Raw genomic sequence first — 144179 nt, forward strand, 5'->3', positions numbered from 1 at the left:
TGACATGAATGTGTTGGAGAGGGTCCAGAGAAGGGGCATGAAGATGATCAGAGGGCTGGAACACCTTTCCTATTAAGATAGGCTGAAAGATCTGTGGTTTTTCAGTTTGGAGAAGAGAAAGATCCAGAGAGACATTACAGCAACCCTCTAATACCTAAAGGGGACGTACAAGGAAGATGGAGAGGGACTTTTTACAAGGGTTTATAGTGATAGAACAACGGGTAATGGCTTTAAACTGAAAGAAGGTAGATTTAAGTTAGATACAAAGAAGAAATTCTTCAACATGAGGGTGGTGAGTCTCTGGAACAGGCTGCCCAGAGAAGTTGTAGGTGCCCCATCCCCGGAAGTGTTCAAGGCCAGGTTGGATGGGGCTTTGAGCAACCTGGTGTAGTGGAAGTTGTCCCTGCCCATGGCAGGGGATTTGGAACTGCATGAACTTTAAGGTCCTTTTCAACTCAAATCATTCTATGATTCTATGAAACGTTTGTATTAATATTGCATTATGTTATTCATGCTCTTAATTTGATAATATTATTTTGTCCTCTTGCTAATGCACGGTGTCTCACAGGGGAGAGTTATTCTGGGCTGTCTATTAAATATGCCATGCAACTAACCCAGATCTGAGGAGCTAATTATGTTATCTGTGATGTTATTAAATAATTATAGTCCTTGAAATGGGGTCAGAAGTAACAGGACATCCCTGTAGAGCAGCATTTGTAGCTCATATAGAAAGCTAGCTTGAAAAAAAAAAAGAAAGAAAAAGAAAGAAATCAATCAAATGCTTGTATGCTTTAACCCATTTACGGCTGTTGTCAATGGCTACACTCATAGTTAGCTTGTCCTTGCATTTTCTAGGTTGTTGCTGCATACTGAGTCTGCAGCTGTTGGTCTCAATGAGGTCTGGAAAACTGGTAACCACTTGTCTGTTTTTAACAGTTCAAAACCTTTTCCTGGCTTTTTGGTTCTCAGATTTTTCTGTGGGTTTTGTTGTTGTTGTTGTTGTTCGTTTGTTTGTTTTTCCTTTCGGTGTGGAACGTAGGACATGATATCCAGGAGGACTTAACTGTCAACCTTGAATACAGTTGATCAGTGAGCTGCTGGACAGGTAGTAATTCTTGCTTTGCTAATTTTTGTAGCTGTTTAAAGGTTTCCAGCTACAATTTCTGTCATGATTGTCATTAAAATACGTCTTCATGAGAATTACACAAACAAACAGAATAAACTGTAGCATATAAAGAGGTTATTTTGAAAATACTGACATTTTGATAGTATTAGCTCTACACAGTGTCTTTTAATAGCGTGTATTTTATTGAAATCTATTGGAAAGCTCCTTTCTGATGGAATTATATAGGCATAACATTTTTAGTTTGATTATATAATACCAACATGGTAATATGTCTAATGTAATATGTAGATCACATGTATAGTACATAGTACAAGAAATAAATTCCCATTTTGTATCAAATACTTTGAATAACATAAAAATAATTTCATGCAGAGGTATTATTAGGATGGTATACCAAACAACAGGTTTGTCATACCACAGAGATACACAAGTATAAGACAGAAGAGCACTTATATGTGTTCCTACTGCACAGTCCCAAATAGAGAGTTGCATGAGTTGTGGTCTAAACTTCATAATGTTTTGTGCTGAATCCTGGAGTTCACATCCTCTTGTCACCAGCAAACTATGGGAACTCTTGCACTGAGAATTTAATATACGAAGATTACTAAACCTCTGCTTGAAAGCTGTGTTTGCCCTGGGTTTTTTTGTTTATCTATGTTTTTTTTTCTTTGTTCTTTTTTCTTTTTTTTTAATATTAGCAAAATTATTTACTACACTGGGTTTGGTTGGGATGAAATTAACTTTCTTCATGGCAGCCCCTATAGTGTTGTTTTAGATTTGTAATCAAAACACTGTTGATAACACCATCACTACTTTTAGTTGCTGAGCAATTCTTGCACAGACTCAAGGCCTTCTCTGTCTCTGTGGGGGTGGGTGAAGAGGTGAGAGGTGACATAGCTGGGACAGCTGACCCCAGCTGACCAAGGAGACATTACACGCTGTGTAATTCCATGCTCAGCAAGAAAACAGAGAGGGTGTGCATTTAGGTGGCTTTGCCATCTTTTGCTTGGGAATTAGCCGAACATCAGTCTGCCTGTGGGAGGTGTTGAGTGACAGCCTTTGTATCACTTCTTTGGTTGTCTTTCTTTCTTCTTCCATCTTTCTTTTTTTATTAAACTAATTTTATCTCGACCCATCCATTTTAGTGGTTTTACTCTTCCTTTCCTCTTCCCCTGTCCCACTAGGGGTGGTGGTGGGGAAGTGAGCAAGCAGCTGTGTTGGCTTAGCTGCCTACTGGAGTTAACCCACAGTATTTCCTGAAAACTAAAAGCTGGAACAGAGCTGGGCAGACTTTACAGTCAGTGAACTGTACCAAAACCAAATTGTGATTAAAAAAAAAAAAATCAGAAAGAACTTCCAAAATAATCCACTTTTCTATAAGAAATTTTGATATTTGTCAAAGATACATTTAATGAATCTACCTCACTTTTCACCAGCTGTACTGCCCATAAGATACAGTAATATCTTTTTGCAAGGCTCCTGTTTTCCTGAGGATTCTATTTATACATATGTGAAAACACAGTGGTGTTTCATTTAAGTTAAATTGCATAACAAATTGAATGCTTGTCATCAAACTGTGGAATACTAGTTATTATACAGTCTGAATTAAACAATCAGTGTTTTCAGGGAGTTATACATAAATCCACATATCCAGGTTAAGAACCGAGGGATCCATTCACAGGCAAATAGATTACACAGGCTTGAATCCCCAAAATACACATTTCATTTTGCACACAAGACAGCAAGGTGTTATGCCCTCATAGAAAAATTTCAGCCAGTATAATACTTCTCATAGTCACCATGTAATGTCTAAGCCAGCTCAAAGATGAATTCCAAAAATGGTGTGGATTCTCCTGTGAAGAGAAGTCTAGCCTCTGAACAACTTTTTTTGTCTCATAAACAATATTGTTTTGTTTTGAAAACACAAAACCCTGTACTACCAAATTATCTGCAGAAAGGGAATAATAAATTTGACTAAATGTGATACTAGGATCTTTGGCAGCTAGTTACCAGATAGATCCTCTTGAAGGAAAAGTCACTGTTAGAGTGCGTAGATGCTCAGCAATGCATAAGATGGCTTCAAATTCTGGTCCTGCATTCTTCTGGCACTGTATAATGTCATTTTCATGTGAGGAAGCAGGCAGTGGTTCATATACAGGTGTCTGAATGCTTTTGAGATGTTTACGGTGAGTAAATGCCTGACCTAATAAATGATGTGAAATTGAAAATACAGTCTGTCTAGTTGAGTTATGCTTAATCATATGGAAGAAAACATATGTTTTTCACTCTTATTCATATTCAAATATTCTGATTCTTTTACATTTCACAGCTTGCAGCTTGTGCATGATTAAACTGTTACAGTAGTTCATATGATAAACTGTTCTAAAATATGCTTAAAAAGCAGTATTCTAGGATGTTTCAACCTGTATGTTCTTTTATATTAAAAAGACGTTGCTTTGAGTTAGAACGGAAAAATAACAGGGGCTTATAATTTTCCCGATTTTGCACAGAGTAATAATTTAGTTAAACTAAAAGTAATGAACCAAAAGGACTAAATCCATGAGATATTTCAGCAAAATATCTTTATTGTTAATTGTAGATCTCCCAGGTGTCAAATTAAAAGCCTGTATATTTCCTGGGAAGTGTGGAGTTACAGGCAATATACAGCTTCATCTTCCTTGAGGAGGATATATAAAGAACAATTTATTCTGAGAAGAATAAATCATTCTATTGAAGATGTGGATCACAAAGTATTTGCTCTCCTCACACTACCCCTCTTCATACCTGATCCTGAACAAAAGCACAACATGTTGGTGATGTTTTCCCACCCAGCTGTCATGAAGATTATGTCACTACAAAAGTTAAATCAGTTAGATTTATGTGTGTAATTGACCCCTTAGTTTTCTATGTTTTAAATTTAAGCTCTTGTAGCTTCCTGAAGACTTCCTGCTCAGTTCTCCTCTGTTTCTTTGAGTAAGATTTATCTACACCTTACAGTGGAGTGGGAGGAATAGTGATGATCAAGCTACCAGTCACCCACATTAATAGATTTACATGAGGTGTGACTGAAAAAATCATGAAATAATGGAAAATAGCTTGTTTCTGAAAATGGCTCAAGCATCCCAGTCAAGTAGTATATCATCATAGTTACTGTACTTTGCATTATAGCTAGCATTTTCTCAGAGCATCTTTCAATGTCATTGCACCTATGGTGAAGAGGTGTCTCTGTTGGGAAAGAAGCAGCAGCTCATCCTAACCCATGGTATTCTTGGGATGTTTAGAAATAGGTCTGGAACTATACATCCTGCTACATCTTCATTTAGCAAGGTCCAGTCTGATTATTGCACGGGGGATTTTCTACAAGCCAATCATTGTAGGTATATTGGTGTTCTCTCTCACCTGGATATGAAATTATTAGGCCATGAAGTATGCCCCTCTAAGATTCTCCTCCTGATGCTCTTACTTTTTGGAAAAAAAATTAAATTATTATTTGAACACAAGCATAGCAAGGGAGGGGCAGAGAGAGAGAATAGTCTGCACATTTACTCTGTGAGTTGAGAGGTTAGTGTTAGCTACCCATACTCAATCAACTGAAACTTAATTAATCATCTAAATAAAACAGCACCAACAGACTAAGAGTGTTTCTCCTCTGGGATTCCAAGGTCTACATGCTGCTTCTGCTGTTTATGGAACTTCAAGTTCTGTTCCTGCTCAAAGTCAGCATGGTGATCCAAAAATTGATCTCCTCGATTTCTCATTAAGGTCCTACCTATTGGATCTTCATTCTATATTGCTTTCGATATCTTTTACAGGAAATATCTATTTTACATGCCTAATTCTGGGATGAAATTCATGTTAAGTGGCTTGAATGAACTGAAACTTCCCGCTAAGCCAACATTAAGCATTTCAGTACATTTGGGGCTGTGACTAGAGTCCTAGAGAAGTCTCTATTGGCTGTTTAAGTAGATCTCTAGCCCCTAGCAACATAGAAACCCCATTTTTGCATCTGGTGCCTTGCTGTCTTGCATGGTCTACTGCCTCTGAGGGGCCTGTGAGCCTCTTTTGGGTTTGGAATGGAAGTGCATCAGGGCTAGCTCCCAGAAAACTTTTTGTTGTCTGGGAGTTACATGTTGCAGCATTTCATTTCAGGCATTCAGCCACCAAAGCTGAGATTCAAGATTTGGATTAGAGATTTAGGTTGTAAATGTGTAGCACAAAGAGACTTGCCCTCTTCTAAGATGCAGTTTTGTTTCCTGCAGGAGTTACTGTCTCAGCCTGTCTCTAGTTGTTTGTCACTACAGGAGAAGTGGAGAAACACAACTCAGACTTAATAAATGTACCCTGCTTTTCCAATTTTTGGACAATCAGTCTAGACATGTGACCCTGTGTGGAAATTTGGCACTGTTTTACGGCTGTGCCTTGTACCTGTGTACGTGTTAGGCATTCTCTCTGCTCTGGCCAAGCAAGTGGGTGCTCCTGGTACTTCCAGTCCAGATCAACATGGCTATGCAAAAAGTACCCCTGGCTCACATTAAGACTCATCTTGATATGTGAAGAAATAAGACTTCAGTTACCACAAAGAGTTTCATGTCAAGCAGAGAAACAAGTCCAGATAAACACAGTGTTATTTAGTGTTTGTAAGAATGTGGCGTGGCAGCTTACAAAACTATGTGTCTCAGTTCAGCCAGAATTATCTTTCAAGTACTCAAGCTCTTGCTTCACGTGATGGTCTCTATTTCTTTGCAGATTTTATCCAAAATGATCATCATTATTTACTACCATATTTATTTATAAAAATTCCATTAATTAAAAAGGCTATAATAAGTTTGTCAGTAGGCTAGCAAAATGATCAAAAATCTTGTTTCAAATTATTTAATTTTTCAAAAATTATGTACACAACATTTTCACAGTAGAAAGTGGGGTTTTTTGCTAGTGCAATCTACTCTTTTTTGTTTTTTTTTTTTTAATTTCTATATCAGGCTTGAGATTCACTTGTTAGTTCTAGTTCGTACATGAGAAAACAAAATCTTCAACTGGAAATATCTACTCACATACTTAGATACTGAACTTTAAATGTAGTAGCAGTCTCAAACACATTAATCACGTGTTTCCAAGTCAAATAAATGTGTACATTACTTCACAATTTAAGTCAAAGTCTTGAAAGCTCTTCCAGTTTGTTGGCAATTATTTCAAATAAACTTATTGGAATATTATAGCACTATAAAATTATTATAAGGCTGCAACATTGTTATTATATTATATCTTGTTCTGCAATATCATCCATATGCAGACATATCTTTCCAAGAAACAGAAGGACGACATTTTTAAAGCCAAAGAAATGATCCTTTCTTTGCCTTGTGAAAAAAACCCCTATGGCAATGACACTTCCTAATGATGCTTTTGATAATAGTTAGCTAAATGATTTCTGTGTTATATTTCCCTTTGGTAGGAAAAAGTTCTTAAAGACAGGAAAAAATATTCAGCAGATAAAGAAGTATCTGTAAGCATAGCAAACACTGATGGGAAATCAGAATCTACACAGTGACAGACCTCTCAGTGAGCCTTTGTAGTTTAAACATTAATCAGGTCAGATGTGACCATCAGTATCTTTAGCTGTTTTGATACTCTTGGTTCTACAGCTACTGAAATCAAGTCTTAAACTTTAAAGCCGATGATTTCATTGTTCAGCATAAACAATCAACCCTGGAGACCATGTGGTGCTAAATTTTAAGCCAGCTATGGATCAGTTGTGGTTGCAACTAAGTGGTAACAATAGAGTGGGAAAGAAAGTTTGCTAAATGCCTTATTCTTACACATATATCATAATACTTCAAAATATATTTTTATTAGTATTTTCCTCTGGAAAACATAGGTTTACTTATTCCTTCCTTTCTCCCTCCCTCCCTTCCTCCCTCCTTCCCTTCCTTCCTCCCTTCCTCCCTCCCTTCCTCCCTCCTTTCCTTCCTTCCTTCCTTCCTTCCTTCCTTCCTTCCTTCCTTCCTTCCTTCCTTCCTTCCTTCCTTCCTTCCTTCCTTCCTTCCTTTCTTCCTTCCTTCCTTCCTTCCTACCTTCCTTCCTGCCTTCCTTTCTGCCTGCCTTCCTGCCTTCCTTTCTCTCTTTCTCTCTCTCTTTCTCTCTTTATCTCTTTCTTTCTCTCTTTCTCTCTTTCTTTCTCTCTCTTTCTCTCTTTCTCCCTTTCTCTCTTTCTTTCCCTCTTTCTTTCTCTCTTTCCTTCTTTCCTTCTATCCTTCTTTCTTTCCTTCTTTCCTTCTTTCCTTCTTTCCTTCTGTCTTCCTGTCTTCCTGTCTTCCTGTCTTTCTTCCTGTTTTTCTTCCTGTCTTTTCTGTCTTTCTTGTCTTTCTTGTCTTTCTTGTCTTTAGGTCAGAATAGGAGCTTAGAATCGTATTGCCAGAGCTATTAATTCTGTTGGCTGATCTTATACCTAGTTACGTGTATTGAGTGTTCAGCCATTCTTCTTCTTCTTCTTCGCTAGAAGAAGACAAATAGAACACCAATCTATTTCAGAAAATTGAAAAGGTCACAGCAGTATATTACACTATTACTTTATAAAATACACATCATACTGTAATTTTTAAAATCTTTTAATAACCAGCACAACATTAATCTGATTTCATTGGTTAATCACTTAAATAAAATGAAAAATAAAAAAGTTGAAGCACTCGTAACAGTTTTTAAATGACAGCTTTATTACATTCACGTTCAATTAACACCCCTTGAAAAACTAAAATTTAGAATAACTGGAAATTCAGTGGAAAATCCAGTTTGCCAGTTCTACAGATAAGTTTCACATCTGAGGTTCACAAATGCTTCTTAAGGTTGCAATATATCTAAATAGTTAAGAATAAAGGAAACCTTATGGCAAACCTGAAACTGAGTTGCAGTAAAGTTGCAGAAGGAAATTCTGGAATAATCGTCTCCATGGATGATTCCTCCTACTTAATTGCAACTGTCTTTTTAAAAAATAGGCTTTTGCTCTTTCAATTTTCAGAATTGCATCCCATCTTTCCACTATAAACTATAAATTGTGTTGATGTTTATGTCTCTTTTGATCTTGAAAATTCATGTTCAAAAAGGTCAGAGTCCTTTTTAATATTTTATGTTCCTTATTTTTTTTCCCCCTAGGTAGTCCGAAGTAGTTGCTATATCTCATCTCGTTCTGTTGAAACTCAGCCAAAGGTCAGTCTGTGAGGAAGTGATACAGGATTAATGTGTCAGTAATTGTTCATCACCAGCTGACATGAGAAATATCTGGACTGACAGAGAGCTGGCAGATGAGCTTCCAGCTAAAGGAGCTTCCGGCTAAAAGGGATTAACTCTCAAGTTAAGCCTCTGACTGCCAGCCTGAGAATAAACTAAGAAAACATACTCTTTTTTTTTTTTTTTTTGGTATGAATTTACATACTATTTTCTCCCTAGTCCAATTTTAGTTTGGTGAGTTCAATTCTTCAATGATACTTTCAGTGAAAAAAGTTCGACCAGTAGAATTTTCCTATGGTAGAATATCTGAAGACAAGAGTCTATTACTTGCCACAATAAAAGAGAATCATTGATCTTCCTCAGCTTGCACAGTCAATTAGCCTGTCACCACTGCTATGTCTGTATCCTGGGAGCAAAGTTGCAGATGAAACAGGTAAAAACCCTTTTTATCCTGTCGTGAAAATAATTTGCTTTATTGTACAAGCATGAGCTTTCGCCACTGTGGCTTCAGTACATAACTTCTATTATGGCAAAAGAGCTGTTTAGCTTCTTGCTTTTTGTTTGCTGCCAAACATACAATAATGTGACTGAGATAGCTCCAGTTACTCAATGGATTTAAGAGCTAACTGCAACTTACTCCAATCATGCTCTTCTGTGAGCATTACTGTAAGTGAAACATAAAACTATCAGGCAATAAGAAGCCATCACAGTAAAAGACAACAGAAACCCATACATGAAAATATTGTTAAAAGTAAAAAAGTCATAAAAGTGGGACATGCATTTCTTATCCCCACTATATTTGAAGAGCTACAGTATGATAGTAGGGATCCTTCATGTTCAGGACCATTTACAGAAATTAACTAATTAATCCTTGCAACACTAGTGCTTTAGGATGGGTTATTTCGAGCTGATTGTGAAAGGCGAGTGAAGAAATGTGAAAAGAATCTCATTTACCAAAAAGGTGAACTGTGGGTCCAATGCCTTGTGTTAACGGTGTAGAAGTTAGTAAAAGAGACCTGCAAACCTGCTCTGAATCAAAGAGTTCCTCATCTTTAACCTAAATTGCATCTACCAGTCTACTGAGCTGTGGTATAGGTTTAGAAGATGGACTGATTTCTATTATATATAAATTCCTAAAGATTCTAAAATTGCAAAGAATAATTCACTTTATCTGTTTTCAGAAAGCAAGAATAACCTGTAGTTGGGGGGTATGGGAGCAAGAAACCATCTGATGGAGATTAAATATACCGTATCTGTGACCCTGTGTAATAGTTCTTCTAACAACTGTGTGTAATCATATTATTTGAGATTAAAAACTTAATATATTCAATAAAGATTACTTGCAAAGATATAAAGTTATTTGAAATGATGGAAAGCAGCACCATGCAAAATCACTTGATTTTTATTGTATATGCATGTGACTGAACAAAGAAACTGTGCAAGTGAGCCAAGGGTATAGATTAACATGGAGAAAATATAACTTTGATTATAGGACATATAAAGCTTAAAAAAAAGAAAAGAAAAAAAAGGAAAAAAGAATCACCCTTTTAGGCTCAAAGCAACTTCATATGTGAATGGAGTAATTCTGCTCACAACATGGGCCCTATATTATTCATTACCTTGGAACTGACCTATTTTTAAAAGTAATTTTTGCCAGTCTGCATACATGGTAGGTAGTTGTGAAGCAGAAAACAGAGTTGGTCTTCCATAAAATTATTGAAAATGTATGGTCCTAAAGAAAGAGGATATTGAGTCTCATGTAAAAAAAGATATATAAATATAAAATCAGTATCCAATATTACCATTATAGTTTACTACTTACGTATTTTACACTAGATATCTTGCATGTACAGAAAAGAGAATTAGTACATCTGATTACTGTTGATAAAAAGATAAACTTAAAACTTTTAAAATGCTATGAAAAAGGTGAGAATGGGAGGCCGCATCAATAAAAGTTAAGGGTAGCTTGGAAGAAGAAGAGGCAGAAACTATTTCAAGGAGCAAAGAAAGTGAGTGGGACTTTCAATAGTGAGAATGGAGTTTTGAACTTGACATTGGATGTGAGAAGAAATGAATGGAGGGATTCAGAGACACATGAATAATTCTCAGAAACCCAAGGAGAAGAAACAGCTTGAGAATAAAATTTTCTCTACATTGAGGACATAAAAGATGAAAAAGGCAGGACAAATTTGAATTCATTGTAAGTTGACTGTCTAATTTAATATCCAGTTATTGACCTTGTATGCAGAATCAGAACACACGGTGTGGCCAGGGTTTCCAGAAGTACTATTAGAGTACAAATATGCAGCAGGACAGTATAACTATACAACCAAGCATATGGCAAGTTTGTGGTACAGCATTCAAAAATATAAAAAACAATGGCTAAAAGACATGTGCATCAAGCTAGACATTTATTCCTACCCCCTTCTACACCAGGCACAGAGTGACCTCAGATTGGTCAAGCTTCTATGGGAGACTTTCAAACTTCTATGTTGAATTTAAAGTAAATAATTTCTGGGCAAAATTTGAAAGATGTATTTAAGAAGAGACAGGAAGTGGAAAAGTTAAACAAAGCAAAACAACATTAACAGATCTTGAGAACATAAGTAGATACTTCTGAAGCAAACCGTGAAAGTACACTGGCTAATTTGTTTAATTTAAGAACTTTTGTCATGCCAGTGAGACCAAATATTTCATAATCACAAAGAATACATCATTGTTCAAGAGACAGCAGCCACCTTAATTCCAGGATGCAATTTCCAAGAGAAAAAAAAAATGCAAACACAAACCAAGATGTATTAGTATGTGTGAGATGATATGGTAAGGTATGCCCAGCTCTCAAGAAGTTAGCTAAGAATCCTGGGAGACATGTAAAATGTCAGTAACTGGTTGAGTTTTTCTCTGACAGCGTATTATCTGATGAATGTAACATTTCTCTTTTCAGTTTTGTTAATTTTTCTTGGGTCATGTTTTTAATGAATGCATTTATTATTTGTATTTTTTGAGCAGTTTATTCAAAAATGTTTCAGCTAGTGGATGAAGTATGAACCCTGAACCCTCTCCTATGATATTTTTGCTTTTCATTAGTCATTGTGTATAAATGGCCATATAAGTCACATTTGGTTTTTTTCTGTCTCCATCAGGGTGGAAAAAATATTTTAAACAAGAGAATATATTGAAGAAGAAGACGGTGTCATAACAGGAGAAAGGTTGAAGGAACAGAGTTTTCTCCGTGGAAGAAATGAGGGTAGAAGGAAGTATAGTGTACAAGACAAATGAGAAAATACAAGACAAATGAGAAAATACGTAAGGCACTTAGAGAGACAATGGAGAGAGCTGTAATAATAAGCCTGAAGGATCAATAGCCCAGAATCCACTGTGGCAAACTAAAGGAAACTTGAAGAATCTGAAAGTGAAAGAGCAAAAATATGGCAGGTAAGTGGGAAGATGAAGGGAGAAGGCCACAGACTCAGACAGATAACTGCTAATCGATAGCAGGAATAAGAAAGCAACAAATAAATCTGTACAAAGACAGCGGTAAGCAATATTTCAGATAAACTATGACAAGTAATAAGGCAGCCATCATTGTGGGACTTTAAAGACAAATTTGCAGACAGCCCAAAATGCAGCAGTCAATATAGGGAAAACAAGAAATTAATAAAACAGATAATAAGACAGAAATCAATATGACAAAAAAAGGCATGTAATCCAAAAAGTGGTAAGGCACTAAACAATATGGCAAACGAAAGCCACTGAGAGTTGTTCTTTTTGAGCTTAATGGGATTTAGTCACTTGCCACACTTGCACTTGGCAAAACCTAATCCTGAAAACAGCTCTCTGCCTTCATGGTAACTAGTTATTAATAAAAGAAGAACACACAGAGCTGTTCTGTGAATTGATAAGGTAAGAGTTATAAGAGAGGAACCGCAGAAAAAATAGGTATCTTCAAAGGATGTTGTCCAACTTGAAACAGCATCTTTACTAAGACCTGATTAACTACAGGTCCATTAATGTCCAGGTCCATAGGAAGCTGTTGATACCTAGCAGTAAATTAGTTTCCTTAGTCAGAAAAATTAGTCCAATTCTTATCTAGAGAAAAACCAAACCAAACCAAACCAGAAAAGGTATATCCTCTCTGTGTGTATGCATTCCTTGGAAGATAGTTCTCACTGAAAGTGTCTGTCAAGATACTTATAAGTCCTGTCTCCCAAGGCAGGATTTGCTGTCATAGTCACAAATATGGGGACAAGTGGATGGCAGCACATTGTATCCACTTCATCATGCTCCACTTTCTATCACTCAATTTCAAAATAATGTGTTGAGTTCCCTATAGACATGGCTTTAATGCCTTCTTGCATGTTTGAGAAGAGCTCAGTAACAAATGTTCCATGTCTGTAGAAACTACTGCTGCAGACCTGATTAACTTTAATGACTATACTATATTCCTTGCCAAAAAAACCCAAAACAAACCAAAATAAAACAAAACAAAAGAATGAAAAAGAAAACCCAGGCCCTTGTTTTTCTGCCTGAATGATGTTTGTTTTGTGTAACATACGACAGAAACCACTGGGACATGGATAGGAGGGGTAGTCAAAAGCAAAGAGTTTGAAGAATAGAAAAGATTTTTTGAGAAATATCTTATTAAACCAATTTTTTGGTCTCGTTTATGCTTACAGTTGTATAGGGTTTCTGTGGCAAGGGTTTGATAACAGGAGGGCTACAGGGGTAGCTTCTGTGAGAAAGTGCTAGAAGCTTTCCCAGCATCTTACAGAGCTGATGCCAGCCACCTCCGAGACGGACCCTCTGCAGTCCAAGGCTGAGCCCATCAGCAATGGTGGTAACACCTCTGGGATAACATATTGAAGAAAGGGAAAAAAAATCTGCACAATGGCAACTTCGGCCAGAGAGAAGAGTGAGATTATGTGAGAGAAGCAGCCCTGCAGACACAAGCTCAGTGAAGAAAGAAGGGCAGGAGGTGCTCCAGGCGCTGGAGCAGAGATTCCCCTGCAGCCCATGGTGCACACCATGGTGAGGCTGGCTGTCCTCTTGCAGCCCACTGAAGTCCACGGTGGAGCAGAGATCCATCTGCAGCCTGTGGGCAACCCCACAGGCAGAGCAAGTGAATGTGCCTGTGACCCCATAAGAAGCCCTGACTAGAGCAGGCTCCTGGCAGGACCTGTGGAGAGAAGAGCCCATGCTGGCAGGACTTGTGACCCAGTGGGTGACCCACGCTGGAGGTCTGTTCCTGAAGGACTGCATCCTGTGGTAGGGAGATGCACACTGCAGCAGCTCATGAAGAACTGCAGGCCATAGGCTGGATTCATGTTGGAGAAGTTCATGGAGGACTGTTCCTGTGGGAGGGACTCCACAGTGGAGGAGGGAAAGAGTGTGAGGGGAAGGAGTACCAGAGACAATGTGTGATGAACTGACTGCAACTCCCATTCCTCATCCCCCTGTGCCACTTGGGGGAAGGAGGCAGAGAAAATAGGGAGTCAATAGGGAGCCTCAGAAGAAGGGAGTGGTATGGGAAGGTATTTTTAAGATTTGGGTCTATTTCTTTTTTTTTTTTTTTTCCTGATTATTCTACTCTAATTTGACTGGTAATAAATTAATTTCCCCAACTTGAATCTGTTTTGCCCATGCCAGTAATTGGTGAGTGATTCCTCCTTGTCTTTATCTCAACCCACAAGCCCTTCATCATATTTTTCTGTCTCCTGTCCAGCTGAGGAAGGGAATAATAGAACAGCTTTAGTCGGTACTGGTGTCCAGCCAGGATCCACCCACCACGACTTTTACAGAAGTTTCTCCATTCTTTTGAGCAAGTGTTGTTATTTTTGTTTGTATTTGCAGTTACAGATCTCATAATAAAGTGAAAATTCTGGGTTCATGTCAAAAACACTAGCTCCATCTATGCTTATGTTGGACATCCAGGTACTTGTCAGGAAAATATAAGAAAAAACCAGAATACAAAATATGCTGTCAATAAATATGCCATACACTCTGTCATAGAAGTGACCCTGTTATTGTCACGTTTGAAACCTGCACAGACACGAAAATACAATGGACTTTCTTACAAAAGGGACAAGAAAAATGGATTAGATCTCCTCACAAGTCTCTGATCTCTTTAATTCTCACGTCCAGTGGCTTGAAGGGCTCCTGAGCTGCTTCTTGCAAATTCTATTTCCTTCACATATTTCACAGGTGAAAAGCCCAGGAGTACTAAGGGTCCTTATTCCATACTCCTTTTATCTAAATCTTTTCTATCCAACTTCATCTGTCGTAACTGTGTTAGTGATGAATTTTGCTCAAGTGAAAACCTACCCTGGAGTTGCTGAAGAAACACTTTAGACAGACTGTTTTGGGGCATTCTTAAACAGTGTCTGAGATGTCATCTCTTCCCCACAGTTAAGACTGCTTAAGCATAACCTTTATTCTGTTATTTACTTTACTTTGACTCTATTACACGAAACCTTCAGTGAAACTGTCAAGGTTTAATTACAAGGCGACAATAAACCATGGCAGATGCTCTCTGTTAATCCCCCCTCCACCCTCTCCTTAGATAGGAAAAAGTGATAAGAAGGATAAGAAAGAGAGGCTTAGTCTTGCATTGGAAAAAAAGTTTTAAAGGCTTTACTAATGCTACTAATAAATAGAGAAAATAATACAAAATATACAAACCCAATCTTGAATATCCTGGGTAGCAGCGTTTTGCTCCTCCTGTGCAGAGTTGGCGTGTCTCCATCGGCCAGGGAGCTGGGAGCTGGCGTGGCTCCAGCATCTGCAGGGCAGGCACCCCGAAGTCCTGGGTGGGACTTCACAGCAAACTGGAACTGGATTCAGGGATGCAGGGTCTCAGGCCTCAAATTTGCAGAGATGACAGGCAGGGTCCTCTTCAGATGCCGGCCATGGTTGAAGAGAGTGAGACACTCGTGATCTCCCTCTTTTATAGGGTGTATGATGTGTATGGGACGGAATACTCGGTCAGTTTTAGTCACCTGTTCTCTTTGCCCCTCCTTGCAAACACACCCCTCTTGTGAGGGAATGTGCAAAATTTTATCAGAATTCTTGGCTGTCATAGCAATAAATCTAAACATGAGCTTCTTCAGCATTCCATTGGTCACTCTTATCAGTCTGGAGAGCAGTATCTGAAAAACCGTGCAGTTACTCAGAAGAACTTAGCTGAAAGGAAAATTCACTGAAAGAGAACTGGTCTTGTTTTTAACAAAACCAGGACAGAAACTTGAGCAGCTGAATATTTGAACTTACTCTTGTCCCAGGTCTCAGAGCTATATTATGAAGAAGCCTGAGGTGCTGTTCCTGAGGATAGTTTTTGTTGTTGCTAATCTCATTGAACTGTCAGAATGATATAAATTATATGAATATAACATTTCTGTTAACTCTTCTATTCATTACATGCTTTAGGATGAATTGAACTATATGGATAAGCCGAGTTAATTAATTATTTTCAAAGCGCCATTGTTCAAGTAAATTGTGTTGACATCTGTAATGGTATTTTCATAGCTTCTCTTTGATTTATTAATAATAAGAACTACTTGCTGGAAAGAATTAATATAACCATCTGGTTTTCATCTGATTTATTTATGTAGGAACTGTCGTTTGCAAAACCCATATTTCCTTCAAGTATAACACCTTTGATAACATCTACAAGAACACCTCCTGCATACTAAGTGCATCTAGTTAGCTATATAGACAGTGTTTTGTTCCGTTTGCTGATTTATTTCTCTTAGAAAGAATAACCGATAGTGGACAGGTATTGGTTTGATGCTCTCCTGTTTATTACAAAGACTGTACACAAAATTCTGTTTCCCTACATTCTGGAGAAACGATTTATAAAAGACAGCTTCCTATTCAGAAATCTAAATCTCTTTCTCCAGTGAGAACTCTGTTGAAAGGTAGCTTTGCTTCTTGACTTCACCCCAGGACTACTGTTTACTTGGTTTTCTCCGGTGGCTCTTACTTACAGGCATACATAGCTGCAACATAACCATTCTGCAACCCCCCCATATTATTAATGATCGGTTACCAGGGAAACTCTTTTCTTCATAGGGCTTAGGTACTCATTAGCTGTACCAGGTAGTCTACCCCTATGGCAATAGCTTGTACTTTTCAGCTATCACTGTACTAAGGTAGATTTAAATATTCCTTCTACTTAACCTGAAAGAATGATGTTTACTGCAGTTGTTCACTTTAATGACGTCTATGACTGGTAGCCTTCTAACAGCAGAACAATAATACCAGGGAGTTTTTGGTGTGAAGATTACTAGAAAAACATTCTGATCCAAACAAGTTTGTAAATAGCATATGAAGGTAAGATAATCATGACAGTGATCATGTGGTTTGTCCATTTATATGTATTTGTCTAAACTGCAAACAGAATCAGAATGATAGTCCAGTAAGAACTTTGAGTCAAAGACTTTCAAAAGTTAAGGTTAGTTTCAGCATGTTCTGCTTCTGTATTTGTAGGATAATTGCCTAGTCAATAGCTAATTCACAAATACATATAAAAGAGGTAGGGAGCTTATATTTTATCTGCAAGATATTTTTTATTGCATTGAGAATTACTTGCAGGTTTACCATTTTTTCCTAAGTATCAATCTATTCAGACTACTAGAATAATTCAGGTTTAAGAAATGTTTCACAAAAGTTTCTTCTTAGAGCTTTGAGTTAAAGCAACCAGACTACGTCAGGAAACTTCATGGATTGCTCTTGTATTGAAAACTTTCTTCAGATTTAGTCAACATGATATGTAAAGGAAAACTTTATGGTGGCTTTTTAACATAGATTTGAAATTTTAGACAAATTATTTAACATTTTGAGGTATTAAATACTTAAGTTTAACTTTGTAAGTACTTTCTTTAATTGTCCGTTAATGGATTAAGTTCCTGAAATAGAAACGGATGATCAAGGAATTAGGCAGATACAGTGTAGTTTTAAAGTTCACATATAAATCTGGCTTGGCTTTCAGAGAAAACAAATGAGTTTTAATCACTCATTTGTCCTTGTTGTTCAGCTCCATAGCTGAAAATTTTGCTCTAGAAACAACTTTATTAAACTTCACCTTGTGATGTATGTCTGGGCATCTTTTAACTAGGCGTATACATTCTAAACTTTTGTTGATTATCTGAAGAGAGACTGATGTTTGAAGACTTGTTAGTGCTAATTAATTTATAGGAGAAGGAAGTTATGATGTAGTTGGTCTAATGTGAAGGCAACAAAATAATTATACAAAACTCCTTCACTTTTCATCCCTGTGTGGTACTTCTTTTTGTCAAGCCTGAAGCTGTGATTTTCAATGGTAGTTTACAGTAATACCTCACGTCTATAGCATACATTAGTACCTTGTTACACTTCTGGTGTTATTTTTCTTTCAAAATCAATTGTTCGAAGGTGTTTTCTGACTTCTACCTCCTCCTGCAACAGGAAATGCTTAATACAACAGTGCAAAAGCTATTGTGTATTTGCTGGTAAATACAAAATACTGTGAGTGTTTTCAGATATGTTTTACAGCTAGCTGCAAGGACATCCAGAATAGAATAGAGTAGATATAGAATAGAAAATTTCAGCTAGAATGGACTTATAATGTGCTTCTTCATGTATCATTTGAATAAATAAAAAATGGGTTTGTTACTGTGGTGAATATTTTTTTCTAAATGCTTAATATAGCAGTATGTCAAGAAGGTGTAGTAACTGAGTAGGTTTCTATTTTTATATTTAATTTTTTTAATTAGGGGAGGATTTGTGTGTTTATTTGTGTGCTTTCCAACCTTAAGGACTCTCAATTCCCAGACCTCTAGAATTTTAAGACCAATAAAGAAAAAATATCATCTGAAATAAGAACACAGATAATTTTGGAGAAGCCATCTGGAAATTACAAATGTTTCTAGGAGCCTGGTGAAAACGATTTACTTACTATCATTGACTAAATTGGGTGTGTATATTTGCACGCTTTGATATTGTCAAAATGCAATTGGATTTTAAAATTTACAGAATTTCAGTCTTCAACTGTACTGTTTTTCTATGCCAGGAAACTCATCTGGCATGGAAAAACAGACTATCATCTCCAGTGTTTTCTGGCAAAGTAGAAGCACTGATAATCAAATAGCACTTCTCAAAGAACTGGAAAAACTATAAATATGTTTGGAAAAAGGGCTGTGGTCATTTTGCCTGTCAGACTACAAAATGCTCCTTTCTTTTACTTTCTCTAGCCATAACTAAGCAAGATCTATTGAGAGAGAGGAACAACCACATTGGAATAAAAGAATTGCCTGCCAAAGTGATGTGAATGGAGGGTTGTGAGGATTGTTTCAAAAGACAAGTATGCACATCCCAAATTAAGAATTGATACTCCTCCCTTCTTAAGTGATCAACGGAACGAAAAAAAGATTACACGATAATTGTAAGTGACCTCTCTCTGTGATTGTGCGGTGTATTCTGGGTCCAGTAACTCAATTTCTCCATGCACTTTACCTTAATCTGGCTTGCATTGCATGATTTTCAAAGCAATTAAAACAAGAACAAGAGACAACTGATCTGCAAATTGAGTCTTTTGGAGATTCTAAAAAACGTCCTAACATCGTTCATCACATTCAAAGGGTAACAGAACTAATCCTGATTTTAGTTGAAAGGTATGAGACTTTGTAGCACCAGTAGAAATCATTATCAGGCCAGGAAGGATTTCTGCTGTGCTATAAGTTTTGGGGAACATATAGAATTTGTCATTCCAATATATGGTCACACCAGTATAGAGGTGCTCACAGATCTTGGAGAACAGGCATAGTGCTGCACTACTTCCTTTTTTTTTTTCTTTATTTCACACAGCAATGAGAAGACCAAAATAGTTTTATAGTATGAAAAAGTGTTCTCTGTCAGTAGGCTTGATGAGACTTCAGCTGAGTAAGTGAAAAAACCTGTATGCTAAGTGCATGAGAGATGTGTGGAAAGTGTGGCAGGTCCTTAAAGAACACATCCTGTATTTGAATACTTTCTTGCTAAATGGCAACGACACAGCGTAACTGATTTAGAAAGGATTACACTGAAGCTGGAGTTCCTTTTTGGTTGTTTGAAATAGGTTTATTATTTGGTTTTGGTGATGAAAGACTTGAAATAGCATTTTCCACGGAATTTAGTATTATGAAGACACTTTATTTAAAGTTTTTATTAGAAACAAACAAACTGGCAAAGAATTTGACATTTGCAAATCGAGAGGTTTCAGTGAAGTTTGCTGGACAAACATGGAGTATTTATGCCTATCTTTTGGATATCAACTTGCATTTCCCTGAGTTTCTGCAATGCCTCATAGGATTTGTAGTCTACATTAGGAGGCTGGCTCCTAAAAGAGAATGATGACATAGACATATATGTTAAATCTATCATAACACTGCAGGAGTATTCAGAAGTATTGGTGTTCAATTGTCTTGCCTTGAAATGAATTAACGATTCTAATAATTATTCACCTGAGTATCCTGCAGAGGGGAATGTACAGCCTGTGCACATCATAGCTCCAAGTAAGACACTGAACAGAAAAAATACCTTGTTCTGGGTCATCTCACTGTTCCATAATGTTAAAAGGATTTCAGCACTAGAGTTATAGTGGAAGTAATAAAAATAAAACTGCAAATCAGAATGTAGCTTGTCTTAGAAATTATAGAAAGCAATTTCTGTCTTCTGTTTATTTATACGTCACAAAAAATACTAGAAATATCTTATATACACATTTCTTTCAGGTAGTAACCAAGTTTGATCAGTGTCGAAACACAAACTACCAGTATTTTTGCCCTGCTTTATCTCAGTACAGATTTAAACATGAAGAGGAGAGATATGCCTATGAAACTTCTTAATGAAACCACATAGCTGTCTTTTTGACAGTACTGACTTCCTGTAGTGTACTGCTTTTTCCAATAAGCTCAGAAGACAACATCCATACAGTATGTGAAATCTGTTGGGGGTCAGTGATGAAGAAGGGAAAAAGGCCAGGGAATTAGGTATACCTGCATCCAGAATTAGCAGCAAAATTAATGTTAGCAAATAATGGGCCTGGTGGTGGAGGTCGGGAGGCTTTCATCATTTCTCTTCATGATATCGCTTCTCTGGGTAGTTAGATTTCAATTTGAAATAGCAGCATTTTACTCCTGATTGTTTTAAATTGGAAAGTGATTGTCTAGTTATGTAAAATTGCTTTCAGAGTTACTCTTGGACTTCAGAAACAGTAGATCACTTTAAAGAGAAAAACGTATAAGCAATGCCTTTAGAAGTACATCTGAAGCCTACTCATAGAGTGGGCTCAGGATCACAAAGAAAGGATTTTAAAATTGTCTTAATGTGGTGTTAAATCTTTGAAAGGCAAATCTGGCACCGGACTTTTATATAGTATGAAAGTGGATGCCAGCTGAAAATTTTTCAAAAGTTTATCTGTAAATAAGGTTCAGACATCAGATGTTGCTGAAAAGCCAGTTAAGTAACAGTACAAATATTCAAGCATTCAAATTACTTTAAAAATCTGGCTTCATGTGCATATCCTTCTAAAATTACTAAAACTGAAGCATGTAACCCTGGACTTCTCCCTGAACAAAGAGTTCAATTATATTATTTCCACTCTTGAAGCTCCGTTCTTCTTCTCTTGATGAAAACATTCTCTTGTCAGCTACCTTGTACCTTTAGGACTTATTTTGGCACATGTTGAGAGTGTAGGGCAGTGGCTTAAAGACACTTAATAGGTACTCAGAATCAAAAGGGATTTTTGCATAGAAGCCAGTCAGCTGCTTTCAATTTTACATTTTAGTTGGTGCCAAAAGAGTGATGTTTACCTTTTCAAAAGGCACTTCTTATTTGGGGAATTTTAGAGAGATCTTTTAGTACCCTGTGACTTAGTGTACCTAGGCAGTCCCACAGCATGAGCACTAAGACATTTGAAGCTTGTATATTAATAACTCGATGTCACAGCCTTTACTTGTGTGAGTGTGTTCCCCAAGTGCAGTAGGACAGTGTTTTGTACACAGCAAGGGGAATGTGGCAGAGGTAATGACCAAAGTTTGGTTGGAACAGAAAAGTGGCCGGGTCCCCACAGTGTCTGGCTGTATTGTACAAGAATACCATATTTTTACAGGGCTCACAGAGTGGAAAGGGAAAAAGTGACATCAGAGAATTTCTGTCATCCCAGAGCCAACTTTATTGCTACACAGATAGGTCTCCACAGTGCTTCATTAGTTAGTGCAAATGGAATAACATGATGAAGCTGCTGTTGCTCTATTACTGTTAGCACAGCTCAGAAAAGGTTAAATGGGCAACTGCCATGCTATATGTCTCTGTCTCCCAAGAGAAAACTTAGGACACAGAAGCATGGAAAGTACTTAATCTCCTTTTTGCTTTCTCTTCATACACAGAATTCACATCTGTTCCAAAACATGCATGACAGCTGTATAGATATAGTGTTCCCTAGCAATAATCTTCCACTTTTTCCGGACAAGCTCCAATATTTCATGTCACTCTGTAAACAGTGTTAAAAAAATGTGAAAGCAACTTTTGTTCCATTAGCCTTTTCATCTGCTTACATCCATCTTCTTTTTTCTGCCCCTGAATTCCAACCTAAATCATGTTTTACACAGCAAAGTTCAAGTTTTGTACATAAAGGAATTAGAGAAAATCTGAACTTTGTTGTTGTTGTTGTTGTTTGGTTGGGGTTTTTGTATGTATTTGGAAGAAAATGTGGGTGGCCTAAGATATTGTCTCTCATTTTCTATAGAAAATGAAAACAAAATTGGAAACTACAGAAGCAGTGAAAGACACCTCTAAGAGGTAACATTAAGCATACGTTAATTATGGTTATTCAAAGCTTGGTTAATATCTCTTGTAGAATAATACAAAAAGTACATAACAGTGGTACTCCTATACTCTTTTACAGTAGTAGAAGTAAATAATATTAATATTTACAAGGATTATTGCTTCTTGCACTAAAGGTCAATTGAGGATCTCCCATGTGCCAGATGCTATACAAAGGGGACACCAATGATCTCCGTTTCCTAAGTAAACAAACCTGATTCAAACCTCTTTCTTGTTTATCCTCCAAAAACTTTTAATCTCATAGGCCAGTTTAAACCAAGCTGAGAAAGTTAAAATAGCAAGTTCTTGCAAATTTCATGAAGTGGTGAAGAAAAGACAAGAAGGAACTGGAGTGTTGCTTTTGAACCGTAAGTGCCTATGTACATGTTTTGTGTTCAGAGAAAGCACAGTGGGCATACCAGCCCAGTCAGGTAATTGTGTGTGTACATATGTAGAGATGTGTATATGCAAAGCATACAGTTGTAAAACCAAGGTAGTATTCTCTGACTCACCAAACACAAAGAGCTGTGGAATGTAAAGAACATGCCAATACCTGCATTAATCCACTATATTAAAAGCTGAAATACCATTACTTGTGGCATATGGTGCCTCTCTGCATCACCTCCACTGCAGAAGTTTTTTCTAGAAAAAAACATCCTAGGAATAAATAATAAGTAGAAATTGTGGCACAAGAATGTAACAATTGCATCTTCAAGATACACTTGAGTGCTAGATGCCAGCTCTAAGTGCACCTTACATGATTGTAGGTCGTCAACAGTGCTTTAAAGACTTCCTAAAAGACATATATTTTTCCATATTGCTACAAATACAACCTGGTAAATGCTTCAGCAGGAAATCTGCAGTCCTTCATTCTTTGTGGGGATGAAGGTTATAGGCTTTGGCAGCAGCAGAGATAACATCACCCATTATGGCAATATCTTTATTTCATCCTATTTTTAAAATTAAGCCTTTAATAAGTTACAAGATCTACCTTGAGGGTATAGTCTGAGTAACTCTTTTTCTAATAAAGTAAAAATATAAATGAAATGTTGCATCATCATTAATTGTTGATGGGTGTTTAAATCTCTGTCAGATATGAAAAGATCTTTAACCTTTTCAGTATATCTCTATCAGTAAATTCTGAGACGTGAACTGAAGCAGCCATGACATTTTGAGTTTCTGAATGCTAGTTGAAGGCTAATGGGGGCTGAAAGGGTTACCATAAAAATAAAAATAGAAGGTTTCCACATTCTCTCACTTTGACAGAATGTGCTATGACAGGTAGGAGCAGCCCACGTGAAAGTGATCTGTGCTTGAGAAACTGAGAACCAAATGGTAAAGCAACTCTCCCGCAGTATGTAGAGCGGTATTAATAAGCTGTGTATTCTTTCTTTTAATTTCTTTCACCTTTCTCATTTTCCTTTGCTAATCTTTCTCTCTCCCTCCATTCTGCCTTTTCTGTTTATTTTTTTCGTAGTACTTATTAATGCAGTGCCATTTCAGAAATGTCAGTTTTAGACCTTGCTACAAGTGACCTTAACTCTGATTCTGTTACTGAGGAGGACAGTGAAGCTGCAGTTACAGTATTAGAGTATTGCTTATATGTTGCGACTTTTTGTTGAAGTGCAAAATTGGTAAAGGTAGGTGCTTGTCTGCATCAAGAAGCCTGCTTAAAGTGAAAGTGCAACAAACACACAAGTGGAGATGTGTGTGTGGATTGTTTTGCATAAACAATTACCTACTTCTATGATTATCAGATGATGTAGCTATTAGTTGAGGTTGAGTGAGATACAATAGGTCATCCTCCAGAAACAAAGATCGAATAGAAATGGAGACAGGAAAGGCCAAATGGTCTTCTACTTTGTTGTGGGGACGGACAGACTGCATTAACCACTGAGGGACAATGCTGAAAGTCACTCGATCGACAGGCTTTCAGTGCAGAGAGATGATATCACATGCAAAGAAAGAGAAATTTTTCCCTCTGTCATTGGAAAAGGTAGTTACCAGCTCAAAACCAACAGACTAGATGTGGTGTAAACCTGTGGAAAAACTCCTTACCATGGAGGAGAAATGGAAAACCAGAAATGGTATTTGATCTGCTCAAGAAAGGAGACAAAAGGGAAGCTTCAAATACATAGAGAACAGAGTGGAGGAAGCAGAACAACCAGGCTGAAACAAACCCTTTGGTAACTGGAATAAATCTTTTTATCCTGAATTGGGACTCACAACATTTCGTTAAGGCTTCAGAGCAGCAGGAGACACTGGACTGGGATACGATTCTGTGCTACTGGAACATGGCATCGGATCAGAAATGCTTAATGAAAACAGACTGGTGTAGCCTACTGGTGACAGATATATATCTGTGGATTTTGAGGTTTTTTCCTGGGGATCCAGGACCCAGACATACAAGCATTGCTCTTTTAGTAAATATGGTATCTTAACTTAGGTTTTAAGTTTCTTAGATGGGGAACTGATGCAGCATACAGTATAATTCTTAGATTTGCATAACTGCAAAAACCAATATATAGTAATGCAAAAAAGTAAGGCCAACAAATGAAAAAAAACATGCTAAGAGAGATACACATTTCTTTGTACAGCTTGTACCCTTAGTGTTGAAACCCTTTTCTGTTTGAACATTATTTTCCTGTTTCACTGTTCTGGTATGTTAGTATAACAGTTTCATTGCCAAACATGCTGAATTGCACAGTACCTTTGTAGGTAAAACTGTAATTTCCTCATTAAAGTGAACACAAAATTTTCTCATTAGAGGACAACCATAAAGCAACTATTTAACAAGACAGATGAACTTTAATTTTAGGGAACTCTTGCACTTGTTTTCAGTGTATTGTGATAAACAAGTTCTCTTCATCTGTTTTATGACATCATGATGTAACAAAATATTTCAATTTTTTTTCAGTTTTATTATTTTTTCAATCAATATATCAAATGCCTTAAAAAAATCCGAAACAGTTATTTAAACTACTTTAAAAAACCTGATTGTAAAGCTCATTTTTCTTTCTTTCATCATATCCTTTCCCCACACTAGAAAAAATGGTGGAAATAAAGGAAAAATATAATAAAAGTAGAACAAAAATGCTTTCTTATGATTTTGATGTTTTCCTAACAGAAAAGTGAAAAAGTATCGAAGTAAGCAAAAAATCTAGTCTCAAATTACAGATTTATTTATTAATTTTTTTTTTTGGTGATAAAAAATTAACCTTCCCTAGAAATTTTTGTTACCTAACTGCAGGAAGAAGGGAAATAAAACCAGAAAGAGGCAAATATACTTTCTAAACCAAAATAACAGAACCAAACATACCATCAGCATTGAAATGAGAGTTGTTTTCTTTTTCTTCAAAAGAAGCTGTAGAAAAGTGAAAGCTATTGCAGGCAGGGACCTGAAATGAGACCCAGCCACACTTTTTTTTTTTTCCATGAGGAATAAACAACTCGTACACTACTGAGTGTCCTTTCTTTTGATTTTTTTTTTTCTTTTTTAAAGTTTCAGTCCAGACTTCTCAATGGATTTTTGCACCAATCATATTTTGGAACTCAGTTTTCTCTGTTGTAAACTGAGGTTTCCTCTTTCAAGCTAAAAGCAATTTCCTGGGTTAGGCCAGCTACAGTTTTGGACCAAATTTGATGTAATATACACATTTACATCCAACGGCCTTTCTGAGAGGAAAGGATTACAAATGGCTCGTAGGCAAAGGTTGCTTCAGTTTTGATCATTACGTTCAAGCACATGTCAATTCAGAACTGATCCCTTCTAGTGTTGTTAATTAACTATGAAATATAATACTTCGCTTGTTCTTAGAATATCAAGCGTAAAACACAATTTTAAAAGATAACATTAACAGAGCCATTACTGTTTACTGTGAAAAGTAATCTAGTGAAGAGACATTTTTCTTCATAGCTCATGTTTATTTAAGTTAGTAAGTGGATTCATATGCCTGTATATGCTCTACTGAGATTCCTTTCCCATGTGAAACAGAAAAGACCAGGTCACAACATTGCTACTGTTTGCCTACACCTACACTGAAATTCCTTTGCTTTTGTTTGACTTAAAATATTACATTACAGTCCACAGCTGAAAACTCCATGCTGATTTTAGAAATTTCTTTTTCCTACTGATGTTTTTCTCTTGCTTTCTGCTTTTCCTTTCACAATGTCAAAAAAGCTATCTTAACTTAGGGAAGAATGTATTAAAAATGTTCACTTTATTTATCAAAATAACCTGGAGTTTTTTTCAGATAAACAATGTAACAAACTTCATAGAGACTGGCAAGACCAGTTGGTATGATTCCAGCATAACTTCTAGAGAGCTATAGCATTCTATAGATGCTTCCAGAACTTAAAATACACAAGAAATGAAAGTGTTTACTTTCATCTGGGTCTCTACAAGCAAATAGTGAGGGTCAGATGACTATCTAGTCAACTGAATGCTGTTTTATTCATATAAAGTCCAAAATGAACTGCAAAGTACAATGAGAGAGAAAAGAGATGCCTGTTGATCATATTGAAGTAGATCAAAATGAATGTTTGGATCCATAAATTCAGATTGTATGCTCACCCTAAAATGAAAACTATCTCAGTTGTATTACTTGAAATGAGAAAATAATTTTGTTTTAAAAGCTAAGGGTTCAATTTGGATCTCAATGGAGACAAAGGATACTCCTGTTTCTATGCAACTTTTTTAAACACACGTAAATGTAAAAGGACAGGCACATCTTGCAAGCACCATGCAACCTACAGAGGCAGAAATATAGTTAAAAAAAGACATCTTCATCTATTAGAAAAATAGGAGTAATTAAGTCTCTTTAATTTGCATTATATACATATGACAAAATTGCCAGGCTGTTGTAGTTCGTTAAAAATGCTATGGTCTGCAGAGTTTAGTGGATGTCCTGAAAGATGTGACTGTTGAAGACAGACTTAATAAGAAAATGATGTTGTGCTAGGAGAATGGAAATGCTGTTCCTGGTAGGGGAATAGTGTGGGAGAAAGTCAGGAAATATGTTTGTGGGAGGACAACACAAAGGAAGCAGGAGGGCAAGCAGAGGTGACTTTTTATTTTTTTCCCAATTGTTTCCCTGGGAGAAGCATCTGGACAGAGCCCCCCCACGTAACTCTGGTTTTGTGTGGGTGATGGTGGGTTTGTGTGCTTCCTGCAGCCACAGTCCAAGCAGGGCGTGCAGCATCCTGCTGCTCCAGGGCAGCGGCTGGGAAGCAGGAGGGACTGCAGTATGCAGCATAGCACACAGCTGGCCAGGAAATTTGATTATGAAAGTGCGTCCACTTTCTAAGAAGAAACTTTCCTGTTTTGTTGGGTCAATCCCCAGAGCCTCTGTTGCTGCTTAGGGTGCAAAGGCACCCTCCTTCCACAGTCCTGCCAGTCAACCTGTCTCAGTTTTCTTATGGAAAAGCAGCTTGTATGTTAATCACACTCTCATATCTGTCTTATCTTCATTAGGTGCTCGAGCTTACTAACAGTGTAGAATAAACATTAGTATGATTTATACTACAGCATTTATGAAAGCATATGACAATGCTTATGTGCAGTAGTACATAAATCTGAATAAACAGAAGTATACTCTATATTGATGATTGAGGTAGGTTAGTAGAAATGGATAAATTCTGCTTTCTTTACTGTCAACCATCTCACCACAGTTCCCAGGCTGCTAAAATAGGTGATTTGGTGTTTGCTTTAGAAATGTTCCTATAAATTTATATTCTTATTAATTTCAGAGTTGAAGAAAGTCTTAGTCTATTTTTCTCACATTGCAAAGCTATTCGTCATTGCAAACACTTTTGAATTATATTCACAGGTAGCCCACACTTCTAAAGGCATTTTGTTGTAAAAATAATTACATCTACAGGTTTCAAAATTTCAGATTTTGTTGAGTCAATAACCCCGATATATATCACCAGCAGCCTGACAGCACAGTGCCACCAGTACTTGTGAATGTGCTTGCCCCAGTGCTGATCAGGGTTATTACGGGTTGTGGGATTTCCTGACATTTCTAGGAAGCACAGAGGAATACCATTTCCTCAGTTCATGGGGTAAAATCTGGGAGATGACATTAACATATAACACAAAGCATAAGCTTCAAAGCGAAGGCAGACAGGAGGCTGGAGAAATAGGTGCAAAAATAAGGGTTGGATTACAATACGGAAGGATTCGTGTTGAGAAAAGCAGTACAAGAGAAGAAAAGAGACACAATGATTTATGATACCAATTACGCATAGTGAGGGTGCTTGTGAGGAAAGCAGAAATCTGTTGCTAGCCCTTGGATCCCAGTACTTTTTTGCTGAACTGTAATTCAGATTAACTCCTGTCTAAGGTGTAGGTGTTTGTGGATGCAGGGACTGGAAAGGTGTGGAACCTCATAAAGTCACTTTTTTCACTGTGCCAGCTGAGATGCTCCTATATAGTAAGTCTTTATATACTCCCACAGTAACTCAAAGACAATACGTCAGTGCTCTTCATATTATAATTAATGGGTAAATAATTCAGTTCTCAACATGGACACCTGTGCACAGCCAGACCACCTTAGAAGGAAAATAATCACTGCAGGGATAGATTTCAATTTCTCTTTCTCTTTCTATTTCCTGTCTTTTTTTTTTTTTACCCAATTATTAAATAAATAAAGATATATAAGAAGAGAAATAATGTATAAAACCATGAAAAATACTTTCATGAAAACATTTTAACGATAGTGGTGTAATGAGATAACTTTCAGAGAGGGGCTTTAAAAGACAACCAGCGATGTGAGGAAGAGTTTGTACAAATATGGGAATGACCAAATTATGTGGGATACAGAGTCTATTTGGCTTCCTGAGAATTAACTTGTCATGTTCATTTGACATTGTTCTACATCACCTATTGACAAATCTTCTTCATGACTCTTGGTAGTGTCTGATCTTCTGTCTATCATGCATGGAAAACAATTGTTTCAATTAACCTATGTGTTGATAATTCAAGAGAAAATTATATGGATTTTTTCTGTCCTGCAATCCTGCTTTGGCTCACTATTCTCAAATACAGTTTTAAAGCAATTTTTTAATTTGCATTTTTGACAAGCCTTTTACTGTTAATTAAAAGCTGATTCTTCAAATATGCAAGTACAAAACTGTTAACTGTGTTGGCATGAGTATTTCTGATTGCAGCAGTGAGATGAGAGACTAAGTGAAAATGAAGAAAAAAAGAAAAAAAAAAAGAAAAAAAGAAAATCCAGAGTGAGTTCCATGGGAAATTAAAAGGTTTCTGGGCTACTTATGTGCAAATGAAGGCATTTAATCGTAAGGTGTACTCAGTGATAAATGGTAACAAAAATATGCTTGAATAAATTTCCCATTACAAAATGAGAAATTGTGTCATGACTTTGCCCTTTTCATTGCTCCTTGAGAAAGGTGAACCTCTCTAAAAAATTTATACCACCAGAGCTTCAGGAGTTTTGCACTGCTAATGAACTGAGTAACTGAGAAAACAGCACCTCTACGATTAATATAAATGCAAAAGCTTGGCAGAAAGAGAGAACAGTGAAGGAAACGTTCTAAATTATTAATGTAACATCTAAATAGACTACCTAAACCATCTATTTTCTAAGTAATTGAGCCCTGCTAAGAAGCAATCATCACTGCTAAAAACTATACAAAAAAGAATGTAACATTTTTCTCAGTGGACAGACCATATGAAACACACACTTAAAGTAGATCTTACCATACATCTGTGAGTACATTCAGTGGATGCCTTTCTTTAGTCCAGAAAAAAACAACAGATATACCCATTCCCAGCTCAAAAATACAACCTGTGGCAAACTTAAGATCTTTAGGTCAGAATACCAAAAGGTACCACAAGCTTTGACGTGCTGCTGAGAAGGGGCAAGGCAGTGTGTTTTCAGTGTCTTATCTCCATACAACAGCAGAAACTTTGCCATTCTTCTGCTAAGAGTATGCTTGCAACTGTGATGGTCTCTGAGTACAAGAACAGTTAGATTTGTGAGGCAAAGTACTATGTTTTATTAGGCCAGACAACACGGTTGAAGATGTTCTAGGTACACAGTGCTTTTCACACATTTGTAAAGGTGATAATTCTAGAAACAGAACCATACCCTGAACAGGAGGAAATAAAAGAGTAAAGAAGCACAGCAGTCTCTCATGGTCTGTCCAAGGGCAAATCCTTGCTGTTCTAATGCAAAGCAAACCACCTGAGAAGGTAGGCTGTATCTCTGTGGCCAAGAGGCCGTTCTTGACATTTCAGTTTCTAGCACCAGAAGGCAATGTGTTAGAAAACAGTTAACACTATAGGGAGCAAGCCCTTTGTATCATTGTCCAACTCCTTTCAACTTTTGTGCCTTTTCAATCAATGGTGCAACTTGCCCCTGTGGCAAATAGCAGTCATCCCAGATCAAAGGATGTTTATCTGGAAATGTCATTTCAATGACTGCTTGAATGGAAGGGTAAAATAAACTCCAATATTCCATTGTTCAGAAAAGTTGTCATCACTATTCATCTATTTATTGTAGTACTGGGAAATGGGAAACTGTACTGTGAATACTGTTTGTTTATCCTCAGTCACACATGTTATATTTTGCATTAATGTACATAGAAAAAAAGGTCACTGAAAAGATCATTTCTTATGATAAAGACTGGGTCCCAATGAAGATGTTTCCAGAAAAAATAAAGTTCATTTGATTCAATACAATTTCCTTAAATGCTGTATGTAGAGTAGACTCTCAAACCTCAAAGTAATGTTTATCAGTGATTTGCCAATCATAAATTTTTTGCCTCCCTCAGCATATAAAATGCTGTGATGGTCTCTTTAATCTGAGGATATTAAACTGTAAGATGCATTTACAGGAGTAGTTTACAGAACTCCTTGTATGACTACAGCAAGTTTATTCCAAGAATACATATTGCAGATAATGTTTAAATTTGCTGAAAGTGCTTGACTATGGAATATAATAAAAATCAATTGTAGGAAAGGAAATCAACTGCAGCATTGCATAAAAAGACTCTTGCTTTGGAAAGCCAAGATATTATTGTCTTGCTGTAGGCAAGGGATAATGTTGGCAATGGTAAATTTTGTGTTGCAGTAAGTTGTACTGTTCTGAGTAAATAGATCCAAATAGTGATGTCTTTGACTAGATGATATTATTTTACGTAAATCACAAAACTCTTATAAAAAAAAAAGGTTTGAATAGGCCATGCCAAATTAATATTAAATTTCCTGTCATCTACCTCATTACCTTGTTAGATGACTTGTATTAAAAGCAGTGAAGCAAAGAATGGGCCTTTGCTATTTCTGCAGTGCTGCAGATACACATCTCACACAATTTATACAGAAATTATGTATGTTGAGTATTCTTGCCTGGAATACAAGTGCATCAGACTAGAAATGATGACTTTATAAGGATACTTCAAGGTTCTGCTTTTTGAAATTAGCCCTAAAACCCATTGTTATTAAGATGCAGGACTGCTGGGTACCACAAGAAGTATTCTTGTTTGTACATTATGATTAGATAAGGCTATATGTCTATATTTATGCTGTATATTCACATAAACCTGTGAATACATAAAATGCTATTCACTATTTGGGAATACATGGAAACTGTGTATGACTATATCTGAATAAATAGAAATACTTACTGCTTTCCAAAAGGAAAAAAAAAGAGTATTTTGACTGCTGGTCTTGATAAAAATGATACCAATGGAATATATAGCCTTTCATTGAGAGCATAATTCAAACCCAGCTTTGGCAACCCACAGCTTTGCTGAGCAACCTCATTAGAATTTGTGGGGTAACTGGGAAAAAAGAGCTTGTAGGTCAGAGGAGGAAAATGCACCATGAGACACTGGTTTAAGTGGTGAAGCTGCTTTAATAGTCCTTACCTGTGTCATCAACCTCATATGTCTGCCAACCCAACTATTTGTGAGGCTATGTCATAAAAGAGGTAGGAAAAAATTCTCCAAGAATGTGTTTGGCTTTTTGGCTTGTTTTAGTTGAGATGTTTCCTTTGTAATTTCAGTCCGTCTGAGAATTATACTGCAATAGCAAAGAAAGGTGTAAGGCAGAATCGTGGAGGACTAGAAACATCTGATTCTACCTTTACCAAGAACTCCAGACTCTTACAAATCATACCTTGAGAACAGAACCTAGCCCCTAATAAATTTTAGTTTGAAGCCAGTATTATCTTGTTATTCATATTCCCTTATTTTCCAGAAGAGGAGAGAATTTATTTGGTTAGTGACTTAAAAACTTGAAACTTAATTTTAATGATATTACATTTTAGAGGATGTAAAAAAGTAAAAGAAAACCACCAAAATACCTACACTTTTTTCATTTTAGAAGAAAACAGATATAATCTGAGCTGCAAGAGCATCAATTATGACTACAAATCCCTCTTACTGTGGCGGAAATCCCCCTAAGTAGCCAAAAAAGTTTAATGTTAGTTGAAAGAAAGATATTTCACTCTTTTCTTATTGCTGCAGATAATAAAGAGACACACGGAGAGGTTTCTTATTTTAGCTGGGTAATTATATTCACAAGGTATTTTCTTACTACAGTTACAAATACATTATGAAAACCATGTGCACATTCACTTAATTGACAGGATCTTCTGAGCTTTTCTGTTCTATTGATATACACATAATGGAGTACCACTTTTTACAGAACTTCATAAATGCATTAGCTGATGGAGTGAAATTACTCGGATGTGCGTGCCACTATTGGCTATCACTTAGTAGTTCCTGTTATATTCTTTCCTGTTTCACACCAGAAATTACATCCCCCCTGCTAAAAAAAAAAAATCACATGAAATCTTCAAGGGAAGGTACAAATCCGCTGAAATATTACATTGTATATGATTTGCCATTCACATGAAAATATACCTATTCATAAATATGGTCTTATCGTAGTCTTCATCTTTGTAATACACGAGCATATGCAAAAGTAAAAACTGGTTTCAGCGTACGCTGAAAGACTTATTGTACTTTAAATCCCTCAGCAATTCAGATGTGATTTTTTGATGAATTTTATTCCTTTCCATCTCCCTGTTTTCACTTCCTCTTTCCTTTCCTCACCCTATTCTCTCTTTTTTTAATTTTTTTTTTTAGTTTTTTGGTAGATTGGGTTTATTCTGTGAAAATAGGAAGTACATTTTCTCCTTTACATTTTGAAAGCCATGATGTTTGCGTTTAATCTCTTCTTTTCTTACACTAGGCTCTCATTTTGCAAAAATCTGTAAATTGAACAGACATAGATTAATTGATAAAGAACAGGAGTATTATCTGACTCACCCTGAAGATGTACCACCAATATGCCCTTGCAGCAACGAAGAGCTAACAGCCTCCTAGTCTGCATTAGGAAAGCATCACCAGCAGATCAAAAGATATGATCATTCCCCTCTACTCAGAGATGCCTGTCAACCTATCTGTTTCTGCCATTTCAATATGAAAGAGTTTAAAGTCATATGCCAGTTTACTACTGACATTGAAAGCCAAGCACAACTCCTTAGAAGTGATGTATGTGTACCAAAATTAAGATTTTTTTTATTGGAATGTCTTTTTAAAAAAATAATTATTGCTAAAGGAAACTTCCCTTTTTTCAAAAAAGCTATGATGATTGTTGTTTTAGACTTACTGTTTTTTCCTCCATGGGCTTTGAAAACAGAATTTCAGACTGTTGTCTGCAAGCTTCTGGGTGTGCAGGTAGTATTTCTAATGTGTTTCCAAAAGGCTATAGTAAAAACAAGGTAACAGAAAAAGTTTTGTTTCATCTAAGTATACAACATTTGTAAAAGTTTGTCCACTTCTTAGGTGGCACGAAAACTGGAAATGGTGTTAAACCACTCCTAACATTGGAAGCACCCCATGTGATGAAACACATCTGTCTGTGCTATGAAAGGCAGGGAAATTCTAGAGAAGGTTGTGGAGGGAAGTTTACTCCAGAGATCAGCTGCTGTCACCTGGAGGCTTATCTCAGAGTGTATCTTACCCCCTGCCAGCTGCTGTAGGTTATTTGCTACTTAAGGGATTAAATGTTTGGGAAGAAAGGCAAATAGTGGTTGTTTTTCTGAGAAAGATGTACTGAGATGTTCTTAATCATTATTATCTACATGATATAAGCGTAGTATCTACTGTATTAGAAAACTAAATAAACCCAAAGAAACAGAAATGTTGAAATCAACAATAACAAAATTGGCAACTGAAAGGAAGTCACCATGGTATTATTTTTCTAACCAGTAGACACTAAGTTCATCATAAAACATTTTTTTGGAGTTTTTGTAAGTGTAATAAACTTTAAATGAAAACTCTCAGCAGAAACAAGGAAGACAAATATCTAGCACTGATTAGGGGACTGAAAAAAGACCCATGATGTCCAATTCAGTCTCACACAAGCGAAGAAAAGGTAGCTGTTTATTCAATAGTTGCTCAATATTTATTCAACTTTGATACCCAGGGTGGTGGAAGTGATTAAGAGAGGCAGGCTTTCCAATTTGACAGATATAGTATAACTTGAAAGCTGCAATGAGAAATTCATTTTACTCTTACAGTATATTTCCAGTTGCCATGTACAGTAAAATTAGAAGTGTTACTTATTTATACTGACATGTTAAAGACAAAAAGCTTACATAAATTCTGTTCATTTAGTTTGTAGATTTCTTACTTTTTTCTATAAGAAAAAAACCCATATATATATTACTGAAAATAGAAACAATATATTTAGCTATCTATTCCTATATTATCACAAAGTTACAGAGCACCTTGGATCTGTTGAGGCATTCACAAGACACTTTCAGATTTGTTATTGTGCTTCATTTCTATCATTATACTGTTATGTAGGTGGAGAAACCACCTTTCCCCCTTCCCCCAAATGATTCTATCTTTCCTCTTTCCCAATCTACCCTTGCTTTTCTCATACATTCTTGCTTTTGTGTTGGGTTTGTGTTTCCAGAAACAGATGCAAAGAAGATTAAATTATTGATTTAGTGTTCTAATTTAGTGGGAAACAGTATAGACACTATTTTTTAGAGAACTAGAAATCATAAATTAAATTTATAAAATAATGGCTAAATATGGCCTTTCTCTTTTGACTTTATTTCGGATGCCATTGTTCCATCACTAAATCCAAATACATGGAAAAGAACCAGGCCTGGACACACTTCAGACTGAACCTGTTATGAATACCCAGGGAAAATGATATCACATTGTATTTCCTGCTTAGTATCATGAGAAAATATTACAAAATTATTTTTGTTTCTTACTTTGATGTGGACTGTAAAGTGGGTTTCTCTACTTTTATACTGCATCTCAACATCACAATGGTTACTCTGCTTTGAACAAAACAAATAAAACTATCTGAACAATATTTTGCTGAATTATATTGGACTTTACATATCTTTTATATATGTATATATTTTTAGATTTTTAGTTCAAAAATGACAAAGACTGTCCCTATAGAGCCAAATTTTCATTTTAGGAAAAAGAAAGGCTATAAAACATTTTAAATATAACCCTACTTATATTACAACATAACAATTTGCTGTTGGCAAATATAATCTAAGTGATTTGAAATACTTTCTACATACGTTTTTCCATGCTCGAAGAGTCACCATTATTATAAAGATAGATCTTTCATACTTGTCATGAGGAAATAAAAAGGTACCTCTACTTTAGAGATTATTTGAAAATAGATGGTAAATATTTGTATGGTTTGATTTTTTTAGTCTCAAATATTAGTTACTGTTAATATATTTTCCTGTGATTTGGCAGCGTGATTATGTTTTCTATAAAGAAACTGTATGTTTCTAATGGAACTTGAATAAAATCTGCCTATTAACTTGATAGTGTTCTGAGTACTGCTGAACAAAGCTGTGAATGAAGCCATTTTTCCTTTGGCGTACTAAAATTATGCCAACAGAACAGATAAGTATTAACTTTGAATATTCTCATGAGGGAATCTGTTATTGTTGAACACCTGCTTTAGGTTTTCAGCAGTTTTGCTCAAAGGCCAGCTTTGATAAAGGCACAACTTTAATTCCTCTTTTCAATGAAGAGGAAAGTTACGGTTAATAAAATAAGTAAATATCAGTCTCAGTTCTAGCAAAATCTCTGTGCTTTCAGAAAGAAATCGTCAGTAGGACTACTGAATGTAGTTTTTAATGTTTCCTATTTAGTTGTCAGTGATAAATTATCAAGAATGCAATATGTTGAAAGATGGAGATTACGTTGTTTTTGAGAAGACTGATATCCAGTATTGTAACCTTTATAAATTGTATTATTGTAAGATAGAAGATTGAGGTGGAAAAATCCTACTAGATAATAGACTATCAAACTGCAGGATATAGTCTTGACAGAAATGCATGAATCTGGTCTATGGAGGCAGGGAGTACTTCAAACGGGACTTGTTAACAAAGGAGAAAATTGTTGCACATAAAATATGTGCAATGAAGATTTCACCTCTCTTTGAGCCAGCAGCTAAAATTTAAGAATTTGTTCAATGACATGATGGATTTGGTTCTGCATCAGTTTTGTTCTGTCATGTACTGTACTTGAGCTATTACTTCAGATATGCTTTTCAGGTAGACATTTTGTTTGATGCATTGACGACTGCTTGGCACCTTGACCAGAGAAATAATGTAAATGAAATGAAAATATCTATATGAAATGAAAATATTTCAGTCATTTATCTGAGAAGACTTACTTTACAGGTTTTTAGGCAATAAGTAAAAATTACTTGTAATAGTAGTAAAAAGATGTGTTAATTCCATCATTTAAAGAATGTCCAAATATAAAGCAAATAATATAAAATGGCAATAATTCTGAGTCTGAAAAATTATCAAGTTGCAAGATTATTACATATTCAATATTTAGGTCATATTTTTATTATCAATTTTGGTTATTTGTGTAGTGGAGAGACAATCAGACTAATTTCTAAGTGGTACCTTTGCTGATGTTTTTATTTTAAATTTCTGCTCCAAAGTTTTCAGAAAGGAGTTCAGAAGATGATTGGTTCCACAACTGTCATTGAACCTCTTGTATTTCTGCAATAACTTGTAAGAAAAAATATGAAGTGCTGCTGTAGGCTCATCACCACAAGGAGAGTAAAAAAATAGCATAAGAGAAGAATTAGGACTAGCTTGTCCAGATATAAATTTTTTCCTTCATTAAGTCTTGCATTTAAATTTTTAATGTGACTTGTAATGCCAAAGGGAATAAAAATATATTTGGGAACTATAAAAGAAAGGCATAAACAAATGGATTAAATGGATTGCAGACAGAATGGTTGTGTCAAATCCCTGAGTATGTGTTGGCCTTCTGTTAATTGGAATGAGCGGATCAGGTTTAGGTTGGATAAACCTAATCCTCTGTTTGATGTGGTTGTGCTTCAGTGTTTAGAGGTATTAGCTAAGCTAATAGACAAAACGAGTATATGGGTCAATGTTGTACTTAAATATCTTTAAAGAAAAAAATATTTTGAAGAAATGACCTTTTTGCTTAGAAGAAAACATTTCATAATGTCAGTAGTAACTAATAAATGTTGCAAACAAAGAGTGAGAGTGATTTCAACTTGACTGCAAAAGCTATGAACATGTTAACACAGTTCCCTTGTACAGGCTTTGCTGTCAACATTTTCATTCTCCTTCATTATTGCAGAATGACTGTGGAACAAAGACGTATCTATTACCTATAGGAGAAAAGACAAGTTAAAATCACAAAAATAGTCATTTGTAGAACATAATTCTCGTGTGTGTATGTAATAAAGTACTATATGCAGTTTGTAGACAGAATGAAGTTGTTTGGCATGTGTCTAATGACAAGGTATGGTTGTTTATGGCTAAAGAAGGAAAAGCATCACCTATATTCTGTTTTGGAGCAGAGCTGTTTCCTCCAACTTGTTGAATTTCCTGCAGATTATGGGAGTTTGTGGGAGATTTTGTATTGTTCGTGGTTACTTGTATATGGGGAAGCTGGTTTCATCCAGATTAAAATATTTGTCATTTAGCCTTACTCTTCATTGTTCCCAAGGTGCTGACATAATTTTCTTAATGACTTGTACATGAAGTGACTAGGCAAGCTTCTGCTAAGATGTTTGTTGTATTCATTTCCTCAGGAGAGGTTTACAGGACTGACTTCAAGTTAGAAAGTGCTAAATTCTAGTTCTAATCTTAATTTAACCTTTCCTAAATTCTAAACCCAGTATTCTATCTTGAACATATGAATATAGTGCTATTGCTGCACTGTGTATTTCAGAGGCTGCTGTTCACCCACTTTGGTGACATTACATTGGTATCATAAATTGTAATCTAGTAGTTTATTGGTTTCACATTTTTCTTTAGGCACATTCAATCTATCACTGAATATGTGAAATTTAATCCCTTTGGATGTTCAATAACAAACACTGCCACAGATAATTTCATTTGTGTGACTTCATATAAAAGCTAATGTTAATCAAGGGAAGTAGGAAAAAAGAACATTAGGAGACTTCCCTCTGCCTCTGGCAATTGAAAAGTTCAGGGCTCATATCTGAATATGGCACAAAATGTCATTTTGGCAGTCTGTCATAACTGTATTGTGTGTTCTTCATAACAGTTTGTTAAAAGTGATATTTCTAGAAGGTTTAAATTTTGTATTTCACACAATAGTTACAACTTTCTGTAAAATTATTAGATTAGAAAAAAAATATGATTAGATACTTCATCAGTATTATGCTTTAGGAGATGAGTTACTAACTAAACTGTTCTGATGTATTTAATTCCTAATGTTATTTTTTTGTAGACACCTTGATTTTAGAAGAAGGATGAATTTTGCCAGGTAGTATTTTTGGGACTGACGCAAACAGATTTAAATAAGAATTTTCCATTCTGGAAATTTTGTACTTGGAAATCTGTCATAAAAGCATACATATACCTATGTGTACATGTGAGTATATATATAAATATATACATAAATATGTATGTATATAGATATAAAAATAAATATATGTTAATTTAAGAAAAGTAGGAATGTATGTGTTTGGAAGAGCATTGCCATAAATCTTCCAACACTTGCGTATTCAGTAGTTTCGTCTTTTTCATATCATGGTGACGTCTAGTTTTTTAAAAAATATGAGATATCATGAGATAGTTGTATGAGATTTTTCTTTCTAGATACATGTTGTTTCATTCTTTATTCCTGTATTCTTTCTTTATGCTAATTTTCCTATTACTTTAGCCTAGATTTTCTTTTGGATGACTGCAGTATAATTTCTTCTGTTTGTTGCATGAATTCAATACAGGCTGGATAGTTCCTGTTCCTTAAACTAAGGTATGACTGACAAAATCAGAAGCTGGAGGAAAGAAATGATCTCTGAGTCATATAAGGCAGAAGAGCAGTTCCTTATGGGGCCTGTGGGGTTTGACCTGTCCGTGTGTAGCTGACCAGGTCCCATGATGCCAGACTTCCAACTCGGCTCTGCAGGGTCACCCTCTAAAGTGCACCAGATTTTTTTAGACTCGTTTCCCCAAGGGACTATCTAGGAAAATTTACTGTTGATTCTCGGGAGTTTTCGTAGTTTAAACTGCTTCCATGAGAACGTGATCACCTGGGAAATTTCAGAGGGCTAGAAGGCTGTCCTGAACATCCTTATGGCACACAGCAGACAGTTGTGAAGATGAGACTTTAGAGACATTGATGGAAAGAGATTTTTCTGTGTTGTTGTAGGTTCCCACATGGAGTCATGAAAACAGATTCTCTCACTGATCACTCCTCTGGGCACATTTTGAGCAGACAGGAGGCATTAACTAGATCTCCGTCTTGTATTCCAAGACACTTAACTGGGACCACAGAAAACCACAGGTTTTTTAAGAAGATGTATAATATGTATTTATAGAAATAAAAAAAAAAATCCTATATAAAATGGACAAAGACTTCTGGGGCAGTTTTGAGCTTGGTTGGAGTGGGTGGAAAATACAGGAGAAATATTTGAAGTCTGTAAGAAGTAGCAGTGAGTGAAGTTGTCACAAAATCTGGCAAAGTCAGGAGGGATGACAATAACTGAAAAATCATAAGAAGTATCTTTGATTGGCTGTTTGTTACTGCTTATTACACATTCACTGTTACTCTTGATACACACTATGTTGGTTTATGATCAGATGCAGGAGAACATGTTTGTTATTGGCATCTTGACACTGAAATACTCCACACTTGAAAATATGTCCAAAATAAAAAGGACATTTTCCAAGGAAAACACCAATTGTGGAGATTTTTCTAAGGCTGTGTTACAGCTAGGTTGAACAGGAATTTACCTTATTTATCATATGGGAGATTTAACCAGAGCAATAATAATACTTTTGCTAAGTCATTTCATCCTATTGTTTTGCACAGCTTCCCTAACATTGTCTTTAAATTACATCTACCTTCTGATTTTTTTAAAGAATAGGGAACAAATTGTTAAAAACATTTCAAACTGCTATCTCTTTAAAATATTGCAAAAGTTATGGAAACATCAGCAATCTGACACCAGAAACATTTGACCATATTCTCAGTGTTTATAGTGACTTCAAGGAAAATTATTTGATTTATGCTCCTTTTTTTTTTAACAGAATGGCTTTTAAACTAAATTGCTTTTCATCAATTTAAACAAAAAAATTACAAATATGCTGAAGACAAACAAAAATAATTTTCATTTTGTCAACATCTTGGATATTTACACTGGATGAAGATGATTCTCTAAATATCAACCAGAGCTATTGCACTGGAGGGTTATTGCTTCTCTTGATTTTCGGCTAAGGGAAAACCAATGAACCTGTCCTGAAATCACCCTAAAATACAGCATTTGTATGAACACTACAAGAAAGCCAAATCAAACACACAATAGTAATAAAAGAGAAATCACAGAGGCCACTAAGGGAACTACCGAGAAAAGTTTCTGTTCTCCCTCTGCTCTTCCATGTCTCCTAAATTCCTTTCTGGATTCCACTAGACACATTTCCTTTAGTGGCTACAGCCAGACAAGGCCATCACCTCCAATCAGCTCTGCCCACAGAAGCCAAATCACGGATTTTGTCCCGATGTGAAGTGAATAGGAACAGAAACAAACTAGCAAACAAAAAAGCCAAGCATATTAAAAAACAAACAAACAAACATCCCCTCCTCTCAATATAAAAAATAAAAAAAAAGAAAAAGGGAAAAATCTGGGAGGAGAGAAAGGGCAGAAAGGGTAAAAAGAAGAAAGAAAATTTACGTGTGGTAACCTTAGTAAAGGTTTGTTGGTGCAGATCTGAATAATGGTAGTAAACCAGTTCAGTCTGTGTTGATGCAAAGCAAATTTGTTCCAGAAGACCATATAAAAAAAACTAGTGATAATGCTAATATGTAACAAATTTGGAAGAATCCTTCTGTCAGGGTATGAAAAATTACCTAAAATGCTTATATTAAGGCTTTGATGGTCTCCCTTTCTTGTCCATGTCTATTGTCTGTTAAGGTCACATACACTTATGTATTGCTCTGTTTTCCTCTGTTCTAGAGGATGCTGTATCTTAAGAGTAAGAAGGAACTCACTCCTCTCTCATAATGACCCATGCCTATGTTTTTGCCTTAAACAAGTTTCTTGCTCAGCAACCCTCAACAGGAAAGGGGGGGGAAATAAATCCCTTTTTCTCTTTAATGTCCTTTTTTTCAGCAGCTCAGCTACTGAGTCATTTCCATTTACTGTTTCAGTTAATGACTTCCTGTGTTCAAGTCCATTTCCACCAGGATTGGTGTAGGCTTTCTCCCTCCAGCCATGCTATCATCTCTTAGTCTAGGAAAGGCAGACATGACAATTTCACCTATTCAGAAGTTAATTCAATGCCTCATTACTTAAAATCATATATAAGACAGATCTTTTACTACAACGAGTCGGGTCATAGACAGTATGCCAGTCTACCAGGGCAGATGGGAAGACAGGATACATTTTATCTTTGTCTTCACTAAAAAATCTAGTGCTTTAAGTATACTAGTGACATAATGTTATACACTATTGCTTACCTGAGTAATAGGGGGTGATTTATATTCAGCATCATGCCAGGGCCTTGCACTTAACTCTCATCCACTCTATGCTGCTAAACAATCAGTGCCAAAACAGTCTAAAATATGCTTTTGGTAAACACTGATCAACCAGCCACAATCAGACGTCTGTCGGCTAATTTCTTACTGCCGTATTTAAGCATGAGAAGATTACTGAATGTATATGGGCAACAAATCGTAGTGATGGATTTAAACACGTTTGCACTTGGGCAAGAGTTTGCTGTCTGATATTTTGTCCAGTCCTTCTTCTCCTGACAACCCAGACGAGGACCTACTGAAATGACCTGTAGTTCCTTCCCAGCCCCCTGCCTGCATGTGAATGTTTCCTTCAAAAGTCAAACAGATGCAATAGGACCTGACTTTGATAAGAATGCACACCAAGGGCCAGAGTTTCCGGCTGTCCCACAAGTGACTCACAGATTGGTAAAAGAAACAAAGAAATTGTGGATGTTGTAAAGCATGAAGAAATGTAACAGTCTATGCCAATGTCTTCTGACATACTGGATCTGTTACCTGGAAGAAATGAGATTTACCTCTTGGCTTCATTCAGCTATGAAAACAGAGCCATTTAATTTCTTGGTGAAATTTAATGGTAACATTGATTTCAAATAACATATGAAGGCTCCAGCTAACTTTTTTCCTTTTACTTCTTTATTTTTTAAGCCATTTTTTCATATCTAAATTTACAAATAATTTCATTTTGAAAGCATCTGCCTGAAAGTGGACAAAATACTTTTTACAGTAAAATCATGAGTGAAAAATACATCTGCTAAGCATGACTGCCTACATTGCTAATCCTTGTTGTGAAATGACATATGTAGATTTGGTAAAAGTATGAAAGATATTTACTAACAAGTGTATTGAAAGCTGTATTAATATCCAGAGTATGACGGCTCATTTCCATTTTAGTCATATGGACAGAAGCTAAGCATTGAGTCAACCGAAAACCACAAGTCATCATCCAGAAGCTTCCTCAATATCAGTAGAACATAACTGTGAGCCAAATGCATTGTTTCAATTCACTCAAAACAATTTTAATGTTGTTGCAATGGAAACTTGTAATAGCTTTATGACCAGTTCTGTGAATGTCTCTGCAGCTCTGCAATATACAAGGAGCAGATATATAGCATTTTTGCTCTTAATTCTGAAATTTTTGCATAAAGTTAAATGCTCTGGTAAACTGAACCTCTTACAAAGCACAACAGCTGATTAATAAAATGACTTAAAACAATGAAATGGGATTTGTTACAATTATGTACTGGTTGGACTGAAAATGAGTTCATTTTCTTCATGCAGTTAGAAACCTTTGTTTTTCATAGCTAGTATGGTCATTGTTTGGATTTAGTCTGAGAACAAGAAGATATCACCCCAGGCCAGAGTTAAAGTTTTTAATTGTTGCTGTCTGGGAGCCAGGGTCTCTGAGATCTCTGCCCACACTTGTGAGGCAGCTAGGAAGGGGGCATAGATGGAGCAGACCTTGACTGACATCCAGAGTGATCAATAAGAATACTCTATACCATTAGCGTCATGCTTCATATTTAAGGAAAGTTGGAGGTCTTTCTGCCTTTTTCTCTCTTTTCTCTCTCAGGATCAGCTGTTCGGGACCAGGTGCTGTTTCCTGGGACTAGCTACTTGGTGCAGACAGAGTTTGTGAGGAATTGCATTGAGTATCTCTTATTTTATATCCTACTTCCATTTTGTATATATTATTAGGTGTATTTATTAAACTGTGTTTATCTCAATACACAAGTTTCTCCCTTCTCTTTCGATTCTCCTCCCTATTTGGGAGTGGGAGGTGGGGAGTGAGTGAGTGAGCCTCTATCATGGTTGTATTGCTAGCTCAGGTTAAACCACAACAAATTAAAACAGTGACTTGGTTACAGATTCAATGATGTCAAGGGTCACACTGTACTTACAAAAGAGAAAGTTAAATCACTTACATATAAACATGCACACAGATGTATACGATTAAAAGCTCATATACAAATCTATAAACACACACATACTTGTTTGCATTAATCCATGAATATTTGGAACACTAACCTATAGCTTTTTGAAGAAAGGCTGAGAGATCTGTGACCGTTTAACCTGGAGAAGAGAAAGCTCAGAGGGGGTGTCTTATTAATGTATATAAATACTTGAAGGGAGGATGCAAAAAAGATTGATAGAGGCTCTTTCTGGTGGTGCTCTGTGACAGGAGAAGAGACAATGGGCACAAATTGAAAGATGAGAGGTTTTATTTGAACATCATGAAACTCTTTTTGAGTGTAAGGGTGAATGAGCACTGGCACAGGTTGCCCAGAGAGCCTATGGAGTCTCTATCTTTAGAGATGTTCAAAAACCACCTGGACATGGTCCAGGTCAGCTGGTTCCAGGTGGCCCTGCTTGGTCAGGGGAGTTGGACTAGACGACCTCCAGAAGTCCCTTCTAATGTCAACCATTTTGTGATTCTACAATATTCAACAAAACTTTAAACCATCCTAATATGCTGATGTATATTAAAAATGAACTGTTTATGCAATATAGGGGGACACTGTGTGAGAGTTTCAGCTTCTAAGGTATTTAACTCTTCTAACTGCACAATTTCTTTTCATCTGGATTCAAAGAATTATAAAGGTAGATTCAAGCCACTTGTTGGAAAAGGTGTTGAATTAGACAGATCTGAATTTAAGGTTTACCATATTGGAAGAGCTATGGTGTCTTTAACCTATTTGTGCATGTAGTTAAGCTATCAAGACTGGTGAGAAACAGGAAGTTTTTTTGTATTATTTTGTCAACACACTTTTCTTTTAACTTCTTAAGAATGCAGTCACTTTTATTGTGTTAGCTACATCAGCTCGATAAATCCTTTACATGTATTTAAGTTACGTGTTATGGAGGTAATTCCTTACCCAGTATAGTTTACCCTGTAGAATAGGGGTGTCAAACTTATTTTCACGGGGGGCCACATCATCCTGGCAGTTGCCTTCGAAGGGCCGAATGTAATTTTAGGACTGTATAAATGTAACTACTCCTACACTTATACAGTCCTAAAATTACATTCGGCCCTTTGAAGGCAACTGCCAGGCTGTTATGGCCCCCAGTGAAAATGAGTTTGACACCCCTGCTGTAGAGTTGTCACTGTTTACAAGCCTCATCAGGCAAAATCCATTGAAGAATGACTCAGTCCACATGTGTGGTGGACATGTGCCACGCATCATAAGACAAAGCCAATCAGAAAGTTGGATGAGAATAAAACTGATCAATGCAGAGCTAATGATAATAGTGGTAACTACCCATTTTGGCCAGTAGCTTTTATACCTGTAGCTTTGGTGTTGTGTTTACACTGTATGACATAACAGTGATGGCAATTATTACTTTGTCTGGTTTTAACAACTGCAGTACTTACAGAGGAACAGAGAGAGAAATAAAGTCGATACAAAAAAAGTACATTACAATGAGGTTTGTAAAGAAGCTACAAAACAGCAGAGACAGGGCTAACAGAAAGAGATAGATGGAAAAAGTGTAATAGCAGAAAATCTTGGTAACAAACTACCTCATGGAAGCTCAAGGGTAAAGCTCCAGTAAAATAATTTCTTCAGACTTGCCATTTGTTCAAGTTGATCATCATTATTTGTAACCCTGCAGCTCAGCTTTTTCCTCCAGAATTTTGAGTGGAGCATCAGCCTTCTGTAAAATGTTATGAGAGGATCCTTTTATTTTTCTTTCTGCCTTTCTATAAGAAATAATGAGTAGCTGAACTAGATGTCATTATTGAATTATCTACTGCTTAACCCCATTAATTCCTTTCGCTCCACCTTATAGGAGTTGTTTAAGAAAGGCACTAGAAGAGCACATTTCTTACATTACTTTCTTCAGGTATCTTCCTGCTGTTCACCATAGCCAGAGGCTTAGACTGTGTGCTAGTAGACAGGAAATCCATGATATGGATTTTTGCTGTACCAGTCCTCATATGGCCAAACTGCTATTGCTTTTTCTTGAGCCTTGTCCCCTTTCCAACAAACTGATATAAAGGCCATTTTCAGGCTATTTCAGTTGTGATAAATTAACATCAAGCTAGTAAACCTTATTTGGTTGCCTTGCAATAAATATTGTGAGTTGAATATTGGCAGCCTGCAATGGAGCCATAATTCGATTTGTCTCTATATTTTCTGCATAATTTTTGATCCTCTCTGGCAAGTCTAAAACAGGAATGTTGAATGCTAAGGAGATTTTTTTTTTCCCAATTAACCCTGTAAAAATAATTTGTTTAAATTCTAGATACTTGCACTGAGTGTTGGTAAGTATTGGAGATCTGGAACACATAAAGTTGTTAATTATCTGATAATTGCATCTCATACATTACAGAATTCTCTTTCAGGATTTCAACTTATTTTGAGTGTCTTTAGAAATGATAACGTGACAGAAGATCACTGGTTAGTGAGACAGTGCCCAGTGAGGCCTCAGGAGTCTATAATTCCCTGCCACTATCTTTAGCTTGCTTCTGTGATGTTTTGTGTTCCAAACTACTGACTCTTATTTCCTGCTATCAGAAGTCTAACAGTAAAATACTGACTATTATGTCACTGAGATGTTAGCTTATGTAATAAGTTGTCTACTTCATATTCTTCTCAAGTATGAATCTAAGACTGGTGGGTGAAATACATCTTCCAGGTGTTTTAATATATTAATACTTCCTAAAATATGCTCCAGAGCCTATTAGGACTGACAATTACAACACTTGCTTGCAACAGCTCAAAGTATTTATTGTCTTATGATCTGGATCCTAACTAGATTTTAAACTAAAATTAATATAAATAGAAATATAACTTCTTTAATAGCATAAAAGTTTATATTTCTAATTTTACTCTGTCTCTTGTAGGATGAGTCAGGTACAGATCCTCTCTACTAAATATTTCACTAGACCAACACTCCACACAACATGATCCTTATATTTCCAAGCTTTTTACCTTATTACTGGAAGATTTCGCTACACCTTTCTTACTCATGTTAGTGCTTGGTCTTTAATCATATGTTTATGTATCTTCTACATCTCTGTTAGCCTTTAATTATCTTTGTTTCACAAAATGCTGTGACAAATCTGTAAATCACAAACTTGGAGCAAAACCTGGAAGTGTGTCTGCATTCACTTCTATGGTCATATCATGCTGTAAAACTCTCACGGTCAAATACCACCACAATTTTTGTGTAGACTTGATGTGGAGGTGGTACAACATACTAACTACTTTTTACTGTTGAACTCAATTAAAAACTTGTCTTCTTAAATCTAAGGTAAGTTTTATACAATCTTATATTTTACATTCATTAAATGCACATCTATGGATGACAAATGCAGCACAAAATCTAGGTATTGGTATAATACATCAAAAAGACAAAAAAGCTTTGTATAAACAATTCTGGCTTTTTTTGGGGGGTGTAAAATTTAATATTCCTTTGAAGAGACAAAAAATACACCATACCATCTGCCTTACACACTTATTTGCATACAGAAATATTACCTTGTTTGACAGTAAAAGGCTTATTTATGAAAAATAGTCCAAAAATTACTATAGTTCCCACATGGATTTTTTTCTGCTCTCAAAATTCTTACATTGTTTATATTATTATAGAACATCAGTGTCTTTGAGTCAAGCTAAATAATGTATGTAATTCTATGTGTAGAAACTACTAAATATCTGCTGTAGGAGATCAGAGAAGTGTGTTTCATCCAGGGAATAGATGTGATTCTAGCGATGATGTTATGATGCCTTGTTTCCATAATTTGGGCTTGGCTGCTGAGAAAGCTCTGTTTGACTATTGCATGTACTTCCCATAGTTTTCACTTGTCTTAACTGGTAGTAATTATATTATTCCTAAACTATGTAAGTAATTGATGACTCCATTTTCTTCTACTCTGATCAAGTGTTCATTTACTAGAAATTAAGCGTAAGATCTTGCCTACAGCAAAGCAGAAGGATTTTTGTCCTGCAAGTGTCATTTTGAGTTGCCATATATACTCTGGGTCCATCTTTCTAGTCCTTGGCTATACCTAATCCAAGCAGACTGACATTGATAATCCACTGACCACTAGTGTTTTAATGTGGATAGGTGCTGAGAAGAGGCTCTTTTTTCTTTACTTTGGAACAGATGCAGCCTTTTTTTTTTTCTTTCTTTCTTTTTTTTTTTTTTTTTTTTTTTTAATCCAGAGGGAAAGTAACTAACCAGCTAGCTCTTGTTGTGCTTGTTTTATTCTGCCAGATATTTAAGAGTTAGTTTTTAAAGAATGATATTGTTCATCCCAGATGCTCATTTGTGAAGGTTGTTTGCAGAGTTCATGTCAAGGACTGAGAGACTGGAAGAACTCTTGTTATATAGCTGCCAAGACATCTTTTAAAAGTCCTTATATCATGCAGTTAATTGCCAATACATTTCTATAGCAATTTCAATCTATTGCTAAATAGCAATAGGCAGGATTCTCATTCTCATTTTCCCAGCAGCTAGAAGTGTTTTCTAGCTTATGGTATATTTATATGTATTTAAGGAAAATTTCTTTAAGTGTTTAGAATGAAATTATAAGGTACAAAATAGGCTGAAAATTATATTGGAATAGAAAGGGAAATTATTATGAGTATTTTTTGCTTATGGTATCTGCATATTTCTAATGCCAGTATTTTTTACTGAAGATGGGAAGTGTTGAGTAGTGCTTTCCTTACAGCTGAGAGTGTCAATTGTGATTACATTATCTTCTGTTGTGCCACACTCCCAAACTCTGTATTCAGTGAGATTGGGCTCCATACCTTTATGGATGACATGTGGCTGGGTATAACAGGAATCACAGTTGTCAGTCCCTACATAGTGTTTCAAGAGAGTACAGCAGAATTTCAGGTTTTAAGAAGAGAGTAGGTTTTTTGTTTTGTTTTGGGTTTTTTTGCTTGTTTGTTTGTTTGTTTTCCCAGCCAACACATTACCACTCCTCCACTTGGCTTCTCTGCATTGTCTATTCGTTGCACATCTGTTCTGTTGTGTCCAGGTAGTCAAGAAACAGATTTACCAGGCTTGCTGTTCTTTTAACCCCATGAATACATTTTATTATTTCACTTGCAACAGGGATAAGGGATAATTGTGTTCATTGTGTGCGCATTAACAGAGAACTCCAGGGAGATCAGCCTGATGTTAGAAAACATCAGTCACAAACACTCCTCACCTTCTGAGCAACATTAAATGGCATCTAGCTAGCAAATGCTAGCTCTTGCTCTTCTCTGGCTGTTTTTCACTTAGTCATAGAGGATCACAGGTATCAGTGAATCATTCTTTGTTTTATGTTTGAAGAATATTTTCAGCATATAACTTACAATATAAGATGTCAGATTGTCTTCAAGAGTGCTCAGTTGTGGTTCTCTTACTATCCCCAGGGATATCAGGTAGGTTTTGATAGAGCCAGGGATCACAGTCCTTTTAACATTTTCGTTCTTAGCACTTTCCAGGACTCAAGCCTGTCAAAAGCACGTTGTACCTAATTTTTTAACAGATATAAATGCCAAAAAGTTAAGGGGATGAGATATATCCTTACTGGAAGGTACAACTAAGTTTAAGACATTTTGTCAAGCCCAGTGATGCCTTTGCTGCTGATATTTATTCTTTTCTCTCCAAGTGGTTCCATAGTGTGTCTAAGAGAAAACTTTTTCCACAGCATTTCATATCCTTACACGGTCTTAAGATATCGCCAAATATATGGTCGACCTAGAATACTCTGTTGCATATTTTTCATCAATTATACAAACTAAAGGTCTATGTTTATTATGAAATGCTGTGTGAAAATGCAATAATTGTGCTAACACTGAAGAATTAAGAAAGGAGTAAAAATTTAGCAGATACTTGAAAGTACTAAAAAAGACACAGCAAGAAATTCAGCAAATCACTATCAAATATTCTTCGCAGCTAAAGGTGGAAATTCAATATTGCAATAGGCCCTTACAGGATCACCTTAAGTTGAGATTTTCATGTATTTCAGGGAAACATCCCACCCCTAATTCTCAATCCAGTTCAATTTACAACTAGAAACTTAGTGGAGTGAGGCTACTCAGTTCTGAAGGTGTTGTAGCAGGACAGGCAGTAGGGTAGTCAAGCAGTTGCTTAGACACATTTTTTTTTAAACCCACATGGGTAAAATTGTTAGAAATTTATAATTTCTGATGTGACTGATGAAAGGTGGAAAAGCATGCCTGTAGCAAGACAGAGGAACGCGTGAACAAGGAAGAGCTGTTGTCCTCCTCTGCTTGCTCCTCATATACCATTTCTGGTTTTCCTCTTTTTAGTTTTTTGCTTTATATTTCTTTAATCTTCTCAGAGTAGAAACTTTGTCTTACCCCCCCAGTGAAAACTATGTGTATTTTTACTCTCATATGAACAAAAATAATAACAATTATAATGTTTAAAGAGAAATGTGTAAATGATGCACTTTAACTTATCTGTACTCTGCTACTTTATTTGGGGTTTATGTTTCTGCTTATGATAACAGCAATCTACTGTGATGACTTGCTTTTGCCTACAGGCATAATTTAGAAACTGTAAGTACCTATCCCTCATTATTAAGCTTCGATCTCAAACTCAGGACAAAATATCTGAGTAATATGTGAAAACAATCAGAGTTTCAGTATGTACCAGGCCTTCTGAAATAGCAGATACTGTTACCAAGGTCATCATGATACCATGCTGGATAGTAGGCACCTTTGCAAAGAAACCTTTGGGGTTTATGCTGTTTCAGAATTAGCTCTCAGTATTTCAAACCTTCAACAATCTTTTTTTGACTAAGCGTTGTGTTCAAATCAAGCAGTTTTTTAACGAGGTTAACAGAGATTATAAAATCAGCACAAGACATGAAGAAAGTAGAAAATAAGGGAAGAATTCCTGTCTCTACCATTTTAGTCCTCTTTTGCTTTTCACGGACAGATCTGACATTATGAATCAGTGATAAACAATTAGTATGTAACATTTTGTCTGACAAACCTGTGTGTGAGCTGACTTTTGAAAGAACCGCATAAGGCCGTACTTCCACTGTCAGAATTGATATTGCTTGTATTATGTCTGAAGTTACTTGGAGCCAAATATCGATTCTACCTTCTGTGGAAGGTTTTAAAAACTTTACTGCTATGTCTGTGTAGCTGCCTCTACTTAGGCTATTGAGGTTAAAGCTATTTCAGAGTCTACATAGCCTTCACAGTAAAAATGTACTGTGTTCCAAACTAGGAAGATATTTAACCCTACACATACACATTGTTGTGCATACCTATATGTACTTACACATATAAAAATCAAATAACTATATGCTGTGAACAGATCTAACAAATACTTGTTGTCTCTAATGCATATGCCAGTTTTAGCATGTGTTTAGCCTGTGTATTTCAGCATCATACTTGTGAAATACTTTTGGTGTCTGACATCCTTTTGTTTTTGTATGATACTGAAGACAAATAAATCATCAAGCAGAGACTAAGCATCTATTGGCTGCAGAAACTTCTTTAACTATGTTTGTGTTTCATCCAATAACTGACATAGATGACTAAAGAAACTTACAGTCTTGAATTCCTTTAAGAAATATCGTTCCTATAAAATGTATGTTCCATGAAAGAATTGCAAAGCTGAATATGTTTTAAAATGTACAGAAAATTATAGATATGTGCAAGAAGTGACTTCAAATATGGAAAATTCAGTTTTCTTTATAGTGGGAAAAATGCAGGTTGCATTTTTTTTCCCCGTGCAATGCTATCAGGAAGGTTTGATTAATGTTTGGTAATATGAAAGAAATATACTCATAAGCATGTGACTGTCTTTCGAATTTTTAAACAGCTATTTTTTCAGGGCATAGGGCTGAATATTCATTTGTCTATTTCTTGCCATGATTTTTCTTTCTTTGCATGATCTGTGCAGAGTAAGTGCTGTCAAAAACTGTCAGCTACAGTTTCATCTCAGTGTGATGTTTTATGCCTGTATTTTAGGACAGGTCTTTTCTCACTAAATCTTGTGATTTGTGGATGGATGAGAACTATAATGAATATTGTATAATTTAGTCTGTGGAAACAGAGAGGCTTGTTTTGTTCTCAATATAAAGAGACCATTGGTCAAATTCTTTATTAATAATACTAGAGAACTAAATCAAGTTGATCCTGCCTTGTCTGTATTACAATAGTAAGAGTCCCCATATAAGTAGCTGATGGCTGGAATGTACAACTTCACCTCCCATTGACCTCTATTTGGATTGGAAGAAAACTTTTTTTCCCAGGTTGAAATACTTAACAAAAAAATAAGATAATTAATATTGTACAGTGTGACAAGAACCTGTGCTATTTCCTTGTAGCTGACCAGCTGGAAACAGCACGGTACTTTAGTACTTACAGCGTGAATTTTAAGCATAGTGAATGGATCCTAGATAAGAACAGCATAAGTTTTTCTTTTTCCGGATTAGTCTTTCTATTAAAAATGCTTTTCTAGGCAAGAAATATTAATTAGAAAATCACAAAGTTCAGAAAGATTTGCCTCGTTTTTTATTAGTGTGTTCAAGAATATCTTGTCTTACAAAATTTCCTTTACTGAAGTGCTTTTTTAAGGAGATAAGGAAAGTCTTTCATTAGACGAAGTTTTATTTGCATTCAGACATGCTTGCTCCTACACGTTGAGTCTGTGTAATCTGCACTGAAAGGCACAAAAAACTATTCGAATTCACTTGATGTGGTACAGGAATGCATTGCGGGAAACCGCTATGTCTACTTATATCTTGAACAGTAGTAATATTATTTGAACTCTTATAATTTAAATAATAGGAAATTTTTGTGAGGTCTTATCCTCCTTCCATTAAGGTCAAAGGTGTGGCTTTCATGGAATGGTGGGAGGAGGAGTCATCTGAGTGAAAGGGGAATATCACCATAGACAAGTTCCTTGTGACTTCGTAAGGATGTTGGGTTTGGTTGGGTTTTTTTTTTCCCCCCACAGTACTTGCTTTAGTGTTTCTTAAGCAATTTTGCAGCTCTTGTGAAATATGTTCACTGCTAATCGTCACCAGCGGATTGCCAGAGCTTAGCACACACAGTTTTTTTTCCAACCCTAATGTGCTTCCTCCAAATAGACCTTTTCTAGGTTGGGGGTCCACCACTTCATTGTTCTGCCAGTTGGAGACTGTATTCATAGGAGAAAGAATTTTTTTTCCTTTTACTGGGAAAGCACATTTTCTCTGGTTTATGTGAGATAGCGGTTGCCCACCTTGAAGTATAAAGGAGAAAGGAGAAGACAGTTTCTTCTGAGACTGAGGTATTCTAGATGTAAAACAAACAAACAAACAAACCCAACCTAAAATCATGCACCAGTAAACAACTGCCTGCAAAATACTCTCGTATCAATTAGTTTCTGAATATATCAAATTTGTAGGGAACCGTAATTTATGGAATTTATGTACTCCATTGTAAATGTGGCTTACCTAGTGTATGAAAATTCATATTTTCTTGAAAGGTATGAGTTTTTCATACTTGCTTCAACTCACTTTTATACTGTGCCTAAATATTGATTAAACCAGTGGTTTGTAGTTAAATCTTTACTACACTTGCTCTCTACTGAATAGTGTAAGTAGAAAAACCAAGGAATTTCTGTTTAAGCTTTCCCTGTCTTCTTCCCTCTGTGCACTAAATGTGTTGTCAGAGCTTTTTGAGTCTTTCCAGGTAGATTTTGCTGCGACTTTTGTGTTCCATCTAATTTTGGATGCATTATTTCTCCATCTTACATGCTATCTTGGTTATTTGTGTCATTTTTTTTTGGCAGCTAGAAGGCCAAACTGAAAAAGTAACAGTACTGTTCTAAGAAACAGGAGGAAAGCAATCATAGTTGCAAATGACAATTGTAATAAATAAAAGGATTCATTAAACTAAATATTTCCTTTACAACCTGCAGGGTAAAGTGAGGCTGCTTTAATGGCACAGAATAAGGGAACAATTTTGTTGGCAGAATTTTGATTTGATTACTGTGTATTCTCTCTAATTTCTCAAAATTCTGTCAAAATAACTACTCTTTGTATCTGTTTGAGCAAAAACAGTTTGGATTTTTTGCTGAGTCCAGAAATGGTGAGACAATATTTTTCTGAGTGTGTGTAACATTTATTTTGATTCAATTTGCTTCTGATATATAATGTCTTTTTTAAAAATCCTCATGTACATAAAATAGCTTAGACTGAAAAGTAGAGTCTGGCAGGGAAATAACAATTAATGCCAAACAGTATATTGCACTGCTGTGAGGAGGTTTGATTTGCCTGAATTATTTAATTGAAAATCTACATTTTAAGTGGACGCGTGAGAATTTTCCTCCTGAGTTTTTAGGGAAGGTATAGCTGAATGATTAAATAGAAAAAAAAAAAAATGAAGTGCTAAACTCCTGAAACATAGAGTAAATAAATGAAGAAAGGCATAAGGTAGACTGCTGAATTAATTAGTAGTATGGTTAAGAATATGCTATAAAATAATAAAGCATTGTGTCACAGTTAAACTACCATTACAATATGAAAGTGGAGATTCCTGCAGTCTCCAGAGACTGATTCTTTTTTTCTTTCTCATTTGTGAAATGGCATCCTTCCTGATATTTTCAATGTATTTGGGGTACTAAGGTTCATTGTGAGAGGACTCACCTATGCAGAGTGGGTTTTGCTATCTTGCTGTAGTTGACATGGTGGCTCTCTTCTCCTGAGTACTTCTTGTTCTTACCAGGAGTGGTTAGCCACTCTGCAAATGCACCAGGTAATAGTTGTCATTTCTGTCAAGCACAAATGCTAAGACTGTGCCTTTCCTCCTGTATCTGAGGTGTCTCAAATTAAGGCTTGATTTTATGTAAAGAATAAGAGTGGGGAAGAGAAAAATCTGCCCACGGAAATGGACAAGGAACAGGATGACAAGAAAACTTTGAGCTGTGTTTTTCTGCAGTGGTGTTCTTAAACAGCATATCTGTCTGATCTTGAAAGTCATAGTCTGTTTTCTTTAAATCTACTTGGTTTATATCAAAACTGAATGGATCTTCTTTACTTTTCAAGCCCACAAGGAATATGTCAATGTGTCGTCCTACTAGAGCTTTCCTAAATTGGCTGTGTCCACTGTGTTTCGGATTTCTTTTTCTTTTCTTGTTTGTCTTCCTCCATATCATCAAAGCTGTCAGTGACTAGGAGTACATCTCCTCTATATTACTAGGTAGACTATAACCCAAAGTTTGCAAGATCTTTTCTGAATTTAAAATATGATGTGCTAAGTATTGAAGAATTGCAGAGGATAGATTATTTGTTCTGGTACAATAAATACCATTTCACATTCTTCTGCTTTTAAGTGAAAAGTTACATCTCAGAAAAAACCATACATACATTCACTTTTTTTTGAACATTTTTTTAAAAATGAAACACTGTGCCTCACGTTAATAATAGTAAATTTACTTTCCTACTCTGTTCATAATTTTTTTCTTATTTGTTGCAGGGAAAATTTGCTTTTGTGCAGAGAACTGGCACAAGATCCAAGTGCTCCTTAAATGTTGCCTGAAAGCATGAGTGTTCTTGCCTGTTTCTTTTGCCTACTACAATCTGCTCATCACAGAAAATGTTAGTGGCCCTACTTCACTTCTTGTCCCAGGGTTCATGTCAGATCAGGACTGGAGGTAGAGTAGTCCATGCAGCTGCTGTTGCAGTGTGATGCTTCAGTCAAAATCAGTGCTCAGCTGCTTCTGGCGCCATGCAGCTTTTGGCAGCTGTGGCAAAGGGATTAGCGTCCATCCAGGGCTCTTAAGATCTAAAGTGGTGAAATATTGCAGGAACATGCTGTCTTCTGGTATGTTGAATAAAAGATAAAGGGGAAAGGCAGGTGGGAAGGCTTTTCCAAAAAAAATAGGGGTTGGAGAGCTGCAAGATGGCATGAGACAGGCTAGAAGGAACAAGTGGTGACACTGTATGGAACAGGGGCACATCACATTTTCTTTGCGTTTTACAATAACACCTTTGAAAGCAGTGACTCCACCTGCTTGTTTCACTGACATGACAGAAACCATCTAAGCTCATCTGTACTCTCTGGTTCACAGTGAAAACACAGATTGCTTTTGAATTGTGTCACTGCATTATTGTATCAGAGTTATTTGAACTTACTAATTCTTAGTTGTTTTACCATAATTCTCAATTCTCATCTCAGCCTCAGATATACTAAGATTTGCAATGATTTTGAAGGACATTACTTATGCAGCAAAGGAAACATATTATTAAACCTTGTTTATACAAACAGAATAATGGCTTCATAAGAAATTTTATTCTAAATAATGGACCGTGATATATCGACAGCAATGAAATCAGGAAATTGTGCAAAACCTAGAGCTCTTCCCCCCTGAAGTTCAATGGGCAGATAGCTATGGCACCAGTAGAGGTTTAATGGTGTGGAAATTATGGGTCTTTAAACTTATTCCAGATTTGAGGACAATGTATCATCAGGGATTTAAAAGATCTCTGACTCCTTACAAGAAAGATAAATAAAGTTGCTGGAGACAGTAGGACTCAAAATGTAGGTCTATTTTGACTTTTTCCTCTCCACCCAATCCCTCTTTTTTTCTGTCTTAGCTATTTGGTTCATCAATAGCCTATTTGCTTTTCCTGAGGTTCAGCTAATACTAATGAGTTTCTGTAACAACTTGATGGCTTAGCATCTGGGTGCTCAGGACGGCTTTAGTTACTAGCTTTCTCTTGTCTCTGATGATTTTCCAAAAAACTGGAGAGAATACTGAATACATAATTGCTCTAAATATTTGTATTGAAGCGGCATATGTGCTCCATAGATTATAGATGGACATTTGCGTGTGACAGCGCTAAACAGACTGAAACATAGAACGAGTCACTTTTCTGCAAGATCATACGTGAAATCAGTACACGGTATCCCAAATTCTAATATGTAAACTGGTTTTGTAGTATTTGAGTAGAGAATTTATCACGTCTGTTATTCTGGATGCATATAATTTTCCACATGCTACGTTAGAATAAAGAAATAAAGAGTGCCTACCTTATTTTGCTGGAAGAAGTTACTTCAGAGTTGAAACATAAGGAACTCTACCTTCACCTGTTCTTCAACTCCGTCTGAAATGTACTCTGCATTACTATACAAGGTACCTGACACAGGCACTGTTAACTGTTTCACATACCCTCCCTTCCCCTGTGTATTATGTTCTGCAACCATGTCTTGCTTACAAAGTATGCAAAGAATATCTATTGGTTCTTTCAAAGACATCTCATCTTGGTTGTTGGCAAAGAAATTTTGGGTTTAATGCTATCATAATTCGGTTTGTAGACTTGATTTTTTCCCCCTTTGTCCATCCCAATCTCCTTGTCTTCCACTATGGGAAATTCTGCTTTAAACTTGGCTACCAGGACCAAGGAGTTTTAGACTAGTGTGATATTAGTTGTTCAAGTAATAAACTGTTATTCCTGCTTTTCTTGCCCTCACTCTTCATTGACCTTGTCATACCTAAATATTTTACTCCAGTGGTGGCCCCAGGCAGCTACATGTCTGGAATTTCCTTTTTGCAGTCCGAGCAGCACAGCTTGACTTAATGTATAAAAACTGTTGCACAGCAGTGCTCTAATCCAATGGTTTATTCAGCTGCATATTCACTCTGACACCTGTAGACTTGTTTCTTTTGCTGCCAGAATTATGCTGGTACCTGTTTCAATTGGTGCAGACCAATGAAAAACACTTCATCAAAAAACGTATACTGGTCTCATGCAGATTTCTACGTTGTTTTTTTTTAGATTAAACTTTCCTATTTCCTCGTAAACAGATTTACTTCCAAACAGTTAATTTCTTGGGTTTAGCTTTATCATTTCCTCATACCACTCCTTAACTGTAACCATTTCACTTTTGATTGGAACCCAATTTTGTTCTTGCTGAATTTATCCTAGCAAGGATTATTAAGTGAAAGATGAATTGATAGTTCATTTATTTCCTTCCCCTCTGCCCCCACTTCTTTCAGTATTTGTTTTACCTGTATAAATCTCTCTTCCAGCAGCCAAAGAAATATAGGATGATAAACCAACCCTCTGACCTGCCTAAGCCACTCTGCCCCCTTTGTTCTCCTTGTTACGTGGTGTCCCACTTTTGCAGAAAAATTGCTGGAGCACATAAACCAAAACTGCCAAGCTGATTGTTATCTTTTTTGTCTGACCATTCTGGGTGATGCTCAACATCTTTATGCATCATTCATGGTCAGTGGAGAACACTGAAGTAGAGCAGTCTGGCCTTCCTGGTAGATTATTAAACTTGCTCCCAGTAATTAAAAAATTAGAAGTGAAGATTACTCTTGTAATCACAGTTTTAAGTACAAGTGTCAGTTTGTTCGAATTTTTCTTTTCTGTCAAAAGAAAAAAACTGTATTGTGTGCAACCATAATGACTGAGATTTATAAGACTAACACCCTAAGGACAATCTGATTTGAAAATAAAAATTATTACTCAAATATTTCTGTCCTTTTTCAGTCCTGTCCTGCCCTGACTTGTGTATCTTTGCATTAAGAGTTGTTGACAAGAAGAAATAGGGTCTAATGGAAATTAGAACTGACTAGTGCTTTTTATTCTATTTGGTTGCTAAAAATGTATGTTCTGTTCTTTCTTTTGAAAATATTCTGCCTATATAGCAAATTATTTAGTTTGTAAACAAAGAACTATATCATTATGATTAAATTGTAATGTATTATTAGTGCTTAATGATCATATGCAAATCTCTAATACAAACAGCACTACCTTGCATTAAAAGCTACATAATTGATCTAAGAAATATGTTTTATTCTGCTTGCAAAGCTATATTAAAAAAAAGACCTAATCCAAACAATGAGTCGTATTGAAATAGAAAAATACATGAGGCAGGACTGCCAAATTATTTATCTTTCATTAAGGGAGAAAATCACATGTAATTATCTATGCTATATGAGCACATTTGCTGCAAGTTGGCATGGAATTGAGCAGTAATAATCATAAAAAATGCAACCCACAACTAAGCTGAATCTAACTAGCTGTTATTAAGTAAATGCTAGAAAAGGGAATACTGAACAAGGGGAATATTCACTAAATAGTACTACATTCACCATAGCCAGAAAGGACCCATCATTATGAAGTATAGAAACAAAATTACATGCTTGGAACTTAATCAGTGGGTAGTTATAATGCATGTCTTTGTAGCTTCCCCATAAACAAATAACAATTGAGCTGCTTTTTAAATTAAAGCAGTTTGATGCTTTGAAATTAAGCAGGGCTGCGATGTTTTGTTGGTTTTATTCAGACATGTTTGAAAGATTAAATAGTAAGTATAGAAGGATAATTCGAGATGCTAATTTGCATTTCAAAATGTCCTTTGCCTTTTGTTCCTACTTAAAATCTGTTGAGTAGCTGATACATCTGAGCAGCACGAGGTGACATCTAGTATCATTCCTGAGTTTAGAAACCTGTAATGAGAATACAGTCACCTTAAAAACTGCCCGTTACCTGTGATTAATATAAAAGTATTTCATTTGCTTCACCGTTACCAGTTCATCGGCAGTTGTAAATACATACGAAGCTGGATGATTTTTGAAAATTTCAGTAAAACAGAAATTACGGGACTTTTTCAGTGAGAGTATATGCTGTAGCACATAATAATAGGATACATTCCTCAGTTTGGACACTTTACAGACCAGAATATTTGTTTTGTTAGATTAACATTTTAATTTGTTTCTGTATTTAAAAGTGAGATTGCAGAAATTGTTTAAATCTGTTGATGTATTACATAATAACATTAAAAGATTTCACTATTATTATCCTGTTAGGAATTATAATAAATCCTTCAGGCGCTCTAAACCGGAAGACTGGAAATTTAGAACCATTTAGTCAAATGATTCATTTAGATCAAAACCAAAGAAAATTTCCAAGTTAAGTTCGAGAGAGCAATAAAATGTGTTAGTGGAAAAAGAATATTTGTGAAATTCAGTGGTGCCTTTTACTTTAAATCACTGGCTTAGCATTTTTTAATATAGTTATCCGAGGATGGAATTTTCTCCAGTTAATATTCTGCTCTTATTTTCTTTGTTGGGCAGATCCTTCTCGAAATAATGTGTTTTACCCATAACTTCTTTGATTATGACAGAAAGAAAATTCTGTACTTTTATTTGCTTAGTTTTTTTGTTGTTGCATTGCAATAATTTGGTCTTGCATGCATAAAAATAAGTTTACTGAAACCAAATCCTTTCTTCAAGCAAAACCTGGCAAAAATATTTTAAATATATTGTATTGACATTTTTAATACTGTGCTTATACAATAAATTTTAATTATAACCCAAAACCTACTTCACATTTTCGAAAGTTCTTTATAATATTAGAAAATCCTTTCAATGTGCTCTACATAACACTCGCCATACAGTTCATGGTTTCTGAAAAACAGCCTATTTCTGCAATCAAGCCTAAAACAGTAAAGATTGTGCTATCTCAATTTTTTTTTTTGTGCCAGTAGTCTTTTTACAAGTGATCTCTCTAACGTTGTAGTTACTTTATATATGTATAGTGGCTCAGAATAAAATAAACTAGAAATAATGAATATTTTTTTAAAATTATCAAAGTCTATGAGTCATATTGCAAAATCTGGATGCTTTCAAGAGGATGAGCCATTCTTACCAATTTGTACACAGCTGCATGTATTTATGTCAGCACTCCTGCAGGCAGTGGGGATCCAAGACGGTTTGCAGGGAGGAGATGGCCCCTGGGGAAGACAAGAAAAGGTGATTTGTTATTGCTTTATTACTTTGCTGTGACTTAGATGATTATATGATTCACCACTGTATTCCTTTGACAACTGCAGCACATACAATGAGGGTTATGAATAGCCTGTGTCACTGCAGCTGTAGTCTAAGGTAGCTTTTCTGAGAGCTGTATGCAGGGTTGTTGCTGGTGCCTTACTTGGCACAGTTTGCGTTTTGGATTCCACTAAATCTTTATGTTCTGGATCTTGGTTATTTTGTGTGTGAAATGCTGCAGATCAGACCCACACATCACTAATTATGCTGGTGATCGGAGCATGAAAATGAAATTTGCGACTCTATGTACTAATTTTCAGCTTAACTTCACAGTTATTTTGCTGAAACAAGCTGACCAGAGTACAATTAATAGTGAAATCTTGCGTTCCACGGGTGAGGTGTTTCTGCAGTGATGCTGACTTCTGCCAATACTACGAAATACTTGAATTTGACCACCTTTGACTCATGCATGTAGCTGAAGAATACCACCTTTGTTTTTATTTGCTTTGAGGTGTTAGTGAATTTTTATTGAATGCCTAGAACAACACCAGCCTTTATAAGGAAACAAAATGAAATCTGTTAATCTTGACCTCTGACCATAAATAGTGAACTTCAAAGGTAATTTTTTACTGGCAGTCTATAGAAAGAGCAGTGGGAAGTCTTAAACATTTTTCTCCATCTGTGTTTCATAGACCAGATTTTGGACAGACTTTCCTTATTCTATTGTTCTTACCTACAACTTCTACAAGTTCTACTACTTTTTTTCAACACATTTGTATCAGTTTGCTGTATGAATGATCTTGTGTCTTGATCAGAAGATGAACTGTACTCCTTTAGCTGTGTTGGTCTGGAAGAAAAGGCAATCTATGTACTGCATGTAAGGTGCTTTGTACAGCAGGTTCCTTGCAGAATGCATACCAACAGACTCTAAAATATTTTACACCTGTTGATGGTGTGAACTAGGAGCAGGGTATGGGGAAAAGGGGGAGAAGGTGAGAGACAAACAGAAATGTCTCTTGCACAGGGTAAATCTAGATACATCTGTCAGCCTGTAGAACACGGCAAAGTGAGTTTGCTTTTAAAGTTACTGCTATTTTGGCTTGGTCCTAGTTCTCTTATTCACATTTTAGGATTGTTTACTTCTGAGGGTACAGTGGAGGATGTCTAACACGAAACAGAAAAATAGATTATTTCATGTGGCTTCCTGACTCCAAACCCACCACTAAAGCTGTCTTTCAGCCAGTACTTTCAGAGAACAAATTAATTTGGTCTTGTACAAATAAATACACTAAGTTCAGAGCAGTTCTTGTGGTTAATATGAACCATTTGGAGAAGTTCTTATCAAAACAAAGCTGAAAAGTATCTTCCTATCAAATGCTGACAAAGATATAATGATATCTCTTTGTATTTGCTTGTATTCTGGGCAAGGGTAGGGAGTGGGATGTATTGTTGACAGTTAGACCTTGATCTGAAGCTCCATTTTTCAGCTCAAAACTTTATAATGCCTATTGCACAGCAGCCAGGTTTAACAAGGTTTGTAATATTTGATTTATGTAAAGATGTATATTTTAAAGATCTTAATTAAGCTAAAGAGGTCTAGAAAATTAACACTCATCATGGTTTTAAAGTCTTTCCTGTGAATTAGCCATGGAATAGTATTTTATTCCCCACATTAAACATAAGATGTAGAGTCCTTTTCTGATTCAGCATATAAACTGTCATAAATAGACCAACCTATCCAGACAGGGCTCTTTGCATTCTTTTGAGGAAAGACGCACTGATACATGTGGAACTGGTAATTACTACATGATGTAATTTCAAGCAACTGACTGACCTTGAATTTGGAGTGTCCCTCTTCATGCAGTGTATGCTAGAGGGACAGACAAATTCTTCTAGCTTTAGTTAATTAAGTAGTCAACTCAGTTTGAATAGGCCATTGAAATGAATTGAACAATTAAACATGTTCTCTCCATCTTCCATCTGCAACTTGACTTTACTCAAAACCAACATTCTGGAAAGAGTAAATCCCAGTGCATTCTTCTTATTCCTTTTGCCTGTGGTGAACAAGGAGTAAGACTATTTCCATTTACATGTTCTGAGTTCTAAGCACTGGGATAGACTGCTGTTGGCTGGTGTTAACTTAAGATACTATATTACTGATTTTTGAGCATGAAAATGCAACAGATACAAAAGGTTATTATTTCTACAGTAATTAGAATTAATAACTTTAAAAATGTATATTTTGAAGAACAACAGAGAATTCACAAACATAATAAAGAAAAAATAGCATAACAGCACTGGTTACTTCAGGAGGCAATCACAGAACCTTTGTGTTATTGATAGACAGGATATTCTGACAGTACTGCGAACATGAGATTTCTGCAATATTTGTGTACTGCAAGAAGGAAGAGTTACGCTAATGACCTTCCAGACTACTCTTTCACTAGAGTTGCTGCAGAACAACCTAATTATGAAACATTTGTAAATGATCGTTTCTAACAGGGGTGTTGGAAACTTGAGGAAGTATGTAGTAGAAAAAATAAACAACAGAAGGCCAAATCATCTACATCAAGGTGATGCTACTATAATTAGGACATAGGTAGCTTAAGAAGTACAAAGTTAAGTACACAATAGAATAAAACCTGAAAAATTAGGCTTGTTGACACTATCTTTCTGTCCTTAACATGAAGTTCATATGGTAGGAACTACTTGTCTGCTGCAAATCTTTGCAAATACCTGCTTAGTCTTTCTGACCCTAGAGAGGGTAAATTAACCGTCCACTAAGGTTTTGTCAGGACTGATACACCACATTTCAATTTAACATCATTCAAATGGAAAAAAAAACTTCTGAAGAAAGAGATGTTTAAGGCAAGAATACAAATTCAACTTTATATGCATGTCAATAAAGAAAAGTAGATCTACCAGAGGGCTAATTTTCTTACAAATCTTTAAAAGATATGGCTAAGGCACAGGAATGACTAAAAGCTGTACTTTGTTCCCGATTATGTGTGCTCACTCTGTGTCACAACTTCTTGGTTTACTGAAAGGGGTATTAAAAAAAAAAAAAAAAAAAAATCTCCACAGACAAAAAGTACAAGATCTGCTCTTGTTGCAGCATCCTTAGTGAATTTGCATTTTCAATCAATTAAAAATAATATAATTTTTGAAATAGCTGCAATTAAGAAATCAAGTCCACACTCAAATTAAACATTCCAACACACAATATACAGCTTTAGCAATTTCTCTTAAATATTAATTTTGGTGAGAACAATATTGAGTAATGGTATACCCAGCTACTCAATGCTATTCTTATTTCTGCACTATCTATATCTCCCTCTCTTGAACACACAAGTCCACCCTTGCCTGTATCACAAAATTGTGATATGATGCACTGTTAAAAATAAAACTGAACTTCTTCCAAATGACCCGAGAGTGCAAGTTCTCCATCTGCTCCCTGGCCCAGTTCTGGGAAACATGTTTACCATGGGAAGCATTTGAATATGTTAAAACTTAACTGTCCTTTTAAACGTTATTAAAGTTTTATAAACATTAACTGTGTAACTAGATATATGCATGAATATCATTGTTAATAGGAAACACCTTCTTTTGTCAGATATTGCAGGGACCACTGTGGTACAGAGACCCAGGAGTCTGATTCAGCAGACACCAGCTAACATTTTAAAGTGGCCTGTATGTTAAGAATGGGCCAATTCTGTAGTCCATAATGCAAATGCTTCCTGAGTTTGATGCTATTGGTAAGCATGCGAATCAACATTCTGGGCCCCAAAATGGTGTAGACACTGTAAGGCAGCTTTCTCCATGGGATGCATGAGAACCATGATGGATTCACTTTTCAGGGGAGTCATTCTACAATTTTTGACTTTACTTCTTCTTGTGCTCTAGTCAGCTTTCTTTGGTCAGTACTGAAGCCCCTGCTTCTCTTTTAATATGTCTGAGAACATCAAAAGCTTACCAAAAGACCAGCTCAGAAGATGTGAGTCTGACATTACAAGGCTTTCTACACTTAGTGAAATACAAACATGAAAGTTGTGGTACAGACCCTACTGATTTACACACAAACCATTGCAAAACTATCTCTCAAGAGGGGAATTTTATATAATTTCTCAGCAATATTTTGGCCTTTATTGCTGTTACAAGACTTTTATTGAACTACAAAGATGTCCTCTTGACACTAATATAGTCTGTCACCTCTCTGGCTTTGCATGGATGTAGTTTGAGTCTGTTGTGATGCTGTTCTTTCCCATTAACGTGAGCTGGAAATTAGAAATGCACAAGACTGACTAGGGATAACTATAAATGTGCATGATACTAACTTTTTTCCACTTTATACAATTTAACTTATTCAGATGGCAGAATTTCAAAATACCAAGGAAGAAATTCATGTTTTCATAAGCCTAATCATCTTTTCTCTTTCTAGTCTTGTGTTTGCAAGAAGTCTAAAATTGCACCCATTTGTACACTTTGCTTTCTTAAATGAAAAAGCACTCTCTGAATCATTTATCTTCAAAATAAAGGAACTACCAGACACATCTGGTGTGACATATCAGATTCCGATTTAATGTCATTCAAATGGAGATAAGTGCTGAAAACAGAAGTGTTTAGAGCAAGAATTTAAATTCAGCTTTGCTGTATATACATTCCACTTCTGTCTATAAGACCTGGAACATGTAATTTATTATAGCCCTTGATGATTCAGAATTAAGTGCCACCTTTATTTGAAATAGGTTTAACCTCTTTGAGAATAAACATTTTGGGGATTAGAGACTAATTTAGATCTTGCCCCACCATCCTGTTTATACATTTATTTAAACTGACATTGCAGCCAAAACACGCTTATTCTTAATTGTGCAGGGGTTTACTGTGACATTGTTTCTGGCATTTGCTAATATTTCAGCCTTTGATGTGGTGCTAAAGATTTTGAACAGAAAAAAACACACAGCACATTTGGTAGAGAATTTTCTAACAGACATATTTAACAACTCTTACTTTGACAATTTGGAAAATTATTAAAATATGCTCAGGAAAACCAAAAATTCTCACAGCTTCAATGTTTCCCTTCAAAGTTTATGCATTATAATTGATAGACCAGTGACCTTGTCTGAATGTCCTTTTAGGTTTCTGTAGAAAAGTGCTGAATGCAGACATAATGCCATGTCTAGTTTCTTTCCATTCAGTCAATAAAAATGTGAATGAAGAAGTTCTGTTTTGTTTGACTAACCTGATTTTCTTCAGTGGTGGCTAATTATCAAACTCCTGGGTTTATTAGAACAAAACATAGTTGAAAATTTGATAGATTGCATAATAAATGCCATCTGGTTTCTCTCCTTTTCTGGCTCCAGTTCTGCTTGTGATTCATAGTGAAGAAGAAACACAAAATCCCGAGAGGTATTTGAACTCAAGGCTTAAGGTTTCACTTATTCTTGAAATGTACTGCAGGTTAATGTAATGTACTATTACCTGGTACAGTGTGCAGATGCAGTCCTGGTTTTCCTGACTATTAGTCTGAGTTAGGCACGTATAACCTCAGGTGACATCACTCATACACGTGCCTGTATGAGTGGAAGTGAATAATCTTGTGAAGAACTCAGCTAAAATTTAAAATTTGTGTTATGACTTATTAAATAAGGCTTCCAATATGCAGACTTTTCAATTACCACAAATGTATATTTTAAACAAGCAGTTGGCACCATTTTTTTAATTCTTAGCTCAGATTTGCTGCTTTTCAGAGCCTAAGAATTACAGAATATGATTCAGATTTCTCATGGTGGTTTAACAGTACACATGGGATTATCTCTGGCAAACGATTGGTATCTCAGAAAAAAACCAGTGCTTGATCCAGAGAACACTGAAACCAATGTGTGGTGGGTTTTTTTTGTTTGCTTGTTTCTGTTTCGTTTTGTTTGATTGTTTGTTTTCTTTGGAGAATTAATTTTCTTGCTTTGTTCCAGATTTAAAGCACAAACGTAAGTTAATTTTGGTCAAAGCAAATTATTAACCTGTGTGAACAGAAACAAGTGAGCTCCCAAATATTATCATCTGACCTAGACCTTTGTTTAGCTTTCACAGTATATCCGTTTAGACTTTGCATATCTGTATAGTGTCTGAAATGACTAATTCTGAACCAGGATTTTGAAGGAAATCTATGTGAAAAATGCAGTGTACAGAAAAGTTTGGAAACATACACTGCTGCTACCTGAAATTTCCTCTGATTCACATTTTTTAAATATTGTTCATCAGCATTACTTCTTTTAAGAAGCTTCCTTCAAGTGACTATGGAGGACAGTATTTTGGGGCTTTTTTTAGCACTCTCCAAAGCATTAAACTTTTTTCTCTTTTTTTTTTTAGGAAAAAGATGAAGAAGTTGTGTTATTAAGATATCTTCAAACATTTCAAGAAGCAGTGCTGATAGCTGCAATGCCAGCTCAGTCAAACCTCTGATATTTGCTGTTATCTCCATGCATGTTTACAACGGATGACATATGAAAAAGCTTGGAAATAGTTTGAGCTTGCAGGCAATGAAACAAGCCCATTTTGGATTTGAATCTGGCTGTCAAGTCACTTCATTAGGTTAATCTGACAAAATGAAAGCACACAAATGAAAGTTTTGGCAAGCCTGAAAAGATGGGCACACATCTGCAAGGCGAGTGATTAGCCTAGTGGTGTCCTTTCAAAAATCACTGAGGAACCCCTTCCTCCACCCATACAGAAAGTAGTCCTTTTTGTTCTTCAAATGTTTATTTATAGGATTATAATGAGGAAATGGAGGAGAGAGGGCTTGGGACTTTGATGATAGTGAAAGTCTGTACACCCCAAAGGTGGTAAAGGAGATAAGCGTTATAGGATTAAAAGAGTATGACAAATTTGTGTTTCAATTGGGCACACCGTGTCAGCCTGAGATTTCCCTTTGGCTGTCAAAGTAGAAGATTTAACTAATGTATTCTACAAAGGAAAGAATCAGGAAAGGTGGGAGGTTTTTAGCTGACACATGATTGATTGCCTTTGGAAAACAAAGGAGGGAATTGTGTGCTGGGGGTGGAACGGCTCCTCTGCAAATGTCTTGTGGTCTCATGTCTTACACTGTTGTTAACTTTTACAGAGTGACTCTCAAGCAAGGGTGCACAGAACAATATATATCAAGAAGAAGATGAAAAAGTACTTGAGGGTTTGGCCCCAGAATCTGTACACATCTGCTTGCTAGCAGTAAAATATACTTTCTACTCAAATGAGGACTGAAAAGGTCAGCTTAGTAACCCTGATTATTCTCAAATATTAGTCCTTCATGTCATGGCAACTACAGATGGACACAGGAGCAGTCAATGGTCCCTGTTTCTTTAGAGCAAAACAACATCCTCCTCCTGAGTTATGGGCACTGAACATCAGTCTCACTGAGACATTGTGTTCATGCAGCAAGAAGTTGTTGACCTAAAGCAGGACTCATGAAGAAATTTGCCTGCATTTGACAAAATGAATTATTGTATATAAGCTGTGACCAGGTTTTTAAAAAAAGGACACATAACAAACCTGATTTAGTTGAAAGTGTCCCTGCTCATTGCAGGAGGCTTGGATTAAATGAGCCTTAAAGGTCTCTTCCAACCCAAACTATACTATGATTCTATGTCTTCTATTTCTAAGGCCTGTTAAGAAAGAAGGAACCTGTTATGAGCTGTAGCAGTTGTGAGTGGACTCAGTGGACAGTATACAACGCTTATACTGCCCACCTCATTGCTCACTTGAGCTTGGCGAGTTGCCCTTCAGTATCACTGGCAGACAGTGAGAAGAGTAAATATCATAGAATCATAGAATGTCCTGAGTTGGAAGGGACCCACAAGGATCATTGAGTCCAACTCCTGACCCTGCATTTAACAAATCCGCAGCTCACACCATGTGTCTCAGGGCACTTTCCAGTCTCTTCTTGAGTATTGACAGGCTTGGAGTCATGACCACCTCCCTGGGAACCTTGTTCCAGTGCTTCACCACCCTCTGGCTGAAGAACCTTTTCCTAATGTCCAGCCCAAACCTCCCCTGGCACATCTTCCTGCCGGGTTCTGTCATTAGTTGCCAAAGAGAATAGATCGGTATCTGCCCCTTCTCCTCCCCTTGTGAGGAAGCTGTAGCCGCAAGGAGGTCTCCCCTCAGTCTCCTCTTCTCCAAGCTGAACGAACCAAGTGACTTTAGTCGCTCCTCATATGGCTTCCTCTCCAAGACCTTCTCCAACTTCGTAGCCCTCTTCTGGACACTCTCCAGTAGCTTTATATCTTTTTTATCCAGTGGCACCCAGAACTGCACACAGAGCTCCAGGCGAGGCCGCACCAGTGCAGAGCAGAGCGGGACAATCCCCTCCCTGCCCGGCTGGCGATGCTGTGCTGGGTGCACCCAGGACACGGGTGGCCCTCTTGGCTGCCAGGGCACACTGCTGGCTCATGTTTAATTCAATGTCAACCAGAACCCCCAGATTCCTCTCCACAGAGCTGCTCGCCAGCACCTCATCCCCCAGTCTGTAAGTACAGCCAGGGTTGCCGCGTCCCAAGTGCCAAATACAGCACTTGCCCTTGTTGAGAGATGGCAGCGTAGATACACTGCAGCATGAGGATGCTTGTCCATCTCGCATTGAAAAGCAGGCTGACAACTTCTGGAGGTTGCTCTCCCAAGCTCTGGTTTTGCAGCAGAGAGAACTTTTTGCCCCTTACACAATTTACGTTGTTAGCCACAAGGGGAGACAGATGCTGGGAAAGGGTTTTAAAAAGAAAAAAAAAAAAAGAAACCACTGAGCTTGTTTTACTGTGAATCATGGCAAGCCCACAAGCAGCAAATGGTTAAAAATTTAAGTAATAAACAGACTCTTTGTCTTACACTGAAAAATAAACAAAAAAAAAAAGAGCAAACAAAACCATTATGTTTTGTTCTACACTGAACAAAACATTTCACCTTGGTATTAAATTCTACAATTATTTTTCACACTTTCAGTTTATGGAGATACTGGAAAAGGAAATAGATTTAGTAGATTTTCCAGAAGGGCCACCAATCTTACCTAAAAATTAGGTGAGCTTTTATTTGTACAGATTTACTTATCAACAGCACATTACCCCACCCCATGAAACTACTACAGAATCCATTGCTGATATTCATCTATACTCTGGTTTACGTGATATACCATCATTTTGCTTACAAGGACATACTGCAACTCCAGATTCCTTTGAAGATGGATTCCTAGTAATTGGAACATGTGATCAGGAAAAGAAAATAACAACGTGTTCGTTTTTACAGTGTTTACAGCACAAAACCATACCAAAAGATTACACACAAATGAGTATACCTTCCTGAACACAGGAGATGGAAACAACTGGACAGAAGTATTTCAACAGAGGTATATTTTTTTCAGCTCTTCCTTCAGATATTTTTCTGGTTGGTTTTCTTTGTTCTCTGCACCAGGTGTCTTGCTTGCTCTGTCTCCTGTTTCACTTCACTTGCTTTTACTGGGTGAAATCAGGCAGCGAAAGATAAGAGGATAAGATAAACGGTTTTACTTTCCATGACTGCTGCTTTGTATCCTGGCAGGGAGTCTCACTGACTTTTTGCAGAGTTTTTAAGCTCCTCTTAATATTATCCTTTAGAGAGGAAGCGTGTGCATGATCTATTACAGAGAACAACAAGGAAAAAAAGCATTTCAAAACACTGTATCTTGACTGTAAATTTCACTTTACCTGTGAATGTTCTTTATGCAACCTTCCTGAAGAGATTTAATAGCGACTGGTTGGGATTTCTTTGTTTTTCAGGAGTGGAGTGAAATATCTGAAATCAGAGCCCAAATACATGGGAGAGGTTTTCTGAAATTTCTATGTGTATTTTTGAGAGTCTTATTATTAACATAGAGGCTTTCAGAGTAAATATCAGGCAGGAATGCGAACATCTAAGTGAAAGAGAAATAGAGACAACTAATGGAAGGACAAGTCTGTAGCAAAAGGTGAGCTGGGTGCATCTAAGACCCTGAGAGAAGAACTTCACTTCCATTTTATGGTTTTAAAAACAGAAAAGCACATGCTTTACTTCCTCTGTTTTTAATAGAAAGATTGATATTCTGTGTTACGGACAGTGATGATAAAAAAACCTAAGTATTTTAAATTCCACTTCATATAACTTTTCTTAGAAAAATATTTCTCTTGTAATATTGGAAATGTTTTATAAAATTATCTCTGGGGTTTGCAAACTGCAAGCACTAGGGAGTCAATTTACCTATTTTTTGAAGCAAGCATTTTGAGGGTGTTTTCTGAAACTCCCTTTTGCAAGAAACAGGGTTTAGTTAATGCCAGGCTGATTACTGCTTTGAGAACAGGAGTGTGTAAATCACCTAGGCCTTACTCTGCACTTAGCAGGAGAGTTATTACATTATACTTGGAGACCCTGAACTGTAATCCAAGCTGACATGAATGGCTCCATGTCAGAATTCAGGAACTAACTGGCTATAGTGTGTTTTCAGCTTTCAATCTGAGACAGCACCAAGAAGCTGTGTGCAGCTTTGCATGTGAATAGGATAAATAAATTAGTGCACTAAGGCATACCTGTCAGCTCTTGAAAGCTGTATTGTAAACAGAAGCACTTGTCGAAAAAGAATACACTTTTAAATGCTCTTAGAAGTTGCTGGACTGGAAAGGCTCCACAGAATTTAGAGAATGGGGAGCCTTGGAGGGGTGTAACACAAATAGGTGTCACTTCCATGTGTCTTCAAATCCACACTTCAGTAACCTTGTTTTTCTGATCAGCTTGTGACCCTAATGCAAATAAAAAGCTAGGTTCAGAGTAAAATTCTTGACTAATGTCTTAGTTACAACAATTAATTTTACCTTCTTCAGTGACAAAATAAATTAATATCTTTGAAAAAAGTACATATTCAATCCAGCAATTTATTCTTTTGACTGAATCTAAAGGTAAATCTGACAGCATATATCAACCCACAGTGAGAAGGGGATGTTAAAAAAATGATCTTGTGAGGGAAAAATATATAAAGAGAAAACAAAACCACATCAACAGTCACACACTGTTATTAACTCATGAAAACAAACAAACAAACAAAACCAAACTAAAATACCAACCAACCAAACCCCCCAAACAACAAAAAACCAACCCACCGCAGTTAAAGTGTATTCACTAACTACAACTATACGCTGTCAAGGAATTGCCACAAATCAGCTGTGGCTGCAGAGAGATGTCAACCCCTCTGTCAAACATGCTCTCCTATTCAGTCTATATTGACTCCACTTTCACATCAAAGCTGTAGCACTGTGACCTGCACAAAGGAAACATGCATACGTATACAGGGCCTTCCTGTGTGCTGATATACATACAGATTTTGCCAGCAGCACTTGCTCGGGGCAAAGGAGTCCTGTGAGGTCTCTGTCCTCTGGAGAGTCTCTCCGCTGGCTTCTGGATGCCAGAGCAAAATGTAATAGTGAAAGAATGGAGCCTAGAGAAATAAGTATGGTCTTAGAGTTAAAATGGACTGAGTATCTCTCATTTATGTGCAATTTGTGTCAAGCCCTGTGGTTGTTATTACAGCTCAGAGTCTTATACCAACTATATCAGGAATGAAGGGAAAAAGGGAGTGTATGGCTTAGAGTAACATTTAGGGTATGTTGGAGAATGCAGATTTACACCTTGAACCTCTATTTCACTGGCACACAGTCAAAACACCAAGGATTTCCATCCAAAACTGCAGGAGGAGGGAAAAAGGTGACTTCAGATTCACTTGGTATCAAATTTATTAAATGTCTCTTCTTATAAGGAATACATAAACGAGGCTGCAATCAGAGTATTCATACCACGAGAGAAAAGACAGTTAAAGTTTCATCATCTCTGCAGAGGTGGAACAGTTAAAAGAGAGTTATTGTTGTTTCCATGTTCTTATTCTCTTCCCGGGCCTTCACTAGATGAATTAAAGCATATTAGAGCACTTAAAATTTACACCTATTGTCTCTTCTGCCTCAAGGCTGAATCCCTCTTTTGATATATTTTATCCTTCTTTTACCATGAGAATGTACCAAATTCAACTAGTAAGAATGTGACACAAGTTTACAATGCATAGAATAAGTGGCAAAATATTTTAAATTTTAATATTATTTTGGACTCTGCAAGCAAGGTTTTCTAAGTGAAACTAATAGGATAACAGCAAGCATTTTATTTTTTCTTCTATGGGACTGAGAAATAATTCCAATAAAGTGTTTATATACAATATATACAAAGACTTTGCTATTGATTTTAACTTACCTGTTCATGCGGAATATGGTGTAATACCTTTGAACAGGAAACATGAAATGAGTAATGCTATAAATCTAGTCTAAAGAGGGCAAAATATACCATTTCATATTTTCTTCTTAATGTATATATGATTTGTATTGAAGTTAATATGAGACAGTGTTTGCTGATGCCAGACCAGTGAACATCATTGTATGAAAATCTAATACTATATAATGTCAGTTAATAAGATGGGAACATTGCATTGTGTTAGACTTTCTTCCAGGGAAAGTCACATCACATCTTATTAATGTCTAAGAGGATGTTGCACAACCATCCAGCTGCACACTCTATTCTATGCCCAGGTTGAACTTTGACTCCCACAAACAAGTTTCTTCAGACCAACCTGCTTGCACAATGTGTGCTATTTAGCACCAATTCAGCAACCACAGCAATAAATTAGAAATGCATTTAGTCCACTGAGTGCAAACTCCAGATAAATGGGTCAGCCAGATTACACAAGAAATACAGTATGGAGAGAACTACTTCAGAGGAAATCTCCTGTCCCAGACAGCAGGGAAACTTTACCTACCATCAGGTTTATGTTCTCTGTACGCTATTAAGGCTTATTTATTATATTTAATGTTAAGTAAATATATTCCTTTTCCATCAGTATTATCTCTTAGGAGACTTTGCAGTCTGGATAGTGTTCCCTGATTGTGCCAAGTGTTTGGTATTTAGTATATGTACATTGCAGACATCTAGTAAATACATTTAAAAGTGCAAAAGGTAACATCTGTATCCTATCTTACGATAAAAGCAAGAGACCTATTTTTACTCAGGAAGTCTTTAAACACATATAGACAAAATATAGTAAGATCTTCCAAATTTTCTATTCAAGTGAAGCTGGATTTTTGAGTTGAATCTTTGGATCAGTAGATCTCATGGCTCCAATTTGATGTGGCAAAAGCATACTCTAACTCTCTGGTCTTTATGTCATCCAGATGAATGATGCGGTGGAAAAATACTGACATCTGTCCTGTGGGCCTGGATCTGGAGACACCATGGAAGAGGAAGGGAAGGAGGCGGTGTAGTTCTTAACAGGATCCAGAAAGCTAGACAGAGTGCTGCATACAGATATGGAATATTGGATTAGCAACTGCATTTTCTGTCACGTCCCTGTCCTGTGCCCTTTTTTCTGTCCTGTCTATTCTGGTTGTGAGTTCTGTTTGTTCAAAGTTTTCTCTTTTCATACACATAGGTGAGTAACAGGCAGGAAGTTTTCAACCCGGATGTATTTTATATAGCATGGTGAATGCTGGAGTTGCCAACATGGAATCATTGTGCATACATGCTGTCAATTCCGATTTCTAGGTTAAAAGAGTCATGCTAGAACAGATGCCCTGGGAATCACAGATTTTACATATCTACATATAGAGGGAGTTTTTAACACTACATCAGAAAGGAAGTAGTGCTGGAAATTGGTTTCAGAGAGATGTGTCCATACTACACTGAGTGTACAGGACGTACCTCTGAGGGGACATCTCATCTCCACTGCTTCATGAGGAACATGAATATCTGCTTAATTTATCACAACCTAAGTTTAGGATTTTAATGTTTTAAACATTAAAAAAGAAAAATCCCCTTTGACTGACTCATTTTCTGTGAGAAGAAAGTTCCCAAAGGGAAATCTCGAATGCAGGCCTCATCTGGAGAAAATTTGTATCTCGTAGTTGCAACAGTCTGAAGATAAAGCCTTGTAGCAGTAAGTCTGACAGGCCTTCAACTACAGCACAGCGCTGCTGCCAAATGCGACTAACACGCGGTGCTGCTTTCCTGCGGTAGTAAAATTGATGCTTTAAATGAGTCTTACAACAGGATTTCTCTGCTAATTGCAGAAATAGATAACATGTGCCTTGAGCAGCCATTATTCATTTGACAGTAATTTTTCTTAAACTGTAAGTGGCATTCTGTTTCAATAGCGCTTGAGTGCCTGATATTCCCACAAGAAATGTTAAAAGTCTTCCCTAAAGGAAATCACTGGCTTGTGGATTCTGGCTTTTAGAACTGGAATTACCTGAGATGGTGTGTGTTTCATTCTTTTAATCAATGGGTTTCATACACAAATACCAGAACTTGCTTTCAGAGACATTTTTTTCTCCTTTCTAATGTTTCCTATCCTATTAGTATATGGTGTTATTCAGCCCGGACAAAATATTTCAAATATAGGAAGCAAAATCATCCATCAATTTTTTTGAAAAAATGAATTTTGTCAAAGAAAAAAAGTGATACCTTGATGAAAAATGAACATAAATGCTACTCTGCAGATGGACTGCTTTTTAGTGAGCTATTGGATCTTAGGAGTAATAAGATCAGCTATCTTGGCTTCTCAAGGCTTCCTGAGCAGTAGGAGAACCTTGTGACGTGAGCTGCTACGTCAGCTCTCAAGAAACTCAGGTTACTGCCCTTGATTTCCCTGAGTTGCCAGTGCCCAAAAGTGATAGAGATCACTTTTTGCATCCCCATCTTTTCAACCTCTTTTGCTTCATCCCTTGTGTGACTTGAGCTATTACTTCATATATGTTAAGTATATGAGATTTGAATTCACTGTAGATTGCTTGCTCAGCTCAAGAGAACGTGAGTTTCTAAGCAATTAATTGAGCAGGTATATCATTAAAAGCTTTAATGCACATTAAAATCCAGCTCACAGAGAAGCTTTTTTTAATTTTGTCTCTCCAATAAAAAATGAGAGGACTTAATTTGAAAAAGGCATAGAGCTGAGAACAAACCGTAAATGATTCTGTGAAATAGTGAACTGCTCTTCTATCAAGAGCATGAGATGCATGTAATAAAATTAATTTTAAATTAATCATAAGTGACAGTTCAGTAGATTAGGAAAGAGAAAACTTGCATAAGAAAGCACTACAGGGGAATTAAAAGTTACATAAAAGAAAAGGAATTTGAGACAGCAGCCACTGTCTCTTCATAAGAAATCTTTTATTGGTTGATCTGCTAGCCCATTTAAAATATACACTTATATTAACACTTGAACTATTGCTTAAGATGTCATAGGGAAAAACTCTTATGTACAATAACTAATACAACTAATGTGAAGAATTATTAAATTGCCTTCAATACAGCTCTAGAGAGAAATTTAAACAGTTCAGAGTTTTGAATAGTGAAATGCTGCATTTCAAGGCTTCTGGAGAAAATGTTATTAATTGGAAATGTAACAGTAGGATTTAATGTGGCAAAATACACTATCTGAAATCAAGACTAATTAAATTATACTACTTACAAGAACAACAGGTGACTAAAACTAGATTTTTTTTTTTCCTGCATTACTTCAAATAGAAGCTTCTTGTTGGAATGGCTCTAGTAATGTCAGATAATCTTTAGCATCAGAAGTTTGAAACCAAACATGGCATGAACCCTCTGAAATAGGCCTTATTTCTCTGTATTTCTATGAAGTATCTCTATGAAAGGAAACTAGCTTTTAAAGTGAGTAACAATTCCTTTGCCTCCTTGAACTTGCACAGATAAAATGATACAAAGTAATGAATGTGGCAATAAATAAATATTTGTACTTGATTTAGAAGATAATGAGTTGCTGAACTCAAATTTGTATAGATCCATGCAAGGATGGTCAGGAGAAAGAAAAAGGCAGAGAAACCTAAGGAAAAAGACTACCATCTTATCCTCTAAAGTCTAAACTTTCACGGAATCAAAGAAAAAATAGAATCTATATCTCAGAAATCTCAATACAAGTAAAAAATTGTGGGCAAACTTGTTTTATTATAAAGCCTGACTTGGCAGATGGGTATCTAGATATGTCCTGCATCTGTTTGATCTGTCTTCTACACTGACACCTGCCAATTGAACCCAAAGTCCTCTGTGTAAGGTGCCATACAGCATGACTAGAAGGATAGTCCTTGCCCTAGAAAGTTCGTAACAGGAGCATAAAAGAAGAGATGCTCTAATTTAATCATTCAGATGTATTATGTCAGATTGACAAAAAAGATCAGGGCTGATTTAGTATGAAACCTTATAGTATTGGCCACCATAATGTCTGCTGGACTAAACAGTCATGAAAGACAAGAATATCTAATATGGGGAAGGCTAAAACCTAGAAATGGGTCTCTTTGGTAATATATTAAGGAAATCTTTAAAGTTAGCTCAGCATCTGCTGAACTGAAATAAATGCCTTTAAATTCACTCCCTTCTGGAAACCATGCCCCTTCCTCTGGGCAACAGAGAAAGCCACTGTTTGGATCTGCAAAGACAAAATCCCCTCTAGACAGTTCTTTTCCTCCAGGAGGCAAAGGCCAACAGAGAAAAAGCAAAGAAACACGGACTATCCTCCCTTTACAAGGAATTCTGTGGAAAGCTCTGAGAGAAAAGCCAAACATTGCTTTTGATAAGAACTATGAGCATGATCTTTTCCTATTTTAGGAAGAATGAAATTACTTTTTGTTTAGCACTTAAAACAGTGTGTTTTGACAATGACTGGAGGTCTGAAATTTATGGAGTTGGAAATGTTCTTCATTAAAGAGTCCATGTCCTCAGAATGCAGACTGCCTGTCAGCCTTCAAAACTCAGCTATACCTCGTTGCTTCATCAGTGGCTTGCACCTGCCATTAAGTGTAAGAATAGTATGCCAGATATTCTGTATGAGGACAGGTTAATACAGTGTCAGCAACACATTAGTGGGATCGGCTCATATGTAATTTCTGAAGGATATTGTGTCCACTATGTCTTTGTGTCATGGTTTAGCCCAAGCTAGCAATACAACCATGATAGCTGCTCACTCACCCCCTCCCCCTCAAGCCCTAATAGGAGAGAGACTCAAAAGGGAAGGCAGAAACTGGGATTGAGATAAACACAGTTTAATAAAATAACAAAATGCTAGTACACTACTAGTAAATATATATATTAAATAGAAATAGAAGATACTCAAGGTAATTCCTCATGAACGGTGTCTACACTAAGCAACCAGTCCCAGGAAGCAGCACCCCCGTCCCAATCCTGAAGAGAGGGAAAAAAAGAAAAAAGGCAGAAAAGCCCAGAGGCCTCTGCAAAACTGCAAAAGGCTGAACTAAATGTCCCAAACTAAACACCTGAGAGCAACAGCAAGAAATACCTGAGAAAGAGATGACACCCCAGAGAGAGAGAAACTAGAAGATCTCCTCTCTCCTTAAATATGAAGCGTTACACTAATGGCATGGAATATTCTTATTGATCAGTCTGGATGTCGGTCAAGCTCTGCCCCACCCATGCCCCCCTTCCTTGATGCCTCACACCTGTGGGCAGAGTGCTCAGAATGTCCTTGGCTCTCAGACCAGAGCAATTAAAAACATTAACTCTCTGCTGGGGTGTTACCTTTTGTTCTCGAACTAAGTCCAAATAATGACTATGCAATCTATGAAAAAGAAAGGTTTCTAACTGCAGGATGCAGATTAACTCATTTTCGGTAAAATCAGCACACTTTGTAATTTGACTCTGGTGCCGAGTGTGGGAATGCAGGTATTCTGTGATGTCACATGAATAAAATCTCAGACTTACCACATGTTGTCTGAATGTTGCTGTAAATGTTGAAATTTTGGGTAAAAGCATGTTACAGTCTGATTTTGTTTTGTGGGCCTCCAAGGATTTCCTGGGACTACTTAGTTGTTTTGAAGGAAGCAGATAAAGCAGCATATTATTTGCGTAGTTTCATTAAATTTAAAAATAGCATAGCATTTAGCTGCTAAGTCTTGTCAAGCCGGATGAGGTTCTGAACGGGCTGAGAAAGAAAATGTCTAATCAAAGTTATGTGACAGCAGATCAGAGATCCAATGTTGATCTTGCATGTCATTGCAAACACTGTGTGTGACTCACCTGTTATCTATATGCTTTTGTTCTTCATCTGAGAGGGATTAGTAGGGACAGTTACATTGACAAAATGATTCTTAAATGTTGTGACAGTCTTATGACATGCTGCCTAATATAGAATAACAAAATGTTCAAAACAAACCTAAACTTTACTGTAGCATGGAGGTGATTTTCAAAGCGTGCATTTACAGGTACTAAATGCCATATAGTTTCATGAAAATGTTGAATTCATGATCAAAACCACTTTGAGATCAAAAACAAATGAAAGGTTGGAAATTGTTGGGAAAGAATTAAGGGAAACAGAGGACTTCATTTTGCCAGCTGTCTCTTCAATAGTTTGCATAGTTTAGATCCCCTTATCTTAAAAACAAACAAACAATATAAGATATAGTAGAAGTAGAGAAACTTCAGAAAGGGACAGCAAGGAAGATCAAAGGTACCAAGCAGCTTCTGTATTCTTGCTGAGTGAACTAGAACTCTCCTACTGGGATTAGAAGGATTTCAAGAGCCAGGTCCACAAATCATGTCGTGGAGGAAGCAAATAGATTTTCTCACCATCTCCAGGACATGCTAGTAGGAGCCAAGTTCAAAGCAACCAAAGAAGGTGTCTCCTAATCAAGCAGACAGCAAGCTGTGTTCTCTGCCAAAGTTTATTGTGAGGCCTTAAGTTCACATGAAGGAGTGAAAAGGCAGACTGGGCAAGTTATTGGAAGGCAAATCCATTTAAAGACTTGAGATCCACATATGGTTACAAAATATATGTACTCCTAATGACTTAGGCAGTCCTCTGCACTGAAAATTGCTGAAGTTTGAACAAGTTGCATTAGGAAGAAGAATCATGTTTTGCCCTTTCTCATTCTTTCTAAGCCATTTGCTCACACAAGCAGCTGGAGGCAGGAAACTAGCCGATATGCACCTTTAGACTGACATACTGCAGCTGTTGTGCTATAAAACTACAGATAAAATTACTATTGATTAAATAATAATTGCATCATATGACTGAAAAGAGGTAATACCCTTTTACATATCTGAAATAATCTTTTACAAATTCAGCATCTTACTTCAGTACTATTGATTTTTTCTCATGCTTGTATTTCACTAATTCAGGAAAGCAAACCCTAACATTAGCCATCGAATACTTCCATAGAACTCCAGGCCAAATGACTATATTAGGAAAATTTGTATGTGACACCCAAGATGTGTGAAAATTATTGTATATAGCTGAACTTCTTAATTTTCCATTATTTTATGTGTAACCAGGTGAACAACGATAAAGTTTAATAACATAGTTTTTCTTCACTGTGATAAAAGTGCAGCAACTTAAAAAATCAAATGGATACTCATAAATTGTTTGAGTCCTTAATTTTGATTGACAAATGGAACACTCTCATCGATATACTCTCCCTTAGTGGAACCTAAGAATACAAGTAATTATTTCACTCAGCTCCATAATGGCATTTACTGTAATTAACACAGCAATGATTTTTTTTATTCTATTCTATTTTTTGTTGTGAGTTCATATTTTTAAATCAATATTTTTTAAACACAGAGAAACTTTATAGCATTGTTGGGTGCTGTAGTATTGACATACGTATCGTATTTCCAGCTACATTCTTTTATTGTAGTATTCCGATAGACTTTTTGAAAACTTTTTTGGAAACTGTAGCATGAGGTTAACATGTTTACGGTTAGTGTATGTTCTTGAACTTTGAAACTCTGTCTTTTAGATGTCCTGTGTGCTAAAGGCATATGCTGACATTAATTTTTATTAAATATGACTTCTGAACCCTCCTTCTATATCCTTAACACGGCAGCTCCCACCTGAGCTTTTTCTGAAAGGCACCAGCATGTGCACATTAAAGTTTTACATTGCTTTAGTTCCTCTCTACACAGAGAGCAACTTTCCAAGTGGAGGTTAGGAATCTATCTACGTATAATGTTGAATTCATCCCTCTGATTTATCCCCTTGGCCCCTAAAGTAAGAAAACATTCATTTTTAATGCAAGGAACGAGCGAATGGAGCATGGTAAGGGGTTTTTTAATGTGAACTTTTGAGTAAAAAAATGAATAAATAAATCTGTGTTATTCTGCCTTTAGATTTGTATGCCTTCCATTCTGAATCACTAAAAGTTAAAGGAGACTAATAGTTACAATTCATTCTGTGTTAGCTCTAAAATGGGGAATTTTTCCCCTTCCGCAATGTTTCCTTAGCACTTCAGTTTGTGTATGTTGATTCATACCAGTAGAACGAGACTAAAATTTCTTACGTACAAAACTCCTGGATATTTTCCCTCTCATTAAACAGATAGCAGACTACATCCAGAAATCAGCAATGAATTCTGTATCAAGATAAACTGAACATCCCACATAGATGCCTCTGCTACGTGGTATGGAGAAGAGCATAAGGTACTAGAAAAACCTTGAACTTTAGGAAAGGGAAATGCAGAAGTATTTATGCACGTTGTTTCCAGGATATCTCCCTGCACTTCCCCAGGTGCTCGTGACTGAAGCGTGGTTAGAATATGGAGAACCACCTTAGAAATGAAAATAAGCCCTCATTTCTTGTATGTGAAGCAAAACCAGTTAGAAGCCACTACCATTCATCTCTATTCATTTATAAATCCCTTTCAAATACTATAAACCCAAAGTCTGGTACGGATCACAATAGAACAACAGGAAGGCTGCTCTTAAAGGGGGGTGAAAACTGGGTGAATAACAAGGATGTCACTCTGCCGTCTATGTACCCACTCCTCCCAGAACAGTTCTCTTGCTTTCTTGCCCCACGAAATTTACTTAATCTCAGTGGCCTTTGCAATACTGAGATGTTGTCACTGGATTCATGTCTTGTTCTCCATCAACATAGGCCGAACAGCTATTTCTATTTCAAAGACTATTTTAAAACATAAATATCACTCTTATGTGTAGTAGGAGAACCACCCAAAACTTCTGATAATTTTCATTAAAAGGTAGTTTGATGTTATAAATTATCAGTGCCAAATTACTTGGAATAATTTAATGTAAAAAAATTGATATGATTGCAGGAAGTGGAAAAAAAAAGGCATTTCACTCCATGAAGGTTGAAAAAAGTTAATTTCACAGAATTTGGTGGGTTTTTTTTATTTCCTTCTGCAAAGTACTTAATCTGAATAATGAATTTTACTTCTGATAGAATGTTATCATCTGATGGAAAAATATCTGAACTTTTCAGCCAACTCTAATACCTATCATAAATACATACAAACACAATAAACATAATATGCAATAAAAATGATCTTATATTGAAGTCACCTAATACAGCTAAAACATAAATCCTAGGGGAAATTCACACTATTTGAAGTATTGGACACTTCCAGATGTTCAGTATTTCTACTCCAGATATCAAGACCAAAACTGTCTGTGTTCAGGATCTCATCTCTCTTTCTCTGTTACATAACTTTTTTCTTCATTACAAGATAGGTGGAAAACACTTCCACAGTACCTGCAGGGAGAAATCGCAATTTAATCAGACTACAACACTGAAGTCAAACTAATCAGAATGTTCTTTCATTATTAAAATTATAGGGTTTGATCATATATTTTGTTCAGTCTGGCATGCAAGAGTTGGTTGGCAAGATCAGTTGCTCCTGTAAAATCTTATCCTATTTTTGTCATGAATGTATTTAAGATGAATAATAAAAACGTAGCTGGCACACTAAATCAGGAACAACTTGTATTGTGTAATAATATATGAAATTCAGGTACCTCATAGAATTTATTTTGTTATAGTTAAATTGTCTTTCTTTGGATTAATTTTTTGTTATCTAATCGAGGTGAGGTGTCCCACTGTCTTCCACCCAACTGTTATTTGTATTAATGGGAATATGGTTTGATTTAATATTAAAACAGAAATGCCAGCAATTAAAATGATGACATTTCAGTACAATTAGTGCCACATTGTGAAACCTGAAACCTAAAAAAATATATGATTAGGCATACTGAATCAAAGCAGTCAACAAACTGGCTCATTTTATGCTTAGATTAAAATTATTATGTGCTGATGAACAGTTTATCATACAAGCAGATGAAGGACTTTTATAGAATCTTAGCATTTGAGTACATTGAGATAGTAAACTTTCTTATGTAAGACTTAGGTGAAATTAAAAACAAGAGTTTCTGTTAAATAACTGTCCTCTAAACACCTGTTATTTAACAAGGCACATAGGATCAAGCTGTAATTTGTATTCTCAAAGGATGAAGGCATTCTTTGATTAGGAAGTTATCAAAATGCAAAGTATTAACTTTATAAGCAATTTGTGTTGCAACGAACAGATGTAACACAGATATGGGCTTTCTGCAAACCACTTTAGGAACGATCACCTTAATGGTTTCCAAGTCCTTTTGTAACATTGTTGGAAAACTACTATTATCTTTTTCTCCCATCTAGCTATCATTATCTTTCTCTTTAGCTGATGTCACTTGAACCTCACTGAGCTGAGGCCTGTTTTCAGAGCTGATTTATGATTGTACTCAACCGAACCAGTCAGCAACTCACAGATCAGTTCTTATCAGGGTTTGCACTGAAAGATCAGGAGAGCTGCCCCTGTTAGTGAACAAAAATTCGTCTGCAGGGACTCCACAGTAGAGTTGCAAGTTAGGGAAGTAGTCCTTATTATAATGCTATAAGAACTGTAATTAAAACTGGTGTTATGCCCTGAAAGTCATTTTATAAAAGCTCTCATGGATTGTCACCCCACAGCATCATCAGAAGGTGGAATTACGGATGTAATGCTGACACCAGATTCAAATCCTCCTGGATTTGTGTGGGAGGAGGTGAAAAATGACAAATATCAAAGAAGTGTTCTTGTTCTCTTGTTAAGCTCCATTAAAATTACAAGTTCCTTTGTTTTGTGTATATAGAAAACATCATTTTGTAGAGCTTTCAAGTAAGTTTCTCTGCTCTTTTTTACTCTGGACTTATTAATAATGAACGTTTCCCAGTCAATGTATGTGTATATAACCTTCTCTTAAACTGAAAGAATTCTTCTTGCTTTATCCAAGTATACTTTGGATCAAGGTCTTAGCGTCTTGTTTGTTAGCCTTCTTTCTGATCAGCGTTAGCCATTCAAAAGAATTGCAAGTATAAAAAGAAAAAAAAAATCAAACTATTATAAGAAATAGGAAAAGTATGTTATAAAAAACCACAATAAATAGTTCTTCCAGAAGTGATGCTTTAAACAAGAGAGAAGTCAGAGAAATGTATCTGAGACAATTCTCAGGAAGACAAAATGGGAGAAAGCCAGGACTACACCAATACACATATCCTTCATTGATGTTAGGAAATGCAATCTTGCAAATATAGTATGAAATTCTATACTGGCCTGTACTTTCCAGATCATATATAGTTAGCTTTCAAGTACACAAATGCTGATTTTTGCCAACCCAGAAATCAGTTTGGAATGGAAAAATATGTGGGTTTTTAAGTGTTGTAACAAGTCTCCATACAAACTTTCACTTACACAATCCTGTTACTTTGCAATTATGCCCTCAATGACACTTGAGAAGTCTCAGTTTTTGAATAGTTTGGGAACTTTGTAATGTTAACTTTTTTACTTTTAGCTCTCATTTTTTCAGTGATAATAGGAAAGGGAAATAAACTTTTTAGTCAGCTGATATAAAACCCAGAAAAAACAAAGGAACTAGTGATATGTTATTAGATCACATTTCAGAGAATAATTGCACCAATTAAACCACAATTTTACTACCTGGATAGCACATAAATATGTGAAAAATCTCTTTCATGTTAGCAGCAATGATAAAACTCTGGGCCTGAACTAGATTCCCACAAACCTCTTATAGATCCCACTTGCCACAGGTGCTATAGATAGACTATTTCTCAATAATGTTCACTTCACTTTTCTTTTTGTCACCAAGACACAATGCTGCACTTTCAGAGAAAAATATCCTGTTACTGTACAGACTCCAGCAGGGATTTAACACGCTGGTATTATATGCATAGATGAGAGACAATAAAAAAGGCAGGGGATGTATGAGTTCTGAATTCATGCAAAGAAATGGGTGCAATGAGGTGAAAGCCGCAGTATTGCCTCCAGATGCCACTTTAAGCACAGAAGGCAACATACTCAAAGAGGTGTAAGTGGAAATAGCACCAGGTTTCTACAACGTCACTGGAAAATTCTTTTATCTGCCTTATCCTTAAGATTAATTGTATCAGCTTAACGAATGTCTGAATACCCAGGTGAAGAGAATTGTGTGAATATAATTTTATTTTTACTAGTGCTGAAACGTAGCAACTGAAGGGAAAAGGGAGTTTAAAAAATTCCGTTTATTTACTTCCCTCACAGGCTTAAGGTCAAATCTCTTTAAAAATCCTGTTTGTTGCCTTTGACCAAATCTCTTTGTAATTCAAGTTTGAATAAATGCCTTCTCTCTCGCTTTCAGATCAGAGCTGAAATAATGAAATTTCTTCTGTTTCATGATTAAAATGAATAAGATTGGGATATAGCTGCTGCATTTTAAGTCTGCTTGAGTTGATGTGGCACATGAAGACAAAGCAGGTCAAAACCACCAAGATGAATAGGGATGCCTGCTACATTATGTCAGGTAAATTGGTTTCTTACATGCCTTTTCTTTCAAGGGCCTATTTAAAAGGTTGGAGGAGCTGGAAAGCTTTGGCCATGGAACATCATTGCCAGATGCGTACAGTGGATGGCTAGTCTGGAACTGCTTAGTTTCTGACCCAGGTGAGTAGCCCAGTAGCAAAGCCTTAGAAGAGTTTGGGAGCCCAGTAGCTTGCTACAGCGCTTCAAAATTCCACACAGCAGATGTAATAATTAAGCTTATTTTCACTATCTTGATATGAAGATATCACTGTACCTAGAGTGTCTGATATGTTGTGAGGTTTCGTATGTTTCACACACACTTCCTATAATGTGACTGTGGAAATGCCAATGCCTATTTATCATGATGTGATTTCCATATAAAAACAGAACAAGAATGAGATGAATAAAAGTAAACTAGTGAGCAAGAGAAAACATTTTCTTTTCGCAGTGTGTAAGCCAGTATGATTTTAAGGAGACCACAAGTTTTCTTCCTGAGGATGACTTTCTCATTGCATATATGTATTGCTGAAAAGTTAATAAAGACTTTTCATCACAGACATAGCCTCTAAAATATTCACTCACATTTGACTTGCAAATATAATTTAATTTTCCTTTCACAGAATTTTAAAATGGGTAAGCAGCTGCAATTCTGTTTGTTAGAGACCAGGAGAGAAAATCTGGTGTAATAACAGCAGCACTTCTGTGGGAACGCAGCTGTTTCCCTATGTTCTCATTTGGATCTGTCTCTTTCTGCTCTGGCTGGGAGTAAATAACCTGGCAACGAAACTGGTAACCTAAAGTTCACCACCTTAATCTCTCTTTTACTCTCATCACACAAAAGCATTCATTTTGCAAGTATATATCACTGAGTGGTGCTAGTAACTTCTACCTCTCGAAAAAGTAGATCACATAGAGAAAAATAGAATAATAAGTACCTACTTGCTGCAGTACATGGCCTGTTTATTCTTAAAAATTACTAAGCAGTTCAATATTTTAGATAATGATACCTACTCATCTCCTTTGCAAATGGACAGTCAAAGTTCAGTGGCATAATGCTTGTGAAACATGGAGAGTATTATTTAATGTTGCTATTTTGGCTTCTCATAAAATTGAAGCAAACTAAGATGCTAGACAGTCCCTTTACATGTGACTTTATTTTTCTTAGTTATATATTCACTCTGAATCATTCAAAGACAAGACATTTAATCAAAGCTGCAGTGTCAGCTTAAGTAAATTATTTGTTCGTGTGCTTAGCTTCGGTAACTGAGACCACTTAATGAACCCAATATTAACTACTGACCCACCATTGTGGATGATCCCTGCTCACAAAAAACTTATGTTGAAATAGCACTAGCTCAAGGCCTGGAGTGAACAGGAAGAAATAGGTCAAAACCTGCATTACGCAAGATAAATGTGTGTGTGTATTTATATATGTAGCTATATATAGAGTGATCCTACGATTTCAGAATCTATTCTCGTGGGCACTATAAAGTCAAGTCTGTCTTTCTGTCCTTGATGCTGAGGGTACACCTACTGTCATAACTGCCTTAATGAATTAGAAGTATTATAGGAAAAAAAATAAAATGACGCACCACAAGTAAGAAACATGGTTACCTTACTAATGTATCTGGCCTTGAAAAAGCCCTGCTCTTTCTACACTGCACAAAACAGCTGAAAGCATCAAAAGTTGGATCACAGGGTACAGAATAGCAAGTCAGCAAAAAAAAAAACTTACGCAGGAGGCCTAACTACTGTGTGCAGGATAGTAAAGATGGCTTTCTTGAGCTCACTAACGGGTATGTTTCTGCACCCTGCAGTAGAAAGAAGTAAAATGGTTTATTATGTGAAGCATGAAAACATCCTGAAATGCAGAGGTTCTGGGAAAGACATTTGAGGGTTTGTCCCTTATTCATTTCATTGAAAGAGCTCATGTAAAGCAAAGTAGTTATTTTTCTGAGGGTTACACTCATGAGAATCAACTTATAGTCACTTATGTCATCTTATAATATCCAACTATCCTTATAATTTTAAGAACTCCAGCCCAATCTCTCACTTTTTTTTTCTATCTTCTGTGTATGTGATGATGGTTTGCCTTTTCTTTACCTATATAGGTAGTTACTTTGAAGCATCACCATTAAAATTTGTTTGTCCGTTTCTGGTTTTTAACATGGGTGTGAAGCAGCTACGTAATTATTTACCTTGTTCAGTATCTCTTGCTGTTTTGGATGTTCATTTTTGGTTTTGTTTTTTGCTATAATATGTTGGAAATAACAGCAATGCATAATATTTAATTGAAGTCTCTTGATTTTGTATTGTCACTGTGAACTGTTCAAACTGAAGTGGCCATTTTAAATAATTATGCGTTGCTCTTCTCTTTATGTTATAGTTTTAATCTGGTTTAGTATTCATGGTGATTGAGAGTGGAGTTGTCTGCCAGCCTGAAAGATGCAAAGTTAAAATGAATCTGTTAAGACTAGAAAGAGTGACTGGATTTCTAAAAGGTTAGCAATGCCTAACAGGTTTGGTAGCTTCTTTTAACTATTAACTCTTGTAGCCATATGAAAGTTGAAGGCACGATGTAAATGTGAAAGAAGATCTTTGTTGATCATGACTATTCTTTGTGACAGTAAGGCCTCATTTAGGTATCTGAAATTGCTGGCCCTACATCCTTGGTAATTTTATGTATGAGAAAAAGTAAGTTTATGATTACATGACCAAATTAGGTGATTACATGCACAAAAATTATTAGTTTCCTGGGTTTGAACCCAGATTTTTGAAAAACAGGGAAACATAGCCTGTTTTGACTGAGCCCCTGAAGAAGAACTTCAGAGTTAATATAAATGTATGGATACAGCCACATCTGCCTCAGCAGAAAAATGTAGGCTGGTATCCGAAACCTGTCTTCAAGGTAGTAACATCAGTGGTGACTTTAAGTAACAATGAAAATGCACCAAGAATTCTCTTGTTGGTATATTGGGTGAACTTGGATTTTCTGTTTCAATATTTCTCCCAGCATTTTGAAGTGTACCAAGCAAGGCAATGTCTGAAAAACAATGGTATCTTTTAGTGTGTGAAATAACATGACTGAGTTATGATGCCTGATGCAAACCTCACCTAAGTCATTGGCGATATTTCCTCACAGCTTTGGATGGGATGTAGATGACTTCTCAAAAGAACAGTTAGCACTGACACAGACAGGTAGTGTAGGTCCATCTATTTATGCCTAAGTGCTCAACTTTCTACTGCTGAACTAATTGAAATGTGACTATCTGCCCCTCTGCTACTAAATCAAGATTAAATGCTTTGATTTTGATACATAACTCATAGGACCATTCCCAGACATCTCTTTAGTTGCAGCTCAGATATAAAATGTCTCTCAGGCAACTCTAACCCAGTGTTAATGCCTACAGTCAGCTCTGCAGACTCCTCAAAGTCAAAGGTATTACAAGAGTAAGAGGAGGGTTAAGAAGAAAGGAAGTGGATAAATGAGAGGAAAGAGAGAGATATACTCCCCAAAGTGGTAATGAGGTTTTTCATTTTCCAAAGGAAGAATTTCAGACAAGGATGATGGGTTAAGTAGAAGAGGAACCTGGGAAAGAGATGAGAAATCCATCTGTTGGCACTCCACTTTCCAGCTTCATTTATTTTTTTCAGTCAAGGTTCCCCCACATTCACTTCTGTCTAGACAGAAGCAGAGACATTCAATGCTTTTTCTACTCAGTCTTTAACAGTACTGATAGACCTTGAGCTTCCCAGTCCCCTGAGTCAGAGGGTCACAAGTGCAGAAACAGTGACTTTGTGTTTGTGGACATTGAATTTGTAAGGCACCAGCTGTACCAGCTGAATGTTCAGAAGTCCATGAGGCCTGATGGGATTCATCCTAGAGTACTGAGGGAATCGGTGGATGTTATGGCAGGACCCCTCTTGATTATTTACCAAAGGTCTTGGGAGTCAGGGGAGGTCTCTGCTGACTGGAAGCTGGCCAATATTTTTCCAGTCTACAAGAAGGGTGTCAGGGAAGACCCAGGAAACTACAGACCTGTTAGTCTAACCTCAGTTCCTGGAGAAAGTATGAAGAGCATATTGAGTACTACTGAAATGTATTTAAAGAATAATGCAATCATCAGGCGTGGTCAACGTGGGTTCACAAAGTGAAAGTCCTGTTGAACTAATTTGATATCCTTCTATGATAAGGTCACTTACCTTGTGGATGAAGGGAAGGTGGTTGATGTAGTTCTTCTGGATTTTAGAATCCTTCTAGACAAGTTGTCTAACTGTAAGATGAGTGTGTTCACAGTGCGCTCAGTGAAGAACTGGCTGCAGGACAGAGGCAGTGAATGAGTCTACATCTGGCTGGTGACAGGGCACCAATGGTGTTCCTCAGGGTTCAATTCTAGGGCCAGTTCTGTTCAATATATTTATCAACAATCTGGATGTAGGAGTTGAATGCACCATCAGCATGTTTGCTTATGATCCCAAACGGGGAGCTGCTGTTTAGTCTCTAAGGGGATAAGAGATCTTTTAGAGGGATCTGAATAGATTGGAGAACTAGACAATCATCAATGGAATAAAATTTAAAAAGTCCAAGGGCAGGATTCTGTACCTGGCACAGGGCAACTCCTGGCACAAGTATAAATTGGGAGAGGAATTGCTGGCGAGCAATCATGCAGAAGGAGACCTGGGGTGCTGGCTGACAGTAGCTCAGTGTAAGTCAGCACTGTGTGCCCTGGCAGCCCAGAGGGCAAAACCCATCCTGAGGGGCATCAAACACAGCACAGCGAGCCGGTCAAAAGCAGGGATTGTCCCCTTGTATTCAGTGTTGGTGCAGCCTCATCTTGAGTGCTGTGTGCATTTAAGAAGAATGTGAAGGTCCTTGAATGCGTCCAGAGAAAGGCAACAAAGATGGCGAAAATGCTGGAAGGAATGCCTATGAGGACTAGCTAAGTACTTCGAGTTTGTCTAGTTTGGAGAAAAGGAGGCTGAGGGGCGACCTCATTGTTCTCAACAGCTTCCTGAGGAGGGTAAGTGGAGATGGAGGTGCTGAGCTCTTCTCCATGGGATCCTGTGACAGGCCGTGTGAGAATGGTTAAAAGCTGCATCAGGGGAGGTTTAGGCTGGACATCAGGAAACATTTATTTACCAAGAGGATGGTCAAAAATAGGAACACACTTTCTAGAGAGGTGGTTGATGTCACAAGCCTGTCAGTGTTTAAGAGGCATTTAAACAATGCCTTCAATAACATGCTTTAACTTTTGGTCAGCCCTGAAGAGGTCAGGCATTGGAGGAAATGGTCATTGTAGGTGCTTTCCAACTAAAATCTCCTCTCCTCTCCTCTCCTCTCCTCTCCTCTCCTCTCCTCTCCTCCCCTCTCCTCTCCTCTCCTCTCCTCTCCTCTCCTCTCCTCTCCTCTCCTCTCCGCTCCTCTCCTCTCCTCTCCTTTCCGCTCCTCTCCTCTCCTCTCCTTTCCGCTCCTCTCCTCTCCTCTCCTCTCCGCTCCTCTCCTCTCCGCTCCTCTCCTCTCCGCTCCACTCCGCTCCGCTCCCATTCTAGACATGAAGAAACCTACTTTTGGGGAGTGAGAGGAGAGGAAGCACCTGATCTGTATACACTGTCTTCCATTTCCATCAGAATTACTCGTTTTCATTTTTCCACTGCCTTCCCCCCACCTCCCCCCTTTAAAAAAAACAAAAAAAAAAATCCTAACCTAAGAAGCATGCAAATTCAAAAAACTGCAAGGCTGGGATTAGGCTTGATCTTAGGCTATTCAAATAGGTTTTTAATTAAGCAAAAGTAGCTCAGTATAGCTTAGATTTCAGTTCACTATGCATCTCAATAATAATTATACAATGATACTGCATTGCTGACCCCAGGGGAGCAAATTTCTTTGTAGTAAATTTCTTAAGGTTTTGTTCTCCACAGGATACTGTCAGCTGTAGTGAATCCAGTTGCTTCATTCTACATGTTTAACATTCCCTATGCTTCTTAGCTTTTTGGTTTTGTTCGTTTTTGTTGTTGTTGTTGGTTTGGGTTTTTTTGTGGGTTTTTTCTTTTTTTGTTTTTGGTTGATTGGTTGGTTGGTTTGTTTTGGGGGTAGGCCTTTTTCTGTTGTTTTCGGTTTTTCTCTCATCTCTTATCAAAATTGTAGGAGTATGAACAATAATGGAGAGCTGAGACACTGCAATTTGCCCTTAGTGACCATCACATCTATTCTTGTATCTCCTTCTAGAAAAGAAAAACATGGCTGTTGAACAGCGCCAGGCTTGATTATTCTGGTATTTATCAAACTTAATAAAATAAGGCAAATGTAAAGACAGGTCCTGGTCTAAAAGTACCACTCATTGAAGCAAAATGAGAGAAGACTATTTCGATGTCTTTTTTGGAATCTTTGTCTACGGAGGAATATTGTCTTTCTGCTAGAGAGAACTGAGAAGACAGGGCTATACAGCTCTGGGATGTACAGTTGTAAGGTTAGCAGCAGGTTCAAGGTTCCTGCACCATTAAGAATGTTTATGTTAAAGCAGTATTGAGGTAAGCCTTTTAATATCGTCTACCTTTACATGCATTACTCCTGTTTCAGTGTTTGATGATCTGAGTGGTCTTGGTCTAGCCCTTATATTGCACAAATCCAGTATCTCCAGGCCCAACAAGTCCTGCTAAGAGTTGAAGGATTTTACCACCACATCACAATGCTGACATAGCCTGGTTACTCCAGGCCAGAGATGGCTAACATCCATCTGAGAATGTGAGCAGGGAAAATGCATCTCTTCCTGCAACCTTTTGTGTAGATGTAAACTTATTAGCAATTTTCTCTTTCCCATATGTCTCTCTTAAAATAGAATGCTTTGAGTTGCTGCACATGCATTTTATTTAGAAGGTTATTCTATTAACATTTATTTTAGACTCTAACTATTTCAGGGAGGGGAATGTCATTTGCTATCAGTTTAAGTAGTGCTTAGCAGTATGGGTATCTGACCTGCTGTGCTCCTTACAGCTGCCATATAGAAAAAAATAAGCATCTTCTGATTTAACAAATGTCTGTAAATCAGCATTTTCAAGCATAAATAGAAGAAAAAACCAAACCAAACCGAAACAAACAAAAAACCAAAACACACACACACACAAACCAAACCAAACCAAAAACCAACCAACCAACAACAACAACAACAACAACAAAACCAGAACAAAACAAACCAAACAAAACCAAAAAACATAAGTATGCTCTTTCAATGGAATGAAGTATACAGTCACCTTTTCCCCTTTAAGTGGCCCATTCGATTTAGGGAAAAGGGCAATGCTTTCTGTCTCTGCCTTTGCCAAAAGGGTTCACTCTTCCTCTGAGCACATTACTTTCCTTGGTCATCCCTGGTTATAATTCATGGTGGAGCATTAATAACTCAGATAATCCAGTTTTAGAGAGAAAAGAGAAACTTTTTCTTTCCTCAATGATATGCTCGCATATCACAAGGCAGCACATTAACACTGTGCTGTGCCTCACTGTACTCTGCATCTCAGTGGGGCTAATTAAGCAGAAAGGGTGAAAGGCAGTATCTGTGGAAACTTTAATTCAGGCTAGTGTTCCAGGATCTTGGAAAGATTCTTATATATTTTTCTGTACAGGTCCAGCTGTTTGCCATGCAGCCTGAGGGGAAGTCCTTATTTATGAGAAGAACTCTCCACCACTGCTGATTCTAATCACGTGCGAAATGGTCTTTTCATCCCATGTTCATGAATACGTCTTTGTTAGACTAAACGAGTGCTGTCGACTCAACATCTGCCTGTAATGCATGCAACTCACCTTTTGATCTCAGCATCCATTTGGATGGCTAAAAGGAGTCTGTGCTTTGGGGAGACATTTCCATGAATTATTAGGACTATTCTTTGTTCTTTTTCTAAAACAGGAAGATGATTTTTGACAAAAAATATTTCCCTTTGATATCCATATAAGGCACAACACTTAATATATTCTTTCATCGAACTACACTTTCTGTGACTTATTAGGGGCTTTGTGTTATGAGTTTTATATATGGAGGGCAATGAAGGGTGAGAAAACATCCAAAACTGTAGAAAAAGCAATAATTTATTATATCCTGTGGGACTCGACAGCTTGTTATAAATTCATTTTCCATGTAAATGGGCTTAAAAAAAGATTAAACTTGATGCTGGTGCTGTAATTGTTATTCACATGAACTTCAAACGAATTTGATTCTTTGACTACCCTTTAATGCTAATGTCCAGAAAAATCAATTTTCGTTTTTCCATTCTTGCATTTGAAATAAACCTAAGCTTACTGCAGTTAAGAGATTTGGATTATTGGCATGCCTGACAAAGCATATTTTGTACACAGAGATTTAAAGAGGTCACCTCCATTTAACTAGAGGTTTAGGACTCACTAGTCCAATAATGTATCTGAGTACTTCTGGTGATTCAGATCACACAGAAACTAAAGAAGATACATTGAACACTTGTTCTAATCTTATTCTTCCATCTATGATTTAGAAAGCTTTTAGAGCAGCTCCTCAGTGAGCTGCATGCTCTGACCCTCCTCTGTGGTCACATCAGCTGTCAAACCCCATCCTTTGATCCAGGACGCAAGTCTGGGTGTAAAAGTGATACCAGGTTCAATGGTCAGAGAAGAGGGAGGAGGAACCGTGCTTGGCATTCACCTCGCCTCCTACTGGTGTGCTGGAAAGTAGCTTGATGATAGTATTAGAAGTAATATAAACCTGTGCATGCTGGATTTGCCCTCTTTGGCATCCTTTATTTCCATCACTTGCTTGATGATCAGTCCGTGCAAGCTACAGGTAGCAATTAGCAGTCAGCATCCTCCCTGCTGTTCACCTACCATGCAAACATAGGGCAAATGAATGCATAACCTTCACATTTAGAAACTCCTATGTACTTTAAGGGACTGATAGTTATTCAGGATAAACTTACATTATCTAAGTTAAAAGCAATCTTCCAAAGCTGTTCTTTCCAGCATCTTCGTGAATTTGGAATCTTAGTTGTCAGCAAAGGTAATAATACATTAAATTACAATATTTAGCAGAGATAACAGAGTCAGTAGCAGTGAGATCTAGGAAGTCAGATTTGGAAGTGAAGAAACACGGAGACTGGGATACAGGCTTGTTCGTCAGCAAAATATTTAAGTGCTTTCACTGTATCACAAAAGTAAAACTATGGTAAAAGATTGGAGCCAGCTTTTCCATGAAATTGTTAGGGATTTGAACATAGTGCTTTAGCTTTTTTTAGGGGAATGTTAAAATTCAAAAATTGTCTGCTTTTCGAAAATTGTGATCAAAAAAGAAAAAAAAGTAACGCTCACACTTGAAATTCTCAAAGCCTTGCATATGTCCCCCTCGAAAAAGAATCTTCTCATAGTTCTTTTTACTTTAAAACAGAATACTCAAGTGGCTATGATTTTTAATGAGTTAGAAGTTGTCTTTAGTCCAACTGTTCTTCGATAGCAATTTTTCCGGTATATTTCAGTTCACCTGCATGCTTCCTAGTTCTAATAAAGTGTATTAGAGGCCATGTAAAACTGACTTAGATGATTCATCTTCATGTCTTGATCTGTGTGGTCTCTTGAAAAACCATGGATGTTTAGTTACCATGATTTTGTTATGCTTAATTTATGAATTATCAGCTATATGTTCTTAGTTACCAGATGTTGGCACAGACAGCGTATTTCAAACTGCTGCCATGCAACAGTGAGAAAGCTAACTATATGCACAAAATGAATTTTTTCAGGTGTCAGATCTGAAGCCATCAATGGTCAAGCTCTGCAACTCTGCAAATACTTCTAAGAGTACTACGCCAAGGAATTTGTCAAAGTAATGCAGAATATGCCCAAATGGTTAAGGTCAGTGATGTCGTCCTTATTTGTTTCACTGGCTAGACTGTGTTGGCTTTTTGAAGAGTAAAATATGTTATATACTGAAGATAATCGGTATTGATTGACAGCTTTTGGCATTCTGGACCAGGGTAGACTCTACAATCTAATGCTTAACTTGTTTGAGTGGAGCATATTTCTGCAAAACCTGTTGAGATTTACAGGTATTTACCTCATATTTAAATATAACTGACAAGATAGTTTTGTTACAGAGTAATATCTTCTCAAGACCCTGTAGTTCATGTCCATTACTGAGATGAGAATGATTTAAAAATGAATCTTCCTACACAAGAAGAATTAAAGGTCCAGATTCAAAGCCAACCTCTTCCTTCACAGACAGATTATCACATGTTTTACGTGTTGTAGTCATCTTTCATAGGATTTAAACAGCAATGTTAGCAGGATTAAGTCTCATGACATTACTAGATTAAAGCCTCTCAGGTTAGGTCAAAGATCCTCCCAGCTGTCAAAGTTTTCTAGAGAATACTTGACAGAGTTTCACGGTTGCTATAGAGAAAATACCAAAGGTATATTCTACCTGGGCTCAAAAGTCCCTGAACATGTTAGCTCTGAGAGGAAGTCCTTGGCCAAATGCCTGTGTAGGTCTGCAGACCATTGTTGTTTCTGTATCTTAACTGGGATTCTTGTACTGAGTGGATACAATTGAATTATTATCATCTATCTGTCTGTCTGTCTGTCTGTCTGTCTATCTATCTATCTATCTATCTATCTATCTATCTATTTATTTTTCCCTAGAAGATGCTTTTATTATATATGAGGTCAGATTCAAAATGTACAGTTGCTTTTCCTCCTGTGCCTCCTCTAGGCTCATGTATCATTGAGTAACCAGCTGGAAATAGCTGTGCAAGCACAGAAGTAGCTGAACCATTCAGTCAGGTTTCAAGGACAAAGGCAAGGGCAAGGATTCATCTGATTAGGTCATGGGTGATGAGAGACAAGGTTAGGTGTTCTCATACTCTTTCATCTCAAGATTACTATTGTCATACTGCTAACATATATTAAAATTGTGTAAAACATTCGTTTCAACAATAAATATAGCCCTTTTATTTCTGGTCTTTCCACAGGGAAATTGCTCCCTACAAAATAAATCAGTTTCTGCTAAAATTAGGTCAAGACTAAAAATAAAGGCATTATAGTAATCAGATTTGTGTGAATTGAAGGTCTGAGCTCTTGCAAATCAATAGATATAGAAAAAATGTGTTAAACTGTTGTTTAATCAGTTTTATCTATGTCAGGGTTTACAATACATCTCACCTTACAATAATCATTTTCTTTCAGACTTGAGGAAAAAAAATAGGGCCTTTTTCAGATAAGCTAGAGGATTTTTGCCTCCCAAAGAGTGTGACCCATTGCAGTCATGGTGGTGAAAATGACTCATGGGGAACAACTTGGTAGATTTGTGACAATGTTTTCTGAGATTCAATCGATGCTTAGGCTTTTAACCCACAGAAATATCGTCCTACTGGAAAATATGGTTCTAGGAGAAACACAGAACATGCAAATTGAATTAGATAGTTTCCTGGTAACTTTACATCTTCTTTATTTTAAACCAATTCATTTTTAAAAAACAAAAAATGCTGTACGTGGTGAACACTTCCTTCTGTAAAATATGTGTTTTAACAATAGGGAATCAAACCCACACTGAATCCAGACATACAAACTGAAACCTTCCATCCTTGTAAAAATTGTGTTAACTCTTTCTGGCTTAGACATCTCTCATTTCATATCCAGCCCTACTTGTTAAAAACAGTAGGCAGCACAAATGGGTGAGTAGATTAGGATGTGTAGAACTAATACAAAAAAAGAGGAATAGGCATGATGTTTGTTTCAGTGCAATATTCTTTGCTAACTTTCAATTAATGTGCAGGTACCTTCAAATGACCTCAGCTGGAAGGCAAAACTCAATAATGTGAGAAAAACGATTTCTACAGTGTCTCACTAGCCTCTTTTACTCCACTATTTGTTTCATCCTGCAGGATGAAAGTAATACCCACCAACTGGTTGAAAAATCACAAGTCAAAACCACTGAAAGTTCATTTTATAAACCTACAAGACTCAAACAATTCTGCAGTGCTTAATAAGCTTTTTTTTTTGTTTGTTTTAGTATTAGTTTTTTATTATGTTAGTTATTAACTGAACTTCTTTCTTATAGTATTCTGTAAGCAGCAGACAGCAATATTGTTTTCATAATTTAAAGTTTAGTGCAATGAGTCCCTATAAAATCTTCAGGCCAGCTGCCGATCAAAGCTTTTTGTTGTTGCTGTTGTGTAAGTTAAAATGCCTGTATTTGTAAACTGTATTCACTGAATCTTCAGGCTGATTTTTAGCTTGAAAAGATCTCAATTATTTGCCTTGCCTATGTTCAGTGGTGTCTGGCACTTCTCAGATTCAATTAACTTCAGTTCTGGTGAAATCACATTATAAGCAAAATTTGCCCTCATAAACATATTTTATATATGACATATCTCTAAAGTACTCTTTCAGCAGTGATAGAGCATTCTGACACAAATCTATGATATAAAAGATCTTTATTTTACAAGCAATGGCTTGTTAGCATGTTATTCCTTGTTTAATTCTTCTTGTGATATAAAATTACTACAAAGGCTAAATAGATCTGTAAAACACAGGAAACCTACACATCGTTCTTCCTAGTTAATTCACATTTCCCAGCATCATGACAGGTGTTTAAGAAAAGGTAAACAATTATAATTCAATATATTGGATCAATTCTTGGTTTTATTTATATCTGTTCAACCCAATAAATCCTATAGAACAGGAGTGTCAAACTCATTTTCACTGAGGGCCACATCAGCCTCGCAGTTGCCTTCAAAGGGACGAATGTAATTTTAGGACTATTTATACAGTCCTAAAATTACATTTATACAGTCTTAAAATAGAGTTTGCTATAGATTTTTGTCTGGACATAAATAGAAAGCAGAAATAGCTGAATACGGTTAATTTTAACTTGCTTTCTTTATTCCAACTGAACATCATGGGCTGAATTTTCCTGTCATATGTGACTGCTGAAGTTCATAATTCTGTTGAGTCAGCAATTAAATAGACGATTTGATTATGCCAGTAGGAATTGAAGATGTATAATTAAAATTAAGGTTTCTTGAAATGTTCTGAAAAAGTTCGGTTTGATTGTAAGAGATAACCTTTTCAAAATCTGAAAAGACTCAATTTTCGTCAAAATATTAAAATAACTCTCTGAAATTCTGAAGTGAAAACTGAAATCATATGCCTTAGTCTAAACAAAAGCAAAGAGGCTTTAGGTTGTTCCTGCCTGCTTCTGTATGTATTTTACACTTATAAAAAATTTCATAATCTTTGCTGTAGGCACAAGGTACTCAAATTAGGAAGTAGAGGGAAGAAAAGAAAAATTTCCCACCTGTTTGCCACATTCCTATTTTTCTGAAAATGTTGGAGCAAAAGATGAGATCAGACCAATGCACACACAGGAAAGGGTAATAGCAGAAGGTACCTACCGAAGCATTACTGATAAAGAAACAAAAAAGGTCACAGGAAATGCTACAATTGGAGTGGAAGAAGCTAAATACAATATTGAAAGTCATACACTATTAGCATGACAGGGAAAAGAGCAAATGTTGTCAAGACAGACAAAATCTGGAACTAATGTTGATGTTGCAACAGAAGCAAGAACAGGCGTTGCCATCATGATAAGAGTGAAAGCAACAAAAGAGGCAGGGGAAACGAACCAGTCTTGCTGAAAATGTCAGCGGTGAAAACAGCATCTTCTCTGTTGCATCTGTTAGTCCTATTAACAACAGAAACGAACAACTCAGATGAAGTATACCATCTAAATGCTAACTATAGAAAAGTATTCCATCATTAGAAACCAATTACGGTGAACACAAAAAACCATCCCAATGTTTTTAATTTTGTAAGCAGTATCAAAAATGTTCTAAAATCAAGCAGAATCATTTTACAGATTGATAAAATAGATTTTGAAAAAGGAAAGATCCAAACATAATAAAAACCTACTAGTCCAGTGCTACAACAAGCCTTTCCTATTATAATCTTGCATGAGATATCCCTCACTCTTGCATCCAGAGACTGCTGGGAAACTCAATCACTGGAGATATTCAGAGGAAAGAAAAATAATTTTGAGCCAACACTGGATCTACCGTAGGTTGCTCAAAGTGATCTAGCAGCTGGAGAGGAGCCAAGCTCTGATGCCTGCCTGGGACCCTAGAAGCTCAGGGCACATGAAAGACTGGGAGAATATGCCTACTCTGATGATTAATATTGATCACGTTTGTGTGAACTGTGGAAAAATAAGATCAAAGCTGCAAGGAATGAAAAAGGAATTTTTAACAACTTATTTTTTAAATGTCCTGTATCTTAAGCAGGAGACCTGCGTGGTTAAACAGAGAACTGCTGGGCAAACTCAAGTGGAAGAGGAGAGTTTACAGATCATGGAAGGAGGGGCTGGCCACTTGGGAAGAATATAAGGCTGTTGTCAGAGGATGTAGGGAGGCAACTAGGAAAGCTAAGGCCTCCTTGGAATTAAACCTTGCGAGAGGGGTCAAGGACAACAGGAAGAGCTTCTTCAAATACATGGCAGATAAAACTAACACCAGAGGCAATGTAGGCCCACTGATGAGTGGGGTGGGTGCCCTGGTGACAGAAGATACAGAGAAGGCAGAATTACTGAATGCCTTCTTTGTCTCTGTCTACTCTGCCGGAGGCTGTCCTGAGGAGCCCCATGCCCCTGAGGCCCCAGAGGAAGGCAGGGCAATGGAGGAGTTTGCCTCAGTTGATGTGGACTGAGTTAAAGACCAGTTAAGCAATCTGGACATGCACAAATCCATGGGTCCTGATGGGATGCACCCGCGGGTGCTGAGTGAGCTGGCTGAAGTCATTGCTGGACCGCTCTCCATCATCTTTGCCAAGTCTTGGGAAACAGGAGAGGTGCCTGAGGACTGGAGGAAAGCAAATGTCACTCCGGTCTTCAAAAAGGACAAGAAGGAGGACCTGGGTAACTATAAACCAGTCAGCCTCATCTCCATCACTGGAAAGGTGATGGAACAACTATATCCTTGGCGCCATCTCAAGGCATATCAAGGAGAAGGGGGTCATTAGGGGCAGTCAACGTCTTCACCAAGGGGAAGTCATGCTTAAGCAACCTCACAGCCTTTTATGAGGACATAACCAGGTGGATAGATGATGGTAAAGCAGTGGATGTGGTCTATCTTGATTTCAGTAAAGCATTTGGCACAGTCTCCCACAGCATCCTCACAGCTAAACTGAGGAACTGTGGTCTGAATGATCAGGTAGTGAGGTGGACTGTGAACTGGCTGAAGGCAAGAAGCCAGAGGGTTGTGGTAAATGCAGCAGAATCTAGTTGGAGGCCTGTACATAGTGGAGTCCCTCAAGGGTCAGTACTGGGACCAGTATTACTCAATATATTCATCAACGACTTGGATGAGGGAATAGGGTGCACTGTCAGCAAGTTTGCTGATGACACCAAGCTGGGAGGAGTGGCTGACACACCAGAAGGCTGTGCTGCCATCCAGCGAGACCAGGACAGGCTGGAGAGTTGGGCGGGGAAACATTTAATGAAATATAACAAGGGAAATTGTAGAGTCTTGCAGCTGGGCAGGAACAATCCCAGGTTCCAGTACAGGTTGGGGAATGACCTATTAGAGAGCAGTGTAGGGGAAAGGGACCTGGGGGTCCTGGTGGACAGCAGGATGACCATGAGCCAGCACTGTGCCCTTGTGGCCAAGAAGGCCAATGGCATCCTGGAGTGTATTAGAAGGAAGATGGTTAGTAGGTCGAGAGAGGTTCTCCTCCCCCTCTATTCTGCCCTGGTGAGACCGCATCTGGTATATTGTGTCCAGTTCTGGACCCCTCAGTTAAGAAGGACAGGGAACTGCTGGAGAGAGTCCAACACAGAGCCACAAAGATGATTAAGGGAGTGGAGCATCTCCTTTATGAGGAAAGGCTGAGGGAGCTGGGTCTCTTGAGCTTGGAGAAGAGGAGACTGAGGGGTGACCTCATTAATGTTTATAAATATGTAAAGGGTGGGTGTCACGAGGATGGAGCCAGGCTCTTTTCTGTGACAACCAATAGTAAGACAAGGGGCAAAGGGTACAAACTGGAACATAGGAGGTTCCACTTAAATATCAGAAGAAGCTTCTTCTCAGTGAGGGTGACGGAACACTGGAACAGGCTGCCCAGGGAGGTTGTGGAGTGTCCTTCTCTGGAGACATTCAAAACTCACCTGGACACATTCCTGTGTAACCTCATCTAGGTGTTCCTGCTCCAGTAGGGGGGTTGGACTAGATGATATTTCGAGGTCTCTTCCAACCCCTGACATTCCGTGATTCTGTGTGATTAACCCCACACATGGGGGACAGTCTGAGCTCCATCTAGACCTCTGGTGAAGTGGCTAATATGGGCTGAATGAGTCCTTTGACACTGGGGATTAGCCAGCTGAGGGTCTGGGAAGTGAACACAACCCTAAAGAAGCAATTCAGATAAGTATTCTGTAGCATCAGTTTTCTTCATGAGGGAGTTCTCTAGAGTGGCTAGTCTGCTGAAGTACCCATTTATCATTGAAATGATGTACTGTTTGAGGTTATCTATATAATAGAATTACAATTCTGCTGTGCATTGGGACTCTTTATTGGGCTTTCTGGTTAAAAGAGTAACTGTATGAAATATAAACTTTAATATTCGAGCTATAAAAACTGTGAAGTGTCCTTTCCTATCCTTGAGTTCATTAAGTCTCCAGAGAAACTTTCAAAGTTCGTTAGTTTATATCAGCTTGGGTTTCTCATCTCAATCTCAAACAGCAAGAAATGAGACTTAGTGACTTCAGAGGTCATGACATCTTTGTCACTTACAGTCTTGAGTTGGTGACCTTCTTCATTATGACTTGAACTTCACTACTTGTTTATTCCCCAAAGAATGAAATGTAAAATGTTATCTTTCTCCCTTTCAAACTTATAAATACAGATTTTTTTATTAATCATTATGAAATGAAGGCATAAGCTATTTAAGTATTTTATTGAAGTTCACAGTATTAAAAGCATGCTATACTATAGGATGCAGTTTATAGTTTAGAACAATCCTGGTTTCACAGTCAAAACTAAACTCATTTTTCTCACAATCCTTTCTGTTCGAAAAGTGCATCAAGCTAGTGTATAATCTGACAACCAGGTACTTGCATTAGAAAAGAAGCATGCAGTAACAAAGTGTCTACTTTTCAAGTACTTAAAAACAAACAAAAAATCTTCTGGAAAATTCTTGGTGAAGGAGGTCTATCAAAGGGGGCCTTACATTACGTAATTCCTTCCCACCTCCCCTCTTCCTTATTTAGATATTGGTAGAGTGCACATCAGCAAAAGATTGGTGTTCAATAGTGGTTATAATATTAACAAGTAAAATATATTTTGCCTGTTTCCAGGTATTTTGGAGAGAGTTGTATTTGGTAGTGTTCTATGTCTCACTGAGGCTCTACTTCATGTTGCTCACAAGCAGCAGCCAGTTATACTACTCTCTAGGCTCAAATGTTCAGCTACTTCTTTACCCACTCAGAACACTCTGTCTCTTTGAAACGACTGCCATAATTCTGTATTGAAACCCTTGGTAAAGTCAAGGTAAATTACATTCTTTATTCTTCACTTTTTCGTAGAACTGTGGCCAATTCATCTTTAAACCAGGTTCATCAAGCACTATATGTCCTTGGTAAATTAAGACTAGCTATTCCCAATTGCCTTCTTGGCCTTTTGTGTTTGGAGATGGCTTCTGTGAGGACTTGTTTCCTGGTTTTCCTCACGATGGACGTTAAACTGAGACTGACTGGCCTGTGGGTTTCCAGGTCCTTCTCTAACATTAGTCTTTTTCCACTCTGTAGGAAGTCAAGGAAAGGAGCCAGGAGACCCGTGTGGTTAAACAGGGAACTGCTGGGTAAGCTCAAGTGGAAGAGGAGGGTGTATAGATCATGCAAGGAGGGGCTGGCCACTTGGGAAGAATATAAGGCTGCTGTCAGAGGATGTAGGGAGGCAACTAGGAAAGCTAAGGCCTCCTTGGAATTAAACCTTGCGAGAGGGGTCAAGGACAACAGGAAGAGCTTCTTCAAATACATGGCAGATAAAACTAACACCAGAGGCAATGTAGGCCCACTGATGAGTGGGGTGGGTGCCCTGGTGACAGAAGATACAGAGAAGGCAGAGTTACTGAATGCCTTCTTTGTCTCCACTGCCGGAGGCTGTCCTGAGAAGCCCCGTACCCCTGAGGCCCCAGAGAAAGGCAGGACAATGGAGGAGTTTGCCTTGGTTGATGAGGACTGGGTTAGGGAGCAATTAAGCAATGTGGACATCCACATAAATCCATGGGTCCAGATGGGATGCACCCGCGGGTGCTGAGGGAGCTGGCTGAAGTCATTGCCAGACCACTCTCCATCATCTTTGCCAAGTCTTGGGAAACAGGAGAGGCACCTGAGGGCTGGAGGAAAGCAAATGTCACTCCGGTCTTCAAAAAGGGCGAGAAGGAGGACCCGGGCAACTACAGACTGGTCAGCCTCACGTCCATCCCTGGGAAGGTGATGGAACACCTTATCCTTGGTGCCATCTTAAGACATATCAAGGATAAGAGGGTCATCAGGGGCAGTCAACATGGCTTCACCAAGGGGAAGTCGTGCTTAAGCAACCTCATAGCCTTTTATGAAGACATAACCAGGTGGATTGACGATGGCAGAGCGGTGGATGTGGTCTACCTTGACTTCAGTAAAGCATTTGGCACAGTCTCCCACAGCATCCTCATGGCTAAACTGAGGAAGTGTGGACTGGACGGTCAGGTAGTGAGGTGGATCGCAGACTGGCTGAAGGAAAAAAGCCAGAGTCGTGGTCAATGGGGCGGAGTCTGGTTGGAGGGCTGTATCTAGTGGAGTCCCTCAAGGGTCAGTACTGGGACCAGTATTACTCAATATATTCATCAACGACTTGGATGAGGGAATTGAGTGCACTGTCAGCAAGTTTGCTGATGACACCAAGCTGGGAGGAGTGGCTGACATGCCAGAGGGCTGTGCTGCCATCCAGCGAGACCAGGACAGGCTGGAGAGTTGGGCGGGGAAACATTTAATGAAATATAACAAGGGAAATTGTAGAGTCTTGCAGCTGGGCAGGAACAATCCCAGGTTCCAGTATAGGTTGGGGAATGACCTATCAGAGAGCAGTGTAGGGGAAAGGGACCTGGGGGTCCTGGTGGACAGCAGGATGACCATGAGCCAGCACTGTGCCCTTGTGGCCAAGAAGGCCAATGGCATCCTGGAGTGTATTAGAAGGAAGATGGTTAGTAGATCGAGAGAGGTTCTCCTCCCCCTCTGCCCTGGTGAGACCTCATCTGGAATATTGTGTCCAGTTCTGGGCCCCTCAGTTCAAGAAGGACAGGGAATTGCTTGAGAGAGTCCAGTGCAGAGCCACAAAGATGATTAAGGGAGTGGAGCATCTCCCTTATGAGGAAAGGCTGAGGGAGCTGGGTCTCTTGAGCTTGGAGAAGAGGAGACTGAGGGGTGACCTCATTAATGTTTATAAATATGTAAAGGGTGGGTGTCACGAGGATGGAGCCAGGCTCTTCTCTGTGACAACCAATAGTAAGACAAGGGGTAATGTGTTCAAGCTGGAACACAAGAGGTTCCACTTAAATTTGAGAAGAAACTTCTTCTCAGTGAGGGTGACGGAGCACTGGAACAGGCTGCCCCAGGAGGTTGTGGAGTCTCCTTCCCTGGAGATATTCAAAACTCACCTGGACGCCTTCCTGTGTAACCTCATCTAGGTGTTCCTGCTCTGGCAGGGGGATTGGACTAGATGATCTTCTGAGGTCCCTTCCAATCCCTAACATTCTGTGATTCTGTGATTCTGTGATATCTGCTGACCAAAGAACTCTTCAAAGATGACGGAGAATAGCCTTATGGTGAATTGGTCAGTTCTGTCAACACCACTGGATGGATTCTTCAGGTGCATCTATTCGTAAACACAATCCTAAAAATGTAGGAAAATGTACATTCTGTTTACCGTCCTCTGAAAGGCAAAAACATAAGCATCACTCATGTCAAAGTTTTAGCTATAGACAAGGAAGATTGCATCTTCCAGTACAGCTTTCCTGATTATCCTCCATATATACAGCACAAACAAGCCAGATACTTCCTTCTTCACTGCCAGCCATTGCTTTGTTTGCATAATTCTGTATACCTTCAAAGGCACAGATGCTGAAAATATTCGAGTCTCATCATTTCCTTACTTTATTAGTCCAGTAATAATTTAAGTTTCAACTTCCTTTTATTTTTTAATGATGATTATTCATGGGAACGTCTTATGCCACTACTGATTTATCCTCCTTTTCACCAGTGAAGCAAGTTTCACAAGGCAGTGGAACTTGTCCATGTCTAATTACACATGCTATCAGCAGCAGCTAACACAGCCGTGTGTGTTTTGGACCCCAGATCCCACAGACTGAGCCACAGCTGGCTTTTTCTGTTTATTGAGAAGAGCTGTTCAGGCTTTACACACCTTTGGACAAGAGAATGAGAATAGTGTTTCAGATGGCCAGGAATAGCTCCTGAAGGAGAAAAAGTATAACTGTCTGAGTTCATTACAGTTGACTAGTTCCCTTATCAAGATATTTTTTATTTACTTGAACTGCAGTTGAAACTCTCAAGAGAAAGCAAGGTTTTAATAAGGACTACGTTTTATTTTAAAATAAGCTAATTAATGCAATAGCTTCATGGACTTTCCAACAGCTGGAAAATGACATTTTAAAAACAGTGTGATTCCTAAAAGGATAAAATGCTTATGACTAAAACTTTTTGGTAATATAATCTTCCAAGGGCTTCATTAATATGTGGATAAACCTCCAGCTGGGGCTTTAGTCTTTGAAAATTGACTGAAACACAACTTACTAAAATATATAAAGTAGAGAAGGATAGTGTTTTAAATAAGGTGCGAAAATTGTCATAGCTTTTTGAACCACACACTGAGCTTTAGGCAGAGATAAATCTTATGATAAAGTGTTTCATAAACTGTTTTTATATTTCCGTAAGTATTAATGTCTCATATATAAAATTTTATATATATATATGTATATATCTTTTACTGAACAGTTTGAATTAATATCTCCCTAAAAACTGTATAAGCTGTCTGGAGTCGAACTAGACATTTTTCCTTTGTCTAGACCACTATTATTACTAGCTTCTCCTGCATAACAATCAGTAGAAAAAAAGTCAAGAGCCCTAAATAATTCACATAATAACCTATCTGTCTGTTACTGGTTTGAAATCCTCACTTTTCATCACATTCAATATTTGACAGTGGGTGCCAATTTTCTAGTAACCATGGGTGAACACTGTTTTTCCTAAGGGATAATAAAAGAACCTACTCTGCCTCTGCTGACTCTATGGTCAGGCTTCCAACAGCCTGCCAGCATCATCATAAGGCTAAAGCTCATGGTAGAAATCATGCACTGCTGCATTAAAAAAATAAATAATTAAAAAAAAAATCTCAAAAGCTGATTAGACAAGTAAATTTTTGAACCTGCAATGTTTCATCATAGCCAAATCCTCTTCATGTAAGTAAACAAAAATATTTTTTTTAAACTTGACTTGATCAGAAACCATTTCAATAAAGAAGTGAAACCAAACAGAAAGACTCCGCAAACCAAAACAGTCCTGCAAATGACTGGGATTTGTCAAACTCCTAACATAATTCAGGATCTATGGTCATGTCAAACTTAGGTGAATAACTTGGATAAAAACCCACTATCCTTAAAATTTTAAAGATATTACCTGGAACAATGGGCTTATCTATTGTGATAAACTGATATAATAACTCAGCAAATACAATCTGACCCATTTAAATGTTAATCTTTTTTCTCTGGATATTTGAATATGGAAAATAGTATTTATTCTTTTGAGACACTTCTGAAATGGGAAATTCTGTATTTAAAACCAAACTATTTTTGATCTGTTTGTGAAAATGAAGTCCCCATCCCTCTGCTTCATCAGTGAGGAGGTCTTTTTCCACTGCTTTGCCGAGAAGACCATAACAACTCTTGGTTGCATGAACATGTATATCAAGGAGCTTTTCAAATTAAGTAGATTATAAATATGTGTATGCTGTTCTTAAGGGAATAGGTTTCCTGTATATAAGCATCATGCCCAGGCATTAAACATCCTGTGAGGTTAACACTGAGAAAAGTAAAAAAATATATATAATCTCAGTAAGAACAGCAATTACTACATTCTATCTCTCCATGTACTTAAGACATGTTCCTGAAGAATATCCATATACACATATACTTGTATTTCAGGAATGAAGTGTCTTTTCAGGAAGCTATGACAACTCTTCTGACCCCTACTTTTCTGCCATATGGTTATTTGTTTTGACAGCCTAGTGTAAGTCAAAGTGATCGTGTGTGCCTGCCAAGTGATTGGCCCAATGGCCGTGGTCAATACAATGCAGCCCTGACAGAGCCTTTGGTCCTCTCTTGATGTGAGTTTCTTCCCCTTGGCTGCTCTCTCCTCCATGGCTTCCATGATTCCTGCCAAATCTCCTGTCATGCAGAGACCTGCAGCCTTTGCAGGTTCTCCACATGGGTACCAGCAAGGATGTAGGCTCTTATTCTGTTAGATAAAGGTCTGTAGCACAGTGGAAGTGGGTCTGCTGTATGATGTTGCCCTGTTTGACCTGGGGTCATCATTACTCAGACCAAAGCTCCTTAAAGTCATTTCGAGGCTTTATCACTAGGCCACCGCAACAGTTACCCTTAAAATTTCAAACACTAATTTTTAACTGACTTGCAAATCCCGACAAACTGTGGTTCATCCCAAACGAAATTTAATGGCTGCTATAATCCCCAGGCAAATGGGATTGCTAGGACTGTGTTAGCATCTCCTTTTCCCTTAATTGTAAGATTTCTTCACAAATAGATTATGATTTTCTGTTTCATCCTTACCAATCATTTCAGCTGGTTGTTATTTGAGACATAAATTAGAACTCTAAAAATTTATTCTTATTCTGCTGTATGCCTATTTCTTAGGAATAAAATACAAATGTTAGTATTATTTGAGTACTTAAATTTTGGTTCATTCAAGCATTAAATATTCTAAAAAGTGAGTGACCTTCAAAACTGTTCATGTAGGAAAATTACTCTTTGCTTTTGTGCACACATATCAAGAGAAAATGAGTTGCTAATCTGGATTTCCTAGCATAATCACCCGCATCAAATATCTGGTTATGCTTTTTGGGTGATAGCTCTTCTACTTCCATTATTGAATGGCCAAGTAACGTGACTTGTATTGAAAGAGAGAAAAAAAGGACTGATTCCTCAGCTGCTGGAAATTGGATTGGACCCAGGAAAATAAATGCATATGCACTTACATGCACCAATCAGAATGGGTCCCTAGTACCAGAGGAAGGAGAGAATAATATGATTTCACAGAGCCATTTACTGAATCATATTTTGGAGTGGCTGTTAGATTAGCATCAGTATCTATTTTATTTTTAGGACAGAAATTATACAAAACATTTGAGTCGAATAAGAAAATTTGAGAAGGTAAGATTATCTTGTTGGAAGATGAGAAAAATGTACACCTTGTTATCTAGAAAACTGTAAAAAATAAAACAGCCAAACCTTTTACTGTCTAGCAATATTCAAGGATATTGTCATTGTTTTTCTTGCCTCTTGGAAATTTTTCAGCTATGCAAATATTTCACTTCCAAAGAAGAAGTTATTTGTCACCATGTTTGTATGTTCTGTGGATGATGACAAAGTTAGCTAAGATGTTCTTATGTTCTGTACATACGTATGAAGCCAAACAGATTGTATGTATTTCTGTGGTGGAATTAGGATTAATTTAATAAACGAGTGAGTGTTAGTAGTACTTCACATTTTTTGTAGATACTGTCACAGAAAGCATGGATTATGGCAGTGCTTATAGTCTCTCTCTCTTCCTTTCCCTGCTTCCCTCTCATGGATGGTGGACTTCTCTGCAAAACCATCTTGAAAGAGAGTTTTGTGGACCTGCTGTAAGATCTGCTTAATGTTCAGAGCACCCAAACGCTTCTCACAAATGTAGCAGGACAATAGCAACTGTGTAACCAGAGCACTGAGGGATTTCTTGACCTCTTAATTTGTTTGTTCTCATTGTAATAACCTAGTCATGTGTGGTTTTCATGACAATGTCCAGTTAGCTATAGGGTTAGCTATGTAAACAAGATTTGCACACTTTTTTACCACATGCTGAAAGGTGTCAGAAGAGCACAAAGAGAAAGAATGGTCTTCTACTTTACCAGGTCAGTGAAGATTTACACACCATATTTTCATTGCTATTAAATTTACTTCTTAGTGAAGCCATGTTTCTGAAATCCATCATATACATGCATATTTTGATGTAGATAGGAAGAATCAGTTTATAAATTGAGATATAAACATCTTGTTGAATAGAACAAGTAGAACAAGTAATTGGAATCAAGTAACTGTTTCCAATTGTATTTCTATCTATTTAGAATTTTACTAAGTTCAAACTAGTCACTCACAGATATATTAAAAAAAAAAAAATCAAAACTAAGATAGGCTAAATGTGAACTATGTTCCTTTCTGAGTCAAGTACCAGTGGTAAATATAGGTCTTACTCTGTGCCTAACTGCAAATGAAATGGGTTCGTCATAACCCCATCCTAAGATGAAAATGGTTATCATCACAAATATGCATGTAGTATATTTTCTGGAAAATCCGAGAAACTTTTAAAGGCACACAGGAAATGCCTCCTGCCCCCTGCCTCAAACCAAACCTCAAACCACCAAAGAACCAAGATCACACAGAAGGTGCTTCAAAAAGATGGACCCAGTTTCAAAGCAGTATATTTCATGATGGCGACATGTTACAATTACACAAAAATTTACTAACAGGGTCACCATCTTCTAAATGGCTGAGGCTGGGGCTGTTTGTGCCCTGGGAGAGGCACGTAGTGGAAATAATTTTAAACTCTATGTCTCTCCCTTTCAAGTGGTAAAGAGTTTCATTCATGGGCGGTTCGTGGTTGCAGAGATACAGTGATTTCAAATTGGATCCATCTTTTTGAAACACCCTGTATTTGTCAGGAGCTTTAAAGAGGCAAAATATACTCAATGTAAATGTAAGAAAGTTACAGATAATGTATTTCTATAAGTTAAACTGATTCAAGCTTTTGCAGTATATAATAGCAGATGTGTTGCTAAAGCAAGGCAATCTTCAGTTGTACTTTCCCCATCCTCTGTGGTTTCAGAAATGTTGAGCTGCCTCAGAAATACACTTCATTCACACATTTTTATTGTATGCATTGTGGTCTTTATTGTCTACCTAAAAATTGAATGGAATATGATAAACAGAAAATAATTTCCCCTCAGGTTTTCAGCAAACAAAAATCAGAGGGCAAATAAAAATTTCATAAGCAGTACAAGTTTATCTGAAACTTTCGGGTGAGACCATAGGACACCAGCTCTTTGGGGTCCTGTGCTGAAGCTTGGACAAACTGAAGGCTTAGATGCCATGCAAAGCTGGGGAAGATGGGAAGATGCTGACTTCTTACTGCAGAGTAAAAAACTATTGTGTTGAAGTTGTCTATGTACCTACTCTCAGTTTTCAGTAAACACTTGTCCTGAAAAACAAGACCAGTTTCTCTTTCAGTGAATTTTCATTTCAGCTAAGTATTCTAAGTAACTGCACTTTTCTGAATTTGGCTGCATGTTTTTGCAGGCAGGAGCTGATAACGTAAATGGTATACAAGGTTCCTGATACAAACACATGTCCCATAAGTGAGAGGGGCATATTTGCAAGGAGAGGTGAACAGAACAGGTGACTAAAATTGACCAACGAAGTATTCCATCCCATCCATGTCACACACCATATAAAAGTGGGAGATCGTGAGGGTCTCGCTTTCTTCAACCATGGCCGGCATCTGAAGACAACCCTGCCTGTTGTGCCTGTGATCCGAGGCCTGGTTCCAGACCCTTAATCCCTGAATCCAGTTCCAGTTTACTGCTTAGTCCAGCCCAGGACTTCTGGGTGCCTGCCCTGCAGCCGCTGGAGCGGCCCCGGCTCTGCCGGGCAGCGCTGCGCTGCCCTGGGAAATTCAATATTGGTTTTCTATATTTTGTATTATTTTCTCTATTTTATTAGTAGCATTAATAAAGCATTTTTAACTTTTTCCAACTTGCAAGTCTCTCTCTTTTGCTCCTATTCCCTTTCTTTAGTGGGGAGGGTGGAGAAGCTGGGGGAGGGCGAGGGAGGAGGTTAACAGAAGGCATCTGCCACTGTTTATTGTCGCCCTGCAGTAAATGGTGACAACACTAGATAATTCAAATTGGGTTCTCGCTAAAAGACAAACTGGGTTTTTTTCTGATTCAGTTATTAATCTTGCTGGCTTTCAGGGCTCTCCTGGAAGAGATCTGGAAACCCCTCTGCATTAAAATCATAAAGCTGCCTGTTCCTTTAAAAGGACTTCAAATCAAGGACAGCTTGGAAAATCACGGTACATTTTAGTGGAATGGGACAGCAATTGCTGCAAGTTTTGTTCCGCAGTGTATCACAGCCAGAACTCAAAGAAATTGGAAGCTGAATGGGAGTGTTTGACACATGACCTTTCAGTAAATTTTACAGAGAGGGTGATAAACTGCAGCAGGAGTGGATAAGAAAACATCTGAGATGTTTTTTGAACTCAGTAACTATTATTTTCAACAGTTAGGGCCACCATTACATTGTCTTTCACTAAGATGTGGTATGTGAACTGCATCAGTTGCTCGCAGCGCTCTCATGAACCATGAAAGGTTTTGATCAGTTTATTGGATTTTTGGATCACGCCTCCTTTAAGGTGTTTCTGTATAATTTCTGATGACTGCACAGAGCACAGACATACATGTGGCCTGTGTGCTAGGGAGCAAATGATAGATTAGATTCAAGTTCTTTACAAAGTAAAGGTACAGATTCACATGAAGTAAGGGAACAGGTTTTTCTCTGTGTTCGATGTTCATTTGCAAAGCAGGCTGTGGACAGGTTCTTGAACAGACTTCTGACCAGCCTCCTGACTGCCTGAGCCAGCCCTGGTGGGACCTAATGACAAATTCTTATGCTGCAATACACCTGCAACATACCCTGTGAGGTATATGTTATTTTTGACACTATTCATTCCTTTTTCTGCCTGTCCTCCATAGACACTCATATCACTACTTCCTCTCTGTCTGATGTTAAATACTAGAAAAAAATTTCCTGAGGAGGGAACATTTGAAAGCTACTATGTCAATGGCTGTAGCTGAGATTCAGCAAAAAAATCTCATGAGAGAATTCATGCCTCATCCTTTACCAGGGTTTTGAGTCTGGTGAGTGTGTTAATGATTAGCCCTTGTAGGCTGTGTCCTCATTGACTATTCAGTTTAGAGTAGCAATGTGGTTTTGAAACAAATGTCAAAATGTTGCAACCTAGCATGTATTGGTTTAGCACAAACAGACTAGACTCCTTCCACAGAAAATTTTTTAGAGAGGGCTTAACATCACTGTGATTTTCCTATCTAAGCAGCAATGCTAAGCCCTCTCTAAAAAAATGAAGAGCTATTACTTTCTGTGTTACCTTTATCAAAAGAGTGTCAAACAGAAGAAAGGTGTTCATTCACAAGCTGGAAATGATTAACAAAATAGTTGATATTAAGCTTTAAAGGCAGTTGACCTGTAGCAGCTGTCAAAGCGTGTGTGAGATGGATGTCTGTGACAGGAGAAGCAACCATCATCACTCATGTGACGTGATTTTGATACATTTTACGTCATCTGGAAAGGTTCTAGGTGGTATTTGCTGATATCATCTACCAAATCTTATCCTACTTAAAAGAAACAATCTGACAGGCTTTCTAGAACTCCTAGGGAGAATAATATTTCATTGAATTAATATCTCAGTGAAAATCTCCCTTCCAGTGAAGCAGGTCCACTGACACAAAATACAGATATTCTGCAGGCATGTATGGGATGTGCAAGAACATTAGCAGAGGTGCACTTTCAGTTGTTGTCAGCATCTTATCAGCTGCTTGGGATAAAAGAGACATCCTGCTACATGGTGATCTCCTTTCCATTTCCAACTTATAAAATAATGGATTCTCCTTTTTCCTTGTTAAAACATAAACTGTATGAGAGATAAATCAGCTGGAAAGGATTTGCAGGCAATATGTAAAAAGGTAACACATAATTGGTTACTGCATTGACAGAAATGTATGAAATTTGCCTTATGAAGTTCATTCAAAATATACCCAGGTTTTCCACATATAAGACATCTTTTTCAATCGGGGATGAGTCCCAGGAAACTGAGTCAAAGGCATTGTGATTTCTTGGTTTTCAACGGGAATTCTGCTAAAATGCATTTACTTTTTACTCACCTAGGATTGATAACATGAAGAGTTCTTTCAGGTGCAATGTAAACACAGTGAAAGTACAAGGGGGTAGGAGATTATTTTTGCAGTAATATGTTTGATGTACTCTTGGATTTAAATAAGAAAATGCATTCTATTTCACAAATAGCTACTTATCCAGGTTTATCACTTTATATATGTTCTTTTGAGGACTCACATATTTGTATAAATCATCAAGGCAGCATTATTATTTTTAGAGAAAAATCAAATATTAATAACATAGCCAATGAGATACTCATGCTCCCTTAGGAGTCTCACAGGATCCAGGGGAGACTTGCAAGGTCCAAATTAGTTACCATCCATAAAGAATCCCCACTGCAAAGTTATTTAAATACTTGCAAGATTTAACAAAAGCAAAGCAAAATCATATTCTTCCCTCAATGGAAAAACATTAAGGTCTGCAGGGGGCACAGGTCTGCTTAGACCCATGGCCCAGATTCTCACAATATGTTTGTGGTAATTAGAATATCTTATTAAAACTAATTTCCCTCCAAATCTCTCACAGAAATCCTACAAACAACAACTGTAGCCTTGCCAAAGCAAATTCCTAAATCATACCATTCTCTGTTGGGCAAGTCCCTACAGGTATTATCTGAACAGTGTTGAAGAATCGTACAAATGAAATGGAAATGTGTTAATACTTTAAAGCTCATTAGGTTCAGATAGCAGTCCCTTCAGTTTCTCACTTGTTTCTCAAACACCTCCTTCAGACTGGCATGCTTTCTCAATATTTCTTATCTGCAATGATGTATTGAGTTTTACAGATTCCCTTTCTTTAATTGTCGGTTTTCCCATATTTATTTTTTTATTATTTCTTCCATTTTATTAAATCTTCCATTTGGCTGGACTCACTTTTGTGTAATGGATCTTTTCCTGCTGCTTCATCTGTCTGTTGCATTTCTTTCCTGATAGCATAATATGGAGGTGAGTTTAGGGATACTTGTGTACACTGATTGAGAGCTTGAATGGCTGCATACCATTGCCAGGTCAGCCACAAAGGAAGCTGTAGGGGACTGCTGATGGGTGCCCATCCAGCTGACCCCCAGCTACCCTGGGGAGAGGGTACACTGCAGTTCACAAATACCCTGGCAAGTATTGGCACTTCAAGAGCCCCAGTCCCAGCAGGTTGAATTGGACCACAGTATCACTGTAGGCCTTACCTAGATTCTGGCTGGAGTAATCATTAAAGTAACAGTCCCTGCTATCATACTTACCAAGCCAAAATCCTTTAACACAAGACACATATATGAGTGATGTGAATACAACTCACCCTCACAACTCCTGTATTCCTTGGATAACAGAACATCCCAGCAGTGCTCACCTGAGGATCAACTCATTCCCAAAGGGTACCTTCCAAACCTTGGTAAATGGTCTTCATTCCCTACTGTTCCTAAAAGTACAGTCTTACAAAGGGAAGGAGAGAAGACAGTTTTTAAGCCCTGAGTTAACTTTTTCCTCCCATTCACCTCTTCTCCTGGTTCTCTAATGTGTTGAAAGGTTTCTAATGTACATTTATTCTACGTCCACTTCACATGCCTATTCTCCAATATAAAATCTTTCCCACCAGTACCAGTAACTGTAACCAGCAGCATTCTGGATCATGTCCAGCTTCAGATTAATAAATGCCTTATTTGTTTTCAGTCTGTCTGTCTGATTTCCTTTGGTTGTAATCCTGTCCATTGGTCCATGGAGAACTCACCACACCTGCTGCTGCCCATGCCCTCTCTGTCTGTGCCCTGCCAGCTTCAGGAAATTATGGCAAATTACCCTAATCCCTCAGAATGCCTTCATTTTTTCCAAGGAGATGGAAATTATTTTGGATTGCACTGTTGTTGTCTCTTTTTTTCTGATGTAAAACTTAACCTCAAACTCTGCCTTTCTGCTGTCCACTTCCAGTTTCCTTTCTTGCAGCATTTTTGGGATGTCATCTTAACCAATGTCACAATACGGTCACCTTCCACTGACTCCTGTTTGTGCCGAGTGGCTTTTCACTGAAAAACTAATTGCTTTGTTGAGGTTTGATTCTGGTTCCTGCAGAAGTCAGTATTTGAAACTGTTTGTTCATTTTGGACTATCATGAAATCAGCTCAGGCTCAAGGATTTTTTTTCTCCCCTGCCTCTTCCCACCCTCTCTGCACCTCCCAGCTTTTCAATTCCTTGTCTAAGCAATCAGGCCCCAGCTTTGATTGCTTAAACCAATGATCAAATACTAACCACAGTCACAGTGGTGGATATTTCTCTGTGTCCATGGAGGCAGTCTGACTATTTTGGTTAGATGCTTTCAGGAACATGCAGCCAATGGCCACTACAGCTGTAGCTTGGTACACACAGAGGACAAACACAAACTCCAAGGATGACTGAAGCAGCAAAACCAGTAGGTACTATTATATTTCCGTTCAAAACAATATAAGCTAAGTTTAACTTCGGCTGTTCACTGGAGTCTCCAGAGTACAAACAGAAGAATCTTTGTAAAACAACCTGTAACTATGCTGGCAGATTTTTTAAAAGAAGAATGATGAACATCCTTTTGTGTGTGTGTGGTTTAGTGTGTTTGGAGACCACAGAATTTCAATAACAATACTACAATGGCAAATATAACTTCGCAGCCTGGGTTGATTTGAATACTGTTTGACTGGATTAATTCTTTGACTTGAAGCTTATTCCTTGTTTATATAATGTTTGAGGCAGAGAATGGAAATTATATTCATGGACAGAATCCTGTCTTTGTTAGATATTGTGAACAGTGAAAAATACACTTTGCCCTAAATGGCTCTCATCATCTCATGAGACAACAACTCGATAGACACTGATGAGAAGCACTGGTCTTGGTGAGCAAGCAACTGTTTCAGTGCAATAAGAACATATTAATTGAAGCAAACTACTTGCACTTTGAAAACCAGAAAGCTGGTCTGGGAAATCTTATAAGATTAATTCTGGTACTTGAAGTGGAATGCAAAGAAGATAGGGTCTCCTAATACACTATAACACTTTCACTTTCATACTTTCAAGAGGGAAAAAAGGGCAAAAAAAGGCACTGAAAGTCCCTGGCTAGGATGAGGGCTAGGGATAAGATTCCTACCAGAACCAAGCTGGCTTTCCATTCCTATCTGGTACATAATGTTATAGTTGTCTATAAACTCTCTATTAATCTTTTTTTCCCTTCTGATTCTGACTGCAGCCATGTTATTTGGCAGCTCCTCTTTCACATATTTTGCATAAACAGTCAGAAAATATAAAATCATAGTGGGGAAAGGGAAAGACAGTATCACCTGAGTACCTCTCATCTCTTGCCTTTTTCAGTGATATAGCTGGAATCACTGACTGCCCTATTTGCCTGCAGTACAGCAGCACATAGTTCCTAGTGAAGATCCTTAATGGGTCAGACCATTAGAGCGCACAACTCTGTGCACTCGGGCATGCATCCCTCATACTAATTGTGTCCAATCAAATAACAAGATCAGTACAGACTCTAAATCATTTAGGCTTGTTAAAATGCCACTGCTAAGGTTCTTTGTGCCATTTTCAGGGTGTAACTGCTTCATGCTGTGATGTGCTCTAGAAATAAAGCAAGATGCAGAGGAAAAATATAAAATTTCCTTTGCATGTTTGTAGAAAACTTTAATCTTTTGTTTCATTATCAATTTGTTAGATTTCATCCCTATCATATACCCTAACTTTTTTTTTTTTTCTTAAAGTGAGCAGCTTTGGCCTAGGGCTTTGGTTTTTTTGCTTGTTCGTTTTTTTTCTTCTTTCTGTTGTTCTATTCAGAGAGCTGCAGCACTGACGAGCTGCTAAGGAAGATGACTGTGTATATGGAACACACTATGTGCTCACTGTGTATGTTGTACAGATGCAGGAAACTGACCTACTCTCTTCCTCTAAACCACCTCGGCTTCCTGTAAACATCAAAAGGTTTATAGTCCCGTATCACAACAGCAGTTCAATGTGTTTAAATCCTTTTATGATTAAATTCCGATTTATGACATTATCTCTACAATTTATTTTTTTAGCAGTAACTACTCCCCCAGTGAATAAATCCATCTCAGTGCCATGTTGCCTTTAGGAGCCATGTGTCTGCACCTCTGAAACACCAGGTCATGTCAGGTAGCACAAGGGCTGAGCAGTGACCTTAAGCAGAAAGAAACTCCATTACCTTCTCAGCAGGCTTCCAGTGATTACTGCAGGCTAGGGTTCAAGTGCATTAACAGAGAATAGAGGGAAGCTAACAGCTGAATGTTAAAGTGCTTCTAGCACTTTTCCCCGCTTTTCGTGCTAATTCAAATAGCTGAAGGGGTAGACACAGTTATACTTCCATTAGATAGGCTGAAGTTGATTAAAATGTCACATATGCTGCGTATTATCTACTAGGTTACTTCAGAAAGTGCTATCTACGTAACCTTTGTGAATTACTTCTAACGTCCTACGAAACATAATCACTGTCAGATGATAACCAGGCATTAAAGTACCTAAAAGGTCAAAATGTGAATTTAAATTTCTTAAAATGGCAAAGGTGGCTTACCTCTCTGATTCCTTTTATTTAGCAGAAGTGATAAAGTCACTCTGTTGGTAGCAAAACATTCAACTCTACCTTTTGTAAATCGGTATTATGTAATGCCCTAGAAAACAGAAGTCAAGGGGAAAAACAGTATCCATGCTGTTTGAAACGCAGTGTTTGGAAAACATCTTTCTGATATCTTGTGCTTAATCCCCAGTATTTCTCCATGGCTTTTTAGCATATGAGTAGAAAGAATATCTATGGTACAGCTCTGACTAAGGTCTTCTGTTAGGTAAAATGTAAGTAAAAGTCTACTAGTACAAGAAAAAATATATCTAGTTCTATCTATAATGAGAACTTAGTAAATATGTCATATTTTTGTGGGTATATTTCAGCATAAATAGTATGAAAAAAAAAAAATAAATGCCCCAAACCCAGCAGCCCTCATAAAAGATAAACACATCCATCTATCAAGTATGTAAAGTGAAAAAATCAGAGTTTAGAAACATGTTTTAGTTTCAAGCCTCTCAGGAACTCTTAGCAGGGAGAGGCTGACTCTCTCAGCCAGAATGAGAACTTGTTTCAATCTTGCGCACAAGCTGTTTATCAAGCAAAATCAAGTAATTGTCTTTATTATCACCATGCCTGTCTCTCTGAAAAGTTGTAAGAGGCACTGGGTGCCCTCCTGCCAGGTCAGTGTTGGTGCAAGGGCAGTTTGCAGTAAATAACATTGGACTGTATGAAACACAGGTGTGTGTGGGGGAGCAAGAAAGTACCGGTTTTCCAAAAGACAAAAAATGTCAGTGCCCCAAACAGGCACTGTAGAAATGAAATTAATGTGTTTAAGAGAAGCCACAACCACCAATGTTTTAGCTGCCTGTGAGCCCAGCTGAAGGCTCGTCCTGGGATTTAGACGAACATGTGTTTGTACCTCTGCACCTGTGTTGCTGCTTCTGTCCTCCACTGCTTATCTCTTTAATCACATCCAGACACTCATCCTCTTTATTAAATTGTGAGGCACGGACAGGTCTAGTTCCTGTGAGCTGGTGAAGGCACAAAATTGTTCAGCCAATGCAAATAGTGTGTAATAATGACAAATTGGCTTATAATTCTTAGATTAATAAGCATAATATGTGAAGAATCTTTCTTCAGGTAAGTATTCTGTAATGGTCTTCTCTCTGCAATGTTCAGCTGCTGCTGCTGCAGACCCTCAAGACACAGGGAGATGAAAACACTCCCTTTAAAGCCCAGCAGCACCAACATTGACACAAAGTGCATCCACAACTGTCAAGGACAGCCAGAGGCAGACTGTGTCTTTGGGAATCATGATTGCTATGTCTCCTCCTTACTGAGATCTCATGTGAACCTTCCTTGAAAACGCTGCCTTAGCAAAGTTGATTTCCTTTTTGAGATACATGTGATAAAGAAAAACCCTGCTCAAGAAACCCCAACAAACTTCACTGTGACTCCATGGTGTCATCCAGGAATTGTTTGGGAGAGATAGATAATTTGTAATAACCATGATAATAATGATGTAGACATAATCTAAGATTCTGAAATGACAGCATACATCAAATAAACCTGTGCTCAGGCATATCATACTTTTACAGCTGGGAAAGCTAAAGCACAGGTAAAGCAGATTTATGAGTTGGGTTTTTTTTTTCAAATTCAGAAATTTTAAGACCAGAAGGAGTCATTACACTGTCTGCTTCTCCATTACATTTCATCTGATTCCTACTCAATTGAAACCATTAAAGTCCTATGTAACTAAGAGTATGCCCACACTGTTACAAATGTTTGAGTTAGTTCATTTGAAAAACTGTCATTCCCCTCAATTAAAATGCATCTATGAACCTAGTCCACTGCAACACTTTAGCTTAGCCATTTTATGCCACATTCACACCAAACTGATCTGAATGCAGGATTAGTTTCTGCATCAGTACACCTACCAGCCAAATGTTGGTAATTTCTATGAATGTCCTACATCTCATACCTGCAAACATGTGCCTAGATCCAACAGCCCATTTTCCAGAAAGAAATCACTCCTCAGTCAAATATAGATAATCCATCACTTTTTTTGGCAGATTATTTTACTGGATAATCAGCATTGTTTAAAAATGTGTTATATTAGTCTTTCGAACGTGACTGGCTTTAACTTGCAGTCATTCACTTGTTATTCAATTCATAGGTAGTTTAAAGAACTCTTTAATTTCTGGTATTTTGTCCCCCCTGAAGCACTTACATACGACAACCAAGCTCTTTTTATTGATATGATGAAGTAAATGGATTAAGCTCTGTGTTTCTTGCTGAAAAACAGCTTCCTTCACACTGGAGTGTATTTACCTTCTCTGATTTTCCACATATTTTTAAAACTATGTGGAAAGGCTTGTATATAATATTCCTGGACAGTACTATCATATGCAACACTATCATATGCTTTCTTTATTCCTCCTACCTTTTTATTTCCTTGCTTATACATTTAAATATCACCTCAAAATTAGGTCATAGAAGTGCATGCAGAGTTTTTTGTCTCCTGTGATCCTTAAATACTTACAGATCACTTCTTTCAAGAGTTTAGATGCCCATTCTGTTTAAAAAGTGGTGTTTTTTCCTCTAGATTAGTGTCTTTTTCCTGGATTTTGTTGAAATATTTTTTGTTCTGTTGCCCTTCCTTGTTAAATTATGTATGGCCATTGATCAATGTTTACAGATCTGGTGTACTGTTACTGTATTAATATGGTATATTTTATCAGAATTTCTTGCAGTTTTAAGCCTGACACTTGAAGACTATTAACTCTACAGAATTACCTTTGTCAACCAAGCTTTTAAAATAATATGAAATGAACATAATTCAGTGGCTGAATTAGAAATCACAGGAAAACTCTGCTGGGGAGGGACCTCGGAGGAGTCTGATTCAAGGAGCTGCTCACAGCAGGGTGAGGAAATGGGGACTTCTTTTAGATGCCCCCAAACCACCCCTTGTCTAGGTTCAACCAGCCATGGTCATCCAGCCTCTCCTTACAGGTTGAGTCCTCCAGCCCTGACCACCTCAGTCATGACCACCTCTGCTGAGCTTGCATGGGTTTATTGATGTCTTTCCTGTACTGGGGGTCCAAAACTATGTTCAGTATTTAGGTGTGACCTAATAAGCAACAGAGCAAAGGGGAAAATCCTGTCCTTTAATTGACTGGCTAGCTCATACAGTACAGGATGCAGCTGGCTTTCATAGCTGCGGGAACACACTGCTGGCCTATGCTCAGCTCCTTGCCCACCAGGATCCCCAAGCTTTTCCTTCAGAGCTACTCCCAGCCAAGAAGTCCCCAGGCTATATCACTGGACTTCCATTTGTACTTGTTGAATTTCAGAAGATTTCAATTTTCCTGTTCCCTCAGTCTATCCAGGTCCTTCTGAATGGTAGCCCTGCCCTCAAAGATATCCACCAGTCCCACCAGCTTGATTTTAACTGCAAGCTTGACATGAATGAAGTCCCCCTCCTCCTCCAGGTCACATAATCACAAATAGGACATAGTAGACTCCTGCAGTAATCTCCTTGTTACTAGCATTAACCGATCCCCTCTGAGTCCAGTCTTCCAGACAGTGTTTCATCAATTAAGTTGTCCACCCATCCAGACAGTAACAGCCTGTCTTGAATTCAAGAATATTGTGTGAGACAGGGTCGGAAGATTTGCTAAAATTGAGGAAAATGCCACTGTTTTCCCCTCATCCACAAATCCTATCACACTATCACAGAAGAAATTAGGTTGGTAAAGTATGGTTGACCCTTGGCAAATCTAATGCTGGCTCTTCCTAAACAGTCCATCTTACCCGTGTGGCTAGAATTGTGTTTGAATTAATATTAGACTAATTATAACATCTTCCTTAATGACCTCATTTCAACATCTTCATCAAGGCACAGCATGGCTGACTCCACAAATTTGCAGATAAAAAACTAGGACGAGTGGCTGAAACACAAGAGAGTTGTGTTGCCATTCAGACAGACCTGAACAGGCTGGAGAATTGAGAGGACAGGAACTTCATGAAATTCAACAACGAGACATGAGAAGTCCCACATCTGGGGAAGAATAACCCTGGCACCAGTAAATGCAGGGAGCTGATGGACCAGAAGCCAGCTGAGCAGAGAGGAACAGAGAGTGTCAGTGGACAACAGGCTGACTGTGAAACAACAAAGTTCCCTCACTCTAAAGAAAGTCAGCAGCCTCCTGGCAAAAGGCAGAGCATTGCCAGCAGATCCAGGGAAGTCATCTCTCTTCTCTGCCCAGCATCTCAAGTGCTGAGCACAGTTCTGGGCTCCCCAACAGAAAAAAAGACATGGACTTACTGGATCAAGACCCACAGAGCTGATTAAAGGACTGAAGCATCTTTCCCAAGAGAAGAAACAAAGAGAGCTGGGACTTTTCATCTGGAGAAGGCTCAAGAGGATCCTATCCATGTTTATAAATACCTGATGGGAGGAAATGGTGAAGAAGGAGCTAGAGTCTTCCCAGCGGTGCCCACTGACAGGGCACAATTAAAACACATGAAAATCCATTTGAACACAGGAAACCACTTTTTCATTGTGTGGGTGATCGAACACTGGCACAGGTTGCCTGGAGAGGTTATGGAGTCTCCATCCTTGATGATACTTAAACTGCAGTGCAACTTGCTCCAGCTGACCCTGCCTGAACTGAGGGATTGGACTGGAAGATTTTAAGAAGTACTTTCCATTCTAAACTGTTCTGTGATTCATTAATTTCAGCAGCAAATTCCATTTGTTAACCTAAATAAATGATGTATTTTTAATTGACATATATTTTCTTATCAAGATTGTAATTCATTCATAGTGCCTGCCTGTGTCTTTTTAATTGACCATACCCAAAGGTGGGAGTTTATTGAAAGTTAATTCAAGTTCAGAAACACATCGGCATTGCTCAAATTTTAAAACACCCAGGGATAAACAACTCCAGTCTGTGAAGACTGGTTATGGTGTTTCAAGCCTTTCTGAGGTTATGGTCTTCTTGACATAATAATAATGTCCTAAGCATATCTAACCTGGTGCTTGCTTTCCCAAAGTGATTTATATTTATGTGGGATGCTCCTAACACACAGTGTCCTAACGGAGACTCATTTTATTAATGGGAGCGGTTTGTGTGTGTGTGTGTGGGGGGGGTTTCTAAAGTGGTTTTGGATCTAGGATAAATTTTTCAGGAGTAATTTGTTATTTTGCAGTTATTATTAGATATAGTCATGACCACCTGAACACATTACTGCTCCACAGGGGGAACACTGGAAGACACAGGGTAGTCTGCCAGAAATATATATTGTCCCTGTGGGGCAGTAACACACACACAAGTGATCAGATTTATTTATTTATTTATTTATTTATTATGTATTTATTTAATTATTTGGAGTTGTTTCATCTCCCCACTGTATCCTGTAGGCCCATTTTAAAAGACGAAATGAAGACTATAAACATTAAGGTTGAATCTTTCAAAGCCAGTGAGTCAAGATATTGATACATAACAGATTAAAAAAGAATACAAGTTACTTTTTTTGTTGTTGTTTACATTTCTAAAAAAACCTTGGGCATCTCTACTTTCAATGTACCTCCATGTATGTTTGCTTGACTTACTCCTTTCCTTTTGGCCTTAACCTACTCTCTGTAAACATCAGGGCAAAAGTTGACTTTACAGCCTTGTCCCTAAGTGCTCACTTCAGCAGCTGTTTTGTTTCTAGATGCAGTTGATAACCCAGCGTAATACAACATGTGTAACCCCAAATGAAGGAAATTGACCCTGTCTGCTTTTCTTCTTGCGTGGAAGCAAGGCAGTGCCTGTGATTTACAGCACCACCTTTCCTGCTCTTGCCGCTGAGCTCACCACATGTCCTCCCTCTCCTCCTCCTCTCCCCACTCCCAGCATCAGGTTCTTGCACCACTCACCGCACCCCCCTCTGGAAAGTTTTCCACACACTTAAGTGACTCTGCAGCTCTCTTCATTTCCCTTCAGAAGAACTATCTTTTCTCCCCGTCTTATAACCTCTAACCTCCTCTCTAATAAAACAATCAAATCCTATTTCCCACTTTCCAATTGCTCAATCAGTCTCCCTTGCCCTTTGCCACCCTCTTCACCCTTGCCCCATAGTCTGCAGATGCCATTCCTGTTATATATCATAATGAATGCCTGTGAATGTTTGTGAAATCTATATAAAAGGTAGTAGCTAAGGGCTGATTTTCTGCCTACTATAGAGGGAAAAATCTGACAAATCTGTCATGTCTACTTTAAGGTTAAAAACTGATAAAGGGTTTGGTAAGAAAGACCTCAATATTGCATATTTGTGCATGTTTATGTCTCTCCGTCTATATCTGGTTTTTCTGTCTCATCCCTGTACTGATGAGCACCGAGTTGATCCAAGCTCAGAAAATCCCTAGGAAATACTGATGTTTCCGAAAGCGTTCACCCTGACTGTTCTTCAGTGCGACTGCACTATAGAGACCTTTTGTTTGGCACACTTTATCTCTGCCTTTGCATGTGGCCTAATTTACTCTTTTGCATCCTAAACCACATACTCTTTAGAGCAAAAATTATTTTGAGCCATGCTTATGTTTGAAATAGAACCTACAGGCTTGATAAAGGGATTGATAGGTCTTTAATCAGTTCATAAGAGAAGCAATTCATTACATATCTCAGTAAATGGAACAGAGGGTGTTTAAGGGGAACTTCTACCTTTTAAATTTGTGGGCAAATTTATAAAAAATACTTTCATTTTCCAGCTTCCAATTTTATCTGTCTAAAATGTCTTGCTAGCAATAGAATTAAAAGCTTTGCAGACCATTGATGGTTCATTGACCATAAACTTAGAGCCATTAGCAGGGCTGATACCAGATATCTGGCCTATGAATATATGTGCATATTTAAAAATACTTCTTTTTTTCCCATTTTCAGGCCTTTTCTCTTCTTTTATTGAAGAAATTCACCAATAAAGGTGATAGGTCCAGCACAGGATACTGGTGCCTGAAAGGCCAACTTTTAAGTCCCTAATACTGTGAAGTGGAATCATCAACCAAGGCCCAGACTTCCTTTAAGGTTCATGTAGAGAGTGGACTCCAGCATGTACATGATCACTCCTTGTCTTCTGACATTCTTCAGCAGAAGGTGCAGTCCCTCCTTCTCGGTAAGAAGGACACCTTCATCTATCTGAAATCTAGACCCCTGTCCTTTCTTGGGTGAAGGGGTCAACCATTCCTTGAGGAGCTCAGCCTGCCCAGTCTTTCCCCAAAAGAGAGCCATCAGCAGTACAACTGCTGCTAGTAACAGGTCTCTCTGTCAAGTAACAGCTGGCTTCAAAGTGGATTAGCAATTCTTGCAAATCAGCCTGCTCCACACAAAGCAATAAACCCAATAGACTTCAGATTACATAGTAAACATCAACTGATTATGACAGCATGGAAAAACATAAAACTAGTGGTGTTGAAAGAATGCGTCTCATGCCTTTGTCTTTTAAATAGAATGTTAGCTGAGCTGCTTTAATACACTTCTGAATAAAACAATATTTTTAAAATTGAGTAAAAGCAGTATTAGTGTTCTTAAAATAGAAAGCAGAATTAGACTTCTAGGACTCCCATTTACAACTGTGAGGATTTACATTTTCTGCTATATTTCTAAAAAACGTCATCTAAAGATAGTGCTTCATACATTCTTCATTCAATTACTTTGTTGCTTATAAAATTATATTGCTCTTTCCTCATGTATCTTAATTAACAGATCACACAAACAAACAAACAAACAAAAAAGAAGATCCAGCTTCTCTGAAATACAGTGTAGAGCACCAGATTTATTTTTCTTTTTTAGTTAACATTGATTCCTGGAAAAAAACCTGGAAACCTGCTAGCATAGAAATGTCTGTTCCATAGCACCACACTGATCTTTAAAGCTAGATTCATTTTTATGGAGTGACAAAGGGAAGAGATTAATAAACAAACCACTTTGAGAATGTATAAGCAAAAATATGTTCACAGAGCCCCTTTATTATAACATGGGCTTTTTAAAAAAACCTATAACGTCACAATTAGAAGGGGAGAGTTGTGTGCTGTGCTGGCTGTAGCTGGCCAAACAGATGGAAGATTCCACTGAGTCCTTTACCATGCACCTGCCAGTCTCTAAATGACAGCACAAAGTCTGGGCTTCTCCCTTAATGGGACATCTGTGTCTCTGAATTTGTAACCGCCACACTGCAAGATCACACACTCTGGAATACCCCAAGCCTCTTCTTAGACACATACTTGATCATCATTACAATATTATTCACGTGTTCCAGAGCTTTAGAGGCAAATTATTAAATGACATTATACACCCACCACTAACTGCTCATGGCAGGATGGGGGATTTTTGAGTGGCTGGCAGAATATGATTGTAGTCTAAGTGAAACAGATTTGGTAGAATAGTTTCAATTATGTACCTAAAGAAAGGTTCTGGACTGAATACAGCCTTATCAAATGCAGTTCACTGAGTCTGAAAGCAGCTGTAAATTCAGTGGAACTAGGAACTGCAAACCATGTAATTTGAAAATGTTCATCATCCAGTACACCCTGCAGATTACAGACAAGGCCATTTTAGTTAAACAAGTAACTCAGAAATGTTTCCAAATGATGGCTATCACAAAGGAATGAAACAATTGTTGTTACCTATTGCTTTAAAAGTCCCACACTTCAGTGTAACCGCTTGCAGTGATATGAGGCTGAAAGTTGAACAATTCCCATTGTATTTACTCCTAGACCAAATAATTCTTTCCCATTGTAAATGGTACAAAGACAGAAATAGACATGATGAAACACAAAAATGTGTAAAACCTGCCAAATTCGCTCCCTTGTTCACTGTCTTTCTTGGCTTATTCTGAAACATATGCCATTGTAGAACTGTTAGGAACCCCTTAGTATCCCTGAGTCCAGTAAATTAAAAGCCTCCACCACCCTGTGAATATAGGAAGATATGAGACAATCCTGGAAGAAGTCCTAAAAGAATGAGCAGTGGAAGTGTGAGAAGTGAGGGGGAGGACAGAAGGAGAAGAAAACTCCTCCTGAGATTTCCAAATGGGAAGTTTTCTATTAAAATAATTGTATTCATTTGGAAGAAAAAAGAGCCCTAGAGATCTTCTACAGATGTCTCCTAAATGCTGCCTTTGTTCAAATTCCAGCAGGGAAGCTAATTTGGTGACGATGTTTAGGGCACAAGTGAACTGAGGTTTTCTGGCTTCATAAATGGAGGGAAGCCTGAAGAGACTGCATACCTCAACAATACTTTCTTTGAGACCTAAACGAGGATTGAAATTTTTGAAAGCTACCAGTTCAGCTAAAATGTTGGGGAACAAGTATGTGTTGCATTTGGAAATACAGTCAACACATTCAGCTCCTCACCTTCAAATATGCTTGAAAGGCTGTAAATAATTTTGTAATGATGTAGAAGCAGTTTCATCATAGAGGTATTCATGTTTGTTAAGTACTCTAAAAAACTGTTGTGGTTGCAGAAGAGAAATCTACACAAGGAATTTACTTGCCAGAAGTTTTTGTACCTCACCATGAAGATAGCTTGCTTTGCAGTTTAAAGAACAGAAAAGGGAGTCATAGAAAATTCTCTTTAAACTTTCCTCTTGAGACTACAAACTTAGAGTGTCTCTATACCCCCAGGTGTGACAGACCTTTGGGTAAGGTAAATGCACAATGTTCCTTCTCACTTCCCCAGTATATTTGCCTTTCTTATTCCAGACCCTAAATCTCTGATGCTAACCAGACTTGCTTTACTCGATTGTACTTATCAGATGCATATATTGTTTTTTCTTTTCAGAAGAGGAAGTCAGACAATACTTGGTATAATATGTATACCTTATATTAGTTTTAGTTCTTCTCCCAAGATTTGCAATTTTTTTTAATGTGCTACATTCACCACAAATTACAAAGCATAACAAAACTTCTTTATCCTCATTAAATATCATAAAATGGAAGGTTTACAGACCTTTTGAATCTTTTCTCTGCCACAGTTTTATGCTCCTGCTCATTGCTGTTTCAGAAGCCTTTCCTTCCAGCTGTGGAAGTCCCAAAGGCAGTTCCTTTGGGAATGGAAATACAGAGAAGGCAGAACAGGTTGCTTGACTCTGCACTAAATTCATTCACAGTCGGTGCTTATGAAAAATTAAAACATGTTCCTCCTGCTCATACCATTGAGTGTAACCATAGGTAATTAATCAGCTGTCCATACTAAAAAAAACTCAAACAAACAATAACAAAAAAACAACAACAACAAAAAAACCACACATGAAAGAAACAAAACCAAAAACCCAACCAAACCAAAAAGAACCTGTTTCCTCTGTCTGCATGAGAATACTGTAAATCATCTAAAGAATTCATGCAATAACTACATTTTACTGACCGCCAGTTATTTTTACATTCTTTTCTTTAAGCAAGTGCAAATCAGAATGGTTAAGTGTTTCTAGAGAAAAAAAAATAAAACCTGGTCCTAAATTTGTCATGATAGTACCTCCTGCTAGAGTATTTTATGTATTGGTTTCTAAAATAGACCAACAAAGGCATAACATGGCCCAATCATTCAAAGACAGACTTGAACACATTCACACCATATATAAGATTGTATTTAAAAGTGAAGGTAACTAAGATTTGGGAAATTTTACATGGGTCTTTATGGAGCAGGTCCATGAAAAGATGTAAGATGTCAAACGGTAAAAGCAACCCCAGAGCTGCCTGTACAGTTTAGTAATGCGTATTTTGGACACTCTTTGCTTTGTAAGGATAAATGTAGGTTCAGAGTTGGAGTCCAAAAGATCTGGGGAGATTTAGACTTGGCATGAAATTCTTCAGCAATTGAAGTTTGAAACTTGATGGTGGAGAAGGTTGGCTGTCCTGCCACAGGGAAGACCGTAGGTACTGCAGCAATTAATTTTAGGGTTTTGTACATCCTTTTGTCCTCCAAGTGGCGGTTGCTGCCGTAGCTCACTGGGTAGGGCACTGAAGCACTGGGTGATTTGCTTTTAATTTCTGTATTCTGTCAAAGGAATATTCTCAGACTCTAGACTACTTTGTAAATGGAGATAAACAACAGTGAAGCAATAAAGTCATTAAAAAAAAAATCACAATTACTGTAGAGCAAAAGTAACCATGTGACACATTTGTATCTAAAATAAAAATGGTTGGGAATATAAGGTCTCTTGAGAACATCAGTCAGGAGTGTCAGTCTGCTGCTTAAGTAGCTTTCCTACTACAACCAGCAGATACCTGGCTTTGATGAATTTTCCATTACTTAAAATCTTCTATCAGGCTAGGAAGGCAGTAAATTAAAAGACTTCAAGAAAACAGATAATACAGGGAATGGCAGAATGGCAATTAATGAAATTAAGAAAACGCACAAAGATAGAGAAAAGGTGATTTTGATTTTTAATTCAAATGCAGTGATGACCTGTTCAGAAAAAGAAATTTATGAATTCTGATACTAAGAGAACAAATCAATAGAAAGTACATAAAATGCAGAAAAAGCTTTTATTCAGACAACACAGCTGCAGAAGTCATAGTTCCTAACTTAATTCTTTGCATGATGTATATGTTCAGATTGGAACTATTACGTTGTGGTCCCTTATATCCACCAAAAGCTTTCAGAAGTCATCATGATGCAGAGCTCACTTACATAACTCATAGTTAATACGCACAGTGGCCAAGATACATTTCTGCAGAAGAATAATGGTGTTAAACAGAATTAAATGGTCTTGATGATGGTTGAGTCTCTCTAACAGTGCATTTTTTCATAGCATGACGGACTGTGGAAAGACTTAATGCATCATCTCACTTGTAGCATTGTACACCATCAGTGAGTGTGATGCTAATGTGATAAATCTACTCTTTCTTACTAATGTGAAACAGTTCAATGAAGCTTCCAGAGCTGAAATGAAATTATATTCATCTTTATCTCTCCAAGTAAACCAGTTTCTCAAATCAGTTCATCTTACCTCATAAAAACATTAACATTTCTAACCCCAGTCCAATACGGCGTTTAGGTACAGAAATGGTCAGAAAAAACTCTGATATAACAAAATTTGGATGAGAATGCTGGTTCAACACAAAGCCATCAGACATTTTGTTTAAAATAATAGAGATCTACACTTTAGCCAAATTCAATACAGAATTGTGGAGTTGTGGCATCTCTACCTTGGGGTTTGAGATGTTGGAGACTGGTACTACTGGCTTTGGTGTAGATGTGGATCCATTTTGCAAATAAATAGTTTAAACTGAGGATAATGTCTAACATTATGTAAACAGAAGGATTTTGTTAATGTCTCCACTTAATAAGGTATTTGAGCATTTCATAAGGTCTGCCTCTGGATAGCATATATCTGGAGAAATTTCCTGTTTTCCTGGTCAGGGAACCTTCAAGGATACCATAAAACACTTTTTTCTTTTTATCTTTTGTTGTTGTTGTTGTTTTGTTTTTGCGATGCTTGGTTTCCAACCAGGGTTAACCCCACAGCATAATTTAACTACATTATTTCTTTGGATAAATGTTTTAAGTCCCAAGAAAGAGGGAGAGCAGTGTGAAGTGCTATATAGTTGAACTTGAAAAATAGACATACATTACCAATCTGTATCTGCTATGAAAAAGAGCTGGAAAGAATCAACATTGTTGCATGTTCCCATGCTATGTAAATAAAGCTTCTCTGCTATAGAACTGAGAGAAGATATACTTCAAATTTTACACTATAAAAATCAGGAATGTTTGGGGATTCTGGAGTGCAATGAAAGTAGATTAAAATGTTGCCTGGGAAATCCAGGACTGGAAATACGTGTTGTCAGTTCTCAGACATACAGTGTGGGATTTAAAATGTCATTTGGAAAGTGGAACAGTTAAACTACTTCACAACACAATCCTAAAAAGTGCTCTAGAGGGTTAGATAATTGCCAAGGAGATCCCATTGATTGCACAATGATTACATCACCAGATACACAGAGGTGTTACAGCCTGAACAGTAGGGAGCTACAGTTTGAATGATTTAGTCCTCATAAACAGCGAGAAAATGACAGCACTCGAATAGATGTTGCTGGTTAAAATTTTTTCTTTGCTCTTTAACTATGATCACAATTTATTTTCTAGTAAAAATAATACATACATTTAGTTACTCTCCAACAAGTTTAGAAAGAGGGAAAAATGCATTCTGGCAGAGAAAAATAAATGGTTTTATTTTGTTTATATTGAAATACTGTGCATGTCCTGAAGCTATACAGATAAATATAAACACTGCCTGCACTAGTATAATTTCAGGTTACTGCAAGTAGTACATTCCCAATAAAAGTAACGTGTGACTATAAGTTTCAGAGATCTGAGGTTAGAGTACAATGTGGTATTAATAGCTTGTAAAACTTGATACCTCTTCTGCCTTCCTCCTGAGAGCCTTCACAGAAGGCTGGTTTCATTACCCAGCCAAGCTGTCCACACCATCACCCCTCTCTTTTTCTATGTGCATATCTGAAATGTTTGCCAAATCATTGCCAGCATTCCCCTGCCATTGCAAAGAAGGCATCTCCATTGAGTGTGTTAGGCAGCACGTAAACATCATGTGTGGTAGTAGTGAAGGTTTACATAAAGGCTTATAGTAAACATATGCCAGTTTCTTTAGACTAAGCTGCTCTATACCTAATGCATAATGTCTGGTATTACTATTAGCACATACTACGTGCAACTTTGAAGTAAAATAAAGATAAAAACCACCACAAAATTAACAAACAACAAATCCGAACATGCTCTTAGAGAAGCTTCTAATAACTGAAAAATTCATAAAGTATTACTACAGGATTAGGTTGTTTACAGCTATTTGAACCTGGATTTGTAACACTTTTCAAAGAAGCCAGAGAAAAACATTTAAAAACTGTGCTTGCTGTATACATTATTTCATATGAAGATGTCTACAGAAGTGAAGAAAACCGTACTAGGTGGTTTTCTATGAGACATCTACTGAGTTCTGACAACTTAATACAAATGAAACAGTACATAGACAGTTTATTTTCAAACGAATGATTTACTATTTTATTTCCAAAAAGAGTTGGAAACACTGGGTTAGTATATGCTTGGAAGATACTGTCAGACTTCTGGTAGGATTCTTTCCATGCAAGTCACCTAGGCAACTTCTTATATTTAATTACACACACAGATGAGCTTAGTGTTATGTAAGTACAAACCTTGACTGCTTTAATAGATTCTTCTGTTTCCAGCCTTAAGCTAGAGAAAGGACAATCACCTCAGGGACACTTGCATATTATAGAATTGTGTTTTGACTCCTTCTGTCTTTAACTTTTGCAATGAAGCTCAGTTCTGAGTCCTTTTACTGGGACAGAAAATCTGATTCTGTAGAGTAGACATCATTTTTTCAGTAGTACCTCCAAGGACTGCTCTGATTTTAGAAACCTGTGCAGCAGGTCTGCCAGATTTGTTAGATAGAAGTGCGGACACTATATAACACTTGTTTCTTATGATGGTTTTTCACCTCTAGAATTCATACGAATGTTAGTTCAAGTTTCAAAATTTAAAGAATTCTGGTCTCAAAAGGAGAACAATAACTTGCTTCAATGCCATGGGGGTTACTGCTGACATGAAAATGTAGTCATGACTGATAGCTGTCATTCTAAATGAACACTGAAAGATTGGTCAACCTTGACTGCATCTGCATTTAGATTCCCTGCATTAGCTGTGAGTGGAAACAAATTGGATAATTTATTTCTCTTTTGAATGTCTCATGTAGCAGGTCCATAGTTCATTGAAAATGTGCATTCAGAGTGCATGGCATAATGATTCTATTGTTAATATTTTCATAAATGATCTGTGTCCTAAAGATATATTTTTTTCCTGTTCTAATGCAGAGTTTTCCAAGACTTAAAACTAGGTACTTTCATGACTATCCTGGCAAATGAAAGCTTCAGAAACTATTGCATTTTGCTCCTGAGGGAAAGTTGCACTCCAAGCTTTGTTGAAGTGTTGGCTTTTTACCCAAAGAAAAAAAGAGCATTACCTAATCCAGTCTGGGCTCATCTTGCTTGGTTATAACACTGCAGACATGTAAGAACGTACCTATGACTATGATGAATGATTTTAAAATACGACATCAGGTAATTTGAAACAGAAACCTAATAAATATCTGGATCTTTGGATTCTGCTCTGTTAATAGCCGTTCTCAAAATAACAATTAAAAAATCTTAAAGTGCATAAAGTTATTTTTTATGGTCAACACGATCAAAGCTTGAAAATACTTCTGTTATCACATTGATGTATGGTAGATATTCTTGGAATAATAAATTTTTAGCAATAAGACTTGAGGTGTACAACAAATATCTGTATGAAGAGTTATGACTACAGATGTGTGCTTAAATTTATTGGTTGCTTGTGTTATTCCTGCATTTCTCTTGCACTTTTTTTTTTAATCATGGGCTGTGGGCACCCTTTGCTCAGGACTATAACTCTCTTTATGTTTTAAAACTGCATAGAAATATTTTCAATCAAAAGTTTGTAGAATAAAATCCTATCCCACGGTTAATGTTAATAAGTCAAAAGCTCCTTAGCATTCCGTAGAAGTGTAAGTTACTTCTAAAAATTCCATTTGAAGAGAAAAAACAATTTTATGTAAATAATGAAAGATAGTATCTTTTTTACCCTTCCTTCCTTCTCACTGCCTTCTTTTTAGCAATTCACTTGCATGTTTAGTGTTAAATGCATTGTAGACTTCTGCCTATCTCCGTAGTATATGAGCTGGTATTTTGTTCAACAACAATTGAAAAGACCTTTCACTATTTAAAAACCAAGAGACAGTGAGCAGGATTTATAGAAGGTACTATTACATCTTCCCGTTATAATGTGAGGCTATGTATAGTGTTCTTTGTATGGAGTTACTGTGTCAATAGCTTTCATGGCCTAGTCTTTTCTGCATCTGCTTATTGATGCCAGTACAAGTAAGTAAAATTTTCTTGCAGAAGTTAGTACCAAGTTTGATCACTAGTTTCAAAATTAAATGAGCTGACGTCCAGAATGATGGAAGTTCTTTGGTGAAACAAAGCCAGATTTCAGGACAATAGGTGAAGGATTTCTGCATACGCTATCCTCTAATGCTTTCTTGTCATAGTTTGGGGCAGTAAGTTTCACAGAATAGAGGTTTGGACTGAATATTCCTTTTAATTTTTCCCTTCTGTTACAACTAGGGCTTTGCTACACTTGTGTAATGAAAGCCCAGCCCATACAGGGGAAGGAAAGTTATGTGAAACCCTGTTGGCAAGTCCTGAACAGGTTCTAAGTAAGGCTGGGCTGCACACAGGCAGGACTTGCATAGCCAGCTGAGCCCAGGTGCCAGCTTCAAGCTCAGGCGTGTGACCTAACAAGCTGCTGAGGAGAATGGCCTATTTTTGTCAGCAAGCAGTTCAATAATAAGTTTCAGAGCAAGGCTTTAAGCAAGCCCTATTGCCAAGTGCTGATTTTAGTCACTGAAACTGTGTTTGAGGAGACAAGAAGCATGGCTCAGTTTCTAGTATGATCTCCCAAGCGATCCTTCTGTCCTTGACATTTAAATCACCTGAATGGTAGCAAGAGTGCTTCGCAGGTTTTCAATTACAGCTTACAGGTAGGGAAAGAAAAAATATCTCTTGGGCTTACAGCAGAAAACATTTTGGCATCTGTGTGAGCTTGTGATAGGGATGGAACATAATGGGGGTACGGTTGATCCAGGGAAGTTGTCTGCTTAGGAGTAAGGAGGGTACATCAGATTTGTAAGATGGGACACTGTGTTCTTGTTTAGATGTTAAAATGGTGTTTTAGCATATGACCAACTGCGTGTGAACTCTGGAGGCAGTGTTGTAGCTAAGAGAGTGAACACAGTTCTTGATTATGAGATCTGATATGGATCAAGTCTATGCTCTGTCAGAAAGACCACTGACAAAATACTTTTTCCTGCTATAATAGATTAAGTAGTGCTACTTAAAAAATGAAATGTCTCAAAAAAGAGCTATTCACATGATTAGAACTTTATCTGTGATCTCGAAAGTACCCTTACAGTTATGACTGAGAGATGTTAAATCCAAGATGTTCAGAAATAAGTCCTGCCTCTTTATCACCATGTCTCCAGGTGAAGACAACTCTTTAATCTAGCAGAAATTATCATGAGACACAATGGCTGGAAGGTAAAGGTAGACTAGGTCACAAATTTTTAAAAACATAGATAATTAAGTACTGAAAGAATCTACCTGGGGACATGGTGGTCTTTTCATCACTTTCAGTTGCTAAGTGAAGGCTGGATTTCTTTCACAAATGTATCGTGTAGTTACAGTTTTCACACAAAAAAATTACTTTACGACTTTCTACAGTCTATGTTGTGATCCTTTATGATCATAATGATCCCCTTTGGCCTTAAAATCCGTTACACCATTCTTGATTAACTGTCAAATGCCACAAAAGGATGAAGGAACACATAAAGATAACAAGCCACTTGTGGATTCCATATGGCAGTTGAAAACTGTCAGTTTTACAGATATTTTGGCAAAGCTTTAGCATCACAGAATCACAGAATGGCTGAGATTGGAAGGGACTTCTGGAGGTCATCTGGTTGAACCCCCTTGCTGAAGCAGGGCTACCTAGAGCTAGTTGCTGAGGACCATGTTCAAACAGTTTTTTAATATCTCCAAGGATGGAGACTCTACAACCTCTCTGGGCAACCTGTGTCAGTGCTCAGTCACCCTCACAATGAAAAAGTGCGTCCTGATGTTCAGGGGCAATCTCCCATGTTTTAGTTTGTCCCCATTTCACTGAGTACCATATGAAAAAGCCTGGCTCCATCCTCTTTGCACTGTCCTTTCAGGTATTTAAATATAGTAATAAGATCCCCCCGAGCCTTCTCTTATCCAGGTGAAGCAGTTTCAGATGTCTCGGTCTTTCCTCATGGCAAAGAAGCCCCAATTCCTTAAATCTTTCAAGGCCTTTTGTTGGACTCCCTCCAGTATGTTCATGTCTTTGTTGTACTAAGGAGGCCATAACTGGACACGGTACTCCAGGGGTGTCCTCACCAGTGCTGAGTAGAGGGGAAGGATCTCCTCCTTCTACCTGCTTTGTCTAAAAAAGCCCTGGGTACCATTAGTCTTCTTTCCAACAAAGGCATGTTGTTTGCTTATGTTGAAACTGCTGTCCACTAGGACCCTCAGGTACTTTTCTGCTAAGTTTTTTTCCAGCTGGGTGACCCCCAGCATCTACTGGTGTCTATGCTTGTTTCTCTCCAGCTGCAGAACTTTGCATTTCCTTCATGAAGTTCCTGTCGGCCCATTTCTCCAGCTTGTCGATGTTTCCCTGGATGGCAGTATGACCCTTTGCAGCATCAGCCACCTCTCCCCAGTTTTGTGTCAGATGCGAACTTGCTGAAAGTGCACTCTGCCACATCATCCAGATCATTAATGAAGATGTGGAACAGGACTGGACCCAGTATTGTCCTGATCCTCTTTCACCAAAGGTACTTCTTCCTTGCTCCAGCTTTTCCCCTTGGTCTCTGGGGCCTGGGATTCCTGAAGGCCAGTCTTGCTAGTAAAGACTGATGCAAAGAAGGAATTCAGTACCTCAGCCTTTTCCATGTCTTGTGTAACCAGGTCCCCCATCTCATTGAGCAAGGAGACCACAGTTACCCTAGTCTTCTGTTTGTTGTTTATGTACTTAGAAAAGCCCTTTTTGTTGTCTTTGACATCCCTGGCCAGATTCAATTCTGTTTGGGTCTTAGCTTTCCTAAGGTCATGCCTGAATGTTTAGACATTGAGTTTGGGTCTTACCCTCTTTCTTCATCTACTCAGGCATCCTGTTTTTTTGCCTGACTTCCTGCTTATTGAGATAGACTGCACTTGAGATTGAATATGCACCAAATTTCTTGGGCCCTCCTTTTGTCTTACTGTGCTGTCTCTCCAGCAGATGCTGGTTGAAGACGCCCATGAAGGCCAGGTCTTGCTCATCTGAGGCCAGCCCTGCCTGTCTGTAGAGGGTCTGATCCACTTTTTATTCCTGGTCAGGTGACCTATAGCAGATGCCAACTAATATGTCACCTTAGATATTTAGATATATGTACAAATATCCTTTGGGGGATATAATGACAGCTGCATATTCCAGTGTAGAATAACATAGTAAACATCCTTGCACACTTAGCTACTTAGATATTTTCAGATAAATGTTAATATATTTTTAGAGTGATGGTACCTGAAAATGTTGAGGCATCTTGATTGTATTAAGATGTTTAATATTTCACAATAATCTTAGTTTCAGGCAAAGGTGAATCTTTGGTTATATACTTAGGTGAAATCTACCATTCTGGTACATCTGTTATAGCAGGTATATAGGCACTGGCTTAATGTAGTGTACACACAACAGCAATACATACCAAAATTTATCAAATGAAGTGTATCTAGAAGCATTGCTCTCTATTATTTCTTTGCAAGTCAGGGCACAGATGACCTCAAAGACCTTAACAAGTTACAAAGAGTATTTTATGATGTTGTGATTTGCCTTGGATGTAAAAACGCACACTTTCAAGGCAGTAATTTTGTTTCACTTGGTAATTGAATGACATCTACTCCATCAGTTAAGAAATAAAGTCATTCTGAGACAGGAAATAAACACTGAGAACTTATCTGAAAATGCCTCAGGCGACTGATTCTCTTTCACTTAATAGGTACAGACTAACTTTCCTGACGTACATTAGAGTAAAATGCAACCTTAGAATAAGGAGGCTAATTGGGGTCTATCACAATAGCAAACTAAGACGGAAAAGGTCACAGCTCAGAGGAAATAACAGGCCACGGGTCAACAGCAGTGTACGTTCCCCCATGTGCTGTGGCAGTCCTGGGGGCAGCATACCTGTGGCAGAGCTCGGGGAGCTGCATCTTGCACCTCATGCCAGCTCCAAGCAGCCACTCCACAGCAAAGGGCACCTGAATGTGCTAGAGGCTGCCATGGCCCATGGACTTTCTAACACCACTGGTTTGCTGTCTGCCCTGCCAGTAATCTCAAGCAAATATCAGAAGAATTTGGTTTTTTAACAAGACTTTAATTTGCTGATGTTTCCACTTTTCTTTCTAGTCCTGTCTTTGGCACAATTATATGCTTGATTGAATTAAGATTCCTACTATATTTTGATGAATAGCCTTTAACAAGTAATTTCTAAAGCATTTATAATGATGTTCATTGCTGAGTTTCTTAGTTTGCATTTCTTACTGCTACCTTCCTTGCCATCTATTCTGTCATCCCACTACTAGTTTCCATTAAGAATTTTTAAGTGGTCTTGAGGCAATTATTATGTCTCTTAGTACACAAATCTTCATGATTTTGTTTGGCTCTTAAAGTCTCTCAATACTAGATACCTCCAGAATGTTTGTGCATCCACTTGCAGAGTCATGGTCACCTGAGAACAGCAAATACCACGAGGAAAGGTCTTGTTCAGCATTTTCCCTAATAACACTTACGATTTTGGGAAGGGAGTTATTCTTGGTGGGTAAAGGATTAGTGGTTCGTCTGTTTCTGGTATTAAATATGATGTTAAGCACTCTTTCTGTGTCATAAAAATGGTTAAGAGAAAAAATGATCTAAACATAGGCTCACACAACACACCAGTTAAACTGAATTAACCTCTTCCTGAATTCTTGAAATTAAGTTTCCTTGGAGGCTGTTTAGAAGTACTTCAACTGATTTCATTACTGGACAGTCCCAAATTTGTCATGTCTTACAGAAGACAGAACAAAGTTGTCAATGTTAGCTTTAATCCTGGAATTGTACCTAGGACATACTGGCATGATCAATTTTTGGTGGATGAAAGACTGGACATGAGCCGGCAACATGCGTTTGTAGCCCAGAACATAATTTGTATCTCAGGCTGCATTAAAAGGAGCGTGGCCAGCAGGTTGAGGGAGGTGATTCTGCCCCTCTACTTTCCTCTGGTGAGACCTCATCTGTAGTTCTGCATCCAGTTCTGGAACCCTCAGTACAGGAAGGACATGGACCTGTTGGAGAGGGTCCAGAGGAGGCCACAGAAATGATCAGAGGGCTGGAACAGCTCTGCTGTGAGTGCAGGCTGAGAGAGTTGGGGTTGTTCAGCCTGGAGAAGAGAAGGCTTCAGGGAGACCTTATTGCGGCCTTTTAGTACTTAAAAGGGGCCTCTAAGAAAGATGGTGACAGACTTTTTAGCAGGCCCCCTTACAATAAGACAGGCTAGACATGAGGAAGAACTTATTTACAATGAGAGTGGTGAAACACTGGCCCAGGTTGCCCAGAGAGGTGGTAGACGCCCCATCTCTGGGGACATCCAAGGACAGGCTGGATGGGGCTCTGAGCAACCTGATCTAGTTGAAGATGTTGTCTCTGCTCTTTACAGGGACCTAGGTGACCTTTTAAGGTCCCTTCCAACCCAAACTATTCTATGATTCTGTGACTCTATGATTTTAAAAATTTCCTGCAACTTAAAATTGCAGAATAATTCAGATGGGAAGGGACTTCAGCAGGGGTCTCTTGTCTAAGCTGCTGTTCACAACAATGTAAATATTGAATTTAGACCACATTGTTCAGGCATCCCTCCAAGGATGGAGCCTGGACAGCCTTCCTGGACAATGTGTTGCAATGCTCAGCTACCATCACAGCAAAGAATATTTTCATGACTTCCAGATTTCTAACTGTTATGACATTTTCAATATTCCGGTTATATACATCCGAAAAAGGTTTCAGCTGTAAAGCAGGCATTTGCAATACTATAATAATGTTTTGCGAACTCATTCTTGTCACATGGATTCACTTTAATAGTACAGGTCAGGTTTATTCATAGGTTTAGCTGACATATAATCATAAATGAAAGAATTCAACTTTTTTTTTTTTGTCAGATATCCTGTAGATACTATTCTGCAATTCTGTTAAATGTAATTTAATGCCATGAAAATAACATCATAATATATTATCTTCCATAAAGGAGGCTAATAGGAACTGGTCAGATAAAAAACATGACAAGATGAAAAAAGATTATTAACAATTTTTTGTGTATGTGTTGTGGGGTTTTTTGTTTTCTTTTGTATGTGTTTGTTTTTAAACATCAGCAAATTCTGACAATATGCTTTGGGAGAAAAAAAAAGTAAAATTGTGTTTATTTCCCATGACTTTCCTTTTTTGATATTTTTGTATAGCAGAAGAGCTCTGATTGAAACAGAATATTCTTTGGCACAAAAAGTCCTTAGTAGTGTGCAAAGACTCGTTTGCAGCATAACAGGTCAAAATGAAACAAAAATTTGGATAAAGAATATGAACTCACTGACCCAATCCAAAGCTCTTCCTTAACTTTTAATCTGTGAAAACATATGAAATTTAATGTTTGGGGGGTTTTGTTTGTTTGTTTGTTTTTGTGGGGTTTTTTGTGTTTTGTTTTGTTTTTAGAAATCGGGAGAGCATAACCTTGAGAGCCATTAATAGATTATCTCTTGCTCACTTTAAGGCTAATCAACAATATGTAAGATTTAAGACTGGAGTCTGCTTACCCATCTTTCTTTGTGTCACATTCATAACTCAGTTTCCATCTACTGAATCTCTCTTTATCAGCAGCTGAAATAGTATGGACAATAGTATTGAAAACACACATATAAAGCAGAAGTACTTCTTACATGTAAACAAACGGGCATAGTTGAATGCTAAGACACTACAGACTAGTTGCTGTGGTGGTGGCACAAGAGTGTTTGGCCAAATCTGGATCTTTCATGCTTACTGTTCTTTATTGCACACATAATTAAGAAGCCACATTGTTCTTCACTCTTTTGGAAACTAAGCAGATAGGTTACAAAACCTGTGATATTAAAAACCTTGCTTCCAAGAAAAAGGCAAAGAGGAAGGATTCTATATTTATAGGGTAACAGTCCTGAGAACAAATTTATTGCAGAAAGCGAAGATATTAAGACTGTCCCAGGAGCATGTAATCAAGTTAAATGAGCTGACTGCTCTGGAAGGATCAGGAAATATACACTTCTTTTACAGCAAAACTTAAGAAGTTAATTTTGTTTCTTTAGGTTGCTTCAATATACTAGACATCTTGTTTTGTTCACCTGGTCATTTTCCAAGAAGTGTCTTTCCTCTTCGATTTGAAGGCTACATGTGTTCACACTCAGGAATCAGGACAAAAGAGGGATGGGACCACTTGATGATGGAAACTCACACGTATATCTGAGGCATTAGGACTGTGTTGATTACATCCAAATGGGACTAAACCACTTCAGAAAATCAGGCTGGAAAGCTCATTTTGGCTTGGTTGAGACACCCCTGTAGAATTCTTTCCATATACAACCTCCTTGCAGTCACTTCCAGCTAAAACTCAGATGTACGAAGAAAGCTGAAAATGTAAAGGACCACAGCATACTCTGAAAATTTGCAAAGAACAGGTAAAAATTGCTTGATGCTTCATGTTCGTCATTATTTATTTTGTATTTATTAATAGTCTAAAGAAAAGAGCTAACCTCCTTGTTAATATAAATTTTCTTAAAAAAAATTCTACATACGTAACATAACTTCATAAAAGTACAGAACAAATGCATGGTTGTCTCCTTCACAAAATTAACTGATAGGAAACAGACTTGGTAAGAGCTGGACTTTCTTCAGATTTTATATTGATAAAACGCTTCAGATTTTATATTGATAAAACACTTCAGATTTTAGCCCATTGAGTCCATGTTTCTGGACAACTATAAATAACTGTGTCTGATGCTTTTCTGCACAGGCAGACGTACAGTGGCTGTATGAAATGCACTGATTCAAAGAGTGGATAGAATCTTTCTTCAGGTTAGGAAAAGCAAGCAATACAAAGGTATCAACACTAGTAAAATGTACAGACCTCCAAAAGGATATAAATAATGAATTAGGGTTTATGTGCAAAAACAGGCATAAAAAGAAGGATCTAGTCAGTATTCAGTATTGAAGCATCATAAGAAGCATCATTATACAAATAAAACCCACTTATGAAATTACTTATACACTAATCAAGCCTTCTAAAATTTATCTGGATAATACAAAGAGCAGATCAGTAATTCTTGTTTAGAAGAAGTTTAAAATCTGGCTTGCTTTCATGTACTAGAACCCAAATAAACATAGGCTCAAATCCACAATTAGATGCGCAGCCCACACAGCAGTACTTGGAAAAGACAACCAAAAGACTTAAAATTCTATAGTCATTGTTTTGATGAGGTACCAAGCAGATGTTGTAAGGAAGAAGTGAACCATTTCTAAGATACTTGTTTCCTAAACATTGCTTGTCCTGTGAAATAATGCAGTCTATCTGTGCTACAACAAGCACAGCAACATTCCTGTGTAACCTCACCTAGGTGTTCCTGCTCTGGCAGAGAGATTGGACTAGATGATCTTTCGAAGTCCCTTCCAATCCCTAACATTCTGTGATTCTGTGAACCTGACTGTGCTGAGACAATCACACATGTTCATGTTTGTAGGCTATATCCAGCCCTTTGTGTATCATCTCCACAAAGCTTTCATTAACCTGTCTTATACTTTATAAGGAGATAGATACAAGCAAATCAATGCTTTCTGCAGCTGTGGGGGGTTATGAGGCAGAGGGAGACTGGCAAAGCAAAACAGTAATTGCAGGAGCACCAAACAGGTTGACTGATAAGCTCCACGCTGTCCTCTTCTACTATTTGTAACATAGTGAAGAACATATTCTGTATGGCTTTCCTGCACACATAAGGTGTAGGGTTGGATATACTGCAAGTCTCAGTCTTCGCTGGTCCACTGCTCACTAAGTAGTCCTTACATTGGCAATATCTCAGCTACTACAGCCTGTGCCAGCCTGAAATTCACGCTGGTTATTTCCATGTTTTCTATTTTAAATTCCTCCCAAGGGAAAAAAAGACAGGTATTTTCCTATGCTAGACAAGCCACAATAAGAAAATGTAAATGATGCTGAAATTTCAGAGAATTCATTCTTTAGTGGTTTGGGTTTTGTTGCTTGTTCGTTTGTTTTCCTGTCTGTTTGAGGCAGATTTCTGTACATTTCATCAAATAAACTCCTTGAAAACTCAGCTAAATTTTGTTTTGGACTTAGATCAGAGTAAAGGATGTCAAGATCTAGCATACTAGTACCTATATGGATACTCTGTAGTTGTAAACCAGGAGAGAGTCTATTGCATTAATTTATGCAGGATGAAAAATACATTGTGAAATCCATACCGAAAAAGAAAAAGAGTCTTCTTCATAAGTAACAGTTGAAATGAAAAGTAATTTAATTTTCTTAGTCCAAAGAATATGGATAGGAAAACAGAACAAATCTTGGGGTGCAAAAGCTCTTTTTCAGGTCTGAAACAGAAGCTAGGTAACATACCCTGCTATCGCTTCAGACATGAGTCTCTATGCTCAGAAAGCTGCCCTGTTTGTCTGACAGGTGGACTTAGTTCTGTCTACAAATCTTTTCTGCTTATGTTAGCCCAAGCTATACTGCTGTTGTCTCTTGACATGGACGGATTAAAAACCAAACCAAAAGCCAACCTTCAGATATTATGGCAACAGGATCAATTACACAT

Source organism: Caloenas nicobarica, chromosome Z, assembly GCF_036013445.1.
Source record: "Caloenas nicobarica isolate bCalNic1 chromosome Z, bCalNic1.hap1, whole genome shotgun sequence".
NCBI classification, from domain to species: Eukaryota; Metazoa; Chordata; class Aves; order Columbiformes; family Columbidae; genus Caloenas; species Caloenas nicobarica.